A 144179-nucleotide genomic window follows, 5' to 3' on the forward strand; every position below is an offset into this window, starting at 1 on the left:
ATCTAAAAGCACCCTCACAGACACACCCAGAATAACGTTTGACCAAATATCTGGGCATCCCATGGCCCAGTCAAGTTGAAACATAAAATTAACCATCAGATTCCTTTTCTACTGAGTACTAGTCAAACTGAAATTTGGTAGAATTTGTGTGATTGCAACGGAAATGACTTCTAGTAACCCTGTTTCACCAAAAATGTATAGTGTATCCAGTTCTGTTTAGGTTTTACTGCATGTGCAGAACATTTTAGGGCATGCAAATAAATGGGATGCTCCCCTTATCTGTGTCCCTGGATGAAGTAAAATGATGACATGAAACCAAAGGGAGGGAGAAGGATGTTCCATGTAGCATGGCTGACTCAGTGACCATCCTAGGAAGGAATGCTGGTCAAGATCTCTGTCTTACTCCAGGAATTAACAGACTTGCCTTCAGAGGTGTCGCAGGGCATGGAGGTTAAAGCAGAACTTCACAGACCTTGTCAGACATCAATGACATCTTGGTGCCTGCAGTTGGAAGGCAAATCATCTGTACAATTATGATTTATCTAGAATTCAGGAATCACAAATGTGCTTTGCTTTGGTCTTACTCAGAAGCCAATAGCCTCTTCTCATTGATGGTAGAAAGTTTGGCTGGCACAGTGGAGGCTGTGAGCTGCTGTGGTTAAAAGCATGCAAATACCAATGCTCCAACTGCAGCACTACCAACACAGAAGCAAAAATGGGGAACCTGGCAGAGTTCTTAGAGTAGGAACAAAATTATTAAAATAATAGTTGAAGAGGTATTTTGTGCTTGTTTTAGATACACTTCATTATGTTTGTAATTATCATGGTAAAGAGACTCCATCTTTTGTAAATGCTGTGAGGTAGGTAGTGTCATTGTCCATATGCTACACTTTGGAAACAGAAGCATAGGGAATGTCAGTAACTTGTCCTGAGGTCACTTACTTTTGAAACCAGGGAGTCTGGCTCCAAGTCTAACCATGAAACTAGAAGTCTCTTCATTGGGTGAGTCCTCTTTCTTCCACCCAAACAAACCCATTGTGTGCCCCAGTGACCCCAGCGGGGTTCTGTCTTGCACTGCCAAGTCCTACAGCATTACTGGGCAAAGGTTCTCCTTTTCTACTTTCAGGCAATGCCCTGACACACAGGCAGGACTCTGAGGGATGAAATGAAAGACCAGATCTGGCTGCCCTCTGTAAACATTACCCTGGCCCCCACTTGGCCACCCAACACATATAAAGAAGGGCTCCTCCACTCCAAACAGAGGCCAGGGAGTGGCCATGCTGTGGTGAGCAAAGCAAACACGGTCCCTGACCTCATGGAGTTAATAGTCTAGAGGGGAAGACAAACATCATTTAAAGAATTACACATAAATGTAAAACCACACTGTGACAAGTACCACGAAGGAAAGGGGCTGAGTTTGATGAGCACAGAGTGGGGAGCTGACCTAGTCAGGGAGGTCAAGGAAGGCTTCCCTAAGGAAGTGGTGCAAAGCTAAGATCTGGAGAAGCAGGAGCATGTTCCACAGGAAGAACATGCTCAGAGGCCCTTGGGCAGGCAGGAAGGAGTGTGGTGATTTTGAGGAACTGAGAGAAGATGAGCACGGCTGGAGAACAGAGCACAGCGTGTGATAAGTGAAGAGGGGAGAGAAGTAAGCAGGGGCGAGACCGTGTAAAAGCCTACATCCAGGATTTTGGCCCATGCACCTACAGCAGATCTTTTCCACTCTGGTTGCATGTCAGAATCACCTGGGAAGTAGTTTTGAAATACTGATGAAAGGATCCCACTCTAGAACCATTAAATCCAAGTTTCTGGAAATAAGAGCCAGGTATAGGTATTTTTTTTAAAGCTTCCAGAAAATTTTACCGTGAAGCCAGGGGTAAGGATCATTGCCCTACAGCAATGGGAAACCACCAAAATGTTTAAAAGAGAATATATGTATTGTGTGTGTTTGGAGAAATAGATGCCATCATCAGGTTTACAATTCAAACAGCATCCTTTGGCTAGAATGGTAGAGTTAAGAGTGCTGGGATTAAGAGATTTCAGAAAGGAGATCCATTCAGTGTCTACTAAATGACGCAAGTTTGGATCAGGGTAGCAGCAATGAAGATGAAATGAATATATTTAAGATATTTCTAGTTGGTTAAACCACTGAGACTGGTGGAGTGATGAAATGATGGACTCAGTGTGGGGAAAAGAGAGTGAATGACTATCAGGCTTCTACTCACACAATGAGATTGATAATTGTGCCATTGGTTGAGACAGTGACTAGGAATGGATAGGGTGGGGGTAGGGCTTCAATTTGGACATGCAGACTGTGCTATCATTCCATCACGTGCTTTATCTCTCTTTTCTCTGGGTCACCAGTTCTTGCTATTTATTATTTATTAAAACAAGAAACAACAACAGCAATAACAACAACAAAAATCTATGGCGCTTACTAACAATGGGACTTACTGAGTTCATGTCATTGACCTGTTTAATCAGCCCTCCATTGTAACTTGAAGGAGCTTATTCACAGGTAAATAAATTTACCATAAACTATACATATTTTTCTAGCAAAACTGTCTCTGTTTCATCTTCTCCTTAAAATTTTTGATTTTGCGTATTTCTTAAGACATTTAGTGCCAAGTGACAGAAATTCCACTCCCGTGAGCTTAAACGAAAAAATATTGTTAAGGATATAAAGGTACCTTGGGGAACACAAGAATAAATCTGCAGCCAGGGTTCAGGAAAAACCAGAATCATGAACTCAAGACTTCACAGTTCCCACTCCTCAGTTCTTCCTCTGTGCACATTCTGCTTTGTTCTCTCTCTCTCTTCTCAAACCCGTTTCTAGCACTTTTCCTGTCATCTTCCTGAAAGAAGGTCTGGTAACTGACAGCTCCTGAGGTTTGCATCCTAGAGCTCAGACATCAGAGAGAAATTATTCTGCCTCTCTTGATGCAAAATCCAAAATCCTGGGGAAATAATTCATTGTCTTGACTAAGCTTTCCTCTTCCACACCAGTCAACTGTAGCCAGGAGGTAGGACTTGGGGAAAAAGTTTTGATTATTCCATTTTGATTCATATACTCCGATGAACTGTGGCCAGAATGAATGTCCCCATGATAATCTTAGGGCATTGCTTTGGGACTAGGGTGGCAAGTCCCAGAAAAGCAGAGGCTGGGCAAACAGTGTGAGTTTGCCATGGTATCCCAACTGAGTAAATTACCACCAGTGAGCCACAAGACCTCACTGAAGACAATTCCAAGAAGGCTGATAATTCTACAAAATATTTCCCTCTCTCGACCATTTTTTTTTTTATTATGGCATTTGAAGTTTCCAAAATTTCTAAAATTTCATATTAGACAGTGATGTACAACAATAGATTTGCATTTGTATATGATTTAAACTATGAGATTTGAACTGATTCTTTCAACAAAGCAATGTGCTAATTCTGAAATTATCCTGATTTTAAATATCATTTGCATTTCTGTGGATGGAAAATTATATAACAAATTCCAGTTCTTTTTGTTCTCATTTGATTAACACTAAAATCCCCCAAAGCCCTAAAAGAAATAGCAGGAGTTGAAATTTCAGTTGCATTTGGGAAAATATGTATTTTGTTCCCTTAGAAATAAAGCAGAGTGTGTTAGATGACAACTTATGAAGAAGCTGGTCTCAATAGTGTACTCTTTTGAGGCTCTGAGATAAAATGAGGACTGTGCAAATTACTGGTGATGAAAATGATCACAAATAAAGACTTCTTGGCCAGGTATTGTGGCTCATGCCTGTAATCCTAGCTCTCTGGGAGGCCAAGGCAGGAGGATTGCTGGAGCTCTGGGGTTCAACACCAGCCTGAGCAACAGTGAGACCCCGTCTCTACCAAAGATAAAAAAGAAATACAAAAAGGTGAAAAAAAAAAAAGTAGTACACAAGATTTCTTATAAGCTTTCTTATGGATGGGTATTTTAAAAATACTAGGAAATGATCAGGCTAACTTTTTCCTTCTAATTTCCCAGTGTGTACCCTCTCCTGCAGGAAAGGGACACAGAATCTATACCCCATGTGTTCATAACCCTTGGACTTTCCTTCAAGGAATTTACAATCTAGTTAGGACTGAACACATATACGGCTAATAACATTTATAAAGTAATCTATTCTTGGGTGTGCAGTAGACAACCTGCATTAGTGTAAAGAGAAGCCAGGGGCTAGGAGTCCAAGCAGGCTTGAGTGGCCCTGCCAGGGCTGGGCCTGGACAAAGCTGTGAAGTAGATGCACTTTGTCCCTGCTGCCCTTGCACCCCAGTTATCAGCACTGACTGTGTTTCCTTTCTTTTGGCCTCTCTGTACTTACCTTTGAATTCATTTTCCATCTAGTGGTTGGTTCATAGCATTCCTTCCAGTCTTGCTCTAACTCATTTTCAACATATCCCTGCCAAGGTGCTAATTGAAACTTGAATCTGAGACAGACAGGTCTGCGGGCTGGATATTTGGGCTCTAGTCCTGGCTCTGCTCCTCTCACTCAGTGTAATCTAGAGGTAATTTTTTTTTAATCTCCTGAGGCCTTAGTTTCCTCATCTTTAAAACAAATGGGGAAGAATTAGATAGATGCTAAACTATCTTCTAGGTATTAAATTGTTAGTCTATGTAACAACAGCCTTCAGATGCATTTGTACTTTTAAAAGATGAGAGAGGGACAGTCCCTATTATTCCCCAGTATAATTTACAGCAAGAGTCACAAACTTTTTCTGTAAAGAGACAGATAGTAAATATTTTAGGCTTTGTGGGCCATACAGTCTTCGTTGTAATTACTCAATCCTTCCCTGGTAGCTAGAAAGCAGTCATAGGCAACTTCAGAAGTCATTTAAAAGAAAGGTGGTCGGCCAGAGTTTACAGACTTCTGGTTTAGGGGACACTGTCTAGAGCCAAGTTGCTTCAGTTCAAAGCTCAGCTCTGCCGACTGCTTAACCTTTTATGTGCCACAATTTTCTTATCTGTAAAATACTCACCTCATAGGGTGTTTGTGGGGACTAAATGAATTGATTTGTGTAAAGCACTCCTCTATTCGTGCACTTTCTATCTGTGATCATAGATATAGTCAAACCTTCTTACAACGGCAAAAGCACATCAACTTGGCCTGCCTCACACTAATGGCCCTAGTGGTCACTTATATAACATTACTTTGACTCTAAAACCAAATGGTCTGGTAGCCTTCTGCATGGTGGCCTGTTGGTAAGCCAATAAGCTTCTAAACCTTCTTCCAAAAAACAATGAAGAAGAAAAAGCTTGGCAAAGTCACCTCTGCCAAAGCACTGAGCATCACGTTAGGGAGAATACTAGGTTTTTGGTAGTTAGCACTTATTATAGTAACGTTAGGGTTTTAGTATTACATAGCAATTAGTGATGGAATCAGGGACACATTGGGACACAATTTTAATGGGGCCCAACATATGGACTGTGGAATGGAGGTGGTAATGGTGGTAGAAATTTGGGTGCGTGCAAACATCCATGGCCAGGTAAATGGCTTAGGAACAGATGTGCATTGTCCTTTCCCTTCAAATTCAGGGACTGAAAGAAGAGCAGGAATGGCCAACTCCTTTGCCACAATTGTGTGGTAGGATTACATGGTAGCGTATTTTATAGCATTTTAGGTTTAAATAAGTTTTGCCTTAGATTGCAACACTGGCCTGCATAGTTCATCCTGTTTTTCGTGTGACACAGTGTCTAAATTTTGTACAAGATTATTAATCTTTTACAAGGGCATTGTTGGCAGTCCTGCAATCATGCATACAAGTCATAAATCTTTTCTTCAATAAGTCAATAGTGCCTGTTATATTTGGCAAGTATTTCCCAGGCACTCGTTAAACTGGAATGAAACCAGTGAGGCATGGGCTAAGACAGGCCTGGGCCTGGATTTAGTTAGACTTAGGTTCTTGCCATGGTCCTATCCCTAACTAGCTGTGTGATTTACAGCATTAACTCACTATGGCATAGAGACAGTTACGTAGCTTCTCTGGGTCTCAGTTTCCCTATCTGAAAAATAAGAGAGTTAAATGATATATAATGCATTTGCCAATTCTGTAATTCAAGATTACTTGAGAAGAGAGATGAGATGATCCCGGAGGGCTGAAATTCTGTGTTAATTATTCCAAATCCTTTCTGGGCCCTTTCAAAGTTTTGCCGATGATAGATTAGTTAATAATTACAGAAGTTAGACTGAAAGTTGCCTAGAAGTGGCATCTCACAGATTCAAGGTAAGGAGTGCATTAACCTAAAGAAAGGCACCATCGAACAAGGAGGCAGCATGTGCTGTATTCAAGAGTGAGAAGAAGGCTCTGTTTCTTACCACCTATGGGACCCAGGCCAAATCACATGGCCTTCCCATGTCTGTTTCTTCATCTACAAAATGAGAATCGTGATACATGCTCTGCCAACAACCCAGAGCTGGTACATCAAATAAAGCAATTCTCATAAAGTCCTCTTTAAAAACCATTAAAATCTAATACAAAAGCAGTCATAAGCATGGCTCCTTTCTTAAAATGGGAAACATAGGCTTTTTTTTCAAATATATTAGTTGTTAAAAAATCAAATCACTTACAAAACATCCTAAATTATCTATAGTCATTCCTTCAAAATGCATTTTATTCATAACAGCAGAAAGGAAATCCTTGTTAACATTGTGATGCATTTACTAACACGGAGTTTGAGTGTTTAAATAAAAGATTCTAACCTTTTTTAGAAAAATTGGTAGTCAGAATATAGCTTCTCCTGATCTAAAGTGTTTTCTTTGTACACACAGCTTGGCAGGACCCAGAGAAAAGGCTATGTGATAGCAGCTAGGCTGGGGAGGCTGATGGTAATGTGTGTCCTTTATTCTGCAGGCCTGTCTGAATGCTAGGGGCCAGGTTCTGTCAGCAACACTGACAGCTCTGGGTCCTCTCCAGTGGAGGGAACAAAGGCTGGGGTTTCTTTTGAAAAATTCTTTTTGAGCAGCGAGATTGTCCAACACAGTTTCCTTGATAAAGGGCTCATTATCTATCAGTGTGACTTTGCCCTTAATTTTTATGCCAGCAGTGCCAACACAAGCATATTTAAGCAAATCCTTTTACCCAGACAGCTGTAACAGCACCCTGACAATTTATGCCAGTGGTCAAGGCTTAGGCGTGGAATATAATCAACCATGGGCTAAATTTCCAATTAGTTGAATCACCAAGAAATATAGTTTATTAGCTTGCTTTTCATTGTATGTACACTCCTTCTCACTTTTCAAATGCAAGCCCATTTTCAGATGAAAAAATAGCAGAATGTTTCAGAATTGCTCCTTTAGCACAAGTGACACATTCCTTAGGGATCTAAGAAGGTTGCTTTTGTTGGAGTAAGGTGGCTCCAGAACTTTGGAAAAGTGACCATCTGAGAGAGAAATCAAAATACCAGTTAACTCATGATAAATTAATCTGATAGCTTCTGCAAATGGTGGTGTTGAAAATCTTGTATCACCCAAGTCCAAATGAGGTGATTAATTTTTAATCTCTGTGAGTTGGGGCTGGAATATGATGTTAACTTAGGAAGCTGAAAGCTAAGTGTACTGTAAGCTTTGTAAAACAGTGTTAATCAAACTGAGGTAGCAGTGTGGAACCTACACAAAAGGAAGCCAGAGAGTAATAGCAAGCTCGTGTTTATCAGGCAGTCCAGGGGAGAAAGTTCCTGGGATGGGGGAGGTAAATATTCTGCTCACTAGGAAGATGTACTCCACTCGGTGCCTGGGACGCTTCAATTGGGTTTTCCAAAGACAGGATGAAATACCCCTCAAGACTGTCCACCACCATTTACTCTGAATCTATGCGCATTAAAAACAACAATTATGCAATGAATAATTCTGCTTCCAGGTTTCCCTAATATCAGGAAGGTGGTACTATGAACATGAGGATTTTCAGGCTGCTGTGCCTGGGGGTTGTACAGCTTGTGCACTGAACAAGAGCATCATACCAAAGGTAGCATCAGTCACAAGATAAACATTGTAGATTTGACTATTTATTAGGACAATATTTCTGGCAAACATTAGAAAAGTCTCATTGTTTTTAACAAAATCAATGTGTCATAATCATTTTCTAATTGATAAAATTGGAACACCACAAGGAAGGAGGTTCTTTTTCTTTTCTTATAGCTTTACTTATTTATTTATTTATTTATTTATTTTGAGGCAGTCTCATTCTGTTGCCTGGGCTAGAGTGCCACGGCATCAGCCTAGCTCACAGCAACCTCAAACTCCTGGGCTCAAGCAATTCTACTGCCTCAGCCTTCTGAGTAGCTGGGACTACAGGCATGCACCACCATGCCCGGCTAATTTTATCTATATATATTTTTAGTTGTCCAGCTAATTTCTTTCGATTTTTTTAGTAGAGACAGGGGTCTCATTCTTGCTCAGGCTGGTCTCGAACTCCTGAGCTCAAACGATCCACCTGCCTCGGCCTCCCAGAGTGCTAGGATTACAGGCGTGAGCCACCACGCCTGGCCTCTTATAGCTTTATTGAGGTATAACCGATATATAATAAACTGCACATATTTAAAGTGTACAGTTTAGTGAGTTTTGACATATGCACTCCAGAAACCATAGCCTTTGCCTCCAAAGTTTCTGCATGTCCTTTTATAATCCATCTCTCCACTCCTGCCTCATCCCAGAAGATCACCAGGCAACCACTGATCTACTTTCTGTTACAAATTAGTTTGTATTTTCTAGAATTTTATAAAAATAAAACGAAGTCATATGTATACCTGCAGACCAGGTATTAGGATTTCTGTAAGCTCCCCAGGCAATTGCAATATGTTGCCAAAATTGAGGACACCTGTCTAAGATAGAGCTTCTTCTCAAAGTTTAACTTGCATATGAATCACCTGGGAATCTTGTTAAACTGCAGATTGTGATTCAGCAGGTACAGGGGTAGGGCCTAGGATTCTGCATTTCTAACAAGCTCCTATGTGGTGCCAATACTGCTGGTCTATGGCCCTTACTTTGAGAAGTAAGGCTCTAAGTCATTTGTATTTATTTTGTTTTGGTTTTGAACCCTAAAATATATATTCAGGTTTCAAGTCTAATGAAAACTTATTCTAGCACTCACATTATTGAAGTAGTTGGAGGGATGATGGCAAATGAGAGTATCCTACCATACCTCCTTAGGGAGGAGAATTTCTCAGCTTGCTATGGCCACCCAAAGCCTTCCTGGGTATTGGGGGTCCTTGACTTCCTATGTCCGACTTCCAAACTACCTTTGCTGCCATGTCTTGTACATGACACCCCTGTAGCCCTGTTGCAAATTGTACATCCTCTGACATTTTGAGCTCCTTGATGGGTGGCACCACCTGACAACCAACAGTTTAGCTATTACTGATTAAACTGGTGTGGTGTTTGTGTGCTTACATAAGCATTTTATTGCAGTGGTTTTCAACCAGTGTTCCTAAAAGCCCTAGAGCAATGGTTCTCAAACCTCAACATGCATCAGATCACTTGGAGGGGTTATGAACAGAGATTGCTGGACCCTACCCCCAGGATTTCTGATTCAGTGAGGATAGGCAATTTGCATTTCCAACAAATTCCCAGGAGACACTGATGTTGCTAGTCCAAGGACCTAGAGAGGAGAGGCTGTCAGGTGGTGCAATGGGCTTCTTGGCCTTGCCACATGACTTCTTACCTTATAACTATTATATTTTGGGATTCCAGACAAGATTTTATTAAAGAAAGCTTTTTTAAGGAAAACTATTTGAATACTGCTGTTTTGTTGCCTTTGCATTTGTTTCATAGAAGTCAATGGAAAACGAAAATAAATAAAAATGCTAATACTCATGACATGGGGGGGAGGGTATCATCAATTTAATACAAATGAAACAAAGACTAAAATTATTCAGTATGTGAAAAAAGAGCCTTATTTTCCTTCCATGGGACACTCTTTGATCTTAAGCTATGTGTTCAAATATGGTGGAAAAACTTAAATACAACATAGGCTGGAAATAAATTGCTGAAGACTGTGTCTAAAAGAGGAAGTGCAAGCAGGAATTTTATGTGTTTTTAGGTTTGGGGGTGAATAGAACCCCCCTGTAACAGGGCGTAAGTCTCTTTCCAGGAACCCGTCATGTACAAAAGGAGGCTATAAATGGTAAGGTTTTCATTTTCAGAGTCTCTTCAGAGATGAACCTAAAGGAAATACCGTGAAGGTCACACCAGTTTCATCTCTGCTTATTGGACTGGATCAAAGTAATTCTACCACAAGGTGAAATACATCATTCCACTTACAAAGCTCAGGCAGACAATGCATGAGGCCCTTCATTTCACATAATAGGTGTGGAGAGTGTACCTTCGTAAATTTCATATTTACTTCTAGGTAAAGTGGATTCTTAAGCATGATGTGGGTAGCTGCCTGCTTTTGTGTTTCAGCTTCATGAGACACCTTAGAATAACAGAAACACCAGTGTCTGAATAGCCTAAGGTAGAACTTACTTTTCCATTAAAATGTCAGTCACCTTTAAAAATGATATTTTCTAAGGATAGCTGATGAATTTCAGGGTGTTCTTCCCTCCACTTCCAACGCCCAGAGGAATAAACCATCAAATTTAAAGTTTTACAAAAGTCTTGGTTAAAAAAAAAAAGTAATTTTCTTTTTACTTTTGGAACAGTAAGGAAAGGAAACTGGGAAAGAGTTGTAAAAAGGGCTTTAGGGCAAGCAGCGTGGGCGGATGCAGGTTTCTAAAATGCAGAAAGGGGAATCTGGAAAGAGCTTTTAAGAAGCAGACTCTTACAGGCTTTAAAGAAAAAGAGCGGAACACGAGGTGCTGGCATTCCATCTTACCATCAGTGGAAGGTTTGAACCAACATCAAATTTTTCTTGAGCAAGTTAAGTAATTATTACTCGAAGAATCTGCACTTGAAACACATTTAAAAGACAATATAATTCACCTGAACTTCCCCCACCCAACCCCACGAGCAATGAGGGGCCATTGGTCTGCCTGAATGACCTCCGTCTGCCCTGTTATCTCAGGACTGGAAGGCATCAGCCAGCGCACGCCCTCCTCATAAAACTCATTCCCTGCTCACGGACCCGCTTGGTTCCGGAGGCGGCGGTGCCAGGCTCCTGGAGTTAGGTAGCGGCAGGTTGCGGGCGCTCGTCCCGCCGGTTCACCCTTTCACCCCTCCTTCACCCCTGGAGCGCCAAGAGGGGTGGCGCGGTTCTTCCGCCCACTCGGGAAGCTGTGCTGGCGAGGACAGGAATTGCAGGGCCTCCCCGCTCGGGCGAGCCCTGGAATCCGAGTCCTTCCGACCCCAGCCACTCTGTTGGGGTTGGTTGCAAGACACTGGGATTAGAGCCGCAGCCAGCCTCCAGGGAGGTCTGAACTTGTCCTCCGGCTCCCCCGGCCCCTCCGCCTCTGGTCCGGGAGACGCCCAGCAGCCGGGCGGGCCGCGGGCGCACAGAGCCAGAGTGCAGCGCTCCGCAGCGCAGGCAGCGCGCGGCCCGGGTGCCCAGGGCATCCCCGGGGCTGGGGGCGGAAGGCGAGGGCGGCGGCAGGAAGGGTCGGCAGGGCCGGAGCTCCGCTCCCCCACCCCCCGGCCGCCCGGCTCCGAGGCTGGAGCGGTGAGTGGCAGCGGCGGAGGGCGCGGCGCGGGCGGAGAGGGGCGGAGGCGCGGGCGCTGGTTGGTGCGGGCTCGGGGGCGGGGAGCGCGGGGCCGGGCCAGGGGCGGAGCCGGCTCGGGGCGCCGGAGCTGAGCAGCACGGAGAGGAGTCGCGAGCAGCTGGAGCGGAGTTGGAGGAAGCGGCGGCCGCGGCGAGGGTGGCGGGCGGACGGTCGGAGACGGCGAGCACGGATCGGGAACGGCCGGTGGGTCGCAGCCGGGCCGGAGGCGCGTAGGAGCCGTGCGCGCAGGAGGCCGCCGCTGCAGCGCGGGCCCCGGAAAGGAAGGAAGGAAGCCGGCCGGCGGCGGAGGTAGGCGGCGGCGGCGGCGGCGGCGGCTCCGGGTGTGTGTGGCCGGGAGGGGGAGGCGGTGCATGCGTGCGCGGCTGCCGCCGCTGTCTTCCTGTCACCAGCAGTCGCTTCTCCTTCTACAGAGCCCCGCCGGCGCTCCCCGCCGCGGCATCTCCCGGCCTCCGGGCAACATTCCCCCGCTCGTGGCCGGCGTCCTGCGTGATCCCGGCCACCTCCTGGCTCCCGTTTCCCGCGTCCTTCTCGGAGCCGGTTCTGCACGCGGCCGGGCGCGTTCGCCCCCGGAGTTGCCGGCGAGCTTGGGCTCTTCTCCAACCCCCCCAAGGGTCCCCGCTGTCGCCTTGCTGCAGTTTTTCCGGGGCCCTTCACCGGAGGAGAGCGTCCTGACTGCCGCGTTTGCCTTAACGGGAAGGAGCGCTCCGGTCCCCCGCGGCCCTCCCAGCTGCAGCCAGGGTCGCTGCCCGGGCGCTTCCCCCGGGCGAGCGAGTGGGCTAGCAGTGGTCCCGGGAGCTCGCCCCCCAGCCCCCGTCCTCCGAAGTTTGCCGCCCTCCTCTTCCGGGGTGGGGGAAGTGCGCCTGCCTCGGGGTGGTTGGTCTCTGGGGCCCTAACTCTGGTCTGCTGCCGGCCAAGCTCGGGCAGGTTGTTGGAGGCATTCAGTGGGGTCTCGGAGCCGCCCAGAAATCCAGCTTTTTGTAACGTGGGGCGAGTCCGGAGGGACCTGCCCGGCAATATGGAGCCGGCTGGGGAGAGCAAGGGAGCGTGCAAGCCGGAGCTAAAATATCGTGGGCAATTGTCTGGAAACCACAGCTCTAACACTCACTTCCCAAGGGCAGAAACTGCCCTCTCGGATCACAAGACAAAGAACAGAAAAGCTCCGGCCAGGCCCCCTTGTACAGAAATATACTTTGGTAACCAGAATTCGAGCGTGAAATGCAAGCCTGTGAGCAGAATGGCTGTTACATGTTGAATGCACAATGTGTGTCAGCTGGATTTGGGGGAATAATTCTGCTTTTCGGGGCGCTGTTACTACCGAAAAGATCTCACTTCCACCGTTAATCCCGGGCGGAGCTGCAGCGCTGTTGGTGTCCGAGTGTGAGTTTGCTCTTTTTGGGGGGTTCCGTGATACTTTGGGGTTTTTTCTGCTCTTTTCCTCTGTCGGTCAGCACGAACTACGAATGGATAAAGCAGTTCCGGGTTTTGAATGCAGCATAAGATTGTCATTTCAGTGTGATGAGGTTCAAGTTTTAGTTGTTAGGCGGAATATTCACAAAGCTTATTGACCAAGGCTTGCCGGGAAATGTTAATATTTCATTGGTTTGCGTTGCATTTTGGCAACCTTAAAGATGGTTAGATATTAGCTAGGAAAGGTTGGAGTAGGCAGACAGGTTCATTTCTTACGCAGGCTATTAAAGTAATAGATCTTCGCAGTGTAAATCATTAGGAATTTGGTGACTTCTGCACAGGAGAAGGACACAGGCATCCTTTATAGTGGAAAAAGGAAAAAACAGCACCTCACTAGCTTCAACTTCTTGACAGATTACTCTTGAAAAACCATTTAAAAGCAACCAGATGATAGTTTTCTTACGTGCAAAAGTTGCTTAAACTTTGAGAACCAAGTGTTTTGCTCATTACAAAGAAAATACTCAAGAGTGGGGGGGGGGATGTGTGCGCTCGCGCGCGTTCGTGCCTGAGCTCATGCCACTAAAGTTTGGGAGGTTGTGTTGGTTCAGAGTCAAGGTTCAAATTGGAAAGACCAGTGGGGGAGGCTCCCTACTTCGCAGTCACTGCTGGCCTCTTTGGCTTTTATGTGCCAGCTGCAGGTAGGTACTACAGGGTCATACTACTTTTTCTCGAGAAATGCATAGATTTTTAGGATTGGAAAAAAGTTTAAATTATCTGTTACTGGCTTTCAAGGTGTTACGTACATTTACTTTTAACTTTTATCTTGATTTCGGACCTGTTTTCTGTTACATAACAGAACTCTGCAACGTACACACTGCTATCTGCTTTTTAAAAATGATATCAATGTGTCTCCACATCTGTGATGTAAAAAAAGCATTTTGCTTCCCACTGATTAAAAACATTGTTTTTCTTTAGGTATTTCTTGAGTTTAAATGTGTTAAGCACAGGAATTCCCCACAGTGTAAAGTTAGTTTTGGGAAACAGAAGCAGTATGAAAACTTACAGGAGTACATATTTTGATTGACAGTGATGATGGTGGTATGCATTTATCTTCTGGAAATGTCAGTTGCACCTAAGCTGATTTTTAAAGGGCTTGGAATCTTAAATGCAAACTTAAACTAACATAGATTTTGTACTATCAAGTGTTGGCCATTTCTTTAAATTTTTCCATGTATGTCATGTAATTTTTAGGTTGGTATGTTGATTGAAATATCTTTTTTTTCTCTTATGGTAGTTCAGGGGAGTGTTGTAAAAAGGCATCCACTTGGAAAGATTGTCCACGTGGTCATTAAAACAGGAACAGTTCTAAATTCTAGTTCAGCTTTTATCGTGTTTGCATTTTATGACTTGCAAAATGTTTTATTGAATAAAGAGATAGTTACTGAGCAGGCTGAAAAAAATTGATTTTATGGTCAAGTAGATTTTAGCAAGCTGAGATAATGTTTGGGTTTTTGCTTTCAATTTTCTCATGTTTGAGGCATACACGATGCAGAAGAAATGAGAAGTGCTCAAGTATCAGTATACCGCGTGTTTTAGACAGGTTCCCTACAGCTCGCCCTCTTGCAGGGTACAGGGCTTTGCCAGTGAAGGCAAGAGAACTAAGTAAGCATCTCAGTGAAGCCCTGGAAGACTAGAAAGTTACTCTTAAGGGAAGGGATTAGCAAGTTACTTTTTTTTTTATTTTAAAAGGCATAATATAAATTATATCACAGCTTTTTATCAAGAACCTAGGTTGCAATTAATTTCATATTATTTACCCCATATTTTTCCATGCCTCCTTCACCTATACCCTAATGTGAATAGGATTACTTGCTGTGATTCTGCCAATACTCTATTGGAATTACTTGCCTAAAAGAGTGGCAATTAAAGGCCATTTTCATGTACACTAAGCCGAATGAGCTGAAAAATAGACTATGTATTTACCCATAAACTTGTTTGTTTGGTTTATCTTAGGTCTTATTTTTAATTTCTTTTAAAAGGGTAGAGTGAATATAGTACTAAAATAGTCTACTATACTGAAAGTGTCTACTATAAAAATGTCTTTGGAGATTTTTATTCTGCCAGCATTGTTTTTCGTAAAGTACATCAAATATGTACCTACAGGCACCTGTAGTCAAAATAGTTTTCAGGTTAATGATCACCCCAGAGAGTATTGCAGTTGCAGGAGTCTGGCCAGAGTGTGAGGAGACTCCACCAGTGGGTGTAGTGAGTTAATAAAGCCAAGGTGGCTGGGCCAGCCGTGCCTTGCCCGTTGCCTTCCTCCCTGGATGCTCCAGTGTCCCAGCCCAGGGCGTAGCCCCATTAAGTTTGCTTAGCTCCAAACCCTGGAGAGGAGTTTGGAGCTGACTCCCTGCTGACTCCCACCCCCTGCTTCACACCACACACCCCACGCCCCTCCCAGGCTTCCTTTGCCCTGATCTCTGTAGAGCTAGCCTCTACCCCAGGTAGGTAGAGAACTAGATGGGCAAAGTCCCCATGTAGCCTTTATCTAATCTATTTACTCTGAAAAGGAATTATGACACCAGGGAGCTTATTCTAGATAGATTCGGAATTCATTTAGAACTGTTTGCAGCATTTAGAGGCAATGCAAAAGAAAATTGCTGGCAGATGTCTATTCTTGTTTTAAATCTGAATCAGAGAAATGGCAGTAAGTGACATTCAATAATAATAGTAATAATCCCATAGCTGCAATTCACTAGCTATGTAACTTTAGGCAAATTATTTAACTTTTCTTATCTGTAAAATGGGGATAATAATTGAACCCAGGATGGTTGTAAGAGTTAAATAAGTTGATACATGTAAAGCTTTAAGAACTGTACCTGGCACATAGTAAGCACTCTGTTGGTGTTAATTATACTAAGCTCTTATCAAGTATGGAGCTAAGTGCTTTATAGATGTAATTTTGTTAATCCTCATAATGACCCCATAAGGCATAGGCTTGCTTATATCTGTCTCACAGAGGATAAAACTGTGTCACAGAGAGGTTTAAGTCACTTGCCCAAGGTAGCATATCTAGACACTGGTGGGGCAGCCACTTGAATCTGAAGCCCAGTGCTCATACCACCCTGTCAAGAATTTTACAGAATAGCATTGTCTTTTCACAAGGGAGACTTCAGATCATCTCCCCTTCAGTCCTCTCATTCCATGGCCTTCGCCTCAGGTCTTCTTTACCGTGATGATCCAGAGAACCGGAATGAGCAGCCTCACGGCCTTTTCTGAGTGATAGGATCTGTTTCTCAGGTCCTAGAAGCCACATCACCATTTCTCCCAGCCTCCCTGTGGTGACCACAGAGCACCTAAGAGCTGCTGTCGGGTGGACCAGGGTCACGCTCTCGTCTGCTTCTGCAGCGCTCAGGTGCTGTTGCCTGGCTGTGACTGCTTCCTGAGGAGCCCTGTCTCCTTGTCTTTTCACTTGGGCTTGTGCTGTTCCCTCCTGGGCCTCTCCCTTCCCCCAAACACACAACACGGAAAGGGCCTGTGGGCAGGAATTACAGCCTGTACATCCTTCTTACCAACAGCACACATCAGCCCTGAGTGTGGCAGCGTGCAACACATTCTAGTTAGTTGGTTGGTTTCAAAATTACTTTTGATTTTTTAAAAACTATTTTTTATAGAGATCAGGTCTCACTATGTTGTCCAGGCTGCTCTCCAACTCCTGGTCTCAAGGGATCCTCCTACTTTAGCCTCCCAGAGTATTTGGGGTTACAGGAATGAGCTACTATGCCCAGCCTGGTTCGAAAACTATTAATAATTAAGGATATTTCATGTCTATGACTTTGGGCTTAATCTGAGCCCATCATTTTCATTTTATTTTGAGATAAACTTCACCCTGAGCCCATCATGTTAAATTGAAGGTAATTCATTATGTTTACTAAGTGCAGTGATTTGAATGTGTCCCCCCAAATTCATGTGTTGGAAACTTAATCCCCAATGCAACAATGTTGAGAGTGGGGCCTAATAGGAGGCTTTGCTGTCGTGAGTGGATTAATGTTGTGATTGCAGGAGTGGGTCAGTTATCTTGAGAGTGGGCTTCTTATAAAAGCAAGTTCAGCCCCCTCTTGCTCTCTTGCCCCCCTGCAAGATGACACAGGATGAAGGCCCTCATCAGATGCTACTGCTGTGCTCTTGGACTTCCCAGCCTCCAGTGCCATGAGCCTAATAAAGTGTTATTTATAAATTAGTTTCAGATATTCTGTTATAATAGCGCAAAAGACTACATTAGGATATTTTAACTTTGTTCAGTTTGATTTTCATGATTTCTAGGATACCACAATTTGAAAGGTAGAAAGGTTTTTGAATAACTTTTTTTTAACTATATGAATTCAGCTAGGGGAGCTTGCCCTAGACTCTGAGCTAGCACATTAAGTGGGAGAGAGGGAATGTAGAGACCTGTGAGCTAGCACATTAAGTGGGAGAGAGGGAATGTAGAGACCTGGGCTTTAGGCCCAGGAACCCTTCCCCACCCTCACACCTTGATTGAAGACCCATTTCATGCTGCCACCCAGTGCCAAACTGCTGATTTCCTTGCAGGATAAAATTATATGATCGGGATATATTCTTGATTTATTCACTTTTATTATTTAATGTGATTTTTTTCCTGTCAACAAAGTCAGAGGGCTTTTTTTTAGTTGGTCCTTTGCCAAAATGCCTGCAGGTTAGAGGGTTAAACTGAAAATCTACTTCCAAGCAGTTGTACATTAAGCAGTTATAGATTGCTATTTGTTGAGCATCAGAAACAGTTTTATTTTGAGGAACAGAATGAGAATTGCTCTGTATCTTAGTGGAGAGAGAAAATGTGCTTCTGATTAATGGGATTGCAGGCAGTTATTAAAAGGGTTGAAAAACTGGAGCAAAATAATTCCCTTTTACAAAATTTTGAACTGTTGCATATGATATATAAGAGTAAATGTGTTATTTGTTCATAGGATTCCTTTATACCTTTTCTTACAGTAACTTATGCATGCACTAGTTTGGAGTTTATATCACAAAACTGCCTTTTTTGATATTTGAAAATATTAAGTTGTAGATAATAGCCACATGTAAAAACCTTTTTTATGTGAACAATTATGTCAAATTTGGGTGGAAGTAATTCAATGGGCAGGTGTATGTAGCCAAAGAGAATGAAGGCATAATATTATCAATCTGGGGAAGATGTATCCTGTTGATTTGGACAGTTTGGGCTCCAGATTGATCTCAGGAGGGTTACACAAGTACTGCCAAATGCTTCAGGCTGCTGGGTCTTCTACGGTTCTGGGGAGAATTTGAGGGTGAGAGAGAATAATTTGCCAGTCCTCTAGATGTGACAGTCCTTTTGACTATGGATCGGTGTTTCACATATCCCCCAAGGAGGAGCTGAGTTGACGGAAATGGTGCGTTGAGGGGCCTGGGATTGGGGCAGGGAGTGGAGATGCCAAGAGGGATACAGGTGGCAGAAGCTAAGCTCGTATAGCAGAAATGGGCAGGATTCCAGAAGTGGGCAGCTTTCCAGAAGTGGTGTGCCCAGTATTCTTTTATTCACTAGTTTATGGACTTCTTTGGCAAGGATGCATTTTAATGAAGTCTCTTTAGAAGACAATTTGCATGGCTGAGATGCTGGGTCCTGGACTCAATGGAACTACCACCGAGTTATAATGGCTTCTTTTTGTGCAGGTGCGTGAAAAAGCCACATACACTGTCAGTAAGGCACTATCCCAGAGGATAAAAGGCAAACATTCAAGGTTAATCTGAGACATTAGCTTGTAAGGCAAGAAATCTGTGTTGTTGATACCACTGACATATCTGGGCTGCCCTTGGGCGTCAAAGCAAGTTGAGTTTGGCAGTAGGTTCTAGTGGTGTTAAAAGTGGAGGTAATGGGGGGGAGGGGATGGAGGTATGACTACATGATGAGTGCCAGGCGCACTGTCTGGAGAACGAGAACGGACGCGCTTGGGACTCTGACTCGGGGGGATGGGCGGGACATGGACAATGTATATGACCTGAACTTATGTACCCCCATGATGAGCTGAAATTAAAAAAAAAAAAAAAAAAAAAGTGGAGATAATGGAGACAAACTGCCGGGATCTGAATTCTGGCTTCACCTCTCAATTACTGAGGGTTATCATGGCCAAGATACTAAACTCTCTGCCCTTCAGTTTCCTCATATGTAAAGTGGGCATATCGATAGTACCTACTTTATATGGTTATCTTGAGGATTGAATGGGTTAATACACATATAACTCCCAATAAGTATTAGATAATGATGATGACGATGACAAAGAATCACTGAAATGGACATGGCAGTCAGGAGAAAGTGAACAAGGTGCAGTAGGGTAGAGGTGCCTGCCTTCTCTGCCTAACCAGGGCCTCTCTGAACCTTGCCATCACGAGATCCAGTCCTTGCACAAATGACTTGTCTGCTCTCCTTTTTCTTTTACAACATTGCTCCAAAACCACCTGACTCTGAATCATGATTGACCTTGAATTGTTTAACCTGTCCTGTCTGCATCCATCTTCCTGACCTCAATTGTGGAGTCTCAGAAGAAAGAAATGGTGTGTTTTACTTATGATCCTAGAGTCATAGAAGATCTGGGATTCTTTTTACCAGATGAAGACCCAGAATTCTGCGCAGGGTTCTTACAAGTGGCGAGGGAGAGAGAATTTGTAGAGACATTTAGTTCTCTGGCACTTCTGGCAGGGATTGCCTCTCTAGGGTCTTCTAGCCTCTTAAAAGTCACTGGGTTCCTCGAGATTGTTTTTCCCTTTGCGCAGATTTAGCCTCAGGCAGATACAATCACAGTTTTCAGGTTTTTCAAACCTTGACAAGACACGGAGCCTTTTTCTGACTGCGGGGGGTGGGGTGGGCCCTGTCAAGGAGCCTGCACAGCCTCAGAGGCATGCTGTGAGCAGGGCTTGCTTGATGGTTATTGGGGGGTAGAGGGAAGACAGTTTGTTCACTGTACTTCCCATTTTGTTAAGAATCCCACCAAACTGGCCCACTGTGTGGTTGAAATAGAGGAAGTGTTAGGCAGCAGCTGGCATAAAGATCTACCCAGCCTACTGGTTGAGGATCCTTCCCCCCCCAAAAAAAAGACATACATTGCCAGGAAAAGCTAACAAAAATTTCAAGGCAGATTTGGGGGAATTAAATTATTCTTAGGCGTATTGCCTGGTTTCTAAGCATTTAGGGTTATGTAAATTTTTATGTTCTTTAGAGTTCTGTGTCTTTTGTACAGAGTACATTAGTACTAAAAATGAGATTTGCTAGTTCTACATTTTTGTGTGAATTTATGCAATGAATATTTAATTTGATTCTGGATCTTTCAAAAGGAGAGGCTTTCTTCAAACAAATAATATAGCTTATTTTTCTGATATGCTCTGCTGGTTGCTTTAATTTTTTTTCTCTGACGACTGAAATGCAAAGTAGAGTACTATCCCAAATTAATATTCTTGCTACACAAAGGCTTCCAGTGTTTGTTTTTGCTTCTTTTAATATGTAACACTCCTAAGTGTGTTATTGTATTACAGCTAAGAGGCTTTAACCATGTAAAGTTGAATACTTTACACTTTTGAATGCCAACATAACAGTCTGATTAGATTTTGCTTCTTAAGATGCATACACTGAAGAGTGTCTATAATATTAAACTTCTAAAGTGTTCTACTGTTCAAAACTTATGAAAGCTCTCTTGGATATAGCCCACTGAATTGTGTGGCTATTATTTTTATTGCTTTATTGTGCAGACAGCTTAACTGAAAGCTTTAGGTTGCCTTTACTCTTTATAATAAAGATAACATTGAGAAATGACAGGAGTGCAAAGTGTATACATGTGCATGCTTTTCTATTAGCCATCTACTCTGACTTACTAACTCTAACTTAAAGAGTCATTGACTCTAATTCCTCTGCCTCCACTATATTTAAAAATAAAAAAGAAAGAAAAAAAAATCACTTCCATGACCCACTTCCCTCTCCACTAAGCTGTCTTTATAGAGTGATCTGCAGCAACCATCTCTACTTCCTCTGATTTCTTAACTCCTTAAGATGAAGTAACAGTTCTCACTACCGAACTGGAATCTACTTTCTTAAAAGTCAGGATTCCATGATGGGTAGAGCCCCAAATTATTTAGCCCTGATTCGTCTCATCTGGATGCCTGTATAGGCTTCAGTCTTAGGGATCACCTTCTCCTACCTGAATCTTCTCTGGGACATTGTGTTGTCTCTAAACCTTGACTTTCCCTCCACAGTTGCATTCATTAAACCTCAACATTTGGCCCTTAGGTCATTCTTTTTAACTTTTGTTCTTTTATTTTTTTCCCTGTGAGCCCCTCCTTCCATCAAGTTCAGCCTTGCCTAATTTGTGGCTGATTACCAAATCTCTAGTATGTTCCCCTCCTGAATCACAGGCCAGGTTTTCAGCCAGCTACTAGCACACTTGCGTGTGTATGCCCAGTGTCACTGCAAGCCCATCAGGTCTCCTGGCTCCTCTTTGCCTCAGATGGGTCCAAAATTCTTCTTAACGCGGGATCAAGCACTTTGCTCCTTTCTTTCTCTTTCCACGTTTCAGCATGTGCCACATCCCACACGTTCTTTCTCTGCAGTGTCTCCTGCTTCTGGCCTCCCCTTTCCACGCTGTGCTGCCACCTTGGTTCGTGCCCTTGTGGCCACGTGCCCAGACTTCTGCAGCGCACCTCTCTCGTGCACTGTGGTTGACTGGGATTTCCCAGGTGCGTCTCTGATCCTCTTGCGCGCCTCTCTCCAGGCCCTTTCCATGCTCCACACCATGGGCTGCATGATTCACAAACCTGACACAGGCATGCATGATGTCCTAGGGCCCCCGCCTATCTCTCTAACCTGGATCCCGCTGTTCCTTCTTTGGCTTCAGGTAGATCGGACTGCCTGTTCTAGCTCTTCCCAGAAAATGACATTTGCTTAGTCACTTCTGTACACAGGATCATGCCACACATTCCATTCTGTCTTCAGATTCCTACAGTTAGATGTGCTCTCTCCCTCATTTGAACCCCATAGTGTTTAGTTACCGCCTTTCTTGTGGTACACACCTAGTGTTTTGTTCCTTGTGTTCCAGTCTTATCTCTGAGACATTGCCACGTGCCAGCTCTCCTTCCCCCACCCAGTGTTCTTAGAAGGCAAGAACTGTCTTACTAACCTTTGTTGTGTACACTGTGTCAAGCAATATCACACTGGCCTGCATATGTCTGCCAAATTGATTAAGTAACTTGTTGCATGGAAGTAGAAATTCCAATTCACACAGATGGCAAAGTGTGATGTTCATTCATAAGCCTTGTTTTTCCTTTGCTAGGTGGAGCCCGAGTGTGGAGTGCCACAGTAAAATCAGACGACAGATGGACAGTGTGACAAGAGCATCAGAAAGGATCGGGCCTCGCTGTGAGAGCCAGCCTGGATTCCGAGCGCTGACAAGTTGCTGAAAAGGAAGCCAGTGGGAGGACTGTGGCACGAAGAGGAAGTGGAGCCTTGTCTGCAGTCACACCATTGATGGAGGACAGATGGATGGCCGGATGGCCAGTCACCTCTCCTCTTAAACCTTTGGAGAGTGGTCCTTTGTCCTCTGCTGGACACATATTAGGAATTTTAACACACTCTCTGAATTCACTTTTCATAAAAACGTAAAATTTGACGGCACCATACAACCAGACTCAACCGTTGCATGGTGATAGATCTGCAAACATGAGTGCCGAGGGGTACCAGTACAGAGCGCTGTATGATTATAAAAAGGAAAGAGAAGAAGACATTGACTTGCATTTGGGTGACATATTGACTGTGAATAAAGGGTCCTTAGTAGCTCTTGGATTCAGTGATGGACAGGAAGCCAGGCCTGAAGAAATTGGTTGGTTAAGTGGCTATAATGAAACCACAGGGGAGAGGGGGGACTTTCCAGGAACTTATGTAGAATACATTGGAAGGAAGAAAATTTCGCCTCCCACACCAAAGCCCCGGCCACCTCGGCCCCTTCCTGTTGCACCAGGTTCTTCGAAAACTGAAGCAGACATTGAGCAACAAGGTCAGTATTGATGAATGATTGCTTAATGACACTGTCTTTTTCTTTCTTTTTTTTTTTAAGGAAAAGTCTTAACTTCTGCCCAGAGCATAACAGTCCAACCCAAACTTATCTTGGCAACTGTACCTGAATTGATATGTGGTACATAAAAGCTTGGTCAATCATTATACAGCTAGAAATTTGTGTTTGTGGGGTTGGGCATTGTTATAAAAATAGGGAGATAGTATCTGAGAACCTGTTTAGTGAGTGTCTTTAAACACTATTATTTTAGTTGCCATTTAATTAAACACCTATTATATTCTTATTCTTGTAATTAGTATTACAGGTGACTATTCCTAATCTGAAAATCCAAAATGCTCTCAAATCCAAAACTATTTGATGCTCAAAGGAAATTCTCCCTGGACCATTTCAGATTTCAGATTAAGGATGCTTAAGTGGTATAATACAAATGTTCCAAAATTTGGAAAAAAATTCAAACCGCTCCTAGTCTCAAGCATTTTAGATAAGGGATACTCAACCTGTATATATCTAAATAATCATTTTGGGAAAGTAGAGGGTAAGTCTAATATAAGTATATTTAACATTAATATGATTTGTATGGAAAAATGTAGAGCATAATAAAATGACCACAGAACTCAGCAGAGAAGAAACCATTGTTTTCATAACCCGGTATCTACCTCTTGGTTTCCTCTCCAGGAACACTGTGGCTGAAGTTGAAACCCAATCCTATAGTTAATAGAATAGTAAAGGGATTTCTTTTCCCTTGTGGGTGGTGTCATTTGTAGCATTAATGCCTATAGTCTGCTTGGCCTTCATGACGGGAAAAAATTTTACTGAATTCCTTTCCTAAATGGAAACCACCTTCATTCAGAACCACTTATTGCTTGTTGGAGATGGCCCACACTTGAGCTGTGGGCACATCTGTCCCTTTAAGGTTTTACTTCTATTGAGTTTTACACAGGGACAAATCTTGTGCTTAGCTTTGCCATTATCAGCCTTGTCAAATATCGGTTTCCTCACTAGTAAATCTCAAGCATTTTTTTTTTTTTCCCGTGTAGTCTTTTTTTTTTCCTCAAGGACTAAGAAAGGCATGGGAAGGTATGTTTAAAATGGGTGGGCCCAACTGCAGTGGTTATATATTGAATAGGCCTGACTGGTGTCCTGGGATATTTCTGGAAGAGATTCTGATGCCATTAGTAATGTCTTATGCCTTCTTTAAAGTTGGCTTATTCTAGCACAAATGAATGACATAATGAGGATAAAGAAGCAGAGTGCAAGGGTAAGAGCTGCCTTTTGGCATTGGATAAAAATAGGACTGGGAATATTGTATAAAAGTCAAGAAATTTCCTAAGGATACCTGAAAGGAAGTTCTTTTCTCTCCCTCACCTGCCCAAAAGGGGTACTTATTTCATAAACATTATCCTGTACTTTATAAATAATGTTCAAGTAATATCTTTTACTATGGAATTCAAAAGCAAAAGTTAATTTTTCTTTGCAAGTGAGTCAAAAAACCTTGACTCTGCACACACACACACACACACACACACACACACACACACACATATAATTTTGTCATCTATTGCATTGAATGCACTTTCACTTAGCAGATTGAAGGTGTATATACACACACACACACACACACACACACACACACACACACACACGCATAATTGTTTTTCTCCACCAAATTATATATTTTTAATTTGACTTGTTATTTTAAGTTAAAAACACTTTCTTAAGGCTAACCAAAAAAAAAAAAAAAAAGATTTAATTTGTCCTGTAATACAAAAGGTTACAGAATCATAGAAATAATCTAAATTTTGAATTAGAATAGGTGATTTGAAAGGTAGAATAAGGGCACCTTGTCAAGATTAGTGACAAAAAGATTTTGTAAAAATAATTTCTAAAGAAAATTGCATTTGGTAACTGCCATCAGGTATAAGTTTATTGGATATAGTATACAGAAAAGCAAGTCCTATAGAAAAAATGGTTTTCTCTTTTTATATCCTTATTATTTTATAAGGCTTTCTTTCTCATTTGGGGTGCTGAAAATTGAGATTTTTAACAGCTTTTTCATTTTTCTTTTTAATGTATGAAAATGTGTAGTAAAATGAAAAATTTTAGCAGAATTCAAGGAAGAGACCTATGATAATGTGTGTGAAAGTGTTAGAGCCTGAATATAAATGAGAAATTAGGAATAACTGAAAGGTTGAAAAGGCAGTGTTAGGGGGGTTATGTAGGCAGCATAATACTAAACAATCGATTGTTTTTAGAAATTTTAGTCTTGTATTCCGATTTAAATTTGTGAGGATTCAATAGCTCCTGCAAGTTGCATGTTAAATTGATATAGAAAATAGTTGTAAGGACAAATTTTATGTGTTGGAACCTATGAAACTGGTTTCTTTTGCCTAAGTTTGTATTTATTTGAAAAGTTTTTACAGTGACAAATTGTGTGAAAGCAAGAAAAGGTAGTTCTTTTCTTACTGTAGTTGAATTCTTTGCCTTTTTTTTTTTCCTTTTTACTCCCGCCACCTGACTTAGCCTATTTGTTGTGTTTGGCTGTCTGCATTTAGAAGGTTACTCCCAGCCCACCCCCTAACCCAGGACCAAGAACCACATGCAGTCCTCTTCTGTGGAGGTGGTGCAGCCTGTTAATAGACATCAGGGTGCACAGAGGGTGCTGGGATGCCTGCATGCTGATCCTGTGTCCCTTGCATCCTACCGAACCTCACGACCTCTGTTTTTAAAACAAAGTCATCATTAGACTCTGGCTAAAAGTAGACCCTGTGTGAGAGTTTCCTCCCTACATAATAGAAACCACTTTTCCACTTTCCTTATCTTTTGGAAATAAAGCTGTGAAGTTTAACTTTTAGGGGGCAACAGAGTCAAAAACCTGTCAGAAAATCTCATATACAGCTCTTCTCAGGAGCATACACTCTCCACCACTACATTCTGCATACAGTTTTTTTTTTTTTTTTTAAGGAAGCCCTGACTTATGGATTGAATGAATTTATTTATTGGATAGTCTTGGATTTGTTTTACTAAATTCCTTTAGCAAGCGTGAACTGAGTCCCTATTTTGTGCTAGAAAGCAGAGATAAAAGATGAAATCAAGCTCCAGCCAGCCAGCATGCCCTCTGCCTCCCACTCGTGCCGCTCTGCCACTTTAGGGCTGTGCTTTGTCCCCTCTGCTTGGACAGCTCCTCCACAGATGGCTGCTTGGGTGACCCACTCTCACCACTCTGCTCAGTCTGTCTTCTCACTGGCCTTAGCTCTGCTCACTCTATTTCATGCTTCAACCTGACCCCCTGGTTTTGCAAAGCATTTATTGCTTAACCTACTATATAGTTTACTTACTATGCTTATTACTTATTGTCTGTTCCCTCTGTTAGATTGTGAGCTCCATGCGGGGAGGGATCTTTGTGGTCCCCCATTATCCCAAGTATCTAGAACGGTGCAGTAGGTTTCCAGCAAGCGAGTGCACTGTTGCAGCTCATCGTCTGGCCATTTCATTTCCTGCATGGCGTTTGAAATTAGCCAGATGCTTTGTGTGTCATGGGCAGGCATACAAGGCTTAACAGCCCATCCTGCTTTTGAAAATCACAGCTTATTTGTCATTCATATCATTCACATCTAAGGCATCCTGCCTCAGCTTTAACCATTGCCTGCTAGGTCTCCAGAGCTCTTATGTTCTGCCCCGGTGTTTGGGACAGTCGTTCTGCTGGTGGGGAAGTGGGTTAAACTGATTACTGTCTTCAGTCCCTTAAGCCAAGTTGAGTAGGTGTGTCGTGATCAGCAAGTGTCACAGATTTCATGCCCTTTCTCCCCTCCTTTATTTCCTTCCCTTTGCAGTGGGGGCTAAAATTGCCAATATGAGGATCACATTTTATTTCATTTTCCCACAATCCAGTAGAGCCACTTTTTATGTTTTTAGGAGAGAACCTCTTTCACATCTTGTTCAGGAGAAGGGTGTGTTGGGCATGCAAGGTGAGTATCACACGCCCTTAGGAGAGGCAGCTGTGGAAAGTCAATCTTCTAGCTCTTTCTGCCTTGGGCTACCGAGGTGCTGGCATTCCATCCCCTTACAACCCCATCCAACTAGGGTCCTGTATTTTCTCTTGTACACAAGGAAATGAGTCGATTGAAGGTGGGGATTTAGGGATAGGGGAATAAAAATATATTTCTCATAAGAAGGTTGGCTATTTCTCAAGACAGTAGATTTGACACGTACTTTGAGATTCTTTACTTAAAGTCATGCTAATGCAGAGTATATAGACTAGTGAGATTCTGTGCCCATGTTTGTGTAGAATGTTAAAATCTGCTAACTTGGGAGACCACTTATGAGCCCCTCCATCCACGACCCACACACCCCTCCCTATGCTCCCGTCAGGGACTCTGACAATGGGTCCCAGCTGGTTTTGAATGTAAAACATAAAGCACGCATTTGGCGTGGCCTATTTTAAATCTTGATCAAAATCCCTAAATGGGAAAAAAAAAAAAGTCCGCGATGGGTGTTTGCTTTCAGGGTTTCCTGAGGCATGTTATTTTTACATTTTTCACACTCAGCATTTTTGAGTGTCCCTCCATGATTTTTGCTCTCTGTCTAGAAAGCAAGGCTGTAATAAATCACATAAATTGACTACACCGTACAGAGGTCATAGAAAATGGCGACCCGATCCCAAATTACACACCTTTGCTGAGCCCTGCAGCCATAACCTATGGCTGTCTCCTTGTGACCACTGAAATAGCGTTCATGCAAGTAATTTGCTTTGCTTCACAAACTCCTGCCATTATGAACTCTGTGTTGTTTCAGAATAAGCCTTCTCATAACTTTCTCCACTTTCTCTCCTACTTAAGTAAGCCTTTTCTGTGAAGTTGGAGAGTTGTCCTGTTAAACCCCCAAATGGTGGGGTAAGCCATCCAACTTTGAGTGCTGACTACCTGTTCTGCATCTACTTTTGTGGGAAAGCAGGGCCGGTTGCAGGATCTTTGAAGATAGGGACCTTTGAGCCCTGTCTCTAACTCTGACCAACCAGAAAGGTTCATCAGAGCATTGTAGAGATTTTTACCCAGGCGTAAAAATTTTTAGGTGTTTGCCCTCTGTGTTTTAGTATAAAATGAAATAAATTTCTAAAAGATGTAATCAATATAATTGGTGAAAGAGTGGGTCTGAAAAAAACAAATGTGGTAATTATTTTTAACAAAATCAGATGAGCCTAACCACTTCTCTTGTGATCACAGAATATATTACTTGCATATTCAGTTACATATTGCAACCCAGTTCTCTCTCTCATAAGCACCAGCATTTGTATTCTTATTATTTCTTGATTTCTTAAAACATTTTTCCTGTTAAATTTAGTTGTTTTGCTTCCCCAGAAATGTGTAGGAGAAAGGAAAGTAACCCTAATTAACAATTTGGATAATATATCCATGGTTATTTGAAAAGGAAATTGACAAGAGGATGACGAAGTCTCACCTTTTCTGCTTTTTAGCGTGAGGGTTCTGTCCCTGAGCTGACCTGGCCACCTTAGGAATTTATAGGCAGAACCTGAGTGGCCCAGGAGTAGAGAGGCTGCCCTTGCTATTTCCAGAGAGGAGAAGGCATTTCTCCCCCTCCCCCTAGTCTATTATTTGCAGGGAAGGACTTGATTGTCTTTTTCCTGGAACTATGGCGACAGTTACGTTCAGGGTTACAGAGTAGGACATTATTTGAGGAGATGCTTTTTGCCAGGTGTTCTTTTCTGCCTGTGTCCTTTAGAATCACAGAGCTGTGCTAGGCAAGTTATGTTTTCTTATTTAACTGAGGTATTTGTTCAGATGCTTTTGTTAAGGCTTGTTTCTGTGCCCTTTTTTTCTAACATTGGCAAAGGGTCCAATGTCCATATCTGTACAGCCTAAATAAAGCCCTGACACCTCTGATTTGAACAGAAGTTATTTAAGTGGAGGCAGCCTATTTTGTTTCCTAGCAACTAAGTTAATGTTGATGTTCTAATAAAATTTTCTTTGTCATAAAAATAGAACTCTATCAGCAAAAGTGTTTCTTTTTAACTTAGTTGTCAATAAATTCTTTGATAAGTATGTTGTCAGTATTTTCTGGTTTCTAGGTGAATGCATCTTTGTCTAAAACAGGAGGAATTCTGATTAGTAAGCATTTCTTCAGTAAGTTTGAGTTTGAGAAAATAAACATTAGAAATTCTGAAATTCAGCAACAAATGGTGCGTTACATCTGCTAAGTAGCATCCAAAACGGGGAGAATTTTTTACCTATGGCAAGAAAGAATGCCAAATACATGATATCGTTTACATATCCATGTTTTGATTAGTAAAAAACAAAAAAGCAGATGTTAGCAGTACAGCTAGTCAGTGCATATGTGTGTCTTTGTTGCTAACAGATTTCCATGGGGAAAAGACGTAACACTGGTCTGAAGGCCGAGATAGGAGAAAATTACTTGGTGTGATAGCTAGAAATGAGAAGCGTAATTGCATGATGGATTATATCTTAATACTTTGAGGTCTTGATCGAGTTTTTGGCATTCAATATCAAAGCAGTCCTGAGGCTTTCAATAGAGGAGGACAGAGTGGACTAGAAATTGTCTTTATTTCAATTACTTGTGTATAATTTCCCTAAAATGTCAAGTTATTTAACAAAATATTGTCAGAATACTTTGTGAATGTGTTGTTCGTATTTACCAATTTATGTAAAGGACCATGATATTTTATTTCTAGTATGATAATTCCATGCACCATACAAATAGTGCATGGAATTATAGTAGTAGGAATGTTAAGATATAACTTTAAATTAAAAATGAAACACAATATCATAGTATACATTGTTAAAATATAACTGCAATTAAAAATGAAACAAACAAGCAGTAGACCTTTGTATAATTAGGTATGTAGAACTTTCTCCTAACTGAAAACGTGGCTGTGATTTTCAGGAATACCTTCTCTGGACTGTTTTTTGCTTGTGGGTATTTGCACTATGTTTGTATTCATCTGTTTATCTATTCTCAGTTGGTAGCATGTATTATGCAATGCCTGTAGATTATTCTGTCCTGTCACAGTTTGATATATATTGAAGTTCCAACTGTGAATTTACTACAGTGTATTGTAGGTGACTCTTTGTAATTTGATCAGATTTGATATCCAAGATAGTAAAAAATATAAGCATAAGTAAAATATAAATCTGTGATATATTATTTGAGTCAGAAATTCTACCCTGCTTTACTTCCTATGAGTTTCTTAACTCTTTTAATCCTAGTGCTCTCTAATTATAAAATGAAAAGCTAAGATGCTGCCTCTTCTGAGTTTTGGCCATGTTTTTGTTTTAATCTCTCTTTTCCTACTTATAAGAATTGTTGGGAGAGATAAAACCTGGAAAAGTTTAAGTCCTCACTAATAGTGTATCCCCACTAATGTAACCCAGAAGCCCTGTATATGGGAAGAAAAGAATGTATGAGAGGACTTATGTAGAGAAACAATCTACGATGGTTGGGAAGATGTGCCCACATGATCTCATTGCAAGATTGATTGGAAGCTGGTCAGTCGGATTATATGGGTCTCAAGTTTTTGCAAATCTACATGGTGTATGAGTTTAAGATTTATTTCACCAGTGTAAAATTTTATGCTCCACCTCTCTTGGTAGGCATTCAGCAGTTGCTGACATCTACGTTGGTTTGAGACTCTTCCAGTTGCACATGTTCCAGTACGTTGGTGAATTAAAAAAATACCCATGTGCTGCGTCCTTTGTACTGGATGTGTACAGTATAAGTAAATTCCTTGACATGGTGTGCACCCAGAGTTCCTAGGGATTGATTTGTTTAGTGGATTTTTTGTTAAATTTTCCAAAGTAAGTAGAAGGTGATGGTTCTAACTTTTGTTTGTTCAGTTTATAAAGGTTTGTTTGTTCAGATCTCTTTAAGTCTACCTAAGAGGTAACACGTTAGCATAGGCATTAGGCCAGGCTGCCTTGTGAAGCCAGAGTGACTGTCTGGGGTGGTTGTCCTCATCCTCTAGGCTTCTCCCGAAAGAGGAAAGCTGGCATAATGCTCTCAGACCCAGCACGTGGAACCAATGCCCCGGTGCGAACATGTGGGCATTGGTGCCAACTTGCTACTGCTTTTTAGTAAAATAGATTCAGAGTTCCTTAAGAGTGTTCATAAGATTTTTGTGATGTTAGATATTATAATAAGATGTTAATTTTTTAATGTGACTCTGCATTAAACATTGTTGGTTTTATTTTTATCCTATTTGTTAAAATAATTTTTAATATTTAACTATGTTGCTTTTTTATTAGTAACAAGTTTATTTGAAATATTTCTATCCATGTGTCCTAACTATAGAAACATAGTTTAATGTTTGTGTCATTATTAATTTCTAATTTCAAAGCATTTTACAGCATCGTTAAGTCTTACCACGTTCCTTTAGGTAGCAAAAAGTAAGTTTTCCACTTTTGGTGGAGAGGTACTTGAAGAGGTTAGAACAAGATAGCTTTATTGCTAAATAATATTGAATATCTACTGAATACCAAGGAATGAGATATAATGAATTTGGTTAGAACATATCAAAGTATGTATTATCATTATTGTCTCACACTTCCCTGTGAATCTATTTAAATGTTGAATATATCTTTTTCAAAGTGAACCTTAAAAAATGTGCAGACTTACTGTTTGCCAATCATTGTGCAAGACATTTTATAGACAGTTTTCATTTGATTCTCACTATTCTGCAAAGATGGCATTATTACAACCATTTTCCAAATGATGATTTATAAATATTTAAAAATAAAGCAGACTCCGTACTGATGGAGCATTCACAGGGTTCAAGAACACTCTGGGCAAGGCGGGCAGTTGTGCGGATCTTGTTAAGCAGTCCTTTGTGAAGTTATCAGTAACTGAATTCTGCTTTGGGGGCAGTCTTCCATCATCTCTATTTTGTCTGTTAAGTTTCATTAGCTATTACATTCATACAATTACAAGATCAAATTACCTTCACTGTACATACGACTAACAACATTTTTTTAGGTCTGGTAAATATATTAAAGAGTTGAATTACAAAGAGACTGATAAGGCCATGAAGCCAAGACAAAATTTTGAGCATATGTGTGTATATGCAATTTTCCTCAGGAAGAAATGTACCTTGATCAGATAGCTCAAAAGTTAAGTATCATTGACAAATGGATTTTACCTTCCATTTCTGTTAGTTTTGAAGAAGTTAAGTGTCTGCTTTAGATATTTCCCTGAGTTTTAAATTTTCTTATTTCTGACTCATATCATTTTGATTAAAACAGAGCACAGACTGCTTATTACCTGCTTAAAAGCCAAAAACTTGAGGATATCCAGCATAAGAATTGTGTGTTTTGGCATGCGGCTGGCAGCTGCTTGAAATCCATAAGTAGAGAAATCTCAAGTTGACTCAAATGAATCTGAAGTCGTATACCTGAATTATGTTAAGATTAGCAGTAAAGGCCATTTTAAAAGACTGAGTAAATTACTAAATTCCTTTGAATGTCAAAACTTATTCCTCAGGAAAGTAGACCACTGCCAAGTTTATAACATAAACATTGTGTTTCTGTTACTTGAATTCCAAGGACAGAAGGGTGGATGAGGGCACATGAAAGGCACAGGTGAATTTTATTTCTAGGTGTTTAAAAGAACAACGTGACATTGCACAGAGATCTCTCAAAGGCAGTGAGCACCAGCAAAAATTTCTTGGATACTTTTATTTTTGCTTTTTCTTTAATTGAAAGAGAAACTTATTTTAAAGATTGCATTAAGAAGGCCTCTGACTGGTTCAGTCCTGACATAGCCTCTTGAGAAGTCCCTAAGAAGATAGAAAAACACAAACATACATTCTAAACACACACAAGCTAGAACCAGTGGGGAGAAATGCATACTGTAAACTCATCAGAACTGGGTTTAAAAACACAACAGGATAAGTGTGGATCACCTAAAGATAGCCAGGCAGACCATCTCCTCCCTGACTCTCTGCCCGTAATTCAGGAGGGCACAGGTAGCTGTCCAGACTGCACTTCTCCTGTCTCCCCAACATTGCCTTTCTGTTCAGTGGGAGGCTGCAGCTCAGCAAATAACCAGGCAGGGCTGGGAGGGTGGGATAGGGGCCATTCCTGTTATGTCCTGAGAATCTTATTCTTAAAAAGGTGCTGGAGGGTGGGGTAGAGTAGAAAGACCTGTGTTTACTGACGGGTTTTTAGTACTACAGGTGCACCATCATTCAGAGCATCAGAAAGCTGGGCAATAAAGGCAGGAGAACATTTTTCTCTCAGGCTAGCAAAACTGTGTTGAAATGAAAAACACTTTGGGAATTGACCTGGGAATGATTCATCTCAACCTGCCAACTAACTTTAAGTCTGTAGCCAGCACACAAGTGGGATCATGGGTGGGCTCAGAGCAAACACCAGGTCGGGGCAGAGCTCTCCCTATTTAATCATAAGTAAGCAGGAAAAACCTAACCAAGCCTACAGAAAAATGTTTCTCCATAAAGGAAAGGGGGAGATCATATTGGAGATCCAAACGAAGAGTAGACCTGCAAAACTGATTTTTTTGTTTCAAAAAGACGTGGCCCTTGTGAAAGGGGCAGAACGCAGTTACGTGATTATGAGCTGAAGATACAATGGGATGGGATGAAATGGGAGCAAAAACGATTAAAAATGATTAAAGAAATTAAAAATGTATCATGCATTAAAATTCATATCAGGCAGTAAAGAGCAGAATTGACCCAGCTGAAGATAAATTCTGTCGTGAAGGAGAAATGCAGATAAAGCTCTTTCAGAATCAAAAGAAAAATTTAAAATGAGGGAGAAGGTACATAGAAGATCTCACATAAAAATTGCAGATGTTGGTAAACAGGAAATCATATCAAGTGAAAGAACATAATTACAATAAGCTTCCATGCGTGTTGCAGATTTGGAAGTGTTCTCTGCATTCTTCCTGTGAGATCAATGAAAGGCCACCTCTGGATGTGTCTTGGTATTTTGTTTTAAATTATAAAACTAATAATAAAGTACCTTGCCAAAATATCTAGCAAGGTATTTACTACCAAGGAACAATATTGTCTGTCTGCTCCTTTATAGCAGTAAATGACAAACAGTAGAAGGTGGATTTCAATAAAGTTTTGAGGAGAAGAGATGATTTAAGAACCCGTTGAGCTTTCTCCTTATGTTTTACGTGGACAGGCTCTTGAGAGGCATCCTCTGACAAGCAAGATAAGCTAAACCTCTGATGTCACATGGGAAGACTTAGAAGTTGGCTTTTCGTTCTTAAGCTTTTATAATTAGAAAGGCATAAGTTTAAAAGTAATTTTGATTAACTTAAAGAGTAATTACTAGAAGAATAAAACTGAAATATATATAACCTAGAAATATAATGCATGTTCCAAAAGGTAGACAACAAAGTATAACAATATTGATGGGGAAAATGCTGACTATGAATGAACACTTTAAAGAAATACATAAACATACGTATGTACAGATATATGTGTATACCCATATAAACATAAAGCTGGGTATATCTATATTTGTGTGTTCAACACATTTCAGGTGCTGTGCTAACGTTTCACTGCATTTTACTTGTTAGTTTTCATAAGAATTGCATGACACTGGCCTTCTTATTAAACCTGTTGTAAAGATAAATTAAAGTTTAGGTGAATGATGGCCCAAGGTCACATAGCTAGTGGCGGAGTTGAGACTTGACCCCAAACAGGCCTACCCAGTGCTTCTAAGAAGCTCTGCCATAGAGCAAAGGGGCCAGTGGGGGGTAATGTTCACATAATACTACGTGATGTGACACTGCTTACTCCTGATTGGCCACAGGGTACCCTGAAGCCAAAGGCAGATGACTCCCTGGCTTGCCAGAAGCCTGTGATGTGGTTTGATATGACAAAGTTAAACAAGCAGATTTTTCCTCTCTCTGGAAATAGACCCAAGAAAAACTAAAGAAAATAAAGCAGATGTGCAAGTTACTCTTCTTTACAGCAACTTCATCAGAGCAACTGGCTCGAAAGAGGTGATTACTCTTAAAGGACAGTTTGTTCCCTCTGCATGTCGGAACCTATGGGTCTTAAGTGGTTAAAATACTGACCTTCCTTTTAACCCTCACATGGCTAGTGCTTCTCAATGTTGTAGGTGACATTATAGATTTATATAATGTTACAATATTTATATACATCTATATGTAAATTAATGTTTATGTATAAAACATATTAATACATGATATGTATTTATAATAAATACTAAATATTATATATAACATAATATAGTACATAAGTAATATAGTATGCAAGGACATATAGAAAAGAGTCATTGTTGAGGTATGGTGTGCAAATGCACCTTAACAATTTGGGTTTGCTATTTCACTCAAAGCAGCCCTAAAGAAAGGATTGAAAGCTAGCTCTCACTTGCTACTTTGCTAGCCTCCATTGTTTGGATTGTAGTTACATGTACAGTTATATTGTAACTGTCACTTGTGGTCTAATCGTCCCCTTAGGGGAAACTTGAGAAACCTACTCAGCTTTAACTTTTAGAGGAAGTTTAAATATATTGGAGCATAAAATTCACAGTTGTTTAGCTGAAACTCCAGCTCTTGGCAGACCACATCTCTCCAGCTCTTCTATGATTGGAATCATCTAACTTTGACCCTCATTAAGGAAAAGTTTCACAAGATTAAAGAAAAAAAAAAAATGTTTTCTTTGCCAGGAACCTGAGTCTGTGCAGCAGACTCAGACCTCTTTGCCTGTTCCAGTATAGTCAGATAAGTGAATTGTCGCTAGTTAACTGTTTTTATTCCCTTAACTATTTTTGGTGAATTCTAACTTAGTTGTTATGGTCCCTTTACTATCAATATTTAATACTTTTTTTTCTTCCTATCTTCCTTCCTTCCTGGTTTTGTCATAATCTAGCTGTGAGACTAGTTGCCTTTCATCCATTCTGGCAGAGAATGGTGGGGTCAGTTTAACAATGATCTTTTCCCAAAATACAAGGACTGCTGTCCCTCTCCACTTTCCAAGCAACCCTACTTACTTCATTTTTTAGAACTCACCCAAAATATAGCCAAGGGTTTTGCTTAGACAATGGTAAGAGTCTTTTGATTCAGTGAACCCTTCAGGGACCATGTTTTACCATCGTCAAATGTTGTGTTTAGTTCGCATTTTGAAATGTTTAAAATTTTATATCCTAGCAAATGTAGTTAGTAGTTTTCAGATTATGTTGTCTCACATTAAACATATAATTTCGTAAGAGAAGGAAATGGGGACAGCAGGGGTTAATAAACAGTTACTAATAGTAACTACTGTTAGTAATTAAAGCCTCTTAAAATGAGGGGGGAAATCTTTTGAGAGGACAGAGAATTGATATTTAATATTTTGGGCAGAAGTAGCACAGGTTCTGATTAATTTTGTTCCCTTATTCTGGACTTATTCTGGTATGCAGTTGATTAATTACAGGAATTTTTGATTTGCTGAAAAGGTTGTATTTGCAATTTTTTAGCATTACTGTGCTACCTTTTCCCTTTCTTAAATACATGCAAGATGAAATGTTTTGCCTCTGAGATGAAAAATGTGAAATTTCTTCAGCGTGACTCTTCATTTGTTTGTTTGCAGATACACATTGAGCGTTTGCTTTGTGCCAGGCACTGTGCTGTGTGCTCTACCTGCCTTATCTTACTTGGTTTTATTTACAGGTTGAGGCTTAGAAAGAAAAAAACTTGCCTAGAGTCAAATACTGGTAGAAGGTGCAGAGCTGGTCTTTGCATGCAGACTCTCCCTGCAGAATGTGTGCTTTCCCACATGACACTGTACCACACCACCCTCGGAGTGAAATGCAGGAGAGGAACCTCTTGCAGCATTAACTAAATATTAGCAAGTAATTGCCTGTAAACTGTACGCTTTTAAATATGGTCTCACATTTCTGTAATTTTTGCCCATATACTCACTACCCTGAAACTAACTTAAGAATCTTACAGATGTAGACACTAAAAATGATTGATTGGCTGATATCTCATTTCTGTCAAAGTCATGTACTAGAAACACGTATCAAACCAGAGACTTATATGAGACAATTTATTTACACATTTGGAAGAAAACGCATCAACTCTTTCAAACAAAGTTTGCTTGAAATAAACAGGGAAGAATATGAAATACCATAGGTTAAAACAATGCAGTCATTTCGTTTAGGCAAAATATTATGCTATTTGAACATTGTTAGTTTTGGAACCCAGAGTCATATTCCTTTATAGCAATTCCAAGGTAGAAGAATGTTTGTGTTTTAATTGGTTAATTAAAGTTTAGGCAAAAGTTTTATCTTAGAGAAAAGAACAGCTCTGATGTAGAGCACATGAGGCTAGAACATGGATCATGTATCTGAACTTTTTCATGTGGCCTCAAGTTGAGTCTTGCTTAGCAAACACAGCAGTCAGACTTCAGTTCACATCATAATGTATGAAGCCAAAAGAAAAGTCCAAGGTGCTGGGCAGATTTAATGATTTTTATCTGAAGTACTACTTCCAGTAAGGCAAGGCATAAAGAAAGGTCTTTTATGGGTAGATAGACACTCAAATGCTTTCCTAGGCCAGACCAAGGTGGCAGTGTCAACTTCTGTGTTATGGCTTACCCCCAAGACAGATCGTCTCACCCCTCTTAGGAGTTAGAGTATGCCCTTGTAGCTGTGATTGGGGAAAAATTCACACCTGTGAAATGGAAAGTGTGCTGGGTTGAACAGATAGCCCGGGTCTGTCTGGGCCATGGCCAAGGATTGCTCAATTCTGGAGACCTCCTCCTCGAGCTTGCTTCCGTTCAGACTTGGCCCTCAGTGTCTGGGTAAGTTGGAGTGTGACTGACGATCCAGGGAAAGCCCCTGGTTTGGTCGAGTTTGCCAGAGAAAACTGGATCTAAGTGGGAATAAAATTTGCTGACCCCCGCCTCAGAGGTTACCATTTACATTTATGTTTTGCATGACTCATTTTAAATTACAGTGCTCTACAAGTATAGAAAGAAGCCTTCCTCTTCCCACCCTCCCCCAGACACCACATAATGGAAAAAGCAAGAATTTTCTGCATAAGCAAGGCCTTTAAAAAAAACACAAAAAGCTAGCTTCTGATGGGACTTTTTTCCTGCCAGAATTCCCACTGGTCCACTGTGCAGTTTTTACAAAGGCCACGATGAAAGAGGAAGGCCCATCTTGAGCACTTTGCTTCTGTGTTTTGTGAAACCTAACTTGTATTTCTGTTCTTGGTATCAGAAGAGTTAATTTTTTTAACCTCTCTGATAGGTTCTCTGTTAAAGTATAATTTTGATTAAGAAAAGATTTGTTCCACTGCTGTGATTAGTTTTAAAACTTTGAAAGGATTTGATGTTCTGTTTCCTGTCTAAAAAAAAAAAAAAAAAAATGTACTGTCCTGTGAGCTCCAACTAGAGGAGAGGATTTTCCTCAGAAAATTCAGCTTTGGGAAGAACCAACTAGGGAGGTCATAACCTAGCAAATTCTTCAAGGGAAGTTGCAATGAATTGAAAGTGGGTAGGGTTAGGAAGCTGAAAGTTCTGTTCCACCACAGCTGTAGCTGAATGAACCATTTCACTCTGGAGCCTGGGCAGTCACGTGATTTGTAGCAAACACGTCTGCAGAAGTCACAGATTTCAATTCATTTGCCTGGGCCCCGACTAGGAATGTGTACCCATAGTTGTACCTTTCCTTCCTCCCCAGAATGCTTGCTGGAGAAAATGTGTAAACCAACTGTGGTGAACAGATTACCCGTTGAAGCCTTTCTTTTCCTTTAGAGGCAGTTCAATTTGCTCACCAAAAAGAAGCTACTGTAGAATCAAGACCAGCTCCCAGCCCAGGGCTTCAGCTCATGCAGCTGCTCAGTTAATTTTGGTGGATCAGGGGCAGAAACAAGTTACCTTTGGGATCCAGATTCTGACCAGTCTGCCATCGAACAATCAAACGGACCAGAGTGACAGGGGGCTACTTAATAGAGATTATGTAAAATGGTTCCTCAAGCTTCATGGACAATTGAGTAACTTCAGTTTCCTCTCTTCATTCTTGTTTACTTCCTGCTCTTCTAAAATCAAGCATTAGGTATCCTGGTCTCTTACAATAAGAAGATTAAACAGCTGTAGTTTAAATTAAAGTATTAATTTGGAGTGTTCTGTGGCTGCATTAATTATGTTCTCCACTAAGATTAAATTCCTGCAGATTTGACAGATGCCCATAAGCAACAATATGTGCTTATCCATGGCAAACCAAAATTCTGTTAACCACCAATCCTTGGTGATTTTTTATTTATACATAATGACCTTTTAAAATTGAACTAATTTAACTTGGCTTCCCCCCACTTCCCAGTTAGCTAGAAGAAAAACAAAAGAATCTGAAGCAGGAAGAGGTTGTATGGAGTGTATTTGCATGGGTACAGGACTTAGTGATGGAAAATTCTGTTTTTTCAGTGGGATTTAGCAGAAAGCATGTGTTGAAACTCTCTTACCTAAATGGGCCATAATTAAAGACTTTGGGGTTTACTTATGAGTATTTTAATTAGAAATATTAAGTTCACTCAGTGGTCTTTGTGAAAACTTTTCTAACTGCATTTTTGTATTGAATAATAAGTTAAATTTCTGTGGGTACAAAGAGGAGTTTTAGCTGTAACCATGTTGTAACTAATGCTGAATATATTAGTGCTACTGTTCACTGAATGATTAACTGGTCATGTCCATTGTTAATTTGAAGTTTTCTTCCTTTGTTTTCCAATAATAGTTATAAGATAACATGTTTTAGAAAAACACACTTGTTTGAACTCAGATGTCATGTGGCTATCAGTGGGACTAGAGGTAAGAAACAGTAGCTTTAACTTAGCATCATGTTGAGTTCTGTAATATTCCATCGCATGACATATCCCATGGGTTTTACAGACAGTTTCTAAGAAATTCAAAGTAGTATGTGGTTTTATCAACCTCCCTGCGTCCCTGTGGCAAAAGAAATCATTTTCTGTTATTGAGGGGGCAAAACAGAGAGAGAGGTGAAGTGACTCAATTACTAGCTGGATTAAATCAGGCATCCAAGTCACTCTTGCTTCTGGTTGATTCTCTGAGACTCAGCTGCCATCTTCGAAAGGAAGAAATATGTTTCAGCATTGGAAAAAAACACAGTGCAACATGTGATGGGTCTTATTAGCTATCTGTTATTTTCTAGTCAAAAGATCCTCCTTGTTGGAGAAAAATATTTGAATTACTTTATTACATTAGCAAATCCTCATCATATTTTATAATTTATTGCATTATAAGTGAATATATTTAATGATGGTTGTACCTCTTGGAAAGTTTAGGAATTTAGATAAATACGCTTTTTTTCCTTTAATTTGGTTGAGTTTTGAATATGCTAAGTTTGGGTCAGGCATGTGGAAAATCTATAGGAGAGTTTGTTACTGATGTTGTAGGAGCACCAAAATCATTGCACTTTTGTTCAATGTCCTTTTCCATTGTTCTTGCTTATGTGGAGCACTTCCAAACAGACTGGGCATCTCAGAGCTTTGAACAATGCCCTTGGCCAACTGTTAGTCCTAATTGCTGTGACTAATTTGCTGTGTGACCTAAAGACAGTAACATACTTAATTAACCTTGATTTTCTCATCTGTGAAATAGAATTGATGACCCTCTACCAAGCCAAGGATTTGTGAGGCATCATGATCACAACCAAACCCCTAACAAACTCTAATTAGAGTATTTAAAACCAAATTATTTGATGATAACACTCAAAAATTAAAAATATCTGGCACAAACACAAAAAATTGCTTCTTAGACTTAAGTGATATGTTTAAACTTGAAGAAAAGGAAAGGAATTGAAATTATTTAGCCACAGAAAATAAAGACCAAAAGCCAATGTAAACAGTTGACAATTATATGAAGCAGTGTTTTGTGGAAAGTAGTAACGAGTTCTTCTAACCTCCTTTGAGACTATCCACAGAAGAAATGAAATTATTTTATAGGAGAATTACGTAAGTTAGTAATGGCGGTTATACTGAGCAATTCTTTCTAAAACACATACTTGAGTATTTCCTTCATTTTCAATGAAAGGGGCAGTGAATTTGAGCAGCTGTGTACGTGTTGCTCCAAACAAAAAGACCACTGGAATAATGTTTTATTTCTTGAAACAGTTTCCATTCACATTTATAAGTCTTATCCCTTGAAAGATGTTTTTTGGTGAACACTAGTATTTTTTTACATTATGTCTTCATTACTTGTACAATTTGTCTGTGAGCCATTACAGAGTTTTCAGTTTGCTATATGGGTGTATTCCGTACTTTATGCCTTGTTTGGAGGTCATACTAGCGTCAAAACCATGCCTCCCCATCCCCAACCCCCCCCCCAAAGAGTCTTGTTTGCTTTGTTCATTTTGGTGGATTTCTTTTTGAGGAGATTTCCAGGACTTCTTTTTCTTTTACAAAAGCCAAAATTATAGTAGCTTAATAAATTAAAAATATTTTGGCTTTATGACTAATCATTTATGAAGTGGCTCATTAGTAAAAGAAAAATAAATGCTTGACCAGGTGAGGTGCCTCATGCCTGTAATCCTAGCACTTTGGGAGGCAAGGCAGGAGGATCACTTGAAGCCAAGAGTTCGAGACCAGCCTGAGCAATATAGTGAGACCCTGTCTCTACAAAAAATAAAAAAATAAAAAAAAGTAGCTGGGTATGGTGGCATGTGCCTGTTGTAGTCCAACTACTTGGGAGACTGACAGGAGGATCGCTCGAGCCCGGGAGTTTGAGGTTGCAGTGAGCTATGATGATGCCGCTGCACTCTGGCCCAGGTGACAGAGAGTCTTGCTACTCTCTCAAGAAAGAAAAGAAAAAAAAAAGTGCTGAGCCCTGAGAGGGGAGAGGAAAAACAGTCTTTCTGGATCTGAATCTTTTGCATAGTCTTAGCAATACAGATCGCCACCTACTGGTAAAAAGAAAGAACTAAAACGAAAAGATGTTGGCCAATATCACAGGTAGTAGGTGTGACCAAAATAGAATTCTTTTGGTAGTGCTCTTGGTCAATGTACTTGAAAATATATGATTTGATTAGGAGCTTTTACCTGTACTTTGAATTTATCATAGCCAATCTCTTTAAATCATAAGTGGAAAGGAGGTAAGCTGCTCTCATGGTTTCTTCTAAAAGTATATATTTGAGACTGTTAATAGAATTCCATTTTACTGGAATATCAAATGGATAAGCAGATCTTTAATTGGACAAATTTTAGAGGCTTGATGATTGATTTTGAAGATATCTTTATAACTCTGTTAGTTTGCGTTTTCCTTCGGTCTAACCTGAAATCTAGTATTTATTGCCCAGCTGAAATGGAACAGGCTTGGTGACATTGGCCTTTGGTGCTGGGATTTGTTTTTATAGATCATGGGCACTGTGCAAAGATCACTGCCCTGAACTGCATCATCTACCCAGAGTTGTTGAACGTCCTTGATGTGCATCTGATAAAACAAAAGTTTTTTGTTGAAAATTCTCAAGTAATTTCAAACTTGGAAAATGCTCTTTTTATTGGCTTTCCCCCCACTCTTTGGATGGATGTATAAATTCAATTATTAAAATGATGTGGACTTAAATATAAAACACCAGTGTAGCAATTTTTTATTGTTAGTAATATATCATCTTAAAGCTCCCAGCCCCCCATTCCCAATATCTAAACACCCTTCAAATCTTGAGAACATTAACATTTACATAGATTAGTGTTTTATCTGGGGTTATGTGCATGTGTGTTGGTAGATATCCTAACAAACTTTTGAATAAATCCAACATTGTTCCAGTATATTTTGTCTTGATATCTGTTCATATTTGAAATTTTAAGCTTTTTTATGTTAAGTACTACCCAAATAATCATTTGATACCCTTTGTTGGCATTACATGATCAGTTAATTAATTTGGCAAAATTTATTTATCCCCTCCTGGGAACCATGCACTATAATAGTTAAAGAAAGAGGTTGTATAAGGAGAAATTGGGAGACCCATATGTTATTTGCTTCAATTTTTACGTAGTGCACCTATATATGTGTGAAAAAAATATATAAACTGTTACAAAGTAACATATTGATGAATTTAAATGAGTAGAGCATAATAAAAGCAAAAACCAAACAGGAAAGTGGTTGGAGTGAGGCCATAATAAACGAAAAGATATTTTCTGAAGGAAGAGAAACATGTTTATGTTTTCCAACAAATTCTTACGGATGTCAGCATGAATACCTGGTGTTGCAGCCTGGTTTGAAAAGACGAGGTAGAGGGGAAAAGGTAGTTTTATGAAAATATCGTCAAGGAATTTAAGACACGAGCATTTTATGTAGGAAAGTTGAAATGCATTGTTATAATCTGGCTGTGTAATTTCCTTCTGTAAAGACCTGCCCATTTACCAGTAATGATACCTTCTTTCTCTTCTATTTTTGTCTCTTCCTTTAGGAAAAGGAATATAATGCTTACTCATTATTTAAAATTCAGAGTCACTTTCCTGTTCCAGTTAGTTTTGTTCTCACCACTAAAGAAGAGTACAATTAGGTACATGTGCAACTTTTATCCCTACCTTTTCCAATTATCCAACTTTTATCCCTTTTTAATTTTACTCTATCAACCATCAAATATGTATAGTGGTATCTCTCCTTGGGTTTTTTTTGTATTATATTTCCATAAAAACACATATACTGGGCTTTGAAAATACTGCCCAGATATATTATCTACCCTGGCACTAAGTGGTCCTGTCACAAAAGCCAGTACTTAAACACACATTGCTTAAGTATTTAGATTCAGTTCATTTTTAAAGAATATTGTATTGGGCAGTTGGATTTCATTACTAAACTATTTCTTTCTTCAAATGACATAGGTTAATCCAGAAAGCCATTTTAAGATTTCTGTTACCCCAATAGCTCCCACTGCTGTGCTACTATGGCAATGATTTAACCTCCCATAAAGCTGCACTTTAATAAGAGTTTATAAGTTATCACTTACCAAGTATTTCATGTACTCTTTGAATGGAAATGGCTGGGGAGAAAAGTTAACACAGAAACTTTCTCAATCGAGCAACCATTTGAGCATTCCCCCATAGAAGACAGTCGATGACTGGTGAGCGAAGGATAACCGGATGAATGCTCACCTGAGAGCCCCTAGGGAACTGGAGGTAATTCCCTGAGCACCCGTGTTCACAGTCATCTGTTGTGTGCTTACTCTGTGCCAAGTGTTGGGCTGGATTCTGGGGTCACCAAAATGGAGAGGACGTCTTCAGTGCTTTGATGGTAGCTTCAGAACTCAGTGGGGGGAAGCAGAGAGCAGGAGCTGAATGTGCCACCCCAGCTCAGTGGGCAGCATACTTCAGGGACAGGATGGAGCCACCTGCTCCCCAGCGTTTTGTGTCTTCCGCCTTCACTCTGAGCACTTGATCCTCTCGCATCACTGTGCTTTTCTTCTCTCTGGGGTCTAGAGGTTGAGGCTTCAGTGCCTGCTCCTCAGATTGCAGGGGTAGGAGGAGGGAGTGGGTGCCCCCCCCAGAGTGTGGGATCTTAGTGACAGGCCCCAGCAGGGCAAGGGAGTGGAAACGCATGTGCTGCTCTCTGGCATTGCCACTCCTCCTCTGCCCCTACTCCCAGCTCCGTCAGCTCCCTTGCCTCTGGAATCAGTTGTGAAAGAGGGAGGGTTAGGTTATTCCTGTTGGCCTTGTTGATGTGCTTAGACATAGAAATAGACACTATCATAAGTGAGTTAAGTGTCTATATTCATTTAATAAAACTTATACCACCCATTATGTCACAGAAATGTGCCCAATTGCAGTTATCACCAATGCAGTCATTCAAAATCACTTGAGAGAAATAGACTTTGGTGGGCGGCTAATCTGGGGACCTAACCACCATTTATAACATTTGGGGGGAAAGTGTGTGCTTTTGTACAGCAAGCTTACAAATGAGCTTTGGAAACGCAATCCCTGTGTAAGTTGGTGACTTCCTGTGTTAGCACTCAGCCATACTAGCAGAGCCCTAGCTTTGTTAGCAGGCTTGTGTGTCCCCAGTCTTTAGCGTTTGAAAGCAGCATTGCTTGGAGATTTTGAGTTGGCTGTCTTGGAGTTCTTTAGGCTACTTATGAGACTTCAGAATCTGCTTGCCAGCACTGCTGAGCTAAAGGAAACTTAATTCATATCTCTAAAAAGGTCCTTTAAAGCAAGAGTGTGTGTTTCCTTTTATGCATATGCTCAAATTAATCTGGTGATCCATACTTAGGACTCCCCAAGGGAGAAAGGAAGTGAAGGAAATGATTAATTTCCAAATACAATAATCAAATTTCAAAACCATTCAGCACACAATGGGTTACTGCTATCGCTTTCTGATAAGAATCTTAAACTATCCTAGGATTTTTTTTTTTTTCCAGGAAGATTCTTTAAGGTAGATGATATAGTGGTTATGTTGGCTAACATCACCTTTGTTATTATGGAACTTAAAATTTCTGGGTTCTAGATTTGATTTTAAAATAGTAATTTAATAATGTATGGTAGAAACGTACTCTTGATAAAACCTATACAACACATCTCTGGTGGCCTTGTGCCTGATAACTCATAGGTTCTCGGTTCAGAAGGTAAAAAGTGTAAATGATGTTTCTGGGTTGGCTTTTCAGTGTACCCTGTTATTTTTTTTTTTAAGTAATCATTTTTATAATGAGTATCTCTTTATGAGCTCTCATGGCCCTCCCAGTTTTTACTTGTTTGGCCAAACTAAGGGCACTGGACATTTGTAAGCCATTCACTAACACAGGAAGTGCATAAGTCAGGCTTGAGGTGGGAGGCGGAAAGGGGATTCCTGTAGACGTGGATGAATCAGCTACTGATTTCTGATGGCAGACCCAGCTGCAAAAAGTAGGAAGCTTTTTTGTGGACTAGAACTACAATTCATTTCTTTGAAGTTTTCCAGCCCTTTCATTCTTTTCCATTATTTAGACTTCGCAAGTTTTGAAACAGAGTCTACATCCACAGAGGAAAGCACACAGTTGGCTGCATTACGAGGAGGGAGAAAGGGGCAACCAGCTCTCATCCTCAGAGAGGCTCAGAACAGGAGTTGTGCGGGACCTTTGCCCTGGTCGGGGTTGGGGGAGCCTTGGCTGTGTGCAGGAGGAGGGACTGACGCTGGAGATGTTCTAGTTGGTTCACGAGTTTGGGCTTTGAAGCACTGCCTCAAGTTCACGGGCAGGAATGAAGCAGAACTCTCTGCTTGGTGTCTTAAGACCTTCCTGTGTGCCAAGTGTTTGAGCAATCCCTCAGATCTCCCGCTTGAGCTAAAGAGTGGTGACTGGTTGAACGCCCAGCAGGGCTGAAAAAGTTTGGCCCTTTGCATCCCTCATCTGCTGTTTAGACTAAGGGCTGCGTTCTAGACCATTCTCCGCCACGCTGTCCTAAACCCGAGGATCAGCAGAATTACAGGCCTAATTTCAGGCAGACATGAGCTTGCATCTGATGACAGGCAAGTACCTACATGTGTCTTTCATTATTCCGTTGCCTCAGGAGATGCTGTTTAAGTTGGCAGGTATACTTATTGAAAGCAAAGCTTGTTGCTGGTAAGATTACTGATTTCACCAAAAAAAAAAGAAAAAAGAAAAGGATCAAATGCCAAGGGAGAGGGAGGGGAGTGTGCAGCATTTAAAAGTGTGGTGAAGCCATCAAGTTAACAAGAAAAAGTAGAATAAAATGTGGTTTCAATTTGTTGTACTGGGCTCGAGATGATAATATTTCAATAGTAAACTGTAGGGATGCGCGCGTGCGCCTGTGAGCGTGTGCACGCTCGCGCTCCGGATTTCAAAATCCTAGAAGTTATTTAGATGTTTGTTTCAATCCCCAACTCCAGACTCTGATAGGAAAGTAGTAATTTTCAAGGGACTTACTGATAATCAGAACAAAGGTTTGCAATGTCTAGGCTAAAGGTCCCCAACCTTTGCTGTGGAGAGGAGCTACTTTCCATTTCCCCGTGAGTGATTCTGGCCCGGTACTAGGGAGAATGTCCAGCGACCCGTCCTAACTCTAGCAACGTTGCTAAGTAAAGCCCCGCTGCCATCCAGTGGCAATTGGCTATACAGCACGGGAACTGAAAAATGTGCCTTGTTCTGCCTTTTCTTTCTCAGATTCCACCTTTCTGCTGCTCCTAGCTTTGTTTCTTTCCAGATGGTACCTGACACGGTACTGGACAGGAAAAATGGACTGAATGTCTGGATTAAGTAATTCAGGGTAAATGTGAATTTATTCACTTTGTCCTTCCTTTCTAGCAATACTATTTTTTCTCTGCATTGCTGTTTTTTCTCCCCAGATTAGTCGTTAATATGTATACTTTTACCTTGAATGTTTTTGTTACCTTGGCTAAAGAATTAATGCTTGGTGGTATTTCTGCTTGTCACAGTTTTACTTTAAAGCAGTTTTCACTGAAATCTTTGTATTTATGCTTCGAGCTGTGGTTTACTAATTTCCTAGCATGTTTAGTGACACTTATCCTACATTTCAGACAAGGATTTATGTGTCCCATAAGATTCGAGCTGGACTTGGAGAAAGAGCCAACTAGCAAATGGAATTATTCTGACTTGTGAAAGGTTCCAGCCTTTTCAAACTAGGCTCTGAGAAATAAGAAACAAATATTCTTGGGAAGAAACTGGGTTTGTGAGTACTTGGCTAGAAACTTTAGGAAAGGAAAGAACATTTCCTCTGGCCTCAGGAGCACATTCGATGTGAAATATTACTGTTTTTAAAAGAGCCAAACTTAAATTTATCTTTGGGCCATTTATTTGACTTGAAAATAAATGGATCTACTTCTTATTTTTAAAAAAGTTTCAGAATCCTAGTTTAAATAAAATATTTTAGCAAGTTAGGCGAGGTGCTCCTAACATCAGCTATTAATTATAAACAGCTGGGACTTATAGAGGTGTTTGCAAGTATCTACCATGAACTAGGGAGATTGGTGAAATCTGGTACAAGTTAGTTCCAGCTGCACACATTTGCCTTATTAGAGTTTTTTATGGTAAATGAAACGCATGCTTCATACATACTTTGGTGTAGTCCTATTCTCTCAGCACTTGACTAAGCAGGTGGAAAGTTTATTTAGTCGGAGGATGACTGAAAACAATGAGCTGTAAACCCAACTGTATCCATTCCGAGAAAGAACTATTAAATGTCTTCTTTTTATTTTCCCATGGATCCCATCTTTTGTTTTCGTGTTTTTATAACCTTTCCGGAATCTGGAGTGATTTTTAAATGTTTGCCGTTTGGTCATAAACGTGGCAAGTAAATGTGAGTCTGCACATGTGAATGTTGTATAAATCAGTTGACCAGTCAGTGTTGGAGCGAACTCCTGATCGCTCTGTGAACTCCCCATTCTTCTGGCAGGGTCTCGAAATACAAAGCTAGACTGGGAGAGACTTGTTCCTGAGGAAAGAAGGATTCTGCATCCTACACCTAAATGTAAACTGTTGAGACATTTCATTGTTTTGTAGGGTCAGTTTCCTTCTCTTTTTCCCTCATCAACTAGTATGGAAAATTGAAAGTTTACTGAAAAGAATTTTGAGTCATAGGATTTTAGATTTGAAAAGGATCATAGGAATTATCTAGTCCAACTTGCCAAAAAAATAAAAACAAAAAGTCCAAAGATGATGAATGATGTTGTGCCAAGACATTGGAATTTCTTCCTAAAGGAGGAATCATCTTAAGGTGTTTTCATCTTAGGCCTCTAACCAAAAAGGTACCTTTACAAAGACTTTATTTTAGTAAAGTCTCCAACAAAAAAAGACCCTGTTTCAGGGTTTCTAAGGATAGGGTTATTGTATATTTCTGCAATATTGGTTTTAATATTAAAGTATTTCTTATCTTTCAGCTGGGCTGAATAGACTGATAAGTGTTTTAGTCAGTCACCAATTATAGCTTCCTTTTGGCAGTTTTAATGTGATTTCAGGGAAGACACCCTTGAAAATGCTTAGCTATGGCTCATACCCATAATCATGTTTCTTTTAGGTCTTAAAATTTTATGTAATACAGGAGAGTAGATTGCATCAGTACAGTTTTTCCCCCCTAACAAGGCAAACAAAGCTGGGCCTTAAATTAAATCAGGGTTTCCTGAGGTTCTGGAATCCTAAATTTTCCACTGGGTAACCTCCAAATCCTTCTCCTGCCTTTGTCCCTGGTTGACACGAGTCAGGCCAAGATTTGTTCTGCAAATGGATGAGATGCCACTCTGAGGCTGCACTTGCTGGGGACAGATCCTTCAAAGGAAATAAATCTGGAACGGCCTGGAACGTTGATCGTTGGGTTGTTCCAGAGCTTTTTTGAGCTTAACTTCTGAGATTTCTAAATGTGTGATGAAATTTAACAGCATCTAATTTTCTAAAATTTACCAAAGGTGAATTGTTTCAGTCTCTGATTTGCAAAGTCCTCTCGAAATTTTTGTCAGATAAAGATTTTTCCATGCCACGGATGTGAAAGGAATAACCCACTCTTGCGGATAAAGGGAAATCAGTGTTGTATAGGAACAAATGGTGAATTCAGGGCTTTTCCCGAGTCTTTGGAGGTATTCATTCTTGACCAAGCTATATCCGAATAGCAGCATTATCTAGGTCAGCCTCCGATTCAGCCTCACAGTCTGCTTTAGCAATGGGGTAAACAAATGTCACTTGTTAGCTGCTTCTTCATGACCTTTATGGACCAAGCATTCATTTGAAGCCATGCCTGGCAAAATAGTCCTTAGGGGAATTGGGTTAGTGATTTTATGAAGATAATGGGGTTGAGGAAAACAGTTAGGTTTGCTAATGCTGAGCTGTATCTTCATTTTATTATAATTCTCAGCTTCACTATTTCATAGTATTCTTTTAGTCTTCCACTGTTCTAACTTGGGAGGAAATCAGAGGGTAAAAGTGAAACATACTGGCTGTTAGTATGAAACAGCTACTCCCTACAGCACTGGAGTTTTGTTGTCATTAATAGCTCTTGCAATGGAGAGAGATTATAATGTGCAGAGTCATAAATGTTCTTATGTTGTCCGCAACATTATGCTGTGCAAAATTCCCAAGAAGTGGTGATTGTTTGGGGCTTTAGACATTTCACATTAAAACGCTGAGAATATCTTCAAAAACCACAGAGGTGTGGGCCTTGTAGGCCTACATACTCTGAGTGCCTTTGTGGTGAGGTTTTATTTATTTTTTTCTGAAGCACCTGGTTGCAAGAGGTGGGCCACTGAATTCATAGGCGCATAGTCACAAAAAATCTTGAAAACCAAGTATCTGTTTATTTGAAATAGCACATAATTCAAAGCAATGTTGATACCCCAACTAGATGTTTTTCTGTTCTTTGTTGAAAACAGCCCAAACTTAGTTATTAACCCAGGTCTTTCTCTGCTTTGACCACCCTGCTCTACTCTTCTCTTGAACTAGTTTTCTTTTTCTTTTGAGTATCAAAAAGAGGTATAAAAACATTTTGTGATCTTTTAAGCTCTGCATAAATTCAAGGTTAGATTATTGCTATACTTCTCTGTTATGGGACAGAGCTGATTGTTGCTGAAGCACCGACAGTGAGCATGGGGGGTATCCAGAATGATCATCTGGTCTCAGCTGTGCAAAATCCGCTAGTGACTGGAGCATTTTAATGATCTTAATTAGACCCATTCCAATGATTCATTCGTAGCAAAGTGCTAAAGAGCTGTATATGTGGGTGTATGTTTTCAGGGAAGATTGTGCCTGCAGTTCCACAATTAAAAGAATTTGGCTTGAGGCCCTGTTAGAATCAACCATATCCCTGTGAGATGATAACACATAAAGCTTCACTGGTCATTTCCATTTCAGTGTGATTGAGTTCAGCAGGCTGTTCTCTAAGAGGCTGGCTTTGAGTGAGGTAAGGCCAGAGAGCCCATGAGGCAGTGAGCAGCCTCATGGCTGAGGAGGAGGATTAGCAAGAGAGTGAGATGAGGGAGAAGAAAGGTATTGTCAAGTTAAAAAAAAAGTTTGGAAAAAGAAGACACAGATGTGCAAGACAAGCCTCATATTTTGCAGTTCTGCCTTGTCCTGGCCCTATTGCAGAAAGTTAGTGCATTCACCTGCCCCGCTGTAGCTCGGTGATCTGGCACGTGGTGGGGAAGTGGTGCATTAGTACCTGTCCTGTGATACTGAGCATCCCCTCAGGGAGAGGGCAGATATGCTTTATGGTAGCAGCCTCCTCAAAATTACTGTGGTATGTGCCACCAGGGACCTAGCACGCTGCATGGTGCAGTCTGAGGCGGGAGGAGCAGAGGTGAGAGCTCCCTGGCCCAGCCACGCCTGGCTTACCCCCACCTGCTATTCCCCCCACCTTTAACATTTTGAATTATAGGAGCAAGTAAAGGGATTTATAACTCAAGGAAATATGGACAGGTGGATGATAGAAGCTGCCTCTTCTTTAGGTGGAGCCATGAAGTTCCCTCTACCCACACATTTTATCCCCTTTTGCCTACCTGAGAGCCTGCTGAAATGCAAACAGAGCCAGGGAAGACTAACCCATTAACTGAGGGCTGATGATTAGTGATTTAATGTTGGTCCATTTACCCCTTTGTTTTACTGTCTGTCCAAAGACTCCAAAATGGAATATTATAGTCTTGACAGCCAGTGGGATGGGGAATGGGGGGTGTATTACACTTTGAATGTGTTATGTTCTGCTAATACTTTTACTTGTATGCTGCAAAATTATGTTCTCCTTCGTGAGACAATTTTTGCAGAGCGGATTAACATTTTCAGACATTCACTGTATATAGCATCTTTTACCCAGGAACTGTCATTTCTGAAGAAGATTCTGTGTCTATAATATCAATTCCCTGTTCTCTCCTTGTTGTCTTTTTCAGACATTCACTGTATATAGTATCTGTTACCCAGAAACTGGCATTTCCAAAGGAGATTCCCTTGTCTATAATTCCCTGTTCTTTTCTTGTTGCCTTTCCTGTATAATAATTTTTGATTCAGTAGTTTTTAGCTGTTTATAATGTTGTTGTATAATCTAAGTTGGGAACTGCTTGCCACTTCCAGTTTCTGCCACCCAAAAAACATTTTACACTTTGGGAAAACAACAGCAGCTTGACTTTTTAAAGGAAACGGTCTCTCTTCTGCGTCCAAACTGGAAGCTGATATTTAAGCTGTGAAACTCATTTTTTTCTTAAAAGTGTCAATTAGGAACTGGGTTGAAGCTTCACAGTCTGAGCACTTAGAGTCATGTTTTTGGACTGGGAGCAGGCAGCGTGGCACCTGCTGCAAGAGGCAACGTCTGATAGCCTGCAGGGCTGCTTCCATCACTCTGCTCTCCTCCACGGCTCGGTCCTGTCCAGGCTGCCCTTTTAGCAGAAGTTTGAAGCCCAGAATGCACTTTAATATTGTAACAAACACACTTGAAAAATAGTTTCCACATTTTATAAGAATGGATTCATTACACTGCATGTTCTGCAAAGAGGATGTATTCAAGACTTTGAGGATGGTGTGCTATAAGAATATACACATTGGACCATTGTATCTGTAAGAAAAGTAGCTCCCTACAATGCCTGTCTCTGCCACTGATACTAGGTAGATATTTCTACCTCCACCCCTGCTCATTTGTCTTGTAGGCAGTATGGGACATGTTAATGACCACTAATTTCATAAATGAAATTATTGCAGCTCATACTGTCAAGATGTGAACCTAAGCAGACCTTAGGTTTTCTGACTTAATAGCTTAACTGTGCCAGCCTGTCCCTGATAATTGAACCTTCTGTCATCTGCAGTCAACAGACAGTCTCTAACAGAGGGTACACAGACACTTTTAATGCTCATTTTAAGGGGAGCCAGTGGCAGATGGAGAGCCATCAGATGGAAGAATTTTTATTAATCATGGCATTTCTGAAGATGTTCTGACTCCACACCATGCACTGTGACAAACACCAGGATACCTGATTTCTAGTATTTCAGCAGGTTCTTGGTGTATAACAAACACTGCGGGTGCTCCCCGCTCCCTGTCAACTCAAACTAAATGCCTTCACGGTAGAGTTAAGCTGTTATCTATGACATGCTAGTAGTGAAAAACACAGAACTCTTATGTGACCCTCTTGGGATATAAGGAATATAGTTCCTTTTTGTATGTCTTTATAATTTTGGTTTCAAAGCTAACACATCCTCCAGATAACCAGATTCACACTGAGGAAAAGCTGAAGACCATCTTCTCCTGCGTGAGACAGGACCACCAACCACATCTCCCAGCCCCCGTGAGCCCTTGAAATGTGGCTGCCCTGAATTGAGGTGTGCTATGAATATAAAATAAAAGAGAAATGAAGACTAAGATATCTTAAAAATTAATGATTTTTTGATCGATTGCATGTTGAAATGACAATATTTTGGAGATAGAGGGTTAAGTAAAAGATTACATTTCACCTGTTTCTTTTTACTTATAATGTGGCTACTAGAAAATGTAAAATTATATATGTGGCTTATATTTTGACCCCACTATTTACAGAGCACTAAAAGTCATTCTTCCTCTGAATTCCTAGTCGAAACTTTACTCAGTGACAGTTTTCTATATTCTGTTCAATTTCTTTCTGTGTGCATCTGTGTCTTTGCTTCCAAAATGAATGATCAACTGTTAGAGAACAGTTGGTCTCATCCCGTGATTTTTAAGAGTGGGGAGGGTTGGTTGTCACCATGAGGAGGGAGGTTCTATTCTCATTTGGTGAGCATCACCAGATACGCCAAACATCCTGTAGAATATCTTTGAAAAATAAAAATACAGTAAGTAGGGAAATGGTCCAATCAGGCAGTGGCTATTCCTGAACTGTCTACTTCCCAGGTCTGTTCTCTGGCTGGAGAACTCTCTTTCTAACTTTCTTGTCTAGAGCTTGGCAGTCTGTTTCCAAAGTAGTGCACTGGGCTGCACCACAAAAGGATGCAGTTTTTAAGGAAACCATATGCCCTATGGGACCTCATGGGATGACACTCAGTTCATACATAAGGATCCCTTGGAAGGGAGCTGCCCTTATGTCCTCTAAACCAGATAATTGCTCATCAGTTAAATCCTGGTCTTGAGTACAGCTGTGTGAATCTGGACAAATCACTTATCTGAGCCTCAGTTTTTCCCTCTGTAAAATGAGGATAATGATAGAAAATTTCTTATAATGTGAAAGATTATATTTTCTCAAATAATTTTAGTAAAGCAACTTAGCATAGAACCTGGCACATGATTAAGTGCATTGTAAATGTTAGCCATCTTGGTAATGAAAGCCTCAAACACTAAGGGCAGCTTTTAGGATATTATTTCTGATCTTGTTTGATACGGGATTATTTCTCATTACCACATTTTTGAGAATGTATTATTTTTCAAAAAAAACATTAAATGAACGACAAGTTCCCTCAGAAGGGAATAGATAATCTTATAAAGATCTAGGGTTTAGAGACCCAGAGCAGTTTCCTCTGAGTGTCGGGACTTCCAACTAACCCCCTTGTTTTCTCCTGGCATCTGTACTCACTGCCTGTGCAGACCACGAGCTGATTGGGCATGTACCTTCCCTCCCCTCATCACTAAGAGCCCAGCACTGCTGTGCACACATTGGTCAGAAATCTCAAAATATCAAAGGGAATTGCATTTACAAGTGACTTAGTTCAGGAACTCAGAAGAGGGACAATAGGAGAAAGAGAAACCAAAGGTGGAGTGGAAAGAGAAGGGTCTTTGGGTTCAGACAGACATAGGTTGTAGTATCTGTTCTGCCAAACACTCGTCAAGTGACCTTGGTGCCGTCACCTATCCTCAGAGTCTCTTTCCCACATACGGAGACTGCTGTACTTCACAGGGCTGTGTTCATGACTCAAGGAAGTGACCTAAGTGACTCGGGTAGTATCTAGGGCAGTGACCACGTACCTCCCTACCTTCCTGTCACTCTCAATTTCATGATCTCCCAATCCTGATACCCAGGAACCCGGTTAAAGTTACATTCTCCGATTTGTAGTAGTCATGACTTTGGAATACATTTAAGAACATGGAATTAGTTGTCTTTTGTTAGATCCACATACAGAAGTCAGAGAAATTTTTTAGTCCTTGTGAATTTACTGTTCATTCTGGCAAAATGAAATATACCTAACTTGAAAATACTACTTTAAACTCTCCTCCTTCCTGGGTTAGAATTTATACATCAATATAGCCCAGTGAAATATAACTAAATGTTGCCATTCTTCCATTTATTCAATTTCATTTATTCCTCCCCTACACACACACATGCATATTTGAAATAACAATTTGTTTGGTGCAACTCCAGCCATCCTCTAGGTGCCTGTTTGTTTGTTTTTTCCAGATTTGCAACAACATATTAAGGAGAATATAGAGTTTTTTTTTTTTTTTTTTTTTTTGAGACAGAGTCTCACTTTGTTGCCCAGGCTAGAGTGAGTGCCGTGGCGTCAGCCTAGCTCACAGCAACCTCACACTCCTGGGCTTAAGCAATCCTACTGCCTCAGCCTCCCAAGGAGCTGGGACTACAGGCATGTGCCACCATGCCCGGCTAATTTTTTTTTGCTATATATATTTTTAGTTGGCCAGATAATTTCTTTCTATTTTTAGTAGAGATGGGGTCTCACTCAGGCTGGTCTCGAACTCCTGACCTCGAGCGATCCACCCGCCTCGGCCTCCCAGAGTGCTAGGATTACAGGCGTGAGCCACCGCGCCCGGCTAGAGTTATTTTTAAAGTAATTCATGATTAAATGTAAATTGCCTAATTTTTTCTGTTACACAGCCTCTTTCCAGTGGTTTTTCATATATGGTAGCAACCATAAGACATTTAATGATACTTTTTTTATGTAATTGTGTTAGAAACCCCTTTCTAGAAGTTTCTCCAATAAGTTACGTTAAGTGACCCCCAAAAGTAGTTTATGGACTAAAATGAACCTGTCTTCAGAAGGCTGATACAAAAAGTGACCAACAGGGGGAAACCCAATCCAGCCTTTTAGATTAATTTGCTTAACTCCTAGCCCCCCTTTAAAAAAGTACCCAAGCTCCTATTGGAGCCAACAAAAAACATCTGTTGTTTTATTTATAGCCACAATTTCTAAGAAGCATATTCTATAGCAGATGAAAAAGTAGTTGACAGCTCATAATTCATAAAGTTATTGAGGCCTAATCTGATAGAACAAAATGTACAAAACTCCCTCCTGTGGTTCAGGCCCTATCACTTCCCTTTCAACTGAAGACAGAAATGGTGCAACAGAGAAGTGGAGCATAGATTGTTAGGTTGTTAGGAAAGAGGCAACTCTGAGATGATGATGCAGACAGGAACACCCCGCAGTGATAAGTGATTGCTTGTGCCTGTAGACCATCACCAGCCCGAGCACTGGTACTTTTTCATTAACAATATCACAGGAATTTTCATTATAGGAAACCAACATTTTCTTTACCATTGCTACTTTTGGACAGGACATTTCAGCTGTGTTCTAGCTACAGAGTGTTACCAGCATATTCCTATCAAGAACCTAAAGCGTTGATTAAAATTACTGATTGTATAGTCCCCCTCTGAGTGAAGCTCAATCTATTACTTCACCTCTTCTGCCAGTTAGCTCTAATTTATATTGACATAACCACTTTTCTTTGTTGATTTTCAGGCAATGACTAGCATACACTCCTCAAATATCACCTCTCTCTACTTGTCAGCTTATTTCTGAAAATCTTTTTGGGAACATGGTCAGGCTTCTTTCTATAATCAATATGTATATATTTTGGGGGGGGGTATTTTCTTTTTTGTTTTTTCTGTTTTTATAATCAATGTATATTTTATAGTTTGGTTCTATCTGTAGGGCTTTCTGTGTATCACATTTTTTAAAAAAAGTAGATTGGTCTGGCACAAATAACTCTCCATAGCATAATACTATTTATCACCCTGAGATTTTTCGAGAATTTAATGATAGGGTCCAACTTCTGCCCAAATTGACCCATCTAAAATTGTAATTCTTAAGATCATAAACAGAATGAGTCTACTAATTTCTGTAGCTGAGAGGCAAATGGCCTCCTGCTGTTTCACTAATGGTCATGGTATTAATATATTATGAGATAGGGGAATTTATTTATTAGCCCACCAGAATTAATCACCTTTGTCGAAGGTAGGGAAAGTATATGGCTTTATTTCTAAAACTTTGATTCCTCACACAATTGTTAAGGGTTGTGTTTCCTTTTATCACAAAATTGTTACCCTTTTTTATATATGGATAGCTTATCTTGTATCAGTGATTTTTTTTCACTTTTTAAATTAAAAAATCTGACTACATGTTATCTTATTTTCCTATGTATTTATTCTGCACTAGCTGATAGGGAATTTTCTGTTCAATATTTTCAGGCCCTTTGTTCTTTTGGCTTTTCTTCCCAATTCCACACACACTTAGTTGTTTTCCTTTTCTTTTCTCCTTTGATCATGAGCACTTTAACTCCCTTCATGTACTTATTAAGCCTATTTTACTAAAATTTCATTCTGGGATCCTTGGAAATATAAATACAAAATATATATTTAAAAAAATTATTTCTGGGCCTTCTCCCCACCTGAAGATTAACCAGAAGAGTCCATTATACCTTTAGCCAGCTATATTTGGCCGAATAAAACCCATTACATCCTTGGGGAAGAATGTGCTTAGTTTAGCCTTATGAGAAAATATTTAATAAATGCTGTCCTGAAAATATTTAGCCTGGCTGAGTGGGCTGGCAAGGGTTCAATCCTGATAAAGCAGAGGTGATGGTGAGAAGCCAGCCCGCCAGTCCAAGCTCAAGTTGAACAAATGCACCTCTTATCACTAAGGGTTTTAATTGTCGCTGTGAGCTTTTCCACTGGTATCCTGCAAAGATTTTTCAACCTCTGCTTGTGGCTTTGTAACCTCCCAAATGGTGTCATACGCTGTGACTGCCTGAGGTGGCAACCTAGATTCATAGAGTTACACTTGGCTTTGAAATCCCATCTGTTCTTTAAAATCGTATGTAGCTTTATCACTTAGTGCTGGCGTGACTTTAGCCAACTTGCTTGACTTTTCTTGATCTCAGTTTCCTCATCTGTAATACAGGGACAATTATAATTCCTCACAAGGTCATACAGATCAGATGGGGTGGAGCACTGAGCATAGTTTCAGACACTAAGTGTTCACTATGCGGGAGCTATCACTAGTTGTAGTAGTAGTCCTCTGTGATTTTCTAACATTTTCTGTTTTTCTCTACCGCACACCACACACCAGATTTACAGAGCTGAGTGAGTTCTCTTGAATGTGGCATAGTGACAAAGGCTCTGACATGAGTGTCGGCAGGACTGAGTTCTAGGCCTTCCCTTGGACTTCGTGTGAGACCTGGGGAGAGTTGTGACTCACGCGATCCTTCCCCGCACGACAGTGCAGGGACGCTTAGAGCCGCAGAGCTCTCCACTGCTAATCTCTCTCTTTTGATACCTAATTAAGTATTAATGTGATATCAGGCCTAATTCAGTTTGATAGCTAAACCCTCCAGGCAGCATCCTCTGCCTGACACAAGTTTAAATGTTTGTCAGCTGGGTCTGGTGCAAGAGCAGCCCAAGCAGCCTGGGGCATTTAGGTAACAAGTTTTTAGAAGGTTATTCATTGAGATCCTTCTCCTGTAGTGGTTTGAGTTTTCTTTCTGTGGCTGGTGGGCTCATCCTCAGTCCTTGCTACTCAGAATCTCCAAGGACCAGCAGCACGGGCATCACCTGGGAGCTTGTTGGACATGCGGAATCCCAGACCCCACCCCTGACCTCCTGAACCAGGGTATTAATGTGGACATGAAAGTTGGGGCAGCACTGCCTAAATCACTGCCATTGGAGATACTCTGACACGCAGGGGGTGTTTACTAAATACCTACAGAATTTGTGATTGACTCTGACTTTTTCTAGAGAAGGTTTCTTTCTTCTTTTTGGGGTGTAGTGCATTGATGTAACTCAGGTTACCCTAAAAAAACACCATAGTCTGGGTGACTTAAACAACAGAAATTTATTTCTCACAGTTCTGGAAGCTGGAAGTCTGAGATCAGGGAGCCAACAAGGTCAGGTGAGGGCTCTCTTCCTGCCTTGCAGGTGGCCACTTTCCCTCTGTGTCCTCACAGGGGAAGGGTGGGGAGCAAGCACTCCAGTGTCTTTTCATAGAAGGACACTACTCCATCCTGAGGGCCCTACCCTCATGACCTCATCTAGACCCAATTCCGTCCCAAAGGCTCCGTCTCTAAATACTATCACATGAAGGGTTACAGCATCAACGTATGAATTTGGGGAGAGGGGACGCAATTTAGTTCATAGCAATTGATATCTGGACCTTACTTTGAAATGCATGTAAAAAAAACCCTGATGGATAGATGGGTAAGTATGTAACAAAGTAAATATGATAAAATGTTAATTGTATTGTAGAATCGAGGTGGAATATATATGGGCATTCACAGACCAATTCTTTCAACTTTTTAGTATGTTGAAAAATGTCAGAGAAAAAAACCCTACTCTCTCTGTAGTTATTTGAATGGAATCTGGTGCTGCTTTTTAACTCCTCTGATTTCCATCCAGGCTTTCTTAAAACTGCCTGTTCCGTGTAGCTGAACAAATATGCCTCTTTGGCAGTTCCCTCTCCCCCCTCTCCCCACTCTCTCCCGCCTTGGTCAGCCAGCGTCCTGCTTCTGCACCGCTAGTGAGTTTCCAGCCCGGATCCAGTGCTGCTTTCTGGTCTCTGGTTTCACCAGTAATATCTTTCTCTCCAGTTCCTCTCCAGATCCCAGCCCTCTCCTGATCCCGGGATCTTTCAATTGCTTATGACATTGGGGCTTCTCAAGTTACGTTTTAAGATCCTGCTTTATTATTTTTAAGCATTTCTAACATTTTATAAGTTTGACTCTGAAATTCCTTATTGGATGTAAGTGGGAGAGAAGCGAGCGTCTCCACAAGTTCACCCTCAGCCACAGGTAGCGTGGTTCCTCTGGAATGCCCCTGCCTCTCTCTCCTGCTATGAACGGGGGCTCCCACTGCTTTTCTGTTTACAGTGTCAATTATCTGCATTTTAAAAGAGTTTATAATGAGAGAGAATGTATTAATTTGCTTATTTTGGGGGGGAAGTGCAAAAGCTGATATTATCAAAATAGCTTAACTTGAACATAATCATAAAGCATTATTCTCTTACGGGATCGAGCACATAACACCCTTATTGCAGTTACCTTTCAAATTAGGGAGCCTTGGGAAGAGATTTTTGGAAAACTTATAGGTTTCTTCCCTTTCCTGGGACTTGTATACTCTGACAGAGGGAAGACAGGTCCAAGGTGAACTCAGGCATTACTTAGGAGACTTGTCCTTGCCATTAAATGGGGGTTTATAGCGACTATCCATCTTTGAACTGTTATGAAAAATAAACGCATGTCTGTGAAATACTTAATGAAGTGATATGGCTTCTAGTTGGTGTTCAGTAATAGTCATTCCTTCACTCATTCATTCAACAAATAGCCAAGCACCCACTGCATGTATGCTTTCTTTTTTTGGGGGGGAAGGGGCCTCTTTGTCACAGTTTGCATGAAGTCTTTCTAAGCCAACAGACCAAAAGACCAACTTCCCTTATAAATCATTGGCGTCTAAAATCCCATGGACTCAACTATAAATTTTTTTTGGTGGGGAGATGGGGAGGTCCCTTCTTCCCCATTTACCTCCTACCTAGCATTTTAATTTGCTGTACACTGTAAATTGTAATCTTTGAATCAGACGCCAACTTAGGTGATAAGAATCACGGTTAATTAGGCTAGCCTGTCAAAGATTAAGTGTAATCTTGCATTTCAGTTATCTCTTAACTCCACGGCTTTAGCTAAGGCTGTCAGAAACAAAGCTGTAATGTCTGCTTATGTTTAATAAGATCTTTGCCTGCTGTTTGTTTCCTATGCCAGTCTGTTGTGTAGGAATAAAACTAATGGGAAGAGGATCTCACATCCCTTTCATTTGTTTTTAAGCTGTAGAGCAGAAGAGATAAGTGGGAGAAGATAAACGTAAAGGTATTAAAGACTAATTAGGGTATCTGAAAAGATTTGCAAACTTCCAGTTTAAATCTGTTGGCAACTCTTCATTCTCTATTAGTTATCTCAGAAAATAATGTGGAGTTATGGCTGAAGATTTATTTTCCCATCTACTCTTTGTATTCTCATTTTCAATTGCCCTCCTCCTCTTCCCCCCCTCCCCAAAAGTCCTTGTTCCTGCTAAGCTCAATATAATTTAGTACACAATCATTCCAACTTTATTTTTCTTCACATTCAGAAAATTGAAGTCTAATAACTCTAATGGATTAGTATTGTAGCTCTTATTGGGAAAAGGTGTGGTAAAATGAAAATAATGTGATAGTTATGACTTCTGAAAAGATATTGTTTATACATAGAAAAGCAAAATGCAAGTGTCTACCAAAGGTGCTTCCAGCTTGCTGCCTTTAGAAAGTATTGAGGACTCTTTCTTAATTATGATAGTTTCTGGTCTTAAAATTTGTCATTGCAATTGGATATTTCAAAAATCTATTAATAATAGCAAAAATTACATGAATAATTCCAACAGTAACTACCCATTAGTTTGTGCTTTCTGCATACTGGGCACTATGCCTATCATGTTTGTTTATATTATTTTTTTAATCCTTATTACCTCACATAATTGTTCCCATTTTCCAGATGAAGAAACTGAGATTCTAGTTAATTATCTTGCCCAAGATTATACTCAGTAAGTGCAAAAGCCAGGATTAAAACCCAGGCCTCTTTGGTCTTAAACCTGTGCTTTTAATCACTTATGTATTACTGATTAAACAGGCATGTTACAAAATTAAGGAACTCATAAGTGGTTTCGTGCTTTGTTTTTGGTTTTTAGCTTCCTTATCTTACCCAAAGAGCATAGGCCGACATTTGTTGTGGCATTGTCCATAGAGCTTAAGAAATTTAAAGTTCAGGATATCAATCATTATATACATAAAGTATGAGTCTGCTTAAAAAGTTTATTTAAGAAAAAAGTTGGAATTAGATTTGCCCAGAATGTACATTTTTCATTTGAAGTTGTGAGAGAGAGAGGAATACAGTTTTGATTCAGGAGCAGTTAGTAGACAGGCTAACATCTTGATATAATATTGATCTACATTTTGCATATACACTCTCTTTTCTGTGTATTTGTATTACATTTTTAGAGGTAATTGCAGCTTCTCACACACTTCCAAGCTGCTTCCATCAGTAATGAAATAGTTGGCTTGGGTAGTCTCTGGAGTCCCAATGTTTCAGCTTAAACTTTCCACTCGGCTCTGCCAGGCACTAACTTTAAAATATCTTTTTTTATGGAGAACGCCTCCAAAAGGTGCAGCTGTGTGCTGGTTTCATCTTGCACTTCATAGCAGTGTTGGCACCACTTAATGCAAAGAATGCCACTGTCTCCCACACACCGCTGGTGCCCAAGGACTGTTGAGGCCTGTTCGTGTTAGTGGTTTGGGAAGGGCTTCAGTTTGGAGAGAGGGCTCTCTTCTGTTCCATGTGATTGGTTGTCACCAGGGCAAAGGGGGAAAAATAGAACTAGTGGAAAGTGCAGCATCGGGATGTGTCATCAGAAATTCTTTCTATGACCTGGGACACCTAATTCATCGGTGTTCTTGTCAACACCAAAGACTGATTCCTCCTTTCTTTTGAAATAACGTGTGTGTTGGATTCACCACTTTTAGACCTTTCTGCTATTCTTTCTTCCCTTCTTTCTAAGCAATTCTGATCTCTTTTGATGAAAAATGATTCGGCTAAGTGAAAAACTGGGGTTGGATTGTAGGAGAGGAATCTACAAGTTTATCCAGACTCTTAAGAGTGGACTTGGTTCTCCAGCCTTGTACACTGTGCTACAGCAGACCTCAAAACCAAAACTCATTGCTTATTCAGGTATAAAAATTGAAAGATGAAACTTAATGAGAATTTATATGTAAACTTTAGGAGGATCATGTGCTCTGTTAATTTGTGTTTTGCTTGGTAGCTCTACCCTATGTGATCTATACTCCTAGAAGCTTTTTTTTTTAAGTTCTAAAATGTTTTATATTTTGGTTTTTCAAACTGTATGATGTGGTACTTTATCATGGACTTTTCAAAGAACAACTTGCCGAATTTGGTACTTCCTAGCAAATTGTCATTTCCTTTTGGAATGTCTTAAAATGAAATCATATGGATAAAGTATTTATTGATGTTGTGTATTTAATAGAATTAAAGGAATAGTTGATTTTAGGGTTGCTGTTAAAATTAATATTTCGTTTTAGAATACTTGTTAGACTTTCAGTGGTAATTGATACTGTTGCCCAAAGTAGATGATATAAACTTCAAAGCTTCTTAGGTAGTAGGGCTTTTACATTCCCTATGTCTAAATATTTTAAAGGGGAAATGGACTGAATCATAGACATTTTGCACTAAGGAACAGGAAATCCTTGAATTGTTTTTTTTTTTTTTTTTAAGTCTCTCCTTGTAAAATTTACCTTTTAAAACTTCAGCTGCATAATCTTGATCAGCTGTGATGAGTAATACATTTGCACGGTAGAGCTTTTATCAATATTAAAAATTCAGTGGGAAATTCACTCTACATTACAAAAGGAGTACTTATACTTCCTACTATGTGCGTAGTTTTTTCCTTTTTTAAGTAATCCAGTGTGCATTTTGAGAAAAGTTCCAGTGTTCTCCCAGATATCTGACTGGTAGCCATCACAACGCCTTTTAGAAACTTCGTCTAACACCTGAATGAGTAAAACAAATGATACATTGTAGCCCAGGATACTGTAGGTAAACTAAAATTTTTTGCCAAAGAAACATTGAAAGGACAAAGGAAAGTAAGAAGGTTTTGCTTTTTTAATTTTTTTCAAACTGAGTGAAGAAAGAGAGGGATGGAAGTATATGTAGCAGTTGCCAACCCAGCAATATAACAACTGTTGGTTGCATATTTCAATCACAATTAGATGAAATCTTTTATTATTTAATTTAACTTTCATATTTGATCATGTTGATAAGATTCTGGGATGAGATAAACCTTTATTAAGTAACTGCATTTTCAGTGCCAGCGTTAAAGTTTTTTTTTTTTTTTTTTTTTTTTTAATGCCTGTGTAATTTACGAGGGAAGGGGAAGAGGAATTGGCATGTTAGTTGCATGAGAGTCATGTGGATGTGTATGTATATTTACTATTTAATCTTTAACTTTTTGAGTTTTGGGGTATGCCAAGGCCTTGGTAGCTTAAGAGGGCTAAGGAGAGACACTATAGTAAATCCTAATTAATAACAGTTCTCTACAGAGTCTACACTATTTCTCTACTTTTATATTTCCCTTCTAATACATATGCTGATAGGATGATATTTTGTTCAGTGTAGAAGGTATTTGTGGGAGAGGATACTTCTGTGAGCTGACAATCTACTTAATGCAAAGGAAAGTGTTATAATTTATCAGAGGAAATGAAATGGTATTGCTCTTTCACTTTATAGTATTTCTTTTTATTTTACAATGCTTTTAATTAAAAAAGACTATGCAACTTCTAAGGCAATTGTGTTTTTTGGATACATTCACATTTTAACATTTAGAGATTTAGAAGATGTCACTACTGGATTTTTTTTCAAGGGCTCACCCACATGAATTTTCTTATTAAAATAGTATGCCCTAAAACTTATTACTAACCCCAAACAGATTACTAGCCCATTCCTGGATATTCTGATTCTGGGGATTTAGTGTGGTAACTGGGAATCGGTATTCCCAGCAAGTTCTCCAGGTGATGCTTGGGCTGTGGCAGGTGTGAGACACGCAGGAGAGATGAAGTTCCCACGCAGCCCTCTGCACTGTGACTATCTGGAAACTTAACAGCATGTCAGTTCTGCCTTTAAGTCCAAGATGTTGCAGTAAGACAAAGTCACCCAAGAAACTGAGTGGTAAACTTTGCAGGGCCTTGAGTTCAAATATTGATCAGTTCTGTGTCAAGATGCCCAGGCCTCAGGGATAGCTTTATAGTGGAGTCTCTGTAACACAAAGCTGACTCAGGAATCTTTCATCTGCCATTGAAAAAATTTGCCCTTGCTCAGGCAAATAGAATTGCACCTTTAATACCTTGGGAACTGGCCACATATAGCTATCCAATACAGATCAATTAAAATAAGTTCAGTGGCTATTTCAATTTAAATCAATTAAAATAAATTCAGTTCCTAAGTTGCAATGGCTGTGTTTTAAGCACTTAGTAGCCACGTTTTAAGTACTTAGTAGCTAGGTAGTTGTTTCATTGGAAAGTACAGATAGAACATTTCCATCATCACAGAAAATTCTGTTGAACAGTGCTGCTATAGAATTTTCCTTCAAAATTTAGCTCTTCTCTTTTTATCCTGGGTAGTTGCAATGGCTGTTAGAGCTAGGTGGCAAGATCACATGTCCATGTACATACTCCATATTGATATTGCAATTGGAAAGGGTCTTAGACCAGAGGGTTAGGGTTTGCAAAATGACTTAAATCATACTTAGTTCTCCGAGCCAAAATTGAATAACACAACTTTATTTGTGTATCATGAATTTGTTGTTCTATGTTGACTTTTAATACTTGAAATATGAGCTTAATTAGAAATTTGTTTAACACAGTATAGAGCTTATAATAAAGAAATGAACCACTGGCATCTCACTGTAACAAAATTGTACATATTTCATCTTTTTTTAAGTTATATAAACTATTTCTAGATAAGAGTACAAGTGATGAATCATAAGTGTCTAAAAAGTTGTTTATAGATGGTTAATAAACAGGTTGCACATATCAATATTTTTATAAAGACTGTCATTTACCTAAATTTTGCAGTTTGAGAAATTTGAGGTGAATATATTTAGCTCCCTCTTCTGGAATATTTTGAGAAAAATATTTTTACTTAACAGTGGTTTTTTTTTTTTCTTTCTTTTTCTTTCTTTTCTTTCTTTCTTCCTTTCTTTCTTTTCTTAAGAATATGGTTATCAATGTAATATCCAAGAAAATTATTTATGAATATCATCCAATTATTTTTTTGTATCATTACAATTGGTAAGACATGTAAATAAAACATGGAAAATCAGTTTAAATCCATTTAAGCAAATAAAGGCTCTGACAGCAGTTACACAGGGACTGAATTTGATGCCAGGTGGGCAGTGATCACTTGTGTCAGCTTCCAGACCTGCCACTCGGCCCACCCCTGGCATCTGAGGGACTTGAGGCAAGAGTACAAAAGGAGGCCCAGGTACCCTGCGTCTAAATATTTTAGTTATAAATCATGTTATTAACAAACTGTTAACAAAATCTGTTCTATCCTCTTACCTGGGCAGCTGTTTCCTCCTAATGACCAAGAGGCCAGATTTGAACTCAGACTTCTTGGGCTCCTGAAAGTTCTGCCTCAGAGCATGGGGATGAGGGGAGCACTGGACCTGGGCTCGTCCCAGCTTCTCACTGCCCACCCCGAGTCCCTCCCACCCAGCCACAGGGCACTCCTGGGCCCAGGGGTGTACCTGGACAGGGAGATCTGCCCTGGGGAGAATGGACCTCTAGGGGAAAGGTCATGAGAGGCCTTTTGGCAGGGAGTTCTGGGATTCTGGGTAGGTGCTCTGAGCATGTCCTAGGGGAGAAGAAGCAGGCATGTCCCCTTGGCCTGCAAGTGCTGAGCCCAGGGTCATAGTCCCTCTTGCTGGGGCCTGAGTTTAAGATCAGATCTAATTAAATTATTTTGTATTTAAACATTCTCCATTGTGGTCTAATGCATTTGACTACCCTAAATTAAATATAATGGTGGGATTTTTGTTTGTTTGCAGCTTTGACTCTCCCGGATCTTGCAGAGCAGTTCACCCCTCCTGACGTTGCCCCACCTCTTCTTATCAAGCTCGTGGAAGCCATCGAAAAGAAAGGTAACCAGACTGTCAGAGGGAATCGTTCACTTGTTATACCTTTATTTCATGGCTGTTATAATTTGTGTTTGTCTCTTGGGCATTCATTAAGTTAATTTCTTAATACCTTCTATGTACGGGTACACATAATTGGGGCTGTGTAAGGGGGAAACAATCTTGGTCTGTGATTTCTAACTCTAGATTAATATGTAGTCATTGTGTGGAAACTATTAAATTCTCCATAATCTAATAAACATGATTAACTTCTTGGAGGCCAGATGGTTTTGCCAAAATTACTGACATGCCACATAAGATTAATAGTGGAAGTCACTTCCAAGAATATTTGGTACACATCTAGAACAGATACTGGATGGAAGTGGGAATGTCTCTCTGGCAGCAGGCTCTCAGGTTCTCCAGAGAGCTGTGTTTTGCATACATGGTCTGTTTTGTGTCCTAGGTCTGGAATGTTCAACTCTATACAGAACACAGAGCTCCAGCAGCCCCGCAGAATTACGACAGCTTCTTGATTGTGGTGAGTGTCACAGAGCTAGAAATACAAACGGGAAAGGCAGGTCTTACCTTTCTGTTTCAGGTAATGCACACACAAAAAAATTGAATTGAATCCGTGCAACATTCTAAGTTTAAAGGGAAACTTTACACTTTAGAAATCACACACAATTCTCTCTGCCTTCTTACGGTAACAGTGCAAACCTTTGATGTCTGTCTGCTGCATTGCGGCATCAGTGTGTGCACGCCTGCCTGCAGGCATGTTGGCAGCCATCATTGCAGCATGAGGCCCTGGGTCCTGCAGGAATTGCAGAGGAGAGTTGGCTACATCTAATCAACTGGATCAGTTAAAAAAAATTTATAAGCCTATGTCATTTAGCAAATGTCTCTTCTGACATCTTTTTGTTACCTTTTCCTTCCATTCTCCCTTTTTCTTTCTTTTTCCTTTTCTTTTCCCTCTTTTTTCCTTTTTTCTTTTCCTTTCCTTTCTTTCTGGCTTGCTTGTTTTTCGTGTCATATATATATATATATATATATATGTTAAGCAACATCATGATTTTGTTACATTCAGTGGTGTGCGGATCAGCCAATTCTCTAGGAAGAAAAAATCTTGGTTTGTAGCATTTGCCCATTTCATGGAGTGAATATTCCCACCTTAGTAGATCTCAGGCTAACCAATGTGATGTTACTGGCTGTGGAGTTGGGAAGAATTGAGGACAGTTGGCTCTTGTGAGCTGGTACAAGCCATCTCCAGCACACCATTGGTTGAATGACAATTAGTTCAGCCACGTGATGGCTTTGCTATTTATTTCCTCCCCACTTTGGCATACAAAAAAAAAACTGTACACATCAGTTTACTTGCAATCATTCCAGACAGTAATCTTCTCATATCAACTTCTAGAATCTCTCAGATCCTTCATTCTCTCACAATCAATACTTTTTTCTTTAGAAAAATAATTTTCTGCCTCACAGAGTTGAATGTTTAAACCAAAAATTTGAATGTTTGAACCAAAAAGAATGAAACCGAGTTTTGAAAGAAGCTCCTTCAGAAGTATAATTGTATGAAGAATGCTCACATGATATTTGGTAAATGAGAATTTGAAGTGGGAGGCAGCTTATGAAAATTTCTAGAAAAGATGTTTCTTGGAGAAAAGGAGACTATACCTTTATCAGTAAATACTTGCACTTGAAGTGTACAGATCAAGTGTTTTGAAACTTAAAAAAAATTTGTTCAACTTTATTTTTCCTTTGTACGTGGAAACCAGACATACACATGCAGGGCATAGCCTCTTTGCTGCTCTATATTCTGTACTTCCCACAGAGTCGGTCATTAGAAATTGACTCGCAGAAAACTCAGGGTGAAAAGGTTTGTTTTTCTTTATTTCTAATAGCTTCAGGGTGATAAAGAAACACTGAATTTTTTTCTTAGCCAATTGAAATAAAGATACATGTTTTGGTCAGAAAACTGGTCAAATTGAACATGTTAAAAGTCACAGGAAATGTTCAGACATCAGCAACTGATGAAATGGAAATTCTTTGAGACATAGTGGTTAGTTTTTTAACGTGACCAATACAAAATGATGCAGTTTAGCCAAAAAAAATTTCACACCTCTCTTGTACTTGTGAGGTGGGGTAAACAACCAAGATTCACATCAGACAATATATTTGGACAGACAGCTTTCCTTCCCCATGGAGATCAAAACTCATACATAGAAAACTGATTTCATTTGGATTCTCTGCTTTAAAAAATGAATTTGTGCTCCCCTCCCCCCACCCCCCCCAAAAATAAACATTGTCCAAACTTGGGAGTGGATCTTCTAAGACTGTTTCCAGCTCAAAGATTTTTCAATACATAAAAATATCATAACTTTCCAGAAGAAGCGCTGAGTTAAGTCACTTTACACCTGGAAAAAACAAACAAACAAAAAAAAACCCATGGCTTTTAACCAACCTTGTGAATTACCAGTATTTGAAAAGGACAGACATGAGGGACAATAACCCACTTTTATTAGCACCTACTAAGTTATTCTGTTTCATCCACACATTAACCTTGCAATAGAAGTTTTAGTTACTTTAACTCACCAGAAAAGGAAGTTAACCCTCAGATAAGTAATTTCTCTCACATTTTTCAGCAGCTGAGTGGCAAAGCTGTGAATTGTTTCCAAATAGTTCTGACTCCAAAAGCCCTTGTTCTTTTTTTTCTTTTTCTTTTGTTATTTTTCCCTAAAATGAATCATTCCTTTCTTGTCTCATATGAGTTTGAATGATATGAATTTTCTCCCAACATTTTTTGGTTTCTCTTAACCTGAATCAGGCTTTGTCATCCTCAGCACTATTGACATTTTAGGCTGGATAATTCTTTGTTGGAAGAGTAGGGGCCCATCCTGTGCATTCTGGGATGTTCAGACACATCCATAGCCTCTACCCACTAGGTGCTGGTAGCATCCTGCCCCAGTTATGACAATCGGGAATGTCTCAGACAATGCCAGATGTCTTGGGGGGCGGGATCCCACCCCAACCCCACTGAGAACCACTAACCTAGATAGAGATCAGGTGAGGAAGGGACACCATTCCTGTGGAAGGCAGGAGTGAAGTGTTGGAGAGTTTACTGGCTACCTGTTGTGAGTAGACAGACTCTGTGAAAAATGTGGTAGAAGAGGATGTAAACTCCCCCAACCCAGACCTAAAGATTATGTAGCTCTTCAAAAGTCATCCCATGACAGATGCATGTAGCTATTGCAAGGGCATATTAGGTTAGTTTTATTGCAGAAAAACAATCAGCAGAAGTCAGAAACTCCAAGGAACTTTTGAAATTATATTACCAAAGAAATAAAACACACTATGCCCTCAACTCTAGTGCAATTTGACATAAGGTAAGCAAGCATATCCAAAGACCTGCATAAGCTAATTTTATTTAAACTCTGTAAACGTTCTTTGGAATGTATTTCATGTGTAGGGGAGGTTTTTGGTGAATTAACCTCACTTTAAGGGCTTTCTAGTTCAGTCCACAAAATATAACACATTCTATGTGCTAGACAGTGAGGGCAGGGGAGAGCCACCGTCCCTGCCCTGAGGTGCTCCCAGTCTAGCTCAGGGAGACACAGATTCCCACGTAAGTACCAAACTCTTTGGGGAGTGTCTTGGTAGAGGGATGGCTCATCAGCACTGCAAGGAGCACAGAGGGGAACCCAACCTGAGAGAGGGACGTGTGGATATTTAGCCTCTTCACATTTATGCTGCATCACCACATTTTTCAGGATGAGCAAATTAAGTAATAGTAATTTTCTGGGCAAAGAGATATTAAGTGAAGCATACGGGCTGACGTGTATGGGGGGCCAGAAGCTTGCCAAATTATGAGTGACTGTAGAGTGTTCCTGTAGTGAAACACATTTTAGTTGACAGTGTTTAATTACACCCATAATCCCATTACCTTCGATGTAGATCCTTTATGCAAAGACCTAGTGTTGCCTTTCCTACACTTGTTAGAGATGTGCTATGTCCCTGATTAGTTATTTGTAGGACATTTGAGAGATTTAACACTTTGCCTCTTCACCTTTTAAGTTTACCAATTCTGACCTATTCCTACTTTATTCCAGACTGGCTTTTCTTAGAGCTGTGTGATTAGCTTTCATAACACCTGCCTAGTGAGGCAAGTTTGGTTTATGATAATGATGTATCCAAGGAATTTTTTAGTCTTAGGCTCAATCTAGGGTGATTTATGGTATCATACGTAGTTCAAGGGCATCTAGAATACCCCTTCTCCTACTCACGCTCACATTAGGAGTAAACGTGGACACATTCTCGTTCTCTCCCAGGCCATGGCCCAATCTAGTCAATGACCAAGCTATGTGAGGTCTTGACAATGTCTTGCGCACTCCTTAATGCATTAGAATTCAGACCCCAGCACTTTGATTCAGACGACCAAAACTGGTATTTTTCCTTCCAGCAGTACTGCTTTCCAATTTATTCTTAACCCTACAATTCATAAAGCTGGACAAAAATGTAGTGTCTTGCCCATCAGCCCACCTTTTCTCCACTGAGAACCCGAGTCCCCAGGTAACTGTCCTGGAGTTACCCTCCGTGTTGCTAGTGCACGTCCTTCAGCAGCAGCCCGATGCCTCTCTCCTTGCCTAGATGCCCGTGGACGCTCCTGCCCCCACGTCTTTGTTCCCAGCACCCCTGCTTTCTGCTGGCCATTGTGCCTTTTTCTGTCTCAGGTACTCAGAGTGCTGTGCATAGTGGGTGCTCAGGGTGGTTTTGATTAGTGGCACCCCTTTGTTGAATTGCTTCACTTCTTTTCCAGCTGAGCGATTTACTGGACAGATAGGCTCGTCTTATCTTTTCTCTCAGATAGTCTGATGCCCACGGGTTAGATCAGTATTAATAAATCAGAATTAGAGAGAAACATTTCTGAAAATGTTCAAATTATTTTTATCGATATTCTTGAGATTGGTTGCTAAAATTCTGTGATATCTTACTGTTTAATCAGTCACTCTATTGGTTAAATTTACATTCATTCTGAGATACAGGATTTATCAACTCAAGTTTTAAGAAATCTAGGAATTTGCGTATGTCATTTTTTTTGTTGAGGTTTTGGGAAACATTCACTACGTGACCAACCATGCCTAGGTAGAACTCGTTCCTCTCAATCAGGGCAGAACCTCCCCTCAGAGGGTGTTTGGAAATATTTGGGGTTCTATATTAATTTGCTCAGGCTGCCATAACAAACTACCACAGAAGAATGGGTGGCTTACAAAACAAATTTATTTCTCTTAGTTCTGGAGGTTAGAAGTCAAAGATCAAGGTTGTAGACGTGTTTGGGTTTTTTGAGGCCTTTCCTCGCGGCTTGCAGATGACTGCCTCCTCCCTGTGTCCTCACATGGCCTCTCCTCCTGTGCCGTGCATCCTGGTATCTCTCTTTGTGTCCTAATTTCCTCCTCTTAGAAGGATATTAGTTAGATTGGATTAGAGTCCACTCTAATGGCTTCGTTTTAACTTAATCACCTCTTTAAAGGCACTGTTACTAAATACAGTCAAGTCCCTCTCTGAGGTTTGGGCTTCACAATTCAGCTCATGACAGGGGCATTATTTGTTGCCCAGAGTCTGGGAGTATGCTGGCGGCATCACAGTCTGAGGACCAGGCCTGCTAGATGCTTGCAGCTTGTCAGGCAGACCTTCACAAAGAAAAACTGTTCTCCCCAAAATGCCAGGACCACCCCCCATGAGAAACACTGCGAGTAAATACTTGGTCTCTTGTATTCGTCCTCATATTGCTTCTTTTCCTTTGTCACACTGAAGTCAAACATTCAGAAAATTGCCTAAACTGATGTATAAATGTCTGAATATTTCTTAAAATGTTTCTTTCCTAGATACGGCCTCTGTGGACTTGGAAATGATCGATGTACACGTTTTAGCAGACGCTTTCAAACGCTATCTGCTGGACTTACCAAATCCTGTCATTCCGGTAGCCGTTTACAGCGAAATGATTTCTTTAGCCCCAGGTTTGTTTTCTGTTCTGCCAGCCTCACTGAACATACATTGAGATGCAGATGTGCTTGTAAACTCTCTTTAAGTGCTGCATATACAGGGATAGTAGTTAGAAATTCGTAGCAGTAACCTGCATCTGCTCCTCACTAGCACCAAAACTTCCTCCTTCACTGGGGCATCCAATAGAAGACCCAGATTCTCCTTTGCTTAAGACTGTCCCCATGTTGGAATGGCTAATCACTAACCTGCCAGTTTTAACAAAGTTCACTACATTGGTGAAGGACCTGGTGTTTCAAATACCAGTGTCAGATTCAGGGGACCAGGACCAGGACCCAAGTGACTGGAGATGTTCTTGTCATCTTCTCTGAGTAGCCATCACAGAACGTGTTGAGGAAAGAGGGCTGCCAGTGTTAGGAGCTGTGGCTCAGTTACGTGCTTTGGGGACAGGAAATTGTGGTTCGTAACCTTCAAAGTTAAAACCTGTAATACTTATCTGATGCTCCTCTGAGTTAGCCAATCACACTTGAAGCTGCTCAATAGAGGGCAGGTTTCTGCCAGCATGCTCTGAACAGCTTGTGGTTTTCTTACACGAAGAGTTTCTTGCATTTCCATTTGACTTGAGATTTCTACTTTCTCATAATGCATTTTCTAACGAGAAGAACAAATGTTCTGTGTGCTTCTCCTGATAACTTTTTAAATGACTCCTTCTGTGGCTAGAAAAAAGAACAGAAATTTTCTAGGTGTTTATTCGCTAATACCTAGAAACAGTCTCTTAGTCTGTTTTCTTTTCTTTTTTTTAAACTTGTAGAAGTACAAAGCTCCGAAGAATATATCCAGCTGTTGAAGAAGTTCATTAGGTCGCCTAACATACCTCATCAGTATTGGCTTACGCTTCAGTATTTGTTAAAACATTTCTTCAAGCTCTCTCAAACCTCCAGCAAAAATCTCTTGAATGCAAGAGTGCTCTCTGAAATTTTCAGCCCTATGCTTTTCAGATTCCCAGCAGCCAGGTAAGTGAAAGAAGAGAAACGTATTTGGGGGTAGTCCTAAATTCATTGGTAATTAAATGCATCCTAAAGATACTACTTTGAAGATGCTTGTGCCAATTTCTATCACATACATCCACTTGAATGTGTATAAATGCAAACGAGTTTGTTTTTAGGGAAAAGGTTTCTAATAAAACTCTCTTTCTTGCAGCTCTGATAATAATGAACACCTCATAAAAGTTATAGAAATTTTAATCTCAACTGAATGGAGTGAACGACAACCTGCACCAGGTAATGCTTTTTGAACACTGAACATTCTCTCTTTCATTTCTGAGAGCCTTAAAAATGACAGCTATAGACCTCTTCTGAAGTTAACATAAGTTTCTTGTAGAATTACAATCCATAGTCATATGTTACCTTGTGATTTAAAGAAAAAATAGCTGACTGGTAGTGGATACAGTAAATATTATCTGGATTTCAACATTTGCAGATTTTAAATCGTCTTGGTTTTAGGGTAAGAGTTGGGAGAGCTTCCCTGTACTCTTCAACGTTTATGCTTCTACTTGTTGAATAAATTTATGGAGTTCATTTTAGTTGTTGACATTTTTGTTTTTCTAATACTTATAAAGTAGGGATTTATAATTACTATATAATTTAAAGTATTTTGGAATGTGTTTTTTGGAAGCGGGTATGCTGAGAAATGTCTGTCAAAATAAACATTTTCAATAATGCAAGCAGTATGAAACTGGAGTGTTCACTGCAGCAAGTTAGAGCAAGCCAGATACTTCTTTGAAAGCAGGCTGCCATTCAATTAGCCATTTAACAAAGCAGGAAATGTAGATCATATTAGCAGTGGGTTTAATTTAAACTAATGTATTTTTCATCTACTGTGGAAAGTCTAAACAACCTCACTATGCTATATGCTGCTTAAAAGTTATCTGATAGAGGCTGATGATTTAGAACAGTGACTAGGATCCTATAAGTAAAGTGAAGTTTCAGGACCAGTAGACAGTGTTGCTTGAGTCTAATGCCTAGAATTGAAACGAAACACCATGAATATATTATGTATTATAGGTAACTCATATAGATTACCATATTTATCTCTGTATGAGCAGGCATGGAGACCAGTTATCAGCATCATTCAATGGAGAATTAAGTTGTGCTTTTTTATTGGATATTGCATAACCAGGCTAGGTTATTTGCATCTGGATGGAGGCAGCCTGAGAGAGGCAAGGGCCTAGGCTCAAAACCCACCTGCAGGGCTAGAATAGAGGATGGGGTAGGTAACCACTCAAGATGCAGGTGTTGGGAAGGGCTTCTACAGACAGGCCCAAAGTATGGTACCAAAGGTGGGAAAGGCATCAGATATAATAGATGAGGTAAGTGTGGATGTTCCAAATGTTCTGTAGCAAGCAGAATGTTTAACAGGGATACCCAGAATTGTAGGTGACCTGTGTCAGAGAAGATTGTCAACAGGTATGACCTACGACTTCAGAGGGTGGCCAAAAGGTTTCATGTGTGACTACGCAGGTCACTTGTGAATGGATTTGGGAGCTCTGTGCTGGTGTTCAGAGGCTTTCTTTTGGCTTAGTAGGAAACAATGGGTGTCGTGGCGTGGAACATGGCATTTGAGCCATTGTTGACTACCGATTCCTAGAGTAATAGCACAGGTGGGGAAGGAAGAGGAGTAGCAAGAATAAGCCCAGCTGAGCTCTTTCACTTGCTCCTGACCAGTGTTGAGGTGTCTCTTAGAGACCAGGGAGAGCTGGGCCCTCCCTACAGTGAGGGGCTCAGGGGTGATCCTGGTCTTCTCAGCAGCCACCCCTCTGGAGAGCAGAGGCACATGGAAGCTAAAAGCCAGACAGGGCTTGACAGATACCCATACATGAATTTATCACATGGAGTTTTTGAGAATTTCTACTACACAAAATGTGGAATCAGTGGTGGAGTCTGATTAGTCTGACTGGCATAAACTGGTTAAACATCTTTATCAGTCTCAGCCTAATTCCACCAAAGTAAAAATGTATCTGCAACCATTTTCATAATATACCTTTAAAGCTGCTTGATATGTCAAAGGACCCTATGTTCCTCTACTAAGAAATTGGTGCGTCAGTTTCAAAGGCAGATTAATTCTGTCAGTTCTGCAAAAAAAAATGACAAAGCCTTGAACATTTGCTAGATTATCCCAGTATTCATGAGGCCTCTTCAAAAAGTAAATCCAAGTAATTTTAAAACCCTAGCTTGAGCCGTTTTTTCCCTTTGTGTGATATCTTTTAACAATTCTGAAAAGTCCATAGGCCCTTTGGAATTAGATGGATGTTTCGGTGTCTCTCACTTGTGAAAGCATCATACTGTCCACGCCAGGAACAAAACATGCTCATCCTGAACACCTTTGTAATGACTCCAGTACAGATGATTGGCAGGGCACCCTGGGTTGAAGAAATGATTTCTTGGGCCTGGCAAAAATACAGCAGTTTCCTAGAGTCCTTCATCATTGCCCCAGCAAGTGCCTGTACCAGAAGGCTTTGGAAACCAAGCACCGTACCTCTCCAGTGAATGGTCATAAATCAGTCATTTGCAATAAACTGTAAAGTACAAAAATCATGACTTGGTATTTTCTAAAAAGCAGTAAATATTTTAAGTGATAGCATCATAAAAAGCATCATTTTTGAGTGGCAAGCATTGTCCAACTTTGCCATTTAGGACATGGAGAAACTGAGGCCCACAGATACTGAGAAGTTTATCCTGTGCCACCCCACCAGTGTGTGCCAGAACTGGGTCTGCCCAGGAGCCTCCCCCGGGACTCCAGTCTGTTCTACCTGCCAACTCTGGCTGCCTGTGTTTTTAGAAACTTTTCATGAGCAGAGGAGCTGCATTTTAGTGTCCAGTCAAAAACTCTTCTGAAGTTTCAATCATGTAATAAACTAAAAATATGTGAAAAGAGCTCCTATGGGTCGCATATAGTAAAGAGCCATAAAGCATTGTTTATAGCTTTCAGGATAAGACTCCAAATCACTCCGCAAGACGTGCGACAGAAAGAACAGAGTGGGCTTCTGAGTCAGACAGATCTGGATTTGAATCCCAACTCTTTGCTGTGTGCTTGCCAAGTTCTTCGTCAAGTGACTCAGCTTTTCCAAACTGTTTTCCAGACTGTGGAATGGGGATAATGCCTCTCTCCTGGGTTTTTATGAGGATTAAATTGGCTGATAAATACTGAAACCCATGACCCTGTCTCACTACTATCTACTGTATACTCTAGTTTTTGAGACCTTGTGGGAGCTGGCCTCATTCAGCAGGTCTGACTCCTTCAGTCCTGAATCCTATCAGGCCATTCTCCTTGCTGACCCTGCATTCCCAGCCAGCAGAGCTGGGGCCTCTGGAGCCTCTAGGGGCTTCAGTGCATGTCTGAAGGGGACACTCTGGGCCGTTGCCATCCTAGTGGGTACCTTGCTCGGAAGGAGGAAGGTGCCTTTAAATGGTATCCTTACTCTGCATGTGGCTTGGTGAGTGGAGCAGCTGGATTTCAGTGCCACTCCCATGTCACCTTGCCTAGGTGCCTTTTCACAGTGCACAAAATGCACAACTGTACCTAGCGGCCTCAAACAGCGCCATGCCCTTCATCTGCACCCAGATGAAGATCCTCCCCCTGTTTTATGTGCAGGCTAAGTTGACCTGTTCGATATGTTTATGCCCTTAAGCCCCTTGTCCTCTTAAGTATTCTGTAGTTTTTTCTATTAGTTTAATCTACTCAACCATATTTCTAAAGGGCAAGGACAAAGGCTTTTTCTCCTTTTGAACTCTTCCTAGCACAGAACTGGGTACAGCATAATCATCCAAAAAAACTTTTTTTATTCTTTTATGAACTTCCCAAGAATATTCACACATCAACTCATTTTAATACATCCAGCAACCCTGGTAAGGAGGGAAAACTAAGATTTGGAAAGGCTAAGCACACAGAGTAAGTTCTCAGAACTTTGTTGTTAGTTTGCAGTTCCCTTTGTTACAAAAAGTCTTAAAAATATTTAAAGCCAAACAGCAGGGTTTTTTTGAATTATTTATGTTATGGTTACCCTATTAATTTAGGTAGCTAAAGGAGATTTCTATAGGACAACCAAGGTAATAATAGGTCCATTTAACACAGGATGCCTTTGAATGAAACCCATTATAAGTGTATTTACATATTTCAGATTTCATGGATATATTCAGAAATACTAATGTAGCATAATTGAAGTCTAATATTGCACCCTCAAGCCCAGAGTGGAAAATAAACGACTCTTTCTCCCCCCTGCCCTTCTACACCTGTCAAAGTTAATTTTTAACCACTGGCACATTGCAAAACATTCATCCTGAAGAGCCTGATTCATAAATCTTGTTTTAAATGCTCTGGGCTTGGTTTTCAACCAAGACTAAAGCAAGCAGTAAGGTAGGGGGAAATGACTTTCAGAGCTTTACTTTTCTCTGATTTAATTTTTATTAGGTTTAAAATGTGATCTGACATTAGAGGGTTATTTCAAAGGTGAGAAATGAAACGTTGAAAGCAAAATGGATGTATTTATAATAGATGAGTAGAAGTAAACGGAGGCGAGCCACACCAGGTTTTATCAAAAACTAGCAAATTTTATTTGTACTCTAAAAATGAGACGTATTTCAGTGTGCATGCGTTGGAGAGGTATAGTCAGTTTTACTTTTGTTTTCGCAGTGCAGCCTTCTGTTTGTCTCCAGGGACACGATCTGGGGGGATTTGGAGGGGAGGAGTTCTTTATTCCACTAAGCAATGGGCGTGCCTTTTCAGAAACCTTGTAGAATGTGTCCGATTTTATGCTTATGTGAATCTGGGTTTACTTAAAACTTCAATGGACATTTTAGCACAGGATCATTACAAGTACTGGATGTGGAGTAAAGAATTTGAACCATCCTGAAAGGCCCTTCTGTCCCAAGTTGTCTTAAGTTAAAATTATGAAGGGAGGTATTCATTTTACCCTTAAATGAAGATTTTGGCTCATTAATTTTTTTTTCTCACTGCCCTTGTTAAATGGTTTTTGTTCATAAATGATGGCTCACAAAAACATTTCCAGGTTGAAAGCTGCTTGTGGAACATTTGTTACTTGACAGTGATTTGCACATGAGATACCGGTATTCAGTCTATAACTTTCAAACATTTTAATGATCAAGAGACATTTTCCTGACTAGATTACATCTGTTGAGAAGTGAAATAATGGCCTGTATTTGCCTCTGAAATGAGTTTAAGAAACAATGATACATATTGTTTTAAAGAATCCCTAAGGGAAAGTTAGTTTTCAATTATGTGTGTTAAGTTTTCCAATGTGCCTAGGCCTTTGAGGTCCAGAGAAATGCTGACATTAAAATACAAGTTTTCCTAAAAGCTTAGCAGACACATGAAAAATATTTATTATAAAATTTGCGGGTTTTTATTTACTAGTTATTTGTTAGTGAACCCTCTAGCTTAAGTGACAGTTGTAAAATTATGTTTATTAGTTTATGTGAAACGTGGACATAGTGTGTGAGAGGAACAAAATAATACAGAAAGTTGACCATTTTCTCCCAAATCAGGAGTTACTGATTCTATTCCACCAGCAGAGGGCTCCCTTTTTAAGCTAATAAGGAGTATGCGTCCTGTAGATCGCTTTTCAAAGACTAAAATTCAATGGGAAAAGATTCAGCTCACATTTTCGGTAACATAATAGAACGCCCATGGTAGATGAGTGTACATATTATGAGGAATGTATTTGAAGCAAAGTTTTCCAATCTATTTTAAGACTTTCATTCTGTAAGTAGAGGGTGTACTGCTTTCCAGTGGATAATACACTGTTGGATTTACAGAGCATTTTAATCTTAGATGGTTTTGACATGAAAGATCATGTGAATCCAGCCAGGTATGCTTAAGAGACTGATGTTTCCAATGTTTCTAGCTTTAGAAAGGCTATTTTTAAAAGTGGGGCAAGATTATGCAGCTCAGGATGCAGGGGTATTCTCTGAACTAACCATATGTCCCTGTGATCAGATGGCAGATTCACTTATAGACTGTTTTTTCCATTGGGAAAGTAAGTTTTTCAGTATTAGTTGCACCAAAGGAAAGTTTGTAAAAATCACTTTCATTGCGGGTTTAGCAGTACTTCCCAGATACTTCAGGTAACCCTACAGCTGGTTCCTGCTGTTTGCCTGTGTGACTTTATGTGACCATTGGATCGCCTTCCTATACAAAGTATGAGGGTATTATTGTCAGAACCCAATTTTCTTCAAAAGGAATAAAAAGGTAGATTTTTTAAAAAGTTAAAGTAAGATAAAAATAGAAAACAGAAAAAGCCAGAGTTTTGTTGTGTTAAGTTTTTTTGCATGTGGCTTTAAAAATTACCTTCGGTTTCACTTGTCAGTTTGTACTCTCTCTGGCAGAGGAAAGTGAGGAGCCACGACAGTGGGTAGAGAAGGGAATTTGGAACCAAACATCAGAAGGCTGGGTTCTAGTCCTAGTACATAATCTTATGCAAACCACTTCACCTCTCTGGGTCAGATTTTTTTTTCCCTGTAGCATGAAGGAACTGATTGAAATGATCTCTAAAAAAATTACTTTCTGACTTAAAGGTTGGTGGTTCTGTGATTTTTATATGGTGGGTGTTCTCTGGATAACATTAAAGCCATCTATGCTGATGCGACTGAATATTTTCTTAGGTAAAACTTTAATTCTTTAAATAGTAGCCAACAATCCTAATTGTGGTTCATTGCACCCTGCTCAAATAAAGGACAAAAATCCACCACAAAGGTATGCCCTTCTCTACCTTTCTATCCCTTGCCCCACGTGCCCAGCACATAAACCTAATGCAGACACCCCTTTTAATCAGAAGGTCATATGGCCATTTAAATGTGAGTTGAAATTGACCACATAAGAGCCACAGGTGTTTTATTTTTTCTTAATCTTCACGTGGTCATGGAGGGTAGGGTGCATGTGGAGTTCTAACAGTCTTCCTGAGGGTACCCTCCTGCCATTGAACATTTCTGTCATCTGCTCCCTGCCTGAGTTGCTTGGTCAGGGCTTTCCTGTTACACCTGCGGTCTGGTCTGCCTGTGCTAGTGTGTGGGACCGAGGTGCAGGAGGTGGACACGAGCGAGGCACTGTGTTCTGGGCTGTTCCAAGAGGTTCAGGCCTTTACAAGTGAGGCTTTGATTCTATTTTTGCTGAACTAGCTCAGCCACTTCCTGTGTTTGGCTGCGCATAGTGCCTCGCTTCACTGTCGGCTTCTCGAGCCAGCCAGCGCGCGCGGCGGCCAGTTAGACTATTTTGGGTCCCCGCACAATGGCCTTCTCATTTCCTCGGCGAAAATGAGCAAGTTGGTCTTGCATTGGCCACTTTTCAGCCGATGACAACTTTGACTTTGACTTGGGCTCCCCTCCCCCTCCCGAAATCCCTAGCTCAGCAAATATTTGAACCTGCCCGAGTTAATCATGAAGCTGCGATCTTTATCTAAGGGAGACGCGCGAGCGCCCGGGCTCTTTTTCTGCCCGGTACAGTAGCGAAATCCGGTTGGCTTCTCGTTGCGGAGCCAGCCGCGAGCGGCGGCGACACCGCTGTGCCGGCCGGGCGGGGCGCAGGGACGGCGGTGCGGAGCCCAGAGAGCCGGCGGGGGTGCCCTGCAGCGCCCCCACCCCTGCGCGCGTACTCGCGGCTGCCGGGCACGCGCACTGCCACCGGAGCAGGAAGGGGGTGGGGGAGACGCGGGGACTTGGTCCACTTGATGGAAGAACAGCTTTTTGGATTTTTTTTTCATTGTCGGAGACAGGCATTTCAAAGGGAAACCGTTGAAATGCATAACCTGCAAAGTAAGTTGCCTTGAATTTGTGCACTTCTCTGCCCCTTCCCTGTGGGTTTTTTTTTTTTTTATGTGAACGGCTCCTTTCTGTAGTTTGTCTTGGGGCGTGCGTGCTTGGTGTGTGTGTCTGTGTGCGCGCGCACGCCCCTGTAAGCGCTGCCTGGGGAGGGCAGATGGAAGATGAGGGGAGGCACTCCCCCAGGTCCTCCAGGGGGACAGAGCGAGGGAAAGGTGGGGTTGATGTTGGAAGTTCGGGAAGGAGGTACTAATTACAAAGTGCTTGCTTGGCTGGAAGTTGGTGCCAGGCCAGGGCTTAGAGAGACCATGGAAAATCACCTGTCTCCCTGCCTCCTCCTGGGTCAGTTTGCCTCTTGAGATCCAGCAGCCGGCATGGTTTGCACCAAGGGCTCCCAAATGCAGGGCCTGGCCCTCTGGACTAACTGTTAGACCTGCCACCGCTGCTTGGAGGATGTCTCCTTCCTTTTGAGAGAGGGTCGACATTTTTATTAAACTAAGAAAAAATTTTTTTGCATCTTATCTGAGAGCCTACCCCACCACCTTTTTGCCATTTTTATTTGAATTTGAGTTTAGGTTTATCTAAACCCGTAAGCAAATAGAAAAGCATGAATGGGAGAAGGTGGGAGAGGATCTATCTGATGAGCCTGCCTTCCCCAGTAATGGGAAAATGAATTAAACTAGAGAGGGGACATAAGTGAACAGTGCCCAGAAAACAGAATACCCTGCCTTTGTCTTTTTTTCATAATATTTTATGATTCCAAATTTGATAGAAAGTCGAAGAATGAATGTCAAGGGCTTCTGTGTTCTTTAAATTGACAAGTATGTGGCATACACATGTACATAGATCACAAAGCCCACTATAGTTTTTAAGATGAGTCACATTTACATAAGGGGGTAAACCTCCCCCTGTGATAATATTGCGAATGTAAAGAGAGATGGGTTCACAGTGGGAATGTATGTTAGGCTCCAGTAAAGGTAACAGGATTATATGCAGAATGATTTTGAAGAACCAAAATTAGACATTAGATTTGTAGAGAAATTGATTTCTTTATATTAAATACTACTAAGAAGGAATGCTTGTCCCCAGAGTAAGGCATTTGAGATGGGAGGGGGGAAGCAAAAAAAAAAAAAAAGAGTGATTACATCACCCTCCCCGTCAAGCAATATTAGCATCAAAGATGGGTTTATTAGTGAAATAATTTGCAAAGGTAACTGTATCTCTATTCTGCTTTCTGATATATATATATATATATATATATATATATATATATATATATATATATGGCCTCTTTCTTTTTGAAAGAAGCATCTCACTTTGCCCAGTTTTGTTAGACACTAACCTTAAAATTATTAATAATGTTGACAATTATTTCTGCTAATAGGCATCTGCATTCCTATTCAGAAAAGTCTAGTTTTAACTTCGCAATGTGTGGTAGAGGAGGAAATTTTATCTATACCTTTTCTTTTAATTGTTCTTTCTAATGTGCATTTGTGACAGTGTTTAAATTCTGAGTTTTCAGTAAATTATGGGGGACTGAAATTAAATACCTAGAGTTGATCCTTTCTGCTTTTAATATACATGGGAGATATTTAAGGACTGCAAAATATAGCTGAGGTATACCATTTTGATGCCTTTGTAAGATTTTTAAACCGAGGAATAACTGGGCTATCTATCTATAAACCCAGATGCACTGGGGGGGGTGGGAAGCTCCGAGCTGCAGCATATCAGCTTTTGTCAACCTGCCAACAGCGGAGCGTACCATGCTGCAAGGAGTAATAAATAAGGAATTAGAAAACTCACTGCTGGAGGAGAACAAATTAAACACCTTTTTGAAAGGATGAGCATGTATACATTGCAGTTCTATTACATGTAGGTTCTTAGTGAGATTGGGATTGTGTTAAGGCTGGTATAGAAGGGAACTGATGAAGCAGGAGTGGTCTGGTGACATTTTTCTGACTTGATTGGCTGGGGTGTGTGATGTAATAGGTTTCAGTGCAGCCCCTTATAGGTTTTAAAATGAATTCCAAGACACCATTACAAAGAAAGCCGGACTCTTTTCTTATAACTGAGCTCAGCCAAGGAAACTCTCGCACAAATGTACAACACTGTTTGGAATATGGAAGACCTGGATTTAGAATATGCCAAGACAGATATAAATTGTGGCACAGACTTGATGTTTTATATAGAAATGGATCCACCAGGTAATACTGCGGTATTATTGTAGAGAGCTAGTTAATTTTGTGGCTTTTTAATTTTTTGAAAGCTACTGTAACAGATCCTCTTTAGATTTCTATTTTTATTAATTTGTTTCATTGATAAAAATTAGTTTGCTTGTAGGTTAAAAATTAAACAGATCGTTTTACTGCCTGTAGAAGCAAGCAGATCAGGCTGTGTGTGGTACATGCTTATTCTTACTTGAATGGATATGAATTAAATTCCAGTTTTTCACTAGTGTCTTTTGTTAATCGTGGTCCTTCCCTAGTTGGGTTATAGTGTTGTATAGTGTCCCTGTAATTAAAATGATGCATCTTTTGTGCTGCTTTTCTCTGTTGACAGTGGATGAGAACAGTGTGGTACTTTGCAGTGATAACACTTGGTAGTTTAGAAAGCATGTAAAATGTAGCAGTGATTGCAACTCAGTTCTCTATGACCTGAAACTACTCTAAATCAGATGTTAAGACGGTGCTTGCTCTCTCTTGTGTTAAGGTATTATAATGAAGAAAGTTGACTGTCATTTAGTGCTAGTCTATGTAAAATATTCTTGTTAGACACCTGAAATCATTTTTGCATAAATTAAAATAGTAACAGTGCTTTAAAACTTATTACTTAGAATTTAGCCAAAAAATCCTAGATTTAGTTCCTAAATTCTTTTATTCCAATATTAACTTTCCCCCCGCTTAAGAAATTCAGAAACAGTGTAGTCTTTTATTGGTCACCAATTCATATGTCTGAATACTGGTCTGACATTGAGGAAGGGGGGGGATATGGTTTTTAATCAGTTCTGGCATAGAGAAGACAATTTATCCAACAGAATATTAACAGGAATACTAAAGAGATTTAGGGCACAGATGAGTTTCTTAAAGTGGCTTTCGGCAGAACAGTGCCTGAAATACTAAGATTAGAGAAACCCAATTCCTCTTCTTAAAACATACTGCTGTAGATGAGCTTTTTTATTACTGCAACAGCATTTGTGGAGGACAGAGACTGAATTTGTCTTTCGTAATTAAATAAGAAGAGGAAATTAAAGCCAACTCATGTTATTCCTGCTGCTCATATGTTCATAGTTTCTTACTTTAGATGGATTTGACCAGGCATGAAAGTTTAATATAACTAGAATCTAGAAGTAGAAAATGTCATGACTCTGGATTTACTTTGAAATTATTCACATAGCCGGCCCAATTTGTTAGTTTCTAAGGCTCTCTCTCCTTTTTAGTTTCATTTCTTTTTGAGCCATCCTCTGAAAGATTTCTTTTTTTAAAGAACACTATTGTCCATGTTGCATGGAATTGTGAATCACTGCTGTATACTTCAGCTACTCTAATCTTTCTTTTTTTAAAAAAATAGAAATGTTATTGATCTAAAGAAATGTCAGTCTAATTTGAAATGTTCAATTATAGTTGGGATTACAAACAACTTCTTCTTTCTCCTTCATCTGCAGCACTGCCTCCTAAACCACCAAAACCCACTACTGTAGCCAACAACGGTATGAATAACAATATGTCCTTACAAGATGCTGAATGGTACTGGGGAGATATCTCGAGGTAAGGCTATAGAAACTATTCGTTTTAACTAGATACAGAGAGTTTTAGATTAAGAGAAAGAAAAGCACCAGCTTGCTAAGTTCCATTTTTAGGATATCATCCAACATAAGCATGAAGCATAGTTGGTCCTCTTCCAAAGACGACCAGAAAAAGTCACTGAGTACTGGAGAACTGTGGGTGCTGGATGCCACAGGAAATTAAATACCCAGGAAGTTTCGTTACTGACAGAGATGTCAGGGAAACACTGGGGTGAAATGACACTGCCTAAGAACAGAGAGTAAAGGCACTCTATTAAGCCAGACTCTAAGAATTAATGTTATTGTCTTAAACACAATAACAAAATGGCATTGTTTTCTTTACTTTTTTGAGGGGGACTAAGGGGTTGGGGAAACCTTTTTGAGGTCATGACTTTCTGTGATATTTCAGAGAGATTATAATGTTTGCTTAAAAAATAAATAAAAACTTTGTACCATAGATATACCAGTAGTGAAAGTGGGTACTTTTTTTTTTTAACTCCTATGCACCTGTTTATAATATTTCTATATAAACAAAGAAGAAATTGGTAAGCTTTGAAAATGTAATTCATAAATATAAATCTATGGGTATAGGAGGTATATTCTGCTCGATTTTGGTGTGAACGTAAAACTGCTCTTAAAAAAGCCTGTTAAAAAAACAGTGTAAACCTATGATGACTAAATCCTTGGAGTGAGCATTGTCTTGTGTTCTTTTAGGGAAGAAGTGAATGAAAAACTTAGAGATACAGCAGATGGGACCTTTTTGGTACGAGATGCATCAACTAAAATGCATGGAGATTATACTCTTACACTAAGGTGAGTCAGGGAATATAGCCAAAATTGCAGTGTTTGGGTTGATATTAAACATATTTATTAGAAAATTTTAATACCATTACTTTAATATTGTATTTACAGGAAAGGAGGAAATAACAAATTAATCAAAATATTTCACCGGGATGGGAAATATGGCTTCTCTGACCCATTAACCTTCAATTCCGTGGTTGAACTAATAAACCACTACCGGAATGAATCTCTAGCTCAGTATAATCCCAAATTGGATGTGAAATTACTTTATCCAGTATCCAAATACCAACAGGTAATCAAAACTGAATAATCAACATTATATTGTTTAGACAGAATACTTTCAAAACATTTTGAAACAAGTGAATTACATGTAATGATCACAAAGTTGCAATTTTATAATTGCTAAATAAAATAGTAATTTTAAAGATTTTTCCATGTCAGCAATTTTGTTAATTATTTGATTAAATACTGTATCCACGGAATTTATTTTTTTCCCCTGTGATTTTTTAATCTTTCTAGGATCAAGTTGTCAAAGAAGATAATATTGAAGCTGTAGGGAAAAAATTACATGAATATAACACTCAGTTTCAAGAAAAAAGTCGAGAATATGATAGATTATATGAAGAATATACCCGTACTTCCCAGGTGAGTTTTCGCGAAAATCGGACTAAAAGTTCAGAACTCTTAGTTATTAAAGCCTAACATGTTATATGTAGCTTCAAAAAAAAAAAAGTTGAGTTTCTGTGAATCATTGTGGATTATTTGAGCATATCTCTAAACCTTTTAAATGAAGTCAGTCTATAAGGATCAGTCTAATAAATTAAGTTCACACAATAAATAAAGAGGTTTAAGGTTATTTGACATAATTCCTGATTGAAGAATTGGAAGTTAATAATAACGGAGTTTCACAGACTTGTCTAATCTCTACCATGAAAAGGAGAGGCTACCTTTACTTCCGTGATTTCCTAGATACTTACTTATCTCTGGGCCATCATGTATCTGGGACCGCCAGAGGGAATAGAAGGCATCATGGATGCTCTAAGCTGGAATAGCTTTTAAAAAGATAAAAACTATAAGAATATTGCCAAACAATCATTTTCCATAGATTGAGAAAATTCTCCAAAGTAAAGGTGCATTCCTGTGATACTGGTTTAATGGGTTTTACCCATTAATTCAAGTCCCACCCTGCAACCACATGGTAGATAATAATACAGATCAAATGTCCTGGTAGTATCTTGCAGTAAGAAATGTTTTATGAAAGGTATGACATTGTCTTATTAAAATTGTGTTGCAGGAAATCCAAATGAAAAGAACAGCTATTGAAGCATTTAATGAAACCATAAAAATATTTGAAGAACAGTGCCAAACCCAGGAGCGGTACAGTAAAGAATACATAGAAAAGTTTAAACGTGAAGGCAATGAGAAAGAAATACAAAGGTTGGTAAACCATTAGTATTTTCATTGTCCTTGTGCTAGAGATGACCAAAATCCTCTAAAACTGCTTAGAGATAATCTTGCTTTCTGTGCTTTGAATAATTTTAAAATGACAGGAAGAGAAAACATTCTTTACCTGAGGAAAACTGCTGGGAAGCCAGTAGTGAAACTTTTCATAAACTTTGGGGACTCTTCATGATACACCCAGGTAATTGCAGATGCATTTCTTTTGCCTATAGGATTATGCATAATTATGATAAGTTAAAGTCTCGAATCAGTGAAATTATTGACAGTAGAAGACGACTGGAGGAAGACTTGAAGAAGCAGGCAGCTGAGTACCGAGAGATTGACAAACGTATGAACAGCATTAAACCAGACCTCATTCAGCTGAGAAAGACGAGAGACCAATACCTGATGTGAGTACTCAAGATGAGACGCTGTACGTGGACAGTAATTTCCAGAATGAAGGATGAGTTACTAATGCATTTTCTTTTCCAAACTTTTTCAGGTGGTTGACTCAAAAAGGTGTGCGGCAAAAGAAGTTGAACGAGTGGTTGGGCAATGAAAACACTGAAGAGTAAGTAGTTACCAAAGACGGGAATACTTAAAGACCCGAGATTTTCCTCATCTTAGGAAAACGTAGGACTTGCATTGTTTTTAGAAAAAGAGGAATTTTACTGCGTTTGGAGCAACTCAGAGGAGAAAAATGTATAAACTGTCATTATCCAGAATTCTTAGCTAAAGAGAACTTGGGTTTATTTTTTACCCCTAATGCTGTGAAATGACCTGCTGGTGTCCATAATGACGTCCCTGTACATCTGAAAAATCCCAAAATATTTTTGGAACAATCAGAGAAAAAAATTACGTTTAGTGTATTTTAAAGCTTAAGTATAGGCTTTGTTTGAATTATGTGAAAACTGGCAGCCTTCCTAGTCAATCAGTTTCCTGATCTAAACTGGATAAACAAGATCGTTTAATGCCTTCCCCTCTGCCCAGGTACCTGAGAGTGGTTGTTGACTTGGAACTAGTATAACTTATGGCTAATTCTTTGTCCTGGGGAGCTTGCACTTGAGGCCGAAGGCTCTGAGGAGAGCTCAGGCCGAGGCAGGCGCGTGGTGGCCCGTCTGACACGCTGGGGAGGGAAGGGCCCTGCTTGAGGACACAGCGGGCCGGGCTGGTGGCTCCCGCATGCATATTCATTGGGAACCCTTCTCTCCTGCCTCCTCAGCCAATACTCACTGGTGGAAGATGATGAAGATCTGCCCCACCATGACGAGAAGACGTGGAACGTCGGGAGCAGCAACCGAAACAAAGCCGAAAACCTGCTGCGAGGGAAACGGGACGGCACTTTCCTTGTCCGGGAGAGCAGTAAACAGGGCTGCTACGCCTGCTCCGTAGTGTACGTACCATACGCTTCGTTCGGCCTCGGGGCGAGGATTCTTTAGAAAAAGTGCTAGTCTAGGAGCATCTCAGTGCAACAGCTAGGGCGGGAACTAACACAGACATGACAGCATGTTCAAGTCTGGCCAGATGTATCTGTTAATAGGGTCTAAAGGAAAGAAACAGTCTGCTGTTCAGTTGGAAGACTGGGCTTTGGGTTCCAGTTTGGCAACTAATTAATCATGAGACATCCTCAAGTCTTTTTGTCTCATCTTTAAAATGAAAGTAGCAATGCCTACCCCCCCCCCACCATTATTTTTCCAGCCTCCCAAGGCTAATCTAGTTAGAATCCGAGAACACCACCCACAGGTAAAGTACCCATCAGGAACAGGTCAAAACAGCAAGAGAAAAGACCCCAATTACCGTCCCAAGAGAAGACATATTTCTTTCTTTTGTATATTTTTAATAGTTCGGGTAGTACTTTGAAAAGTGAGTGATCACTAACATCGCCGTTTCGGAGAAAGTGATATCCTTTGCTAGGAAAAGTTTCTAAAAGTATGTTATACTCCATGATCAATCTCCATTTGCTCAGAGAAGTAGTGGAGACAAGGGAATAGGAGAACACAGAGGAGATGCACAGCTCGAGAGTGGTGTAGATGTTTCCAGAAGATCGTGCTGATAACTATCGTGACAGTGCTGGTGGTACCACAGCACTCACGGTAGTACTCAGAGTGGTCGGAAGTCACCTATTCCTGCATGCCAGGCAGTCAAGCACATGGCATGCATCGTCTCATTTCTGTTCTCAGGGTAACCTGATTATATACATTACTATTGTCTACCTTTTAAACCATTTTCAAAATGAAAATAGAGCAGTTCAGTGACGCTGGCTTACCTACCCAAGACGCTCAGCCTAAGTACATAAGTGGCAAAGCTGAGGGTCTGCAGTAATGTAGGACTGTTCCCCCCAAGCTGAGATTGGCCTGCATACAGTACACTTTCATGATGACGATTTTATTGAAAACACCCATGGAGTTGTGAGGTGTCCTGGACAAGCTCAAAAGGCTGTTGTCTTTTCTCTCTTCTCTAGGGTGGATGGTGAAGTAAAGCATTGCGTCATAAACAAGACAGCCACTGGCTATGGCTTTGCCGAGCCCTATAACTTGTACAGCTCTCTGAAGGAACTGGTGCTACATTACCAACACACCTCCCTCGTGCAGCACAACGACTCCCTCAACGTCACGCTAGCCTACCCGGTATATGCACAGCAGAGGCGATGAAGGGCTCACCCTCGGGATCCTTCTCCTGAAGTTCAACCACCTGAGGCCTCTGGAAAGCACAGGGCTCCTCTCCAGCCTGACCTGTGAATTGAGCTGCAGAAACGAAGCCGTCTGTCTTCAGATGGGACTAGAGCTTTCTTTGACAAAAAAGAAGTAGGGGAAGATACGCAGCCTAGGGCTGTGTGATGACCACACGTGTCTAATGCGGAGTGCTTATCCATCCTTTCTTCCCTTTTTTTTTTTGTTTTGTTTTGTTTAAAGCCACAACAACACAAAGAGAAAAAGAAATGCAAAAATCTCTGCGTGCAGGGACAAAGAGGCCTTTAACCATGGTGCTTGTTAATGCTTTCTGAAGCTTTACCAGCTAAAAGTTGGGACTTTGGAGACCAGAGGGTGGAGAGGGGGCTGAAGAGCCCTCCTGGCCTGAGGATGCTCGGTCCAGCCTGGTTTAGCCTGGGTGTTGCTGTGCACGGTCAGCCCAGACACATCGCACTGTGGATTATTTCATTTTCTAACAAATGAACGATATGTAGCAGAAAGGCACTTCCGCTCACGAGGGACACTTTGGAAGAACGTCAGTTCGTGTGTGTTCAGAAGAAATAATGTCATAGCAAAGTGCCAGAAAGTGTTTTGTTTAAACTTGTCAAAAAAAAAAAAACCCACCAACAGAAAAATGGAACTTGGAAAACAGGACTTTAAAGGACATTCAGTATATAAAATATGTACATAATATTGGATGACTAACTATCAAATAGATGGATTTGTACCAATACCAAATAGCTTCTGTTTTGTTTTGCTGAAGGCTAAAATTCACAGTGCTATGCAATTCTTAATTTTCATTAGGTTGTTATCTCAGTTTTAAATGTACCTTCAGAATAAGCTTCCCCACCTGTTTTTGTTGCTTGAAAATATTGTCCCTGATTTTTGTTAATATTCATTTTGTCTTTATCTTTTTTTTTTTTTTTTAAAGAAATGTGTACAGGATGCCAGTTAAAAAGGCTTCAGAATGAAAACTATGAAATATTTTACAGTTTTTCTTGTACAGAGTACTTGGGTGTTAGCCCAAGGTTAAAAAGTTCATAACAGATTTTTTGGACTAAATGTTTTGTTGGGCAGTGCCTGATAAGCTTCAAAGCTGCTTTATTCAATAAAAAAAGAAAAAGAGATGAATATGACAAAGTATCACTGAGTCCAACAATGTTTTAAGACTCTTAAAATACGGTACCTGGCAATGTTTGTTTCATAAAGAATTGTGAACTTCTTGAATCTAGGGAGGGGGGATGTAGCCAAGGGATGTAACAGCTAGGATGGCGGGAGGGGTGACAAGGTGGTATGCACTTTCTCATGATTACAGAGAAGAAGTGAATAACTGCAAAGGGAAGTTGCTTATACTTCAGTCTTTTCTCACTTTGATTTGCTAGTTGTTATTGATTAATGACAATTACAAACCTACTGTAACTAACTAACAGTGTAGCTGGTAAGGTATTTCAGTTCTTACGAATTTTGGGTTCCTGGAACAGAGCTCACCTTTGTTTAGAACACTGATTTAAAGGTATAATCTCTGCCTTTAGAAAAAGTATTTTTGTCTAACATTAGGCTATTCATTATAACCAACCAACATTCATTTTAGAAAAAGCATGATCTGAAAAAAATATTTTTAGTTGGATATTTGTTACTTCCCTAGCTTTCCATTCAGTTTAGAACATAAAGCAAATTGGCACAATCATACCGTCACTGCTCTAGACTGTGTGGAGCTCGCTAAAGGCCACTGCAGGAATCCGAAGGGAGGTCCTTTTCATTCATCCAAATAATTGTGTGTTATACTTCACTATGGAGAAAAGGAAAGGGGGGGCGGTTATTAGTATAATCTTTCCAATTTAGGGCAAGAGTGAGAGGTCTCTCACTGATTTACATATGCAAAAGCTGTTATGTTCAGTAGGAATTGTACATGTGTTGGGAGGAATGAATACTAATTATAATCATGGTCACTACCCTAGTACATTAAAATGGAATCTTGCAATTTGTTTTCCTTTCTCAATATTAGATTCACCCACAGCTATATTTCTCTTCAAGTACTAGGGTGAAGGGTTTTTTTTGTTTTGTTTAATGTTCCTTTTAAAAATCTTTTGAAAGGATCAGTCTTGCAGCTGAGTTAATCATATGTAGAATGTATTATTTTCCTTCTTTTCGTGATGCTACTCATACTCAAGCAAAAGTCAGACAGCCAGACTGTCAGCCCTCAAACTTGACTGTACTGATCTGACCATCTCCCTCTCATCACCAGACAATTGATGATTTCCCCGATTTTAGTTTGTCTTTGCTTTAAAACTTGTGATGGTGATATCCTTCCAGATTACAAAGAAGTCTAACAGTTAATAGTAGTTTATAGACTGGGTTTGTGGTTTTTTTTGTTTGTTTGTTTTGTTTTTTTTTCAGTAGCACATCATGTATGCTATTAAATACAAATAGTTTTCATTTAATTTCTAAAATACAAGATCTGAGATTGAATGTTTTATTAAAAGCTACAGTTTTGTGAATGTTTTTGCTTCAACACTCTTTGCAAGATGACATGGTATTTAGGCAGTTGCCTTATTTTTGCATCTCACAAGCATACGTGCAATAGATTTTTCACTGAAGAGCAAGGCAGGATTCATTGTTCCATCTCACAGTGAGTGACACCAGACCTATTCTGCCTAATGCCTTTTTGATTGCAGTGTAGCATGCCTGCTGTATTTGTCCTCTTAGATGTTTGGCCAGCAGGGCACTTTGAGTTCAATCAGTCATCTCTTAACAACATCATCCAAGTGGCTCGTGAGTATGAATGGATACAGCAGAGGCACTCCTGATACATGATTTTATCCATGCATCAGTTTTTCCCACCCAACGTAGCATCCTAAAGCCAGAAGCTAAGCTGCAGAGAGGCTGTGGTAGGGCATAGAAGTGGGAGCGCATTGGGACCTCATATTATACACAAGAGAGATCATAACCACCTGAAAAGGCAAAAAAGCATGTGTTTGCAACATCTGACAACTTCACGGCCTTTCATATATGTATATATGTATATGTGCATGGACTGTGTTTCCAGTACACCTTTCAACCAAAACAGATCCACAGTCATTGAGTTCAAGTACATAACAAGCAAATGTTGAGTACAATTCTTATGTATGTGTATGGGTCATTTATTTTCCTTTGAGGTTGCTTTGTTTTGTCTTGTAAAGGTGAAAATTGTTTGCAAGTGAAGTGAGAAGTTCGTATTTCTTTGGCTTTTTTGTGTTTTTAAAAGCTACTCCTTTTAGGGAGCTGGTCTGGATGACTTAATTAACTTGGAAATCCTTGTTTTTGGTGTGTCGAGTCAAAATGTGTTTATGTGAGCTGTCACTGTGGGGAACAAATTGCTTTGTCATATAGCTGGTTATGAGCTAGTAACGTGTTTGGGAAGTCCTACTGATGTTCCTTATTGGGAGAAAAATTCTGCTGGTTTTAACAACTGTGCTTTTGCTATACATGGTATCCAAGTCCATTGGAAAGCAGACCCTGTTTAAGTTTAGGGTCATTTAAAGAAAGGGGCAGTTTAAAGCACAATGCCTCACATGGGACACAGTTTCAAAATGCCAAATTCTTGTTTTTTAAAAATCTAGTTATATAAAAGACTATATTATAGGTGGGGAGGAAATAGCATAAGTGAGTCAATTGGACAGACTATCCAACTTAACATTAAACTTGTCACCATGAGATAGCATTAGCTGCCCAGGATGCTGCTATTTAAAAAAAGAAAAGGAAAAAAAAAACAAACAAAAAAAACACAAAAAATGAAAAAAAAAAAAAACTCATTTATACCTGTGTATTTTTTAAAGCTACAATCTGTTCAATGTTTTTACAAATCTGTTTATATGACATTGTTAAAATAAAGGTGGTCTTTTGACGAGAGGGAGGATGTCATGGTCAGTTGTAATTTTGCCTTTACAAGGCAACTGGGACGGGGGTGGGGGGGTGGGGGGAGTATGCCTCCTTGACATTTTGTTCAAGTTATAGATTCAATGGAGCTATGTCTTGTTGTTTTAAGTTGCTTTAATGCATTGTATTAGGTCTCCAAACAGAATAAAGGTTGTTTTGAAACTTAAGTTTTGGTTTGAAATACTAATTATCAGCTAAGAAATATTTCTAAAGTGGCTCTCTTGCTGCTGTTTGTCATCTCCCACCCACCCCCTTTCATTCTGTAATATTATCCCATTATCTGATTTTTATACAGTGAGCATATTTAGTGGTCACATGAATGACAGCTCAATGTTATTTACATAATTTCACTGTATCCTCAATTACAAAAAGACATTCCTCTAGGTGATGTCATTTCAAAGAACGTGCTTACGATAAGAAAGCCAGATTATATAGATATAATACGCATATTACGTAGATACATCCATAAGATATACCCACTATCCCTCAGTTTCTCTCCCCCCCTTCCTCCACATTCATCCCCCAAACTTGAGAGTCATCCTCTAGTAACTGGTTTGCTGGGGTATCCAGTTTTGTCTTTGCATTGTATGGGCTGCATGTTTTGAACACTCTCAGTGCTGCGACATTTTGTAGAGGTGTGATGGGAGCTATAGCCCGGGAACAAGCTACACTCCAGGTGCAAGTTTGACATTGTATCATCTAGTCAAGATACACAAGTCTCACTGTGAAATAACTTCCATTTGCTTTGATTGCTAAATGAACTTACAGCCATGCCACCTTGCCTGTATATGGTGCTCACATGACATACAGGCACAGTGAGGGTCCCAGACCTGAAAACATGGGCTAGTAACTAGGAAAGGGGTATGCAAATAATTACTGTCATGGAAACAATAACTAACATTTGTTGACTGTGGCAGTAGCTCTGAGATTCATTTCCTGCTTTCCCCCCTGCTCTGTGTAGTATCGTAGAGAACAATATTCCCTGGATCTTTTACCTTCTGGCTTCTAGGTAGTGAGTCTCCTCCATGGCTCCAGCCAGATAGACCCTTCCAGGTCTAACCTTCCCCGCCTGCCCGGCTGTCAGGAGAAGGTCCGGTCACCATTACCTCCTGCCATTTTACTCTAGTTCTAGTGCTAAACCTCTGGTTTCCCTACCACCCTGTTTGGTTTCTGAGCCCTTCCATCCACCTGAGTAATTAATTCTCTTTACTCAATTCTCTCTGTAAGAGCTAATTTCTTTATTCCTGACTGGACTCTGATTGATATAGCAAGTGATTGTTATCCACTAAGCTCTTCCTATGCCTTATCTGATTTAATCCTTCCGCAATTATATAAGTAGAAGATATTATCCCCATTCTACAGATGAGAAAACTGAAGCATAGGTATGAAATGACTTGCTCAAGATCACACAGCATATTAGAGAAGGGTAAAGTGCATAGGTAATCGGACTCAAGGCAGAGCTCTTCACCCTTGTGCTGGAATGCAACGGCCTTCCAGTGGAAAATGCACTAGGGAGTGCAAAGAAAGTTCACTCATATTTGTTCCTGATGGGGAACTAACCATATAGTGTTTAATTAGTGCACCGGTGGCTAGTGACGCATGGCAGAAATAGCACAGGCCTGCTTTAGACTCATGGTTCCCAAAGTGTGGTCCCCAGACTAACAGCATCAGCATCACTCAGAAACCTGTTAGGGGTCCAAATTCCCAGCCCTCAGCCCTGCCCTACACACAGTGGGGCTGGCAATCTGTTTCAACAAGCTCTGAGTGACTTTAATGCATACTAAAGTTTTAGATCACCTGATTATTGAAACAGTACTTCTAGTACTTTAATTAAAAACCATTACCATTAATGAGCAATATGTTACTTTTATATAATTTATGTGCACAGTGTAGACTCTATTAAAAAAAAGAAAAGAAAATAGACTGATTTGCAGTTTAGGAGATCCGGCCTTGGTCTTATCTCTGTGTTTAACCAGCTGTGGAAACTTGGCAAACTCACGGCACCTTTGAGGCTTCTAACTTCTTATCTGTGAAATAAAGGTGTGGGTCTGGACGACCTCTGGGATTCCTTCTAGCACATAAGCTGTGATTCGGTGTGCTGAATGAAACTACTCCGTTCCCTAATTCTCCACAATTTGGCCACAGTTATAACCCACAATACATCTGGTGGCCCTTTGGACCGCCAGTGACAATGTCTGAGCCAAAGCATTCACAGAATCAGGGCCCACATCTCTTGCTGACATCTTAAAAGCTACACTTCAAGTAAATCAAAATTGTCAGCCCAGTTCTTGCCAGTGTGGAGGGGAATGCACTTGGAAAGGACATTCTGCACATCTCTCCAAAGCACGAGGCACTAACAGCACGTGGCCTACCAAAATCTCGGGGGCATGGTGGGAGGTGGGTAAGTATACTCTGTTAAGACCCGATAGTGTCATACCATTTAAAAAACCTTTTTTCCCTGAACTTATCCCTTAAAATGTCTACCTAAAAATAAGAATCTGTTGCAATATCTTAAGTGTAAATAGATACAATTGATTGTTCACTGTCCAAACTTCAGATACTCTTCTCAAAAGATAGCACTTTGTAATCTCCAGCTTGGTACTGATGTCATAAATCAGCTCAACAGAAAACTGCTGAGATGCTTTAGAAAAAAAAAAACAAAGATAAATGAGTAACCACCAACATGCTTATCTGCATTTTGCTTTCCAGAAGGAAATGTAGAAATTCCCTTCTCTCTGTAGCACAACCTCAGGCTTCACTTGTTAAATAAAAAAATTCTAAAGCTATCCTTGTTCTGACACATGCAAAGGTTTGGCCTATAATACGAGAACAGGACAGTCAACTTCTACCACCACTCATCATGTTGAGGACAAAGTTAAAAGAGAGCTCCATTCATCACCGGACTGCTCATTAGAATTACGGTTTTGACTGGAAGATATACCATACGTTGCATGACTAACCCACTGGAACCAATTTATTTATGGAGCTCTCATTTCAGAGCTGGGTGATTTATAGTCCAAGCCCACACAAACCAAAAAATATGGATAACTTCATCACAATGGAGAAAGTGTGCTGGTCACTGTATTGCGTATTTACTGTCATCTAACAGAGGCCCTGTGCCACGTGGCTTGGCGCTTTAGTTTTGTTAACAGTGGTGATGATCTGTTGCTCTGGGCCTGTGAGGATGAGACATTCAATTTATTGATTCATTCAAAGCTTTGAGCATGTGCTGGACACTCTACTTCCTTCTGGAGGTCCAATGATAAACATGACAGGTGAAATCAAAGACTACAATTTGTTAAAGGCAAACTCTTAAACTTACTGCCATCTAGCACAAGACATAGTAGAGAGAAATGAACTCTAAACATCAAGAGGCAGGAGGGAGGAGTTGGGCAGAGCTTCAGAGAGATGAGGACACCTCAAATGTTTCCCAGCCCGTATACTCTTGCTGCTTGCTCTTTGCAGGCTTCGTGTGAGCTCATGCTGTTGAGGTTAGACCACTGCACGTCTTTAATACCATCCCTTTTCAGGTGAAGTGTTCGGTTTTTCAAGTACTGTCAAAAGCATTATCTCCATTATAAGTTCTCCCCTGGAATTGCATGTCCCCATCTGTGGTTCCCATGCTGCAGGTGGTTCAGACAGCTGACATCACACCCCTCAGCCCCAGGCAGGCCGCTGTTCTCCCTATTCAGGGACAGATGCCAGGGCCTCACTTGGCTCACTGCCTTGGCACATTAGATGTGATCTGTGCGCAGTTGCACCTTTTCCTTTTATTTGAGATGAGAATTCTCAGCCTTCTTCTCTGCACATTAGAATCACTTGGCTATCGATTTAATAGGAAACCTAACCTATTGGACTGGAGTCTCTGGAGGTGAGGATTAAATAAGATGTATAGAATGCACCTGGAACATGATTGGCATCTAATACATGGAACCCAATAAATATGATTGTAGGTAAGACCTGCCTATATATTAAGACTATGTTCCCAAGGACTGTCTCTGCAACTTTTGAATTGCTGTAGTTCTTAGTATGAGGATGGACATATGGTAGACCAATCAAAATGTATTTATTTAACTTTTAAAGTGTTATATATTTTACATAAAAATATTTATACTTATTCATATCTTTACCTTCTTCCAGAAAATATTTTATTTTACTTTTATTGGCTCTTAGGTCCACAGCATTGGATTACTCATAATCCAACACACTAAAATCATTGATCCATGCATGGTTACCTATTCTATTTATTATTCCAGAAAAAAATAGTGTATAGCATTTTATTAAATACAGGTATGACAAGATTTAAAAATGACCCATATAAAACAGATGCAAAACAAGTAGTATGTGAGGAGAAGGGAGAAGTTATCAAAAATAAAAACAAATTGTGTCTAAGGAAAGCTTCAATAATTAAAGGAAAACAGCCAGGCAAAAAAGGACCACACAATGGTTTCATAGTCCTAATGCTCCAATAGGACAAACTCGTTAGTGTGAGCTAATAATTTCTCTTGCCCTGATATATGAGAGGACTCTGTCAAAGGGATCTTTGTAAATGATAGTACCTCTTACACAATGTTCTCATTTAAAAAAATTTTTTTCAGGTATCTTCTCCATATGGTGCATTCTTATTCACCCTGTGGTGGAAACCCTAATGTCATTCTAGAGAGGAGGTTCTGCAGCTTGGCTCTAGAACCCTGCTTGAGTTGCATCTTGTCCATTTCCTAGCACTCCTTGGGCTGCACCCACTTCGTGTCTGAGAAAGTTGCTCTGCAAGTTCGGCAGGAGGAAAGGCCAACAAAATCAGGACAGCTGCTTATGTGTTAGACGGTTCCAGGCCAGCAGCTCAGTGGTGAATCTCTTTTCTAGTCCTTGTGACATCTCAGGCAGTGCCAAGTCTCAGAGCCATGGAGGACTGGACACCACTCTCTGTTATCTAGACATCGGCTTGGTCTGGAGCCTGACTTAATGTGGCATTACATTTTGTTCATCATTTTCCCATGAAATATACTAGCTCGTTTTTTGTTTTTTTTTTTTTTTTACTGTTTATTTTTTAACACTTCATCTCCCCAAAATAAATTTCCATGATACATTTTAGTAACACCCATGAAACTGGAAGTCCAGGTTTTCTGGCTTTTTTTCTAAGGGGCGAGGTTGTCATCAATACATGGATCTTCACACTGCATGGGGGCAGGACACACTTATAGCCCTGGCTTGGGTGAGGCAAATGCATTTCATGTAACCAAAATGTTTGTACCCCCATAATATCCTGAATTTGAAAAGGGGGGACTAATAAAAAAAATACATGGATCTTTTCAGAAACTCACGCAAAAATCTGAGCACAGGATAGGATGAAGGAAGTTTGAATCAGCCTATGATTTAAGATATTTAAAGGGACAGTGTCCCTGGGAAGTAAGTGACAATAAATCCTTAGCAGAACGACAGCACATCACGCTACCTTCTCCATTTTAGGGAAATTGAGGCTCAAGGTAAGGGTGAGCTGGAAAACGTTCAACCATCAGCTTTTCTGCATATTGCTGAATGCAGAGCTGGGCAGAGGTGCACAGCACACACCAATATGTAGTATTGCCACCATACAGATGCAATAGGTGAAAGCCTCAAGAGTATTGATAACAAAATGTAGTAAAGCTTTTAGAAAGTAATGAGTTTTGGGTATTTGATAGTAAGTTTACGATTTAATTTTTAATTCTGGTGTATATTTTATGATTTTGAAGTTTGTATCATTTAACTTTTAGTAACAGCTGTCTATAACAACTAGCTCACAAGATACCTGAAAATGCAGACTTTGGCTCTTCCCAGATGACTTGAGTCAGCCCCAGCAGACACTGGCAGTTGGAAAGGGCCAAATCTTAAAATTAAGGATCCTTTGGGAGATGCATCAGACATTGACATACACCAACTGGCTGTGGACCTCACATCCAGCTTCTGCTTGGAAGGAAGGTCGCTAAGAAAAGCAGATGTAGCTCCACACCAGGTTCCTAACAAAATTAGGAGGAGCAGACTGTGTCCTGGCATTTAGGGCTGTCACAATAAACATGGGAAACAAGTTGGAGCCGTGACTATTTTTATCAGAAGGTCTGCCTTAGCCCAACATAGAAAAATGGTTTCCTAATCTAGAAAAAAAAATTTCCAAAGTTTTAATATCTTTCAAAATTAAAAGCTTTAAATTATTAAAACCATACACTTAACTCCCCATCCCCCACCATACCTGGGATTAAAAGATTTGAATAGAAACCTATATAATCTCAGGAAAAATCCTTATGTACTCCAGATACTGAGTCACACAACCTTCCTGCTGTAGAAATTCTACAGCCATTCACAAGGTATGTGAAATGTTCTAGTAATTAAAACGAAGGGGACATTTCTGTAGCATTAGAGCAAATGTCTCCCATGTAAAACAAATTGACTCTGGAAAACAGGAAAAAACTAAATCAATGTCTCTGAAACTTGAGAGAAGCTTGTATTTACACAAAGGCAACAATTTGAACTCAGGTCCAATTGCTATCAAATGAAACATACCATTAGCAAACTTAAAAATGGAGTGGTTTCAGTAAAAAAAAAATTGGATGCTATAGAAATAAATGAGTAAATTAGAAGAATAATTCAAGATATCCTCTCAGAATACAGAGAAAAAGAGAAAAGAGATGACTGTGACAAATGAAAAGGCTAGGAGATTTAGAGAACTGATGGAGGAGATCTAATACATATATACTAGGAATTCCAGGAGAGAACAGAGCAGATAAAGTCCTAATGAGAGAACTGATAGAAAATTTCTTTGAGCTGAATACGGACTGAGCCTGCACATACCAAGGGCCCACTAAGTAATGTAAAGTGATAAGAGCCTCAAATTACCTGGTAACTTTTGCGGCTCAAAAAACATATTTTTTACAAATAACCAAACAAAAACAGGCTGCTTTATTTATTTATTTATTTTAAGCAGTGGTTTACACCTATAGTCTCAGCTATTTGGGAGGCTGAGGCAGGAGGATTACTTGAGCCCAAGAGTTCAAGTTCAGCCTGGGCAACATAGTGAGACCCCATGTCTAAAAAATAGAAAAATATTTTTTAAAATAAGGTTGAAAATGACTTTCCTCATAGCACTTAATGACTGAAAAGATTGGACACAGCTATATAATAAGCCAAATAATTGTCCTTGTTTGGAGGCAAGAAGAATTTAAGACATAATGCCTAAGAGTGACCACTATTTACCTTTTCTGAAAAAAATTACTAGAAACAAATCCTCCAGCCAAACCAAAAGTAAATCAAAAGAAAGCACACATATGGGGAAATTGTCTTTAAAAAAAATGTAGATAACATTGACAGAAATAACAACAGAGCCAATATCCAAATAGTTAACACAGTTATGAAAAATAAAGACAAAATAATTATTAAAAGAGAATGTATGCAGAGATAAATTAAGATTTAAAAGAATATGGATCTGAAAGTTCAAATTGTTCCAATAATACTGAGAGTTGGGAGAGAGAATGGATAACTGAGACAGTGTATAAATACATATGATCAAGGATGTTTGATGCATTTCTTTTAATAAATAGAGTTAAACTAAATGACCAACAATTTATTGATTAAATATGTATGGTATACATCAGAAGGAAGTCATCAGCAATTTAAGAGCTATATATTTGTGTCTTATTTATTGGTGTGTAAAGATATTCATATTTATATATTCACAATAGTTATATACTTGCAGTCTAACAAAAATATAATCCCATTTTATTCAACATGTATATATGCATCTATATCTTATATAGGGATATATATGAAGTACAGTTTGCTAAAAAAAAAATCCTAGAAGACTATTGGTTAGTTATTGAAATTACATGTTTGACTTTGTATGTGTGTGTCTAATCTTTCCCCCTCAGTGAGCATGGAACACTTAGGGAATTTTGAAGAGTTAAAAGCAAATGCCTAAGGGAGCACAGGAGTGGTAAATTTTAATTGGGACTATCAGAAAGTCTTTTATGATATCGTGAATAAAGGAGGGAGAGAGTTTTGAAAGGGACCCAGACTGAAGCAGGAAGGAAGGTGTGGAGGTGTGTGCATCTGCTCACAGCAGGCTCGGAGGGGTCTGGCTGCTTACACGAGAGGCACCACTACCTGGGTTACTGTGGGGGAATTTTAGAGTCCAAAAGCACATTCAGAGAGCAGCTTCCAAGTTTCTTCCTGCTGCTGTATCTTTGCCCTACCTCAGCCTTTCCATCTATCCCCAATCCTTTGCTGATAGTAAAGGCCGAGTGCACTATAAAAGGTTTTACCAAAAGAGACAGTTTCATGCTGTTGAATTTTCCAGAGTGCCTTGAGGTCCAAACTTCTTTAGAACTTGTGCAAGTCTAAGCCAGTTTACTCCAGACAACAGCAACCCTGAAATCTTCACTGAGTCTAAAGGTCATTGCTTAAAGTTTTGATCTTCTTGCCTTACATAATTCTTGTATCTTCTGCTTCTTGTATCACTTCTCACATAGTGATTTTTAGCTTGAAAGTCTATGTAACGTACTTAAAAAAACAAAATGCTGTGAGTTATTCGCATACTCCAGGAAAACTGGCTTCAGTGAAAATTTCTCAAGGATCCTCATTAACATTTAATATACCTTTGAGACATAGCATTCCCATAAGATAGATGCAATAATTGGATTCTAGAGTTAAGCCGGCATCCCTATGGTGGCATGTAGAGATGGACAAGATGATTAGTATCTGATCACAATAATGATGGTAATAGCTACCACACATGCTATTGGATTCTTATTTTGTATCAAGCACTGTAAGTGCTTTACATGTTTATGTTTTTTATTGCCCCCAACATACAGGTGAGGATGCTGAAGCTTAAGGTGGTTATGCAGAGTGCTCACAGTCATACAGCTAGTTTGTGGTAAAGCTGGGGCCCACCCCATGTCTACACAGTGCTAGAGCCTTTGCTCTGACAGATGACACTGTGTTGCCCACCATTACACAACATGCCCCTGGCCATGTGTCACATCTTAGGGGACACGGACCCCCACCAACCTTATCTTTAGAGATAAGAATTCAGTGACAACAATAGAGGTTCTTGGTGCATCCACTCTAGCATGCCATTCTTCGTTCCACCTGGTACATTTCCATCAATTCAAGCAATTCCCTCTGACCTGGACTCCTCCAACCAGCCCTCCCTTACCCTCTCCAGCTCTCACTAAATTCACCTCACTAATCCTTCAGTGCATTTATTCTCTAACACCCTCATTTGGCCTTAAAGTTTATCTTCTGTAAATAAAAGAAAAGCCACCCGAAAGTGATCTGAATGGCTACTAGAAGTCTGAAGGTAGGCAGTTGCTGAAATTGGTTTGGAAGTGCAACGACACCATCCAAGACTGAGGTTCCTTGTACGCGTTGCTCTACATACGTGATTTTCAGTCTAATGTTCGCTGCCTCATGGTCACAAGATGACTGTCCCACTCCAGCCATCACATTCATGCTCAAGGCAGGAAGGAGAGGAAGGGGCAGTGCCAATAAGCTCTGCTCTCACACCTGTCTCTTTTCGAAGGAAAAGGCAACTTTCCCAAATGCCTCCAGAACACTTTACACCTCGTTGGCCAGTCCTGGATCCTGCAGCCAGCCCTGGCTTCCAACGAGGCCAGGAGAGCAAATGCCTCACTTCCTCTGCAACCAGAGTGGGAGATGGACAGGGAGCAGGGACCAGAACGGCTGCCGGGCCAACCCGTCAACAGTGTCTGCCATTCTGTCACTGCAGCTGTCATCTTTCAGCTCTTTAAGCCTTGTCACCCCAAATAGACTCTTCACTGTGCCCCTCCCCACTCTCACCATTATTACAGAGTTTGGGGGCACGTTGTTGGTATTGGATAAATACCTATAAAGTTGAATTCATTAAATATAAAACACATACACTAGAAATATAAAGAGTGGGGTTTTTTGATACTTTTATAAAATCTTGATTGAGACACACAAAGAGAAAGAAAACCTTAGAAATTATGTCAAAATTTGATTTCATTACTGTTAAAAAAAATACAATACATGGAGCAGAAGGCAGGCTGCTGAGCCTGATGCTTTTTGTTTTGTCCACCTTTTCTGTCCCTTTCCATGACAGCTGACCCCTGACAGAGGCCGAGCAGGAAAAGGCACAGGAAGCCAAGCTTGCATTTGCTTTTTGTTGCCAAACCTGATTGAAGGGCTGCTAGGGTGGAAATTTGAAACTATTAGATAAAGCAGACTGTGTTACTGCCTCTGCCTTATAACAGGCACAGTGAGGGCTGACGACGACACTGCTGGCTTGGCATTCCCATAGCTTTCCTGAGCCTCTTTGCCTATCCTTGCTCGCTGCTCTTAAGTATCCATGGCACTTCCTTGCCTTCTCACTCCTACCATCTACACTCATCCCCACCCACCCATGCTTCCCAAATGGCCTTTGGAAAAATGCATTTTGGAGTCATGTGTTCAGAGACCCGAAAGAGCTCCTGGGCTGGAAGACAGCCTGAATTTTAGCCAGTGTCATCACCCAAGCTAGAAGTATTTCCAAATTACAGCAACATTCTCAGGTAGAATAAATCTAACGACACCCGCAGTGGCAGCTCACAGAATGGCCTCAGAGATGGCCCCTGATGATTCTGACTCCAGCTACTCATGCTCCCATGTCTTCCACACTGTGTAGGGCTGACTTATGGCCAAGGAAGGCCTGCTCTAAGTCATGAGAACACTAACGCAGCCCCCTACAGAGAGGTCCACATGGTGAAGAACTGAGACTTCCTGCCAAAGACAGCATCTGCTTGACAGCCACGCGAGTATGTGGACCTCCAGCCCCAGTCAAGCCTTCAGCTGACTGCAGCCCTGGCAGCCATCCTGATTGCAATCTCAGGAGAGTCCTTGAACCTGAACCACTCAGCTAAACTGCCCCCAAATCCCTGACCTTCTGAAACTGTGTGAGAAAATAAATATTTGTTATTTTAAGCCACTAATATGCTCATGGTCTCACAGTTGATCCTCATCACTGCCCTATATGATGTGGAAAGAACAGGTGTAACAATCTACACTCCACAGACGAACACAGACAGGCTCAAAGAGATGATACGGCTCGGTCAGGATCACGTTGCTGATACATGTCGGGGCCTACCTGGCTCTTCTGATTCCAAGTTTGGAATATTTTCTACTGCGGCCCTCTGCTATACCAGGGGAGTATACGGAAAGTGACAGAGTCCTCACTTCACTCCCTGTTCCAGAGTAATGGAATCACTGGCTTTACCGCTAGACTAAGTTGTATTCAAGTTGGCACCAGCTTAGATCTCCAGCTTCTAAAGACATTCAGCTTCCCGCCCAGCTCGGGAGCCATGCTCCTTGATCGGGGTGAGGGAAATACACATGATTGCTCTAAACAAAAATTCTTTTCCTCCTCCCTTGTAAACCCCAGTCTTCCTCTGACCATCTGTTTCTCTCCAAAGAGTGTTTTGAAGTAACAAGGGGAAGATGATGACTCACTCTAGAAGTTTGGTCTTAGCCCACAGTTACATTTTTGGTAGGTCACCCTTACATGGTTCAAGAGCTTCCCAGGCATTCGGAGTAACAGTTTTGGATTAAATAAAACTCCCTAGGCTTTCCATGACTCCTCCCGCCATCCTCTCCCCATCATAGCTTTTGTTCTAATACCACCTCCACTTCCAGAGGATCTCTGGTTTCAGAAGATAAGAAATACCACTGTGTGGCCACTAATTATGTCCATACTTTATAAATTCCTAGTTAGAGGGCAGCTCTCCAGGCTTTGGATGTAGAGCATGTTTACCCAGCACAGAGCACGTCAAGGAGAGAAGGGGCACAGACACAAGAGCTTGGAACAGCCGTTGTCTTCAGGACAATAAGACATGAATTTAGTTGGCATATGGGTGATAGCGAACCATTAAACCACTTCAACCACCTTCCCACGGCTGAGATCTGACATCATGGTAGGGAATGCCCAGCCCAAGCCTGCTGGGCCACACCAGGTCAAGTCCCCCACTGGTCCAACAGGCAGGCTTGGTTCCATATTTACACATACAGAACAGGAACAGATGTCTAGGGTCAAATGGGACTTCAGCTTTTCTAAAGCACATTGGCCTTGGATGATTATAGGCTGTCACACTCAGAAAAGTCCTTAAAAGTAATATAGCTCAACTATTGCATTCTACAGATGAAGAAACCCAGGACTAAAGGCTAAAAGGAAGCACCCAGGGTTGATGGCAGAGCCAGGACTGTAGCTTTGTTTCTTGTGCTCCTTCCCCAGACATCACACAGCCTCACCTGTAACCTACTCACGTTGCTAACAGATAACTCAGAACACTTTCTCCTCTGCCAACCCTCTACTTGAAGATCGGTTTAGGGATTGACCCCATCAGGGGTTTGGGAATGACCTGCCTTGGGACCTCCTTAATGATAATCAGTTATAACATTCTGGAACACAACACGTTTACTATAAACTCTCACTTAACCTCTCTGTGACTCAGTTTCTTCATCTATAAAATGGGTATAATGTGTTTTTCATAAGCTATTAAGAGGATTAAATGAAAAAAAGAATCTATGTAAAGAGACTGACATGCAGAAAACCTTCAGTAAATGTTAACCATGAATAAGAATAATCAGAGAAAGCTTCCTGGAGAGTAGAAACATTCACCATGAAGGAAAGTGTTCTTTCAGGAGGGCACGGGTCTTTCAGGTGGAGTAGTTTTCAAACTTTGGCCAAGCACCAGAATCACCTGAATTGCTTGTTATAACCTAGATTGCTGGGTCCCAGCCCAGAATTTCAGATTTGGTAGGTCTCAGTAGAGTCTAAGAATTCGACTTTCTTAAAAGTTCCCAGGGAACCACACTTTGAGAAGCACTAGCTTAGAACATTAGCGAGCAGGAGAGAATTTTGAGGAAGCATCAGTTCTTCCAGGGCAAACCACTCCATACTGCTTTTTATTGGCTTCCATTCCTCGAAAGCCCTTATCAAAAGTCATGCTGGCCACATGACATTACAAGATGGCTGCATCAGGCCAAGGGGAGAAGAATAGAGGTCATTTTTAGGGGAGGATAGAAGAAAACAGCCAGCAAGTGGGAAAAGGAAGGTGGACAAAAGTAAACAAGATGGGAAAAAGAAAAGGAGAACCAGGCCCACATGTAACATTTAACTCTCCTGTGCAGCCGTAGAGGAGGAAAAGAAAAACCCCAATCCTTCAATCTCCCAGATTCCCAGGGAAAGCAGGCCTAGGTCAGCTCTTTGAGGAACAAGGAAGAGATGGAGGAAGTACGCAGACTGTGTGGTCAGTGAAATCTCTGGGCTACCCTCCTATTACCAGCTCTCCCTTCAAAGCAGCCGCAGGGCTGAGGCAGGCCCTGGGCCCTGGGATTTCCCCACCCTCTTTCAGCCTGGACATAACCACACCGACTTCCACTGGGCTGCCGGACCTCGCCCTGTGCAGCTAGGGGCCCTGGCGGGAAGAGAGGGTGAGGAAGCCTCCCATTCCTCCCTGTCCCCTGCTGCAAGCCACACTCCAGGCTCACCCACCTCCACTTATCTCAGTAGCACTTTCTCCCAAGAGAATAGCTGAAGCAAGAAAGACTGAATAGACGTTTTTTTGTTGAAAAGCCCCAGGGACACTTGTGGGTAGTGACCAGGTCTTAGCACCAACTTGCTAAGTAACTTTGGCAGGTGAGTTACCTTCAGATGCCACATCCATAAAATGCAGTTAATAAAACCCTACCCTGCTGGTATCCCAGGGTGGGAGTATGGGTCAGTGAACTGTTAAGAGAAATTGCCTCAGGATAACCGGGGTTCGTTAAATGTCAGCCATCAGTGATTCACCTAGGACTCTCCAAGGGAGGAGGGAGAGGGGAAGGAAGAGAAAAAAGTTTTTAAAAAGCTAAGATAACTCCACACATAAGTGGACTTCATTCCCACTCTCTCCAACCTCAGAAGAAACAGGCATTGGCTTTCTGTTCCCAGGAAAGCCTCCCAAAGAGTGGGGCATCCTGAAAGACTTCAGAGAGGAGGCCAAGTTGATTGATTCTGCTCAAGATGCATCCTGCATCCTTGCCCTCAAGATAATCTCCTTGCCTGGCTAAAAGCAACTATTTTTAAGGTGGTCCTGAAGAGTTTGGGGATTGCTTGGAAGACCAGTGGGCTCAGTGCAATGGATATACTAGCAGTATGGAGTGGTTTGCTCTGACAGGACTGATGCTACTTCAGAATTCTCTCCTGTTCTCTAATGTTCAAAGTGTGGTTCCCCGGGAACTTGTAAGAAAGTCAAATTCTTGGACTCTGAAACCTACCAAATCAGAAACTCTGGGATGGCACCCAGCAATCTATGTTATAACAAACCATCCAGGTGATTCTGGTACTTGCCCAAAGTTTGAGAACGACTACTCCACCTGAAAGAGCAGTGCCCTCAAAGGATCAATGCTCCTCAAACTTTAACATGGATCCAAAGCACCTAAGACCTTGTTAAGCTTCAAGATTTGATTCAGCAAGTCTAGGGGGCCTGAGACCTGGCGGATCCGTCAGGCTCCCAGGTGTTGCCTATGCTCTGGTCTCTGACCTCACGTTGAGTGGTGAGGCTCCACGGCAGTGATTCACAGAATTCGCATGAGCCCCATCTGGGGAGATTTTTAGAATCCATCCTATACGCCAACAACAGTCAAGCTGAGAATCAAGTCAAAGACTCAATACCTTTCACAATAGAAACAAAGAAAATAAAATACCTAGGAATATAGGCATTTAACCGAGGAGGTGAGAGACCTCTACAGAGAGAACTATTAATACAAAACATGGAGGAAGGAAATTGCAGAGGATGAAAACAAATGAAAAAACATATCATGCTCATGGATTGGCAGAATCAACATTGTTAAAATGTCTGTACTACCCAAAGTGATTTACAGATTCAAGGCAATATCCATTAAAATGCCAACGTTATTTTTTCACAGATCTAGGAAAAATAATTCTATGCTTTATATGAAACCAGAAAAGACCCCAAATAGCCAAAGCAACCTCAAGCAAAAAGAAAAAATTGGGAGGCATCGCTTTACCAGACTTCAAGCTGTACTACAAGGCTAGAGTAACCAAAACAGTATGGTACTGGCACAAGAACAGAAACACAGACCAGATAAGAACTGAGAACCCAGATATAAAACCATCCTCATATTGCCATCTGATCTTTGACAAAGCAGACAAAAACATACACTGGGGAAAAGAATACAGTAGTTATCCAAAAGCTGCTTCTTGTGCAAAGCCTCATTTGTTGGCTTTCTATGGTTGAAAGCAGAAGTCTTGACTCCTCTCTTCCCTCTAACCTTCCCTCCGGTTTGGTGTTCCAGCTTCCAGGTTGAACCAGTAAATGCCACCCCTCCTCTGATGACCTTAGAGCTAGTCACCTCTTCTTTCCCCTCTCACTCACGGTTACCAAAGGGTTACTACAGTACCAAGGTTTAAACCTTCATTTATTGGAGGCTCTCAAAGCATTTCTCAGCCTTATCTCACCCCTCAATAGTTTACTATTATTCTTGTCATTTTTAAATGAGGAAACCAAACGACTAGGGACAGGTGACTCACCAAAGGTCAGTAAGTGAGCCTCACTCATCCTCCCAAGAAGTTCAGCAGCCCTGGACTCTATATAATGAGTCACTCTCTACACAGACTTCACTCTGCAGAGGACAAACTGCAAAATGCTGCATGGTCCCTGAACCTTAACTTGTTCTTTTGTCCAAATTCAGGTATTTCTCTACTCTTCCAAACACTATTAGAGCTTAAAAGTCTTCCCCTTCACTTACAAAAGTAGCTATGGAAAGAGCTATTTGCTTGTCTTAGTCTGTCTGGGCTGCTTTAACACAATATCTTAGACTGGGTAATTTATAGATGGTATAAATTTATTACTCACAGTTCTGGAGACTTGGAAGTCCAAGATCAGGACACCACTAGATTCAGTATCAGATGATCTCTCATTCCTCATAGACAGCACCTTCCATGTGCCCTCACATAGCAGAAAGGGAAAACAGACTCCCTCCAGCCTCTTTTATAAAGGGACTAATCCCATTCACAAGTGTGGACCCTCATGACTTAATCACCTCCTAAAGACCCCACCTCTTAATACCACCATGATGGGGATTTGGTTTCGACACGAATTTTGTAGGAACACAAATAGTCAGATCATTGTATTGCTGTATCAATTGCTGCAACAAGAGAATTATAAAGAAATGCAACCCTTGACCCTTGGGCATTCACGATGTAAGACATGGACAAGATAGGTCACTGAGCCTAAAATAAACATTAAATGGTGAATAGACAAGGAAGCATTTGCCCATTTAGGTCATGGGTAAGTGCACAAAGGGTGGGGAGCCAGGCTAAGTGAACAGCTGGGGTGGGGAAGGAGGGAGGAGGACCTAAAAGTTCCAAGTCCAGACAGGAAGAAGTAAGGAACTCATCTACACTCCAGTGGTCAATGCTGGGTGTAGTTTTGTGAAGGGGGTGGCATTTCAGGGACCACCCTACCTCTGAGGTCAGGGACATCAATGAACTTCTTCCTGGAAGGTAGTAAGAGAAGTTGTACTCCAGCTACCTAGAGTTCAGTGGGTCCGCAGGAGGGCAGCGTTTACGGGGGTGCTAGCCTGCGAAGCGTCAGAGCAGAGTGAGTCAGCAGATGCGATTTGTTGCTAATAGGAGCCCTGCAGACAGACTTCTCTAGGAGAAACGAAATCAAGTTCCAGCTGTATCAGCTATTATGGTTGATTTTCAGCCAATTGCACCTAGAGTGAGCTGGAAAGGGTACCAATTAGCTGTTTGGATTTAGCAGCAGTCAGGGAAGCAACCTGAGTGAGCTTAGCCTTTCTCCAATCTTGTCATTTTCCTCAACTAGATGAGAGACAGGACTGCGGAAAACCTCAGCATCCTCAGGCCTGTGAATGCATCTGACCCACCACAAAGGCAGAGAGAGGACCACACAGAGGTCTGCTGGGATCATGAGGAGCAATCCTCAGACTGTCCTCTTTCCTACCCTCAAAGAAACAGGGCTGGAAGAGGAATATTTCCATACATGTGAAAACTTAAAGGAAAGCTAATAACATTAGTAAACAAGCCTATTTTCTAAAAGCAACATTAATCAGAAAGTTTCATTCTCTCTCTCTCTCTCTCTCTCTCTCTCTCTCTCTCTCTCATACACACACACACACACACACACTGCTTCCTTCCCTCTCAGTTCACAGGAACTACAACTTAGTGTCCTTTTCTGGGCATGGTGAAGCAGGATGCAGCTTTGGGCTCAGTGTCGGTGTGGGTAGGAAGCCTCCCCAGAGCTCCCTTGTCAGGGTTCTCTACCCAGCTTTCTTTTAAATTATTCTTTTCCTTTTCAAAGTAAGACATGAACATAATTTTAAAAGTAAAATGATAAGGGATAAAAGGTATTGAATGCATCCTATGTGCCAGACACCAAGCTAATGTTTTAGAAGGATTATCTCATTTAATTCTCAGCACCCCTGTGAGTTAAGTACTATTCATGTCGTCCTCACTGTACTAGTGTTAAAACTGAGGGCCGGGCCTGTAATCCTAGCACTCTGGGAGGCCGAGGCGGGCGGATTGTTTGAGCTCAGGAGTTCAAGACCAGCCTGAGCAAGAGCGAGACCCCATCTCTACTAAAAATAGAAAGAAATTATCTGGACAGCTAAAAATATATATAGAAAAAATTAGCTGGGCATGGTGGCACATGCCTGTAGTCCCAGCTACTCGGGAGGCTGAGGCAGTAGGATCGCTTAAGCCCAGGAGTTTGAGGTTGCTGTGAGCTAGGCTGACGCCACGGCACTCACTCTAGCCCGGGCAACAGAGCGAGACTCTGTCTCAAAAAAAAAATCAAAAAAACAAAAAACTGAGGCACACCGAGCATCAGTAACTTTCTCAAGTTCATGAAGTAAGTACTGGCACTAGAATTTGAACTCTAGCAGTTTTTCTTCAGAATCAAGACACTTAACATTACAGTATTCTGCCTTGACAAGGTTTATAATAAAACTTTAGTGTCTCAAGTCTTTAAAAAAAAAACAACTACAGATTCTAAGCACACACATGAGCGTGCACGCACACGAGTGTACACACAGCCCTCACTGTCCCATCCTCAGAGGCACCTATTCTTTTAGGTGTATCTTTGGTATTTACTACAGTAACTCTAAATAACATTCATATACTTATATCTCTTGGTTTATAATTTTGGCATAATCTATTCTTATGGTAGATGAGAATTTTAGTCCTTGTATTCCTTTAAAATAATTATAATCATAATTTTTGGCTAAATCCATATTCAGTGGATTTTTTCATTATTTTTAATGATCATTTGCTTCTAAGCCAAGTGATGTAGACTGTTTACATTCCCCATATTATATAACCTTTTGTTTTTCCTGGAGTTGTTACCTAACTTTTTATTTGTTTGGGTTTGTTTTTAATCTAGAGCATGTCTTCCTATAGCTATGTACAATGGCTTTCAATGGATCTTCTTACATCTTCAAACTCATCAGATAACTGTGCGTTTCAGTGCATTTTTCGGGAAACATTACTCCCAGAGCCCTCTGCTCTGTTCCACTGTGGGCTGGCTGTTCTTTATTCTCGCTACACAGCTGTTGTTCTGGGACTTCCCTCCACCATCATCCTGGGATTTCCCTTCACCTTCTTCCTGTGCAATGTCCTGTTGCCTAAAATTCCTGCCTTCCTCTCTCTTAGGTTATTCCCTATTTTGGTTAGCACATCATCCAGTAGTTCCCTGAAAAAGGAGATGGGGAGATGAGTTTTTCTCCTGGAAGTATATTTCTTCCGACTGTGCAGGATGGGGGAAGAACCTAGGGAGTCTAAGTAATTGCTATGTAGCTTTTAGCCACACCTTCTCTCACCTTTTCTGACCTTCCCTGCCCCCAATCTCTTCCCATATTTTCCAATACTTGATGTCACCAATTTTGATACCTTTCTAGAGTGCTGCAGGTGAATTGGCTTAAATCAGTTCTTCCTCTGTAGACTCTCAGTTTTGTCTTGTATTGTTTGGTTAAGTCATGAGCAATCTTTCAGATGCTTGTAGTGTTCATATTTCATGTTTCATTTGGCTTCTAGTGTCATGGAACACAGGGTTGCTGTTTTTGTAATTCTTGCTATTAAGCGAGTGAGTTTTGAGAGGAAAGTGGACTTTGCCATTGCTGCTCTGTCATTGTGAAGCCCATCCCTTATCCTAGGATAAGTGTTTTTTTACTCAATTTCAGTGTCCCACAAAGCCAGTTCATTATTATCTCTCTGGTCAATTGATGTCCTGAAGGCCTAGGAATTCAGATCATTTTGTCAAGCCACAACACCCAGGCTTGCTTTTGTCCAGCTGTGACTCCACTTTGACCCTGGTGGGATGCTCTTTCTCAATCCTTGGATGGATGGTAACCAAACTTTCAAGTGTAACAATCACCTATGGTATTTATTTGTTTGGTTTGTTTTGTTTGTTTTTAAAAAGAAAGAAAAAGAAATAGATTCCCAGGCCTTCTGAATCTGTAGGATCCAAGCATTTACATTTTTAAAAGTGCCCTGGCATGTGGCCCTCAAACTTCACTCTGATCAACACTTCCGACAACTTCACTCACATGCAAATCAGGGGTGCTGGGCTCTCTCCCTGCCACCCTGGCAGTCCTTCCTTTTGCTTTACTTCCTAATGGGTAAAGAAACAGGTTACAGCTCAATGACCTAATGGTACTTAACTTGTAAAATAGTTACTTCTCAGTCTTGTTCTGTAACCATGTTACAATTAGTTTTTATATGTAATTATTTATCATTTCTAATTTGTGGTTTGACTCTCATGCCCAGTGTCCCTAATGAACACTTGAGAAGTTCTGGAAATGATAATAAACAAACATTGATTGAGTACTTACTATGTGTCAGGCATTATTCTAAGTGCTTTACAGTTGCTCATTTAATCTCACAACTCTACAAGGTAGGTACTATTAGTATCATGATTCTGTAGGTAGGGGAACCAGTGGAGAGTTAAACAACTTATGCAGCCCACACAGCTGGTATGATAAAGAGCTGTCAGCCCCTTTGACAATGACCAAGGAGCTGAGGAAGGCACAAGATCCAAGCAGACCCCAAATGCCTCATTAACTTCTAACCCCCTGCTTGCTTGACCACCACACAGGTGTTCCCTAGTAGACCTGGTGGCCAGGCTAGAACCGATGCAGTGGAAGGGAAGCGCTGGAAGCAGTGGCTGATAGGAGTGCTCAAACGACACAGGAAGATTGACTCTGGGACAGTTATGCTGGCAGGACACTCTCAATATTGAAACTGCAGTGTGAGCCCCTCTGAGGTCCATCTTAGCTGGAGCTTAAGAGAGGGCCCCAGCAATCAAAGCTACCTAAACATAGGCTGTCAGTCTCAAAAGAGTGGTGGAAATGGTGGCAAAAAGAAAAGAAATGAGATATCAGAGTCTAGTCATGGGGCAATGCTTCCAGCAAAGCCAGTCTTTTAAGGAATGAAATATAACCTTTTCCCAAGCCTCTCTTTCCCCATTTGTAAATGATATAATATAGAAATATACCTATTTAATAGAGTTTGTAAGGATTACAAAAGCTGACACGTACATAGTGTACCATAGTACCTGACACAAAGTGTTCAATAAATGTTACTTATTATTATTAAATCTCTTTGCTCATTCAAATCTGTGACCCAGATGGAATTTTACAAAAGAGCAAAAATGTGAATAACATTTTTCAATCTTATTTTTCTAATTTGGTCTCTACTTTAACCAATTACTATGGTTTTTTTCCTTTCTAAAAATAGAAATATCTTTATTTATAATAAAATAAATAACCAAATCAGCCTCCTATCACCAACTGCAGCCTCTGGGAATCTCTTTTGGCGGTCAGTAGCACACTTTATCCACACGATTCACCTGATACTTCCTGAACAACTGGAAACTGCATATCTGGCCCCCTCCTGAACAAATACCTCTTCCCAACACCCCCTCTCCCTTTCCCCCAGCCCGATTTCGAGATCTTAGGGACCTTAGAGAACTGGTTTTTGTATTTCTTCTGAATGTCTCCACCACAAGCAGGTACCAAATATTGTTTTATGATGAATAAGAATCATCACTCTGAAGGTAGTCTTGTTCAGGACAAAAAAGAAAGTGTAAGTACTGGTCATTTTATTAAGACCTCTCCTTTCTAGCAGCCTGAGCTGGACCCTGGCCCTTGTTCTTCCCTTAGCACCAGAAGGTCCCTTGGGGTCAGTTAGCACAAGTTAAGCAGAGGCCTCTCCTGTCTGGCTGAACCCACAGAAGAGTTCCTTTTTCTCTGCCTTCCACCAGCCCACAGCCTCACACTTGACCCCTGCCGTAGTACAAAAGCCTCAGTACAGTTGGTACTCACGGTACAGGTCATCTTTCCTCCCAGCTGGCTGTCCCCTGCCCCCATGATGCTTCCAACAGAACCATTTGCACCAAGGTGTGAGCTTGTCCAAAAAGCCTTCAGTGGTTAAAAACTAAGCTTATTGCTAACTAACTCCCAACCACCTCTACCACCCTGCCTCCCACTTCTCCCCTGCACGAGCCTCTGCTCCAGCCAGAAGCGCTTGTTTCTCACATGTATGTGGTACACTTGCATCCGGCCTTGCTGAGATGCTCTCAACAACCACCCCTCCTCCTGCTATATTGCAAGACTCGGGAAAAACCCTAGTGGAGTGGAGTGGAGTGCCTCGGTGACACATTCCTCCACCCCAATTCCCAGTGATCCTTCCCCTTTCATGTGCCGGAGTTACCATTTCATATTAATCATATGCTGTCTTATTTGGGCAATTGTATTTTTATCTGCAGATATATTATTTCCTCCTACTATAGTATTTTGGTGCTTGCTCTATGCCACTTACGTTGTAAGTGCTTTATATGGATTAATTCTCACAACAAACTTATGATTTGATTAGGGAACTAGGACAGAGGAAGGTCAGTCACTCATGTAAGAGTAGGAAGTGGTGCAGCTGGTAGATCTGTCTATGTGCTGTGAGCTCAGTCACTGTGCCGGGCGCCACACACAGTGGTCTCGCAAGGAATATTTGCTCATCAATTTATTGATATTCCTACCCCTCCTCTGACCTGGTTTTGCCTATTCTACCTTCTCAAATAGAGCCCGGCTTGGGAAAATGATCAAACGTCTTCATTAGATTGACCTCCTTGGAAGAAAAGAGTTCCAAAAATAGCCGAAAATGTGTTATTTTGATTCTGTATTTCATCACTATGTTTTGTGATTCCACTCTGAAAGGCTTTGTTGCCAGCACCTCCAGATATATGACCTGTGGCAAAGTTGTTATTTTTTGATATCAGAAGGTTGGGGAATATTTCTGTGTGAAACATTGTCTATTTACATTCTTTAGCCCAAAATAGTCTGAAATGTCATTATTATGTCTTCATGTTTCTAATAGAATTTTATGATGTTACAGCAATAGTCACAAGTCCCTGTGAAGTATTTTCGCCCTCTCCAGCTTTCGGGAAAGCATATTATGATAATGGCTAAGGTCATGCTTATGAAGTGATCCCAGTATATCTTCCCTCCATGTGAGAAGGAAGATAGAGTGTGTATGGAACCAAGCTGTTGGCAACGCACAAGAGTCATCTGCCCACGTTAGCACAATAGTTCTCACACTTTCTCCCCACAACTCCCTAGTTACAGTGTCATGGTTCAACCCACCCTTCTGCTTTTACCCTGGTCCCCAGAGGACAATCATGCCACCTGCCAAGGCCATTCCTGTGGGACTTCAGGACCCAGGACACATTATGTTACATAAGCGCCTTTATTTTCTCCTCACGTTATTATTGAGATAAGTCTTACAGTAAATAATATCAAGGACAATCTGCAGGAGGGAAAGTCATAAAAATGTACCTTGACAGTGTGTGAAAGGGGTGGAGGGTGGTTTGCTGCCCGTCATTGTCACCATAGCTCTATTGCCTGTTGTCTATATGTTCATGGATTTACAAGAAAACCAAGAAAAGTGTAGAGGGCAGTTTATTGAGTATTTTTTTTAAAGCAAACAAAGGAATCACATTATGTTCTTCAAAGTAGTCACATTAGCAAGTTGGGCCTAATCCCCAAATCCTGTTCACGCTTGTATGTTTGTTTCCCCTTTTGTAGAATTGCCTTCAGGATGGGGCATCATAATTTGTCATCCAAACTGGGACACTTTGAGAAAGACAATGGGTGCTGTTCACAACCGTTAAGAACCCAGACCTGGGCAGCTAGGCTGGGTGACCAACTTGGCTCCAGAGCCACACAAGAAAATCAGTTTTAGTCATTTTGTGACCAAAAATGTTGTTATTCAGCTGATAAATTCCTTTTTTATAAATAAGACTTGACTTAAAATTATCTTTGGTTATCTTTAAAATAAACCTTTTCTTAAAAGATGACTTGCCTGCTCTGAGTCAAAAGAATGCGTTTTGGTTTTAATAAAATTCCAAAAGTATTTTGACCAACAGCAGCATCTTGGTAATACATCAGCTCTGCAGGGGGAGTACTCCGGACACGCCCGATCTGTTGCACATCACACGCCTGCACTTGGGACCTCCAGTCTCCCTTTGAGCCCGCTGTCAGGGCTCCCTCTTTGCCCCTGGCCGACTCTCCTCCCCACATTGATGGTTCTGATTTCCTTTATCCCAGAGACAGCTCTTCTCTTAGCACATGGCCTAGACACTTCTGCTTCAAACTTCTCCGTGGACTTCTGTGGAGCTTCCTAGCCTTCCTCTCAGTCATCACTGTACACCTCAAAGCTTCCAGAGTATGAACTTGTGAGGGAGTAAACACAAGGACCAGGTCTGAAAGGCAGAGCTCAACTCCTTCATCCATATGCAACCTGAACAAACCTGGGCTCCCCTAGGGTTAGTCTCAGCAAAGGTTGTATCCACAATGAAGACAAATTTGACTCCAAAAAGAACCTTGAAGAGCAAAGGAGGAAGAGAAAATTCCACTGTAGATGCATTGCTCAGAGAGCTCTCATATATGAGCAGAGACAGAGTGAGAGAGAATGTATATATACGAATATCAACTGCAACATGTAACTGCAATAGGCAAAATAATGGCTCCCCCAAAGATGTCCATATCCTAATCCCCAGAACCTGTGAATGTGGCAGGTTACGTGGCAAAGGGAAAATACAGTGGCAGATGGAATTAAGGCTACTAATCAGATGACCTTAAAACAGGAAGATTATGTGGGTAGGGCCAATGTAATCCCAAGGGTCCTTACAAGTGAACAGGGAAGCAAAAGGGGAGAGCAAGAGAAAAAATATAATGATGGAAGCAGAGCCAGAGACATGCTGTTGGCTTTGAAGATGGAGGAAGGGGAACACAGACCAAGAAATGAGAACAGTCTCTAGAAACTGGATAAAGCAAGGAAAGCGATTTTTTTCCTAGAGCCTTCAAAAAGGAATATGAGCCCACCAATACCTTCATTTTAGCCCAGTGAAACCTGTACTGGACTGTGAGACTACAGAACTGTAAGATAGTACATTCATGTTGTTTAAGTCACTAAGGTTGTAGTATTTGTTCTGGCAGTAATGGAAAACACATATAGTATCTCAGCCCAATTGAGGAATGGATAATATGTGTAATTTTTTTTTTTTTTAAGAAATGCAATATAGCACTTAAAAACAAATGAGCTAAGACAGAAAGCAAAATAGAGGTTACCAGGGGCTGGGGAGAGTGGGTAACGGGGAGTTGCTGTGAAAGTTCTGGCAGTGACAGAGACAGTGATGATGGTTACGCATATTGTGAATGTACTTACTGCCACTGAATAATGGTTATAATGGTAAATGCTACTATCTATCTTTTACCACAATAAAAAAATAATGAGCTAGATCTATATTTCTTGGTATCGATAAATATTTAAATCATAAGTTATAGGATATTATTGTTTGTACAATATAATAATTATGTAAATTCAAAAACATAACACAATGCCTTACATTATTTAGAAATATGCATGTAGTAAAAGTATATAAGCAGCTGGGATTGACACCCAGGCAGGTGGGAGGGAAATGGCACAGGGAACTTCAGCTTTATCAGTAAGACTTTGTTTTTAAAAAAAAATTGACAATAAACATGGCAAGATTATTAAAATTTACAAATTATAGGTGGCAAATACATAAAGGTTGGTAATATCACTTGCAACTTTCTGTTAGTTTTCACAAAAATAAAAAAAAAAAAAGTCTCACTGAAGGCCTCTTAAGGAAGCTGAAAAGAAGGAATGAAACACCAATTGCAGCCATAACTTTCTAAAAATTCTCCTTAGGGACACCTGAAAGCCCCACTTGTCACCACAGCCGCTCCTCTCTTCTCTTTTTCTCTCCCTTCCTCTCTGTCCTGTTGCCCCTTAATGTACCAGTTCTCTTCCTGTCCTTATTCCCCGCATGGAAAAGCAGTCTGATGTGCTCTCAACTTCTGCCTTCAGCCACTGTGGGGTGCGATGTGGGGACATGGGGGAATTCATCCCAGTCAGAATGAGCTGGGACCCAGCAGCTGGCCCTGCCAGCAAATGTTCTTCCTGCCCCGGGCCGAGCTTCTCAGGCTAGAGTCCGGCTTTGAAGCACCTGGAGATCTTGTCCAGATGCAGATTCAGTAGGTCTAGGCTGGGCCCAAGGTTGCGCAGGTGTGCTGAGCTCCGTGATGTTGCTGACGCTCTGGTTCACCGGCCACACGTGGGGTAAAGAGGCCTTACTACTCACGTGTTGGTATGTGTGGCCAGGAATGGTTCAGGGAAGGGCCCCAGGAGCCTGAAATTTCAATTTAGTATTTTTTCCCTATATTGCTTCTCACACACACCGTCTGCTACTCAATGACCCCAACGAATACCCATTGTGGCCTCCCAGTCTCTGATTTTTATCACTTCCCCAAAACTTAATTCCTATGCTCGCAGACTAAATCGAAACTGTGTTAGGCTCTGTATCAAAGGAAGGCAGGAGTTACCAGTAGAAGAAAATTTACAGTAATAAACTCAGGTTGTCAGGAGGCTAGATATTGTATTCAGATATTTATGACCCTGCTTCTAAAAAGAAAAGGTGAAAATCAGTGCATTAAATAGCATTTGCATTAGTATTTTTGCAATAATTAGCTGTTATTCATTCATAGGTTTTATTAAAATAATCTATTTGCCTCATCACTGTCCTTTGCACTAAAGCTCTGAGAGGAGGATGTTTTGTTGCTAACGGCCTTAGTGCCTCGGACAAAGCCAGGCCCAGAGAAATGACTTACAAAGTGACCCAGGAGTTCCCAGCAAATGAGAACTTGCTTCCTCGTCTCTAACTAACCGAGAGGCTGTGATCTGAAGCTCTTGGCCATTTTTGTCCAAAGGATGAAACTTATAGAGTGACAGATTTCACTTTACCATAAAGAAAAGCTCTTAAACAATAGCTGCTATAATAATCCTAGAATGTAGGCCATATTATTATCCCCATTTTACAGATGAAAAAAACCTAAAGCACAGAGAGGTTTACAAAACTTACCCAGGGTCACAGAGCTGGTGTCGGGCACAATATTTCCCCAAGCCACCTTCTTACTGGCCACAGTGGAACAGACTGTATGTCAGTTTGGGTTCCCTCAGAGTTAGAGCCTGAGGCAAGGCTTGCATGCAGACCATTTATTTGAGAGGTGACCCCAGGTAAGGAACCAATGTAAGTGTTCGTTATCCAGAGATTTCTGAGAATCTTCCAGAAAGCCTCCCAGGACCATCCACCCGGAGGAAAGTAGGCTGCCACACTGACTTGGGGGCCCCATTGTTTAAGGGTTGGCCCCAGGTTTTAGCTCCACCCACTTCTGGGCTGCACTTGCACAGTAAGCAGCTTGAGAGAAGGTCCTGGGCAGACGTGGAAATATGTGGGGACCTCAGTAGCTGATGTGAGACACCATCAGCTCAAAGAAAGTCCGGTCTGGGCTGTGCCTGAAATGCGAGGTATGCCAAGGTGACGTGCCAGGACACTAGCAATGTTTGCTATGGGCTGCCTCTGGGAGCAGCCTTCTCACTAACCTTTCATTAAAGGGTTAAAGACTAGTTAGTGGAGATTGTTGCAGAGAAGGTTGGAGTATGAGGCTGGATACTTTCTTCACACAAAGTTCTATAATTCCCTAAGTAAAATTCCATGGGGACCATCATACCTTGTTAACTATTAAATATGTTATATTGTTAACATTATAACTTGGAGAACTAAATCCTTTGGAAATAGGTTCTGGCTTTAGTCAGTTGGTTGGGGAAAACTGCCTGAAGACTGCACCAGAGGGTAGTGTCAGGCACCGTATTCTGCAGCGAGATTCGCAGTCTTCCCAGGCCAATTTCCAGGTCAACAATACACAGGAGTGTGCATTTACACTCTCTCTCTAAACAAAAACAACATGTTAATAATGTGGGGTTTTTCTGAAACCTGAACCTAACTTTCTGTGCTCAATGAAATTTCATCTGCCTTATTGATGTTGCTGAATTCCTTAGTATCCAATGAGGGATACTTGAAGAAGACTCAGTTTTCTTCCCTGACTCAGAGTTGTAGTCAAAGTTGAAGAAATTCTGAATCTTCTGCCTACAGGCCACTGGCCATTTTTAAGTGTGGAGGTTCTGTTTGCTTCATTCAGGGAGCTCCGAGGAATCACGCGCTAGGATTTGTGGCGAGTGGTGGTCAGCCCAAGTCACATCAAAATGTAGTTCATCCCAGCCTAGGGAGCTGGTCAGAATTCTGTACAGTTGGTGAAAGCATGGAGCTGTGGTCAACTCTGGTGATTTGGCCCCTCAGTGAACCTGTTATCTTGGTGTAATTCCATAGCCACAGACGCTAACCTCTTTCCTACATGCCTCCTTTCTGGCTCAAACAGGGGACAAAAGAGACACTGTGGATGAGTCAATGCACATTCATCATCTTTCCTGGGGGGGAAACCTCAAAACCTTTGGTCTTTTTCCCAAAGGCCCAAACCAGTGGTTGGTAAATGTCTAAAGGCAAATCAATGCCTAGAGAGAGAGTACTATAGCAGAATGAGGGCAGCACCATTTTCCCCGTATTGTTTTTCTCTGCAAGTCAAGATCGTCAATATTCATTTTCCCTTTGTTTTATTTTTGATCACTAGTGAATTTTTCCCTTTATTGATCTGGTGATTCTAATTAAGGAACAGTTTGGGACCCTGCTGCTGGTGTTAACATACCCTTCCCTCTCAGGAAATGGAAAAGGGGAATGAAATTATACTTCAACTAGGGGATAGGCATATAGAATATAGGAGAATTATAGTCTCTAGGCACAGAAAAATGTGTGGAGGGCACCAACTCTGATATTCAGGAGTCTTGCTTCCCATGGGAAGGAGTCCCTGAGAGGAAGAAAGGTAATTCTAGATTACCACATGAGTCAGTCAGAAGAAAGGGCTATGATTGTGAGGACTCAGCATTGCCAACAACAGACACAATTCAAATTAGCTTAAACAAAAACGGAAATATCTTTCTAACATCACTGAGAGTTCAAAAGATCAAGCAGCCTTTGTGCCCAGATATAGCCAAGGATTCAGATAAGGTCAATAGTGTTCCTTTTCTTTATCTCTTGGTCCTACTTGCTTCTGAATGGATTCATTTTCAGATAGGGCCTCTCCTCATGGTGGCAAGATGACTGTTGGCAGTTCCAGCCTCAAAATGTCTTTCCTGCTTGTGGTGCCACAGAGAGGCAGAGTCTTTCCCGAAAGCTCTGGGACGTCTCAGGAAGCCCTCTTATGGGGCTGGTGTGTTAGTCAGGATTGCTGGTTGTGTTGTGGGAACAATCCCAAACCCAAAGCTTAACACTCAAGTTTATTTCTTGCTCGTGTTACATGTCCAATGCATGTCCCTGGACATCAGGGACCCAGTATGATGGACACAACTCCATTTTGTAGCTGCACCATCTGGAACTTAATATTTCCTTTATTGCTGCAGCAGAGGAAGAAAAAGACTGGAATTAGGCCTGGGTTTTTCACTGCTTCTGCCCCAAAGTGACCAGTAGCATTTTCTCTTACATTTTATTGTCCAGAATTAGCCTCATAGCCCTTCCTAACTGCAAGATGACTAGGAATGTGAGGGAGGATTTCAAATGTTTGACAAGTATCACCACTCCTGCCACACTTGGCTCGAGTCATATGTCCATCTTTAGGTCAGAGCTGTGGCCAGAGGATTAAATGCTTTGACTGCTGGACCCAGGCCATATGCCATCCCTGAGACTGGGGGGGTGGGGGAAGCTCAACCACTTCAGAGATACCAAGAGCCCAGAACTAGGACTAGGGATGACACTCTTCCTGGAGCAAACTAAGCAATCAGATGTTTACAGCCTCACAAAGAGTGAAATTTTCCCCACAAAGTGAAATTTCCATCCAAGTCAAGTTTGATGAACTGGTCACAGGGTGATTACTAAGGACACAGAGCATGTGTCAGCTGAGAGAAAAAGGACATTGGGATCCCTAGAAGCCAATTCAGATCACATGCCTGGGAAGGCTGCCAAGGGAGGCAGATCATGATCGTTTATCAATGACCAGCAGGAGACAGTTCAATGGGCGAGGCTGCTCTGAGTCCAGCATGTGACCAGGCCTGCTCTCAGCAAGAGTCCTGAACAACGTCTGCCTCATGGAAAAAGGGTGACTGTATGTAGTATGCAAAATAATGCCCCCCAAAGGTGTCTACCACATAATGCCCAGGACCTGTGACTGTGTTAGGATACATTGCAAAGGGGAATTAAGGCTGCAGATGGAATTGGTGTGGCCAATCAGCTAACCTTGAGATGGGAAGAGTATCCTAGGCTGTCCAGGTGGGATCAGTGTAATCACAAGCGTCTTTATAAGTGGAAGAGGGAGACAGAAGAGAGAGGACCAGACAGACAGATGCAGCATTAGAACTCAGCCTGACCTTACTGGCTTTGAAGATGGGAAGGTCATGAATCATGACATGTGGGTGGTTTCTAGAAGCTGGAAAAGGCAAGGAAATAGATTCTTCCTTAGAGCCCCCAGAAAGAACGCAACTTTGCTAACACCTTGATTTTAGCCCAGTAAGACCTTTGTGAGACTTCTAGTCTCCACAATTGTAAAATGATAAAGTTATGTTGTTTTAAGCCATTACATTTACTTTATCACAACAGCAATAGGAAACTAATACTCTGGGGTTCAGGCTTTTAGCACCACCACCCCCAACAGGAAGCACAGAGGACAGAGGTGTTTAGATATGACTGAGCCCCTCAGGATGAGGACTGGGCTGTGGAGACCTCCAAGGCTGACCTCCCAGGCTGACCTCCAGAGATGAAAGGGCCACTGGCCAGACAAGGCAGGCAGATGCCATGGTTCCCGGGATGGGAAAGGAGACCAAACATGAAAAGGGCACTAGAGAACAAGGAGCTTCTTGACCCCTGGTGTCCTCCCTGGGGTCAAGGCAGTCTGGAGTTTGGCCAGCATCTGACTGTCATTCTCACCTAAAATATAGACACTGAATTAGAACGTACTAAAACCAAAGCAAAACACAAACAAGCAACTGGACATTTTCTTACCAGGACAAGTTGGGAGGGGTATTGCAAGAACTCAAACTTTACAACCCAAGAAGTCAGAGCCAAACCCACACATCTAGTAAATGAGCCCAAGTTGAGAGGCATGCATAAACCTGGACTTGAGAAAGGTGATTTTGCTAATAATCCTCACATGAATTGGTGCTTGGTATGTTCTATATTGTGGTTGTACAAAAGTAGACAATTATGAAAGCAGTATTCCTTTGTGGTTATTTTGTGAGCTTGCCTACATACCCATACACAGATGAAGAAAGCTGAAACTTTTTAGTCACTTCAATTACCTTGTCTTCCAAGAAGAAATGAACACTAGCAGGAAAGGCTTGCCTCCTTAGCGTCAAATGGATTCCCCCTCCCACCTTTGGGAATTGCCCCCATGTGCAGGTAGAATACAAACAGAGGCAGAGGCATGAGGCTCTGACCCTGGACCTCATCATTGCTCCGAGAAGCATAGCAAGTGAGTGCTGTGATCATTGCAGAGAGACTTGGTAGCCTTCATACCGTGAGCTAATGACTCCAGTCTTATTCTTAGGTGAGCACGTGTCCATGTTAAGATTGAACTTTAGTGCCTCCCACACCTATTAGTTATCCCTAAGTCACCCAGAGCAGGCAAACCACTCCAGCATTTGGATTGCAATAGCACCCTTCCCAGCAACCACTTACAGAAGGAATCAGCCTCCTTGCGGAGGCCAACATATCCTCAGTGCCCCTGCTAGGAACAGCTCTACTTTTGGAAAGCCGAGGCTGAGAACTGCAAAGATGCTTGACCACCCTGCCAAGTTCCCACTATACCTGGTCTGTGGGCATGAGAAAGCTTCATGACTCAAGAGCTTCAGTTACTAGACTCTGCCAAGTGCTCATTTGTCAAGCAAAGGCAAGGGGTAAAGGAAACCCCCATTTGTGCGGCATCTGTCTGCCAGGCACACCTCTATTATCTCATTTAATCCCCACAGCAACACTGTGAAGTTGATACTATTATTCTCAATTCAGAACTTGGGAAGTTGAGAAACTTCAGTCTAATAAGCTTAACTTGCCCAAGTTGCATAGCTAACAAGTAGTGGTGCCCATATCTTTTCACAATGTCCTTGGGCCTCCTAATGCATTACTGAAGTCTCCTTTTACAAAGCCCCATCCCTCTTGCTGGTTTTCTATACGCTCTGAATAAACTTTCTTTCCATCTGTGGGATACAATTTTTCTAATAATTGAATGTGAGAGAAGGTACGAGTATGTATTTTTATTGGGCACTTCAAAGATGAATGGCATAAATTCTAGTTTCAAAAGACTGGTGTGTGCCTCCATTCTTCTCTTTGTAAATTATGAAGGCAAATCATTTAACTTTGCTAATCTTTAACATAGTCATTTTTCAAATGAAGGAAATAATACCTATTGTATGCTACAGGATAGGTATAAGGATCAAATGGAGTAACAGATGCAAAGTTTCTATTTACAAGGGGGGTATTCAGTGCACAGGAGCAAGAATGTACAAATCAAAACTCCTCTGTATGATTGTTTCTGAAATCATAAAGACCAAAAGTCTACACTTCTCATACAATCATATTTATCTTCAGACATTCCATTAACTTTGGAAATGAGCTCTAGAGTAGTCATCATAGTACCAGCTACCGTTTACTGAGTGCCTCCCTGTGCCTACATTATTTCTAACCCTGTCCTCTCATTTTTTCAAGCAGATATTATTGTCCACAATTAAATCTTGAGAAACTGAGGCCCAGAGGCTATGTAACTTGCTCAGGGAAGCGGCAGAAGAAGAATCCAGATATGTTTAATCCAAACTCTATGTTCTCTGTCTTGAATTTTATAGAAAAAAATACTAAGATGTCAATTAATTTATAATTATTTATTTGGATTCATTTATAAATTTACTAATTTACCTACAGAACAAATAGATAGCCTGTGGGTCTGTCCGAAAGAGTTTGCACCAGTTCCTAATAACTTGTATTTACTGCTGATTCTTCATTTCTGCTCTCCAATTTTTTTTTTTTTAACTTGGATACAGAGAAATGTTACATACAGGATGACAAGGATCAGATCCTGCCAAAACCAACACATCCATGGGGTGGTCTGAGCTTGTGTTCCCGCTGAACCTTGCCCTGGTCAGCCTGGTCAAGTTTGGGTCAGCCGAGGTCAGGTTCGGGTGCAGGGCAAAAGGCACATTTCATGGCAGAAAAGCAGACTCATTTGACTTTGCTGGTAAATGCTCTGGCTCCCAACCTCCCCACCAGACTTCCCACTTAGACTTTATTGTAGTCCTTTGAACAAACGTGCAAGGAAGAAATTCCAGCTAGATCACAGGATGGAAACGTGATGGAGGTAGAGGAAAGAATGTCTTCAGGTAGAGAGACGCCTCCTCGAGTCGTCTTGCTCCCTGATCCCGGGCCTGTTCAACTTCCATGGGAGAGAGCACAGCAGAGCGGTAAGAGGACAGAGGGTCATGGAACCAGGTTTCTGAGGGCATATCCCAATACAGCCACTCTCACATTGTGGCTAAACAAATTTCTTAACTTCTCCGGACCTCAGTTTTATCATCTGTAATGGGGAAATAATCTTATCAAGTTATCATGAGGATTCACTGGCCCATGTGTAAGACCCAACATAGTGGCTGACACACAGAAAGCACTTAATACATGCTGCTCTTAGTGGCTAATGATGGAATGGTTGGGTGGGGGAGGAGGTGAGTACATTCTCAGCTGCACTAGAGAAAGCCTGGGGTGTCCCAGGCCATGCGCTGTGGCTCCGGGACAGAGGAGAAGCATCATATTCCCATAGAATAGTCCTAGTATGACCCAGAAATGCCTCTCTTAGTTGCCTGCTGCTGTGCAACTCAGGTTTGAGATTCCCCCCCGACCCCATAGGAATGGTGCCCATAGCTCTGCATGCAATCTCTGTTTGACACAATATTGTCTCAAACTGTGGCATGAGAGCCACCTGAGTCACGATCACCTTGGGTGCCTATAAAATAAACATAGCTGGGCTCCACCCAGATCTACAGACCCAGCACCTCTTGAATGGGGGTCAGGTGGGAATTTGCGGCCTTGATCATCTCTTGGTCCAGAGGCTGATGGGATTGGCCACGCTGCGGTTGGGCAAGAGCAGTAAGGGAATGAGACTCCAGGGAGGGTAGGTAGCAGAGTGTACCTCTGAGTGCCCTCCCCATGCCCCAGTGGTGAACCCCTGCCACTGAATTCCCAAGGACAGAGTACAATCCATGCTCTGCAAATTTTATGCCCCTACAGAAGAGAATTCTGGAGGATAGGATACTTTCTGACAAAGAGAAAATTTTTCCAGGGTTTTTCTTAATACCCGGATTATTCTGTAAAATGTATATTCTATAAAATAAAATTTATAGAAGGCCATTGGTTTGAACTGAGCTCCTGAACTAGGCCCAACAGACCAAACCAAAAGGCAGTTTACTCATGCCAAAGTTCCACACCACCAGCCGAAACGAAGTCATTTCTCTGACCTGCCAAGAAATCAGGAGACACAAAGATAATTTCCAAAATCCCAGATGAGCCAGTTTTAGCCAGTATGATAAGCAAGTCCCCTCTGCTTCAACTTTTACAAGGAAAGTAACTTTGAAAATACCAATTCGCTTTTTGTTTTCTGTTTCTGCTTTCCTCAGCCCTTTTCCGTCCATAAAACTGAACTCCTCCACTTGGCTCATTGGAACTCCCATTCTGTTTTACAGAGTGAGGTGTTGCTTGATGCTAGAAGGGCAAATAAAAGCCAATTAAGATCTTTAGACGAAATTTGTTGTCATTTTGTCTTCTGACAATTGTAATCAAACACTTCCTAAGGCTTTCCCTTGTTACCCAAATGTCTGCTAGGAGTTGGAACCATAAGGAAGAATAAAACACAATTCCGTGTCTGAAATGCCTACGCACAGGTGATCCTTAGGCAAGACAAAGTAGTCCTTATTAATTTAGGAGAACACAGATCATAACAAAATTATAGAAAGTGCTTTGTGAACTCTAATGTGCCATACATGTTTGTTCTGAAGGAGTTCAGGAAATACTATGCCAAAATACGCCGCTTTGGTATGCTGATGACTTCAAACTCAGGGCACCTGGGGACCAACAAATGCAGGGAGGGGCTTTCTCAGATCTTCCCTTACCTGCCTAAAGACAGACTCTCCAAAAGGAACTGAATTGTCATGAATCCCATCCCCCAAATCCCATCTGCTGCCCATTCATCATTCCCCCAAATCATTTACTCTCCTCTAAGTTGCCTGCATCCTCCCTCCCCTAGGAAGAGGCCATGCAAGCTTCTATTAATAGATCTCACTGGGGATTTGGATCTTCACTTTTCTTTCCTGCCATGCCGCCATGCACATCGTGAACATGTGTATAGCTCTTCTCCTGTTCATGTGCCTGCCGTCAGTTCATTTCGTAGACTCAGTTGTCGAACCCTCAAAGAGTAGAGGGAAATTCTTCCCTCCTCTATAGCTCTTATTATGGAAAAAATCTATTCTTTAATAAGCCAGAACATATAATTTTTATTCCACATCAGATAATAAAGGTTTGAGATCTAATTTTTGTTATTGTTCACAGCTTCTCACATGATGTCACACCCACAGTGATCCTCAGAATATGTTACCAGCCAACACTGGTAATTCTCTCATATGCTTATTCCCTTCAAGCCTCCAAAGAAACATTCTGCTCTGTTCACAGTTCTAGGCCAGGAGCTTGGGGTTTGGGAATACTTTCCAGAGAAGTAAACTTTTCAGAAACCTTGACATCATTAAAAACCATTCTTAATTGCCTATTCTTAATTTCTTCAGTTAGAAGGAGCCCTACATTGGCAGAGGCAGTTCCGTGAATCGGAATGATCAAGAAGGACAAAATAGTGTGTGGGGGTGGGTGAAATATGGAGCACCATTTCTCAAATGAATGTTAGTGCCATTTTCAGCTGAGAAAACTTTCAAGGCCTCTGCTTCCAACAGAGAGCCCAACCTGGGACTCTGGTGCATGGGGCCAGCCCTATGATGCCAAAGTGTGCAACTCTTCAGGTTGGGGGTGTACTCGCCCACTTGGCCAAACAACAAAGCATCCCAGAGAAATGGGTCTCTACCTGGCTTTGGAGAGCCCCATGCCCATCACCCACACTCCTCAATGTACAAGATTGGGATGGAAGGTGTTGGGATCTGCAGTAACCTGGGATGGCTCTCATGCCCACAGAAAGTCCATACCAGGGGGTGCAGTGCAGTCCATTGTGTCACCTGATGCATGAGCTCAAGCTGGCTCCTTTCTCAGATCCAGAATGTTCTTGACAAAAAGCTTACAGGGAGCTTTCCCTCTGCCAGGCAGGGACGGGCTGCCTGACTAGGGCTAGAGATAACTCCTGGCAACTTTGGAGGCTGATGAGTCACCAGAGAGGTTTCCAACCTGTTCTGACACCCAAGAGCAGCAGTGGATACTGATTTGCATCAGCACACCTCTATTTTGGGTAGATCTTTCTTGCAGTTGGGGTTTCCTGTGCTGTGCGGTAAGCTCTCAGTCTCTCTTGACATCCCCTCCTCTCAGATTTGGCATCTTGGGCATTTTGAGTTGCCTTAGCAACACTAGCTAGTCTGGATGTCAGAAAGGGGAGAGACTCACAAGCCAAGATTATATAAATCACTTTCTTATTCAAGGTGCTCAGGTTCTCATCAACTGAAATGATAGAATTAAATGCTGGCAGCCAGGCTTCGTGTCTGGGGCATAAAAGAGGCTCCATCAGTGGTAGTTCCATTTCCCAGCCCTATTGTGGAGACCACAAGGTTGGAAAAGTCCAGAAGCACATGCAGTTCTAGTCTCCTATCTGCTAATGGTGGCAGGCTGTCGTCAAATGGTGTGTTCAGCTATGATTAGCGAGGCTCTTGCTATTCAAGGTGTATTCCATGGAACAGCAGCATCTATTAGAAATGAAGAACTGTCAGCCCTACCCCACACCTACTGAATCCAAATCTGCATTTTAACAAGATCCAGGGTGATGTGTATGAATGTTAATATTCAGGAATCACCAAACTAAGCCACCGCACAAAGGCTTTAGGTGAGTCTAACCACACAGCTCCAAAAGGAACAACCCAGGGTTATAGGAGTCGGGGCTATGCTAAGTGGTACTTTCTGTCCCCACAGGGCAGAGAAAGAAGAGCCTCTTAAGGCAGCCCTGCCCTCCCCATTCACTAGTGGCGTGATGCCATGCCACGTGACTGGTCATCCTTTGCATATCTGACTGAATAAAATAATGACTGCCCAGCCAGAGCACTGCCATGCACCTGGACATCTGGCAGGCTCTGTGCAGCAAGAGGAAGTTGATCCACAGCATTAACACAGTGGATAGAGTTCGAACTCGCTGAGTCATCACAGATGCCCGGACGCCGTGTCCTTGTTTTAATGACACACCTACAGAAACCACAAAACTGTTTGAAGCAATATCACCTCCATTCAGAAAATGAACAAGGGCCCAGGAAAAGATAAAGGGAAGCATGGATTGGGAAGAAACAAAGAAAAAAGGGTCAAAATATTGCTAAGCAAGACTGTCTCTCTTTTTTAAAAAGGGAAGATTTAATTTTCTTTTACATTTTGACTGCCTTTAATTTGCAGGACATTTACTTCCATTTTCTCAATGGTTTTCCTAATTATCGTTCAGCTCCTAAGATTCTTTCTCACCCATGCACAGAAACTCAGCCTCCTTGTGTGGGGGAGGGCGCGAATCTGGCTGCTGATGTCACAAAGCAACACTCTTCAGGCAACACTATGAAGAAAGACTTACCATTGTTCGGATGTGCTAAGATTTCCCAATTTCTTCTAACTGCCTACCTCACAGGAAGACCAAGAATAGAGATTGTGTATTGTGAAGCACTCTCAGCCCTCAGAAGAGAAGGTGCAATCGCAAGTGTAACAATGACGTTGGTTTGTGTATTATCCTTTCTGGTAACCTACCTATTTCTTCGGGCACACATCATTAACTGCAGCTTGCACTCACAGAGCAAAAGCTTTGTGGGGACGTTCCTGATTCATCCTCTTGACATCTATGAATAGACAAAGGGGGAAGATGTTATTTTATAGGTGACTGGTCTGGTCTAAGATTTGCTGAATAGCTTCCTCCTCTATCATCATCATTGTGATCATCATTGCTATCACGGACAACACATATTTTTTGAGGGTTGATTGTGCAGACAGAATTTTCATCCTTAAGAAGTTTATATTCTAAAGAACTGGATTAAAATATTTCCTCTATTACCAAACCAGATTGGGCAAAATTCTATAAGGAAACAAATTATGGTCTTTCAAGTATAGCATAGATCTATTTTCTGATAGCAGAGTTTTTGGCTGGGCTACTTTTTTTTTTAATAAAATTACAGGGTTCACCCACAATCAAAGACACCAAATCTCTCCTCCGAGTCTAGTTGGCCTAACCTGAGCCATATGTCCTCTCCTGGACCAATCCAAGTGCAGCCAGGGGGACAGAGTCACATAAAGAATGAGGCTGACAGAATGACAGAAGCCCCTTCTCACCAAACAGCCATGTGGATGGGAGATGGATGCAGTTCCCAAGATGAGGGAATAAGGAACACATCCTAACCACCACATCTGGACATCCAAGGGGAATGTTGTCAAGGGCTAGAAGTGCTTGGTCCTTTTCTTTTCTTTCATGTTTATCCAGTGGAATTTCAATCTTCCCTACCCTGCTTTTGTTTGTTTGTTTGTTTGTTTAAATAACAGACCTTATTTTTTAGGGAAGTTTTAGGCTTATAGAAAATTGAAAGTAGAAAGTAGAGAGCTGCCACCTACCCCTTCCCCTCACCACACAGTTTGCCCTATTACTAACATCTTACATTAGTGTGTTTCACTCATTATAATTGAAGAACCAATATTGATATACTATTATTGACTAAAGTTCAAAGTTTATATTAGGGTTCACTCTTTGTGTTGTACAGTTCCATGGGTTTTGACAAATACGTAATGTCACATCTCTGCCATTATAGTATCATACTGAATAGTTTTACTGCCCTAAAAATCCCCTGTGCTCTACCTGTTCATCTTCCCTTCCCCTAAATCCTTGGCAACAACTGATCTTTTTATCTCCATAGTTTTACCTTTGCCAGAATATCACAGTTAGAAGCCTACAGTATGTAGTATTTTCAGACTGGCTTCTTTCACTTAACAATATGCATTTAAGTTTCTTTCATAAATATCTGTGGCTTGATAGCTCATTTTTCTTAATCGCTGAATAATATTCCATTGTATGAATATATCAAAGATTGTCTATCCATTGGCACATTGAAGGGCACCCCATTTCTTTTTCACATCTCTGTTCTCGGATTAGTCCTTAGGACTATTTTTTACTTCCACTTGGTATCTTTAATAGGCAACCATAAATCTCTTGCTTCTTTATATTAGCATATTTAACTACTAGTCCAACAAGAAAATGACAGGACTTCCAGTGTATTTGGTTGGCAGCTGCAGTATTGGTATAACTGCACCAATCAGCAAGTGGTACTTGAATATGTACCTAAAGCCAGTGGGATACATTTTTAAGATGGCATGCCTGCATTTACACAATTAATTGTCTACTTAGCCTGAGAATGATTTCCTGGATATTTCAAGAGGTAGTGACACTTTCACAACTTGAATTTGAGGTTAAGTATCTTCAGGAATGGGGTGGAAGCTTTGTCACCACCCATGAAATTAAAATAGGAGAGGTAACAGCAACTGAGGGGATATTGCCCAGCGACAGGTCAGTGGTATTGGCCACATTTGGTTTGCTCCAGGAAAGCTTAAATAGGGTCAGAGATGTCATACTTAGACAATGTTGGAGACGAATACACAATTTAATTTATTTATCCTTAAAATTTATAAAAATGGTCCTCTTGAGGAATGTTATGAATATTACTTTGTTTTATAAACACTCTTCTCCCATCCACATGGCCTTGTGTGGGAGTGAGCTTGTGTCAGGCATTTTTATGTGTACCTGTCTGCCTGGCTGCAGTTGGATTGGTCTAGAAGAGGACATAACTCAAGTCAGTTAAATACAAAGAAAAGATTCAGTCCTTTTGATTGTGGTTAGATTTGGAACAATTAAACTTTCATGCTATTACAGGCCATATTTTATGCCCTGGGCACCAAAGGAAGTCTGACTTTAGAATGAGAAAAATGAAATCAATATTTATGGGGGGGAAAACACAAAGTCTTATCTTTACTGGGTTCTGCTTCTAAGCATTTTCTTAAAGCAGATGTTATAGTTGTCTCCTCAACATTTATTCTTCCTTCTTTTGGGAACTGCCTCAGTTTTAACTGTGATATCCATGACATTGTAGTAGGATGAGGTTTGTGTATTTTCCTTCCTGGTAACCTACCTATTGCCACCAGTGGCGATCTGAGATTGGGAGGACCGTGTTGCTCAACAGAAGGTGACCCTCAGGCTTCTGGTGCACATCATGACCCTACTGCTGGGGCACAGGTGTTGGTTCGGAGATGAAAGGGGGCTCCAGACTCCAGAATCAATGAAACAGGGTAAGATAATTGTCGGGGTACTCAAGGAAAGAAGCTTTCTTACTCTTGTAGAAGCTTCTGGAAAAGATCCCCTACCCCAGATGGGGATGATATATTGGACTCAGTTTTTATATGCCCACCCAGATCTGCATACTTGCCTTGTTTATGGACCAACAAGGCTCCAGTAATAGTCATACCGTTCCCAAGATTATGAGATGGAGAAGCTGGCAGAGGTCACTGTGCCAATATGCTGGCTCTTCTGTTTCTGTGGGGTCTCTGGCTTTCCCAGCAGCTGCCTGGAGAAACCTGGGGACATAACCAGAAAGCAGGAGGGAGTTAGGTTCCATGGGAATGACTCTGATTAGTGGAAAACCAAAGGCAGGAAGTTTCTAATGCATAAATTCTTTTCCATTCCTGTACCCACACAGATGGTCCTGAGATATAGTAGCTTGTGCAAACTTTCTGAAGGTCTCCTGTTGTATTTGCTATCTCTTTCCCACCTCATTTTCCTTTGTCCCCAAATCACACTCTGGTCCTTAACTAAGTGTTAACAAATCAGTTTTTGCCTCACACTCTGAGAACCCAAGACAGACAAGCAAGATATAACCTCACAGTTTGTTGGTGTTGGGACTCAGAAAACAATATCCCAAAATGAAGGCCTCAGAAGGAAAAGTTTTTCTCTGCCCTCCTGCCCTCCTGTGTCTCAGTCCCATTCTCCCCCACGGCTGGCCATAGAAACCCAAATCCCTCTTCCCCAGGGCAGGTCCTAGAAACCAGAATCCCCTGTCCCCAAAGCCAGCCATAAAACCTAACAGTATTATTCTAACTTTCCCCCAATCTTTCTGTGTGAAAACTGACCTTAAAGAAATTATTCAACCTACCTTGTTTGACTATAGGTCATAAGCTCCCCATGCCAGAGAGTGTCCTGCCCCATACCCAGAAGGAAGGAATACATGCTCAGAGAGGCCAAGAAGAATCTAGACGGACAGGCCTTGCTGGGTTTTCCCACTCAGTCCATTAGCATTAGACAATACCCTTTTGTTCAATTATCTCTCTCTACATGGCTGCCCATACTCTGCTGAACCTAAGCATAAAAATGGACAATTTCCCCTGTATCTTTGGGTTTTCATTCTGAAGGCTCCTGTGTCAAGTAAAACTATGATCAAATAAATTTGTGTGCCATTTCTCCTATTAATCTGCCTCTTGTCAGTGATTTTCAGCAAACCTTCAGAGGGCCAAAGGGAAGTTTTCCCTTGGCCCCAACAGTAGCTCTCTTGTGACTGTGGGAACTAGGGCAAGGACGATGCGGGTATTGTGAAAGTCAAGTGGAGAGCCGGAAGACACTTGATAACATCACCGACCTACTAAATCAAACCAACCCAGAGCCCTTCCTACCTCTGGACTTACGTGAGACAAGAAGTAGTCCACTATATCTAGGTAGCTGTGATTGGCAGCTGAAAACATTTAACTGAGATCCTTCTCTAGTCTCACCTGTGTTTGCAGAGACCGCCCTCCCTCCCTCTCCTGCCAATCCGCATCATAGCTGTAAAATAAATTCCCTTTTTGATCTTAAGTTAATATAAGTTGGCTTCTGGTACCTGCCATCAACTGAACCCTAACTGATAACATCTGCCCTCTCTTTTGGTACTAATGAAATATCTTTAGAGTCTCTTGTTACAATCCTAGTCCTTTTCACTATTAAAAAAAAATCAAAATCAGTTAAAATGCATCGACTATATCTATAGCCATGTATAAAACACAGGTTTTTTTTTTTCTATTTTAATTTTAAAACCAAACGCATACAATGTTCTTTAACAATTCTGGAAGTTCTCCCAAATAAAATCTAAACGACAATGCTCCCAAATAAGAATAGTTTAAGAGTTAATCTCTGCCAAGCCAGCTTTCCCCCAGATGATGGATTTGTTAGTTAATCATTCTGAAGCCAGGATTAGAGCACAGTCAACAGTTTAACAAACCATTCATTTCCTACAGCACCGAGTAGTTTCATGGGCTTTTTACTCTTATGCCATAAACAGGACTATAAATTGTATTAGTAATTGTTTTTGAAAAGGATGTCAAGACTTCCGTTCTAAGATGGCGATTTGAGTGTGCGTATTTAACTACTCCCTCTCCTCCCAAGTTCCTGCGGAAATGTCCAAAAACATATTTTAGAGTACTGTTAAAAAATTATTCTGAAAAACAGTGAAGAGTGCTATCAACTAGACCAGTAACTGGGAAGAATTTGGCAAAACAGCATACATAAGAGCACTTAGATGGAAGAACCAACTATCTCAAGATTTAGCTGCATTTGTACCCCCATAATATCTTGAATAAGAAAAAAAGAAGATTTAGCTGCTACAAGCAAAAGCCCACCTGAACTTGAGCAGGAGCAGCAGGGGCTGGGGGCAGGGCTGGCGACAATGGAGTATTTGGTGGCGGCAATGCAAGGTCTTTGCTGATGCAGGTTTCCATCGGGGGCCTCCCTGTCCCTTGGAGGAGGAGATAGTAGCCCAGGTAACTTCAAGTCACCCAGTAAGCATAGGAAAAATTTAAAAAAATAAAATAAGACAGGAAAAAGAAGAAAAGAACAGCAAGGACCTGCAGAGAGCCTGGCCCCTCCAGTTGCATTCACTTCCCGTGGTCATTGTTGGAAACTGGAAAACACTTTCTAATCATTTGCCAGGGGGTGCTGAGCAATTTGCTTCAATCAGGAAGCAGGTTGAGCTTTGCTGATTATATGAAAAAGGCAAAACCCGCAGTTCTCAGGAACCCAAAGGTTAAGGTAATAGGATCCAGGGAACTGATTGAAGTTTATTGATTTTCAATTGATGAAACATTGACAGCTGCATTGGGTGGTGAAATTACACCCCTTAGCTCAGAGAATATTGTTTCTCATCCCAGACTCATTGTTGAAGTTGACAAGTAAATGGGTTTCTGGTAAACATTTATTCCATTTTTCAATCTGGACACTAAATTGGTATGTAGCAATAATGCGAGGGTAATTATAGGAGTCTGAAGGACCTTAAGTCTTGCAAAAGCCTACACGTTTTAGAAAGCAGGCTGTTTTTTTTTTTTTACTTCTGAATGGGCATTAGATTGTTCAAGAGGAAAATGCATACCAAGGAACGGGATTCAATTCAACTCAAAAAGTATATATGTGGGTTTTCTGTGAGGCAAGACACAGTGCTTAAGTTTACCCCGATGGAGGCTTCTTCCTCATTATCTCCCTCATCCTCCCATTTAAATATCTTTTCATTAATTCTGTAAAATCCTCCAGAGAGTTCTTTGCTCCCAGGGTGCCAGTCTTTCTCATTGCAGTTGAAAACAGCTCTTCACAACAGATGATTAGGTTTTATTCCCCCGTACTGTTGAGGTGGAGGTGAGGTGATAAGGAATCGCTCTTCTAAACTGATTTCTCAGCACCCACCCTGTCTTCCTCCTTCATATTGATGGGCCACCCCCTCCCATTTCTCCTTAAGAATGTTCTATAGCAAAATCCTAATTAAAATACACCGTACAAAGAATAGTGAGCCTTAACCTTCTGAGGCTCAGTGTTCTTATCTGTAGAATGGGATTAATAATTCATCCCCAGTGGAGTCATGTGCAGAATGAATAAGATAATGAGTATGAAACACATTTTAAAATAGCCCACTGTGGAGCACACAAAGTGAGACAGCCATAGAGAACCTGGGCTGGGAACCTGCAGCCGTGCTGAGTATGTGACTCTGAACAGATCATTTTACCTTTGTATTTGTAGCCTATCTGTAGCCAGGAATATAAGCGTGCCCATGCATTCATACAACTTTTGTGAGAATTAAGTGAGTTATTATATGTCAAGTTCTTAATATAAGTTAGTATAAAATAAAAGACATTATTATCACTTCAGCATAACCTTATCATACTCAAGAGGTTTTCTATGTCCTCCACAAAGTGACAACTTTCAGTGTCTGTGACGGCCCCCTTAGAGGGGGTGTGGTGTGTGGGAGGAAACGCAGGTCAGATGTGGAATCACGTCTCTGCATTCAGGAGGGATCTGAGCTTCGCCCGCAGGAGAAGGGTGAGCACTCAGGTGAGGTACGTGGAATTAAGGAGAAGGCGCTTAAACTGCAGGAGGAGACTGACCGCACGAGCACGCAGGCTGGCTCCAGCCAGTGGCCTGGCCCACGCCGCTACCGCCCAGGGCAGCACCTTCCTGCCCCTGCCCGGCCCCTCCTGCCACAGGCCCTTAGCTTGTATCTTGAACATTTTGGTGTCTACAATCATCCCCTAAACTGGTTTAACTTCAAAGAGCCAATTATCAGCCTAGAGGTACTAGCTACAGTTCTTACCTTTCAAAGAGGGATTTCTATGTGGGGTTTTAGGCACCAAGATGGTCCAAGGAGGGATTTTGTGTGAGCTGATGGCTGACAGGATGGGAAGAGTTGCCGGGTGTTCAGGACCAGATGAAGACCACTGGAGCCCCAAGCGCTAATAAGATTTTAATACCTATCATACCCCATATACTTCATAAGAAATTTATACTTATTAAACTTCTACTAAACTATAAAACATAAACACAAAACCCACATGTATGCTTACGCTGAAATAAAATCATTTTAAACCTCCTGACTTCTAAATTTTGGATAAGTTCTCCCAAGCTGAATCCATCACAATCTCTCCCTCTCTCTGGCCCTGCTTTCTGGGCTCTCAGCACATCCTTAGGCTGCTGCTGGCCCTGCTACCTTCACATCCTGCTGTCGTGGTCACCAGGCAGGCCACCTCCCCCGGCTCTCTGAGCAGGCTCCTCAGGACCCCTCACTAGGCTCCGCCACCAGGGCCATCTCCTCTCTTCCCCTCATCCAGAGCCCTGGCTCTCTGCTGATCACTGTGCTTCCCTTAGCAGGCGAAGTCCAGCGCAGTGAACTCTCACCTCAGGGAGCTGTGGCAGCCAACACCTCTCTATTCAATGTCTTGTCCGGAGTGTGTTCTGCACTGGGGAAAGCAAATGCTTTCCTGTCTCTTTGGGGACTGAGCCTCACCTCAGCACGGGGGATTTAACCCCTGCACACCCAGCTTCTCCTCCAGTGTCGGCAAAGAGAATCGTGTGGTGGTGAAGAATACAGGCATTGAGGCTGAGGCACCTGGCTACTTCACCTTGCTCAGCCTGTTTCCCCCTATGGAAATGGGTATGATGAGAGAGGGTAGGATGCAGTTAGTCTTCATAAAGAGTTACTGCACTGACACAGATTGGCACAATGCCTGGCTCAGAGCAAGCATTTAATAAGTGGTAGCTTTGATTTATAACGAGGCCGGTTCCTGTGACATTCAGTGGCAGAGGCAGCTCATCTAGTGCCCTTACCCTGCAATTCCCATTTCCCTCGTGGCAAATCCCCTGGAGAAGCAGAGGGGAGGCTGGGGACCGACCTGTGTGGTCAGAGAGGGCAACCCACACTTCACTCTACTCACTCTCTCTACAATTTGTCACCAAGTGAGGGCTCAATTAGCAGATACACCTGGCCTATGGAGTAGGAGGCAACACATCCCTGCCCTTCCCCAAGCTCCTGGAGACCACCTGGCTTTCCAAGGCCAGGTAATTGGGGAAAGGAGATAATGACACCCTCAAGGCTTTCAAGCAAGATTCTCGAGCTGGATCCATTATGTACAAAGAATTGCCTGAGAGTGAAAAAGCCTAATTTGACTGGCAGGGAGAGTGGGAATAGCACCTCTGGCGGTTTCGGCTTAACACTTAATAAAAAAAAACAAGAAACTTTCAAAACCCAGATAATATCCATTAGTATTTAGATTTACTTACAATAGTCCCCCCTTATCCATGGGGAAGATGCATTCCAAGACCCCCAGTGAGTGGATGCCTGAAACCACAGATGGTACCGAACCCTATACTTTGTTTTTTCCTATACATACATGCCTATGATAAAGTTTAATTCATAAATTAGGAACAGTAAGAGCTTAACAATGACTAAGACAATAGAATAATATAACAATATATTGTAATAAAAGTTATATGAGCATGATCTTTCTCTCTCAAAACATCTTACTGTACTGTACCATGGGTAATTGGAACCACAGAAAGTAAAACCACAGACAAGGGAAGGTCTACTTTGATTGTAAAGTGTAAACTCCACAGTCAAATGGCTGCCTAAAGACTCTGCATAAATGGATTCTAGAACACTTTGCATCTCACCAGTCTAGTATGCAAGAACTAATCTGATTCAAACTGGATCCCTTGAGGACTTTACAACCATAACCCCAGTCAGGGCCTGCTTCAGGGGTGAGTAACCTGTGCAGTCACGTGGCCTCAGTGCTTAGAATGTCCCCTCACTTCGTTCAAAGTTCTGGTGTCACCAGCTTGAAATTCTTAATAATTTTTGAACGAGGAACCCTGTATTCCACTTTGCACTGGGCCCTGCAAATTATGTAGCTGGTTGTGGCCTTGGTACCCAGCCCAGTGTCTATTGTATAGTAGATGCTTTTTTGCTATTGGAAGAACATTAATTACCAATAATGTGTGATACGCTCTCTAACTCTTCACCAGCAGTGTACTCAAGCCATGGACCATAAAGCATTTTAAACCCTCTGATGTTAGACAAGCTGCACAAAGGCGGCACGTTGCCTAAAAATTATACTTGAAACTTAGAAACCTAATTTGATACATTAAATACTAGTGGATTCCCTGCAAACAGAGACTTTACAAATCGTCCCTTTGCCTGATAGTGACAGCTTCTGCTATTAAAAATCTCAAAGGAATAACAGGTCAACTGTGTTGGGTATGGATTGCTGCAAAGGCAATGTGCTAAGTTACTGGGGTGATGCCATTATATCCCGAGAAACGCATATTCAGATCTCATTCAAATGAAATTCTCTGGGGGAATTTCCCTTTGTAGAGCAATTGATTTTTCCAAAGTGAATTACCAGTTACAGGATATTTACTCTGGTTTGTTGTTTGGGGATTTGGGGATGTGTCTGAACTACATTTAAGGAGAGAGAGCTGAAAAACAGGGCAGTGTGCAGAATTATAATCAGGAGGTTGATGATAAAATCATTAAAAGAAATAAAGCAGAATCCAGCTAAAGATACAAGTAATAAACCCTGAGAAGTGAGATGCTGAAAGGGAGAAGATGGTGCGACCGGATACAGAAATGATGTGATGAATTAAACTTCCTCTTCCGTTGAAAAGAATTCAATTAGCAAGGACACTATCAGTGTATGTTAAATAAAATATTCTTGTTGGGAAACAAGGTGGTGATGTGGGGTATGATTGTAATATTTTACAACAAAGGATGACAGAAAAAAGATGTGACATCCTTCTAAGTGCCTTTTCTTGCATTTATCTGTGGGTCTTGGTCGCGGACAGTTCCCAGCGTCCTCTCTCAGGTCCAGCAGCAGCTGAACGTTTCCAGAGGAAAGAGAGGCTGAGGCTTCACCGGCAACAGCAGGTATAGTAACTGTAGCATAAATACAATCAGAAACAGAGAAGTCCAGATAGGAAAGGAAATGAGAGCCTAGAGTTTAATAACTAATTCAAAAAATTATTTTGGATTAAAATGTGCTCTGTGCTCACGAGACCTGCACAAAGGATTGCAGCCGGGGGAATATTTGATTGTGCTACACCAGAAGCACAGAGTCAGTAACTCCTGAAAGAGTCTTTTCAGGATGAACATAACTTGAATGCTGTTCCCTCCAGTCAAAAGCCAAAGCACAGGATACAATTCCTCTCTCGGCTAGAGCATGCACACAAGTGAGAAAAAAAAAAAAGCAAAGAGAGAGAGAGAGATCATCTGCATCAAAATCCTACATTTTGTGGACCTTGAATGATAGCGGGTGGAAAGACAGAGTTCTTTGCAATTGGTGTTACAGTCTCAGAATAAGGAAATTCCATATGGCCATGAAGAACAGAAAGGGGTCAGGAAAGCAGAGTGTCAGACAATGGAAAGGATGAAAGAGGAGGCTGCTGGCCAGGCCAGGGCTGAGACAGCGTTTGAAGCCAGACTTGCTTGCGGTTTTCACCAATTCACTGGGTGGAGAGATAGTAAAGGTTAACATCAGAACTACATTATTTTATTTGTAGTTTGTTGCTAAAACTTAGGTTAACAGTTGAACAAACTGTGTGTGGTTCTCATTCCAGCATAGAAAACAACATAAAGTTTAATATTAGACATTCATGTCCTAAAGTTCCTTGGCTACTCCCACCACAGGAAAATTTACACTGGCCAATTTTTCCCCTGGGCTCCACCTGCTCCCACGTGGGGAGTTACCCCACCCGTCCAAATGCACTCCGCTCTTCCTATATTCATCTAAACCCTTCTGACTCCTACTAGGGCGCTGCCAAGGGCCACCCCCAAATTTCTTTGCTTTTCAAAAAAGCAGTGGGATAGAACTCTTCTTTGTCTAAACGTCTTCTCTCCAGGACAGGCCCAGGAGGAAGGCCACAATTTGCAAAGTGAAACAAGCCCTTTAAGGTGTTTTCCTAAACCAATAGGAAAGTCTCATTCTAAAAGGGATCCTACCCAAGTCCTGGCCCAACAGTGCAAACACCAGGTGGCTCTTTAAAATGATTTGTTTTCTACTTTACAAATTGCTATGTCACTAAATATTCTTCTAGAATAATATTTTTAAACGGTACCATATAATTCAATCCCATGGATGTGAAACTTTTATAATACGATGCTCTGTTGTTGGATGTTTTAAAATTATTCAATATTATTGCCAGTATTTTGCTATTATAAAGGGTACTAAAAATTTATTTCTATTTATATAGTTTTCTGCATGTATATTTCCTTATTATAAGTACATTAAAGTAGAATTGTTATATAAAAATTATAAATTCAAAGCAAAATTCTGCAGCTTTTTGTATATATTTTTTAATGACATTCAAAAAGCTTTACAAATGTATAAAATGCCTATAGTCCTGTACCCTTAGCCACTCTGGGTAGTGGAATTCTTATTTTTTCAGAAATGAAGTAAAAAAAAGCTTATAGTATTAAAATTATTACATGGCCAGGCATGGTGGCTCATGCTTATAATCCTAGTGCTCTGGAAGGTTAAGGGGGGAGGATTGCTTGAGCTCAGGAGTTCAAGAACAGCCTGATCAAGAGACCTGGTCTCTACTAAAAATGGAAAAATTAGCTGGGTGTGGTGGTGCGTGCCCTGTAGTCCCAGCTACTCGAGAGGCTGAGGCAAAAGGATTGCTTGACCCCAGGAGATTGAGGTTGCAGTGAGCTATGATGACACCACTGCCCTCTAGCCCTGGGTGACACAGCTAGACTCTGTCCCCACCCCCCCCCAAAAGAATTATTACAAATTATCATAATAATAAGTAAATGATCAGATAGTTTAATAGTCATAAATAGTACCAGCTGCTTAAGGTTTTAAAAAAAAAATTCAACTTGACAAAAGGAATTTCCTTAGGCTTTCGTCACTAAGTCATTCCAAAGTCATTCCTTGCTGTTGAGATCTGTGGCTGAGACTCATCCTCAAGGTAGCTGTGATTTGATGTATTTTATAAGGCTGAGTGGAATGGTCGAAAAACTAAAAAACAAAGGTATTGAAAGGGTTTTAATATAAAAAAAAAAAGCTTCAGTTGAGCTGATGGTCTCATTCATTTGTATCAAAGCAAGATATCTTGAAGAACTCTAGGCCAACATTGCCAATATGTATTGACACATGGCATGTTTAAAATGCATACCCTGTACTCCCTTATACCCACCTTTTGCTCCAGTCAAGCTGATCAGATCTTGCTTACCA

The 144179-nt window shown here is 41.0% G+C and overlaps 1 protein-coding gene across 5 annotated transcripts; it reads left to right on the top strand.

The window, feature by feature from the left end:
- The first annotated feature begins 11762 nt into the window (after window positions 1–11762).
- On the top strand, window positions 11763–94586 carry PIK3R1 (phosphoinositide-3-kinase regulatory subunit 1). Of its 5 annotated transcripts, none has more exons than XM_045566447.1 (16): window positions 11763–11947; window positions 22417–23136; window positions 66902–66994; window positions 67431–67505; window positions 72850–72981; window positions 73776–73977; window positions 74165–74244; window positions 85454–85556; window positions 86288–86386; window positions 86486–86666; window positions 86894–87019; window positions 87669–87811; window positions 88048–88224; window positions 88317–88385; window positions 89037–89207; window positions 90276–94586. In XM_045566447.1, exons 2-16 carry the CDS (start codon window positions 22803–22805, stop codon window positions 90463–90465), a joined length of 2175 nt encoding a protein of 724 aa, XP_045422403.1. In that variant the 5' UTR covers window positions 11763–11947; window positions 22417–22802; the 3' UTR covers window positions 90466–94586. The 5 variants fall into 5 exon arrangements, with proteins under 5 accessions (XP_045422403.1, XP_045422406.1, XP_045422405.1 ...); XM_045566449.1 differs by lacking the exon at window positions 11763–11947 and adding an exon at window positions 13004–13036; XM_045566450.1 differs by lacking the exons at window positions 11763–11947; window positions 89037–89207; window positions 90276–94586 and adding an exon at window positions 12948–13034 and having other exon boundaries at window positions 88317–88389.
- Window positions 94587–144179: the final 49593 nt, after the last annotated feature.

Source organism: Lemur catta, chromosome 12 (genome assembly GCF_020740605.2).
Source record: "Lemur catta isolate mLemCat1 chromosome 12, mLemCat1.pri, whole genome shotgun sequence".
Taxonomy (NCBI): domain Eukaryota; kingdom Metazoa; phylum Chordata; class Mammalia; order Primates; family Lemuridae; genus Lemur; species Lemur catta.

Excerpts from the sequence above, each read along its gene's own strand:
- PIK3R1 (XM_045566447.1), top strand. The coding sequence starts at position 22,803 with ATGAGTGCCGAGGGGTACCAGTACAGAGCGCTGTATGATTATAAAAAG. Across the intron at positions 85,557-86,287 it reads TACTGGGGAGATATCTCGAG|GGAAGAAGTGAATGAAAAAC; the intron begins GTAAGGCTATAG and ends GTGTTCTTTTAG. Across the intron at positions 87,020-87,668 it reads AATATACCCGTACTTCCCAG|GAAATCCAAATGAAAAGAAC; the intron begins GTGAGTTTTCGC and ends ATTGTGTTGCAG.